We start from the raw sequence: 144,179 nt of genomic DNA, 5'->3' as shown, positions 1-144,179 counted from the left end.
TCTACCTGTCTCGTTTTAAATTGAACAGGACAGAATAGGCGATGGAAGCGGAACAAATGGAGTAAATGGTTGCTGTTATGTAGGTATTTATTCTGGAGTAGTGATCAAAAATAGTCGGGTTTTGACCGATTTGTTTGTTCGATCGTATAATTGTGACGCTATATATGAAAAGGACCTTATTGTCGATGGCTTTGTTATTGTAAAGGAATCTAGTTACGATATAATAATATGCAAATTGCAAAGTTATATTTACTATTTTTTTACACGAAAAACAAACCATACATCAAGTTTGAAAATTAATGCCGATAATGACGCTGCATAGAAATATTTTCCATTTGTTGGAGCGATGACCTCACTGGAGCGGGGATAAATGCGAACACACTAATAAGGAATGTATTCCCATTTGTCCCCGCCGGGAACAGATGGGAATAGGCGCTGCATATAAAACGTTCCCATTTGTCTCTGCCTCACGTATGGCAGCAGTGTTGTAGGGCGGGAACAAATGGGAATACATAAATATTGGTTGTATTCCCATTTGTTCCCGCGGGGACCATTGGGGAAAAAACGCTGAAGAGAAATCTTTTTGATTTGTCCCTACCTCATTTAGGCGGGGATAAATAGGAACACACCAATATTTAGTGTTTTCCCATTTTTTCCCGCCGGGAACAGGCGCGGCATAATTATAAAATATTCCCATTGTCCCCGCCTCATGTATGGCATAGGTCACGTGGGTCGGCGACAAATGGGAATCCATACTAATCCATACTAATATTATAAATGCGAAAGTGTGTCTGTCTGTCTGTCTGTTACCTCTTCACGCTTAAACCGCTGCACCGATTTAGTTGAAATTTAGTATGAAGATAGTTTGAGTTCCGGGGAAGGACATAGGATACTTTTTTATCTCGGAACTCACCCCTTAAGGGGGTGAAAAGGGGGTGGAAATTTGTATGGGCAATCAATAACCGCTGAACCGATTTAGTTGAAATTTGGTACCTATGGAGATAGTTTGAGTTCCGGGGATGGACATAGGATACTTTTTATCTCAGAACTCACCCCTTAAGGGGGTGAAAAGGGGGGTGGAAATTTGTATGGGCAATCAATAACCGCTGAACCGATTTAGTTGAAATTTGGTATGGAGATAGTTTGAGTCCCTGGGAAGGACATAGGGTAGTTTTTATCCCAAAAATCTCCCCTTAAGGGGGTGAAAAGGGGGGTGGAAGTTTGTATGGGGAATCGTTAAAAAGCAGATTGGGTAAAAATAAGCTACCCAAATTTAGTAATTTGGGTACCCCCCCACGGTTTTGGGTGGAGTTAGTACTCCACGCAGACGAAGTCGCGGGCAAAAGCTAGTATTATAAATGCAAAAGTGTCTGTCTGTCTGTCTTTTACCTCTTCACGCTTAACCCGCTGAACCGATTTAGTTGAAATTTGGTATAGGGGTAGTTTAACTCCCGGGGAAGAACATAGGATACTTTTTACCTCAGAACACCTTTTTACCCCTTAGGGGGATGAAAAGGGGGGTGAAAATTTGTATGGGCAATCAACAACCGCTGAACCGATTTAAATTAAATTTGGTATGGTGATAGTTTGAGTTGTGGGGAAGGATATAGAATAGTTTTTATCCCCGAAATAATCCCTTAAGGGTGTAAACAAGGGGTGGAAATTTGTATAGGGGTTCAATAATTTCTTGAAAAGGGACATGCCTTTTATCATGTAAAAAAAAGTTCATAAGAGGTAAATGATGTTTATGTATTTGTGACCAATTGTATTAGCCATACCTTTAAGGGTGAATAGGGATGTGATGGAAGTTTGTATGGAGAATAAATAAAAAGCAGATTGGATTTAAAGAGAGAAGGGAAGGGAAGTGGAAGTTGAACTTCTTCAACTTCTCTAACTTCTTCAACTTTCCCAACTTCTTCAACTACTCCAACTTCTTTATCTTCCTAAACTTCTTCGACTTCTGCAGCTTCTTCTTCTTAGTCAACTTTAACTTCTTCCACTTTTAACTTCTCCAACTTCTTATCTTCCTAACCTTCTTCAACTTCTCCAACTTCTTCATCTTACTTTCAACTTCGCCAGCGTATTTAACTTCTTTAACTTCGTTAACTTCTTCAACTTACAACTTCTTCATCTTCCTAAACTTCTTCAACTTTTACTTCTTCAATGTATCCAACTTCTTCAACTTCAAATTCTCCAACTTTTTCAACTTCTTCAAATTCGCCTTCTCCAACTTCTTCAACTTCAACTTCTTCAACTTCAACTTCTCCTACTTCTTCAATTTTAACTTCTCTAACCTTTTCAACTACAACTATTCCAACTTCTCTAACTTCAACCTCTCCTACTTCTTCAACTTCAACCTCTCCTACTTCTTCAACTTCAACTTCTCTAATTTCTTCAACTGCTCCAACTCGAAATCCTTCAACTTTTTCAACTTCTCCAATTTCTTCAAGTTTTCCAACTTCAACTTCTCCAACTTTTTCAACTTCTTAAATTTCTCCAATTTCTTCAAATTCTCCAACTTTTTCAAGTTCTTTAACTCCGACTTCTCCAACTTCTTCAACTTCAACTTCTTCAACTTAAACTTCTCCAACCGTTTTAACTACAACTTCCTCAACTTTAACTTCTCTAACTTCAACCTCTCCTACTTCTTCAACTTCAACTTCTCCAACTCGAAATTCTTCAACTTTTTCAACTTCTCCAACTTCAATTTCTCCAACTTTTTCAACTTCTTCAATTTCTCCAACTTCTTTATCTTCCTACTTCTTCAACTTTTACTTTTTCAAGTTCTTCAACTTCGACAACTTCAACTTCACCAACTTCTTCAACTTCAACTTCTCCAACCTTATCAACTTCTTCATCTTCAACTTCTCCAACTTCTTCAAATTCAACTTCTCCAACTTCTTTAAATTCAACTTCTCCAACCTTTTCAACTTCTTCAACTTTAACTTCTCCAGCTTCAACTTTTCCAACTTTTTCAATTTCTTCAACTTCAACTTCTCGAACCTCCAAGTTGGAGTGGAAGTAGCTTTGCTACAGGTAGCTAAAAATACATCCGTTCCACACCAATTTTGGTGGCTAGCCATAAGCCGCGCGTGGCGCTGTCGCCACCTAGCGGCCTTATCTGTCCTGATCGTAACAGACGCGTTTTGTTAGAGAGTGAGTCTTCTGTACCTAGTACTATTATTTCGGTGGTTAAGATACAAAATTAATAAATAAAAGAAAATAATATCTTAAATTAAAAAGTGCTCAAAAGACCTTCGTTATAAATAAAGACTGTTCGCATTGTTGACTAATTAGTCATCCCTTTTGGGGGTGAAAAGAAGGGTGTAATAAAAAGCAGATTTGTTTTAAAATTATGGTACCCAAATTACTAATTCCACGCAGACGAAGTCGCAGACAATAGCTAGTACACCTATAATGCACCTATTAGTACCTATAATTCCACGCAGACGAAGTCGCAGACAATAGCTAGTACACCTATAGTGCACCTATTAGTACCTATAATGAGTATATTACTATTTGTCCCCGCGGGGAACATATGGAAAAAGACGCTGCATAGAAATCTTTTCCATTTGTCCCCACCTAATTGGGGCAGAGACAAATGGGAACACACCAATACCATGTGTATTACCATTTTTTCCCGCCGGGAACAGATGGCAACAGGTGCTGCGGCCTGCATATAAATCATTTCCTCCATTGACGTATAATATCTAAGGACGGGCTAATGGGGCACTAAAAATCGTACTAGTTCAGCGGTGCTACCCACGAATTCCAGCCAATCGTGCAGTCTAACGCGACTAGTTGCTACCAATAGCGCGCGTAATGCGAACTCGTTAACCAATCGCGCGCGTGATGCGAACTCATCAACCAATCGCTTTGTAGCGATTGCACACCGCTGTACTGGCGTAATGCCTCATTTTTATTGCCCGTAAAGCCAGTCCCTAGATATCTATGTCAATGATTTCCTCATTTGTCCACGCCTCATGTATGGCGTCGTAGGTCACGTGGGTCGGGGACAAATGGGAATACAGCAATAATACAATTAATGCACCCATTATTACCAATAATAGGTGTATTCCTATTTGTGCACGCAGGTAACCTAATATCAGTGTTGGGCATTCAAGAATAAAATCATTATTTTATGTAGTTAGTAAACAGCGGTATGTTTATGTATACGTATATGTATATGTGTATATAGGTTATATATGTATAAGTATGTTTATAGTTTATGCGTATTTATGAGTAGGTAGTACTGGTTTTCTCTTTATTTATTGCTCTCGTCTTCCTTTATGTGTATCCAAAATTCTTATATTGCTATTTGTCCATATTAAATTGTCTTTCACCTGTTAGTGTTTGATCCTTTCGCATTTTCTCAAAGGTTAGCTGGAAGAGATCCCTTTTAGGGATAAGTTCGCCTTTGTACATAGCATTCTTATTTTTGTTTTGTTTTTGTCCGTTTTATGTAAACCTGTTTATGTGCAATAAGTACATTATTTGAATAAGAATTCGTACGAATAAAATCATCTCGATTTTATTCCCGTCAAAAATATTCAAATAATTTTGATCGGGAATAATTCGTATGAGAAAAAATTTAATGAGAATAACTTATTCTTAATCAAATAAATATAATCATGATTTTAATTCGAAATAATATTCCACGAATAAAAATGAAGTCTGGGTACCGTATAGGTACTAATTACGTATAGTTAGGTAGATGTAATATAGTATGTAGTTAGTCTCTTGTCTAATTTATAGGTAGTACCTATTTTATAGACTAAAATCTTACAAATTGACTGTCGCATAGTTTCAGTAACCGTATTATTTCTAATTTAATAACCAAATCATTAGTTTCAATTTAGCTGGTCTAGGGGCCTAGCCAAGATGCCAATCGCTTGCGCTCCGACAACGAAGCGCTTTCTGTCTCCATCACTCTTATATTAGTGCGATAGAGAGACAGAGATAGCGTTTCGTTGTCGTAGCGCAAACCATTGGCATGTTGGCTACGCACTCAAGGTGCCTAGCCAATATGCCATTTTTTGTTTTTATTTAATAACTAAATCATTAGGTAAATTTAACTGTTCTGAGGGCCTAGCCAACATGCCAATCGCTTGCGCTCCAACAACGAAGCGCTTTCTGTCTCTATCACTCTTACATATTAGTGCGATAGAGTGACAGAGATAGCGTTTCGTTGTCGTAGCCCAAACGATTGGCACGTTGGCTACGCACCCAAGGTGCCTGCCTAGCCAAGATGCCAATTTATGTTTTTAATTTAATAACCAAATCTTTGGCTACAATTTAGCTGTTCAGGGGGCTTAGCCAATATGCCAATCGTTTGAGCTCCGACGACGAAGCGCTTTCTGTCTCTATCACTCTTACATATTAGTGCGATAAAGAGAGATACCGTTTCGTTGTAGTAGCGCAAACGATTGGCATGTTGGCTAGGCTCCCAGAACAGCTACATTGTACCTAATGATTTGGTTATTAAATTAAAAACAAAAATTGTCATCTTGGCTAGGCACTTTGGGTGCGTAGCCAACATGCCAATCGTTTGCGCTACGACAACGAAACGCTATCTCTGTCTCTCTATCGCACTAATATGTAAGAGTGATAGAGAGAGACTATACGCAACTCTACGGAGCGTTAACGTTTGGCATGTTGGCTAAGCACCCTGATCGGATGATAGAACTAGTAAGTAAGTAAGTAAGTAAATACACTTTATTGCACCACAAAGAAAAATACAATAACGGATTAGAACTAGATAGACAGTGTATATCGGAATTCTTTAATGGGTACTGTACCTAAACTAAAGTAACAAATATCAAATCAATCCGACTTTTAAATAGAAGGGTGAAAATCAACTTACAAAATATAACCGATTGTACTACAAAAATTAACTTAATTCTAAATAACATTTTTCTACTCCAGCACTTAAATGTGTCAATTAAATGACTGACAGTGATATCTAAAGCAATGTCATTTGAATGCTTTGTCTATAGGCTCATAAGATGACTGCTAGCAGTCATCTTATGAGTATAATACAACTGCTTTATTTTTTTTAAAGATACAAGTTCCGATCATCTTGATTGAAAGAGGTATGTTTTCATTTACAATAATAACTTTTTTTTTTTTTAATAATAACTTTTTTTTTTTTAATAATAACTCAATTTTTTTTAAATAATAACTCTTTTCTTTTTAATAATAACTTTTTTTTTAATAATAACTTTTTTTTAATAATAACTATTTTTTTTTTTTTTTTTTTTTGCTGCAGCTGTCATAGAAAAAGTAATGTATGCAACAGCTCATAATTGGTTCTTAAAATTCTCGGGTCTTTTTTTACAAAACTCGACTACGTCTCGTTTTGTAACTTCGACCCTTGAATTTTAAGAACCCTTATTATATCACTGTTGCATAAACTACTATAAAAGTAAAGTATTAACTATTCACTCTTGTCTTAACAATTTGCAGCTCCGAGCATCAATAAACAGTAAACACGCCCCGACTTGTTCGAAATGTTCGAAACACAAAAACCGAAAACGCCGCCCCGCCCGGCACAACAGAACAATATTTTCGTGCACGGACAAGCAATAATAGCTTCTTAGTCAAAGGTGTAAGCGCTACGACGAATGCATAAAGTCTGTTATTTGTGTGTAGGCTCGCTCGTGCCGCCATACTTAGTACCTACCTACCGGCTGCCATGCGTTTGTATGTTGCTGCAATAATCAGCCGAAACTCTTAGTCACAGAGATTAAAATAGCTTGATCGCATTTGAAACCCCCTTCATAGGGAAACTTTAACAAGGGTTTTTGGTTTTGGTAAGGGCTTACCCCGAATTAACTGTATTCAATTTGGTTAGTGTATCGTTTGGGTAAGTCATTGATATGCTTACCAAATTGATAGGGTTTCTAAAAACCACTCTATCATTTACCCGGGGTTAAACCCTCTTCAGGGTAAGCGGTTCCGGTCCCTGGGTTTGGAACGATGCGGTCTGAAGTTTTTCGGGGGTCTATTATAAACCGTGAATATACTGTTGAATGTCGTTTTAACTTTTTTTTGTCTGTTTCTTTTTGCTAACAGTGTGAAAGGGACAGAGATAATAGAACCCAAGTATTTCGAACTTTTATTAGACCCCGCATGTTGAAATGACATTTGACTATAAAGGTCACTTGAATGTCATTTTGTCTCACTCAGTGAGCAAAATCGCATTTTGCTCACTGTTTTTAAGAATCAAAGTACCCTTGTTCGAGCTGCTGAGGTGAAAAATAATTTGCCGTTTCCATTTGCTTATATGGTAATCTAGACATACCCGTAATAGTTAACATCAAGCAAACACCATTAACATGAGTTAACATGAGTTAATATAGAAAACTCATTAATTATTACTAGGATTAGAAAGAAGGACCTTTCTAATTGTAACTTAGCGAAGAATTTATATGATTAATGTTCCGGTTTTGATAAAACTTCTAGCTAGGCACACTTTTGCTGAACTTTTTTGTTTTTTTTTTAATACCTATCTACGATTTTCTGCCAATCAAGCAAACTGTGTCTATTCTAACTAAATAAGAGCTCTAAAGAGAGTTTCTCACAATATTTGCTATGAATCTGCAAATAAAATTACCGTCTTTACCAACAAATTACCATTCAAATATCGTTTACATTACGCTTAACTTCCATAACCTCCTAATATATTAAACAATTAGTCTTTTAAAAATACACTTTAACGTTGTGAAAATAAGGTTCAAAGTAAATTAACACTCAAGTATGAATACGAGATTTTAAGGTTAACGTCAAATTGAGCAGTTTGGGCGCATGAGGGGAATTAAATAGGGTCCAATCTCGAGAACAATTTAGTTAAGTGTCTAATATTGGTTTAGGTCTAAGTCATCTTAAATGGGGCATTATCTATGAAAAGGGACCTTATTGTCGATGGCGCTTACGCCGCACAGCGTCGCGCAGCATTGTATTTATATCGGAGCATCGTTTATAATGGCGTAAGCGCCATCGACAATAAGGTCCATTTTCATAGATAACGCCACAAATGCTGTCAGTGGTGGACGTGATTTGATTTTGTTTAGGCATTTTTAGGGTTCCGTAGCCAAATGGCAAAAAACGGAACCCTTATAGATTCGTCATGTCTGTCTGTCCGTCCGTCTGTCCGTCTGTCTGTCCGTCCGTATGTCACAGCCACTTTTTTCCGAAACTATAAGGACTATACTGTTGAAACTTGGTAAGTAGATGTATTCTGTGAACCGCATTAAGATTTTCACACAAAAATAGAAAAAAAAACAAAAAATGTTGGGGGTTCCCCATACTATGAACAGTGTGAACTGAAACTCAAATTTTTTTTTTCATCAAACTCATACGTGTGGGGTATCTATGGATAGGTCTTCAAAAATGATATTGAGGTCTCTTAATATCATTTTTTTCTAAACTGAATAGTTTGCGCGAGAGACACTTCCAAAGTGGTAAAATGTGTGTCCCCCCCCTGTAACTTCTAAAATAAGAGAATGATAGAGAAGTTTCGAGTAGGCTATAAGTTCGACTCTTGTTCGAAGCGGTGAAATTTCTTAGGTATCTTTGGGTCACAAACTTACATATGTGTGCCAAATTTCAACTTAATTGCGGTCCAGTAGTTCGGAGAAAATAGGCTGTGACAGACGGACGGACAGACAGACAGACGCGCGAGTGATCCTATTAGGGTTCCGTTTTCTTCCTTTTGAGGTACGGAACCTAAACCTAAAATGATGATGTCCCAGTGACACCTCTGTACCTCCAGCCCTCTAAATATACTCTATACCAATGTTGCTCTTGATCCATCTTAGATTTCGCTTCAGTAGTCGCCGTTATTACGCATTTACAGTAGTCCGACTGACAAACAAGCATAAAAGCGCTATAAAACCCTACAAACGTCTTAAAGGTCGTAAAGTCGTAGACGCCGATGAATTGGATGACGGGCGAACTGTTTCTATACCCTCCTAAGGCCCAGCCATAGAAACGAAACGAAACATCCTAAATTTGCCACTGAAATTTGAACCTAAATTGTAGGAAATAGAGTTGATTATGCGTTGTTTGAAAATTAAACGAAACAAAGCAAAAGCGACTCTGTTCCAATTGAATATGGTTTAAATTACATCGAACTGAATAGGTACTATAGGTAGGACCTTGGGCCTTAGGAGGGTACCGGAAAAAACAGCGGAAGCCAAACAACGGTGGAGGTCGCAGTTCATGAGATAAAATGTCCTTCGATCATGTCCGCTTTCACATGCCACACCGCGGTGACGATATTTATCGAATTATTTCTAACTAGCGACTCGCCCCGGCTTCGCAGGGGTTAACAAATTATACATAAACCTTAATCTTGAATCTATTAAAAAAAAACCGCATCAAAATCCGTTGCGTAGTTTTAAAGATCTAAGCATACATAGGGACAGACAGACAGCGGGAAGCGACTTTGTTTTAAATGCTATGTAGTGATTCTAACTTTCTAAGGTTTTCCGGTTGGAAACTGTCGGACGGAAGTCGTGGCTCCGGGCCTCCTGAAGGGCCTTCCGCGAACGTGGACGTGTTGCCTCCCTGTCACACTTACGTAAGAAGTTATAAGTGCGACAGAGAGGCAACACGTCAAACGTGGTTCACGGTAGCCCCTGTGTACACTCTTGGCGGACGGAGTGAGCTGCGAGCGGTCGGGTTGAACTGGAGCGAGCGAGGCCAGTGGCGAATTTTTATCACTTGTCATGTCATGCGTCACTTTCACACTTACATACTTGTTAGAACGTGACAGGCATGATGACAGATGATAAAAATCCGACCATCGTAAGCGGGCCACTCACACACCTGCCGCAGGGGCAATATTGGAATTGGACCCTTAATTGCCTCCTTAATTGTGATGTGTGTAGACAAGCAGGGGCAATTTGTAGATTGGGCCTGCAGCAGGGCGGCAGGGGCGCAAGACCTTCCTAGCTCCCTAGATTGTATCTACCGCCCTGCTAGGTTGTTACATGTGTAGTACGATTGGCGCAATTCCAGTCAGTTCATTGGCGACTACCGACTGCTTTGATAACACAGGAGCCATTCTCGTCGACGTGCGTTCAGCGGGACTATCACTTACACACTGAGTGGCAGGCTAGTGTGTAGAAAACAGCCTAAAATTGCTCCGACCGCCGTGCGACCGGTATTGCCCCTGCGGCAGGTGTGTGAGTGGCCCGCTGTAGCCTTACAGAAGGGTTACTGAAGACAGGAAGGCGTGGCGCGAGCTTGTGAAGGCCCTTTGCAAGTTTGCATCTCTGGGGTACCTTAGGACAACAATACACAGACCACAGACTTACGTCTTCTGTCTCCGGGCTACGCCGAACCACAGAAAAAATTGTAATCAGTGCGCTAGGGTTTATTAAGACTTGAGCCCATTGAATCTTCTGTGTTAGAACTCGACTCAGTTATTCAGACTCTTATAATTAAGTCGAACTCGACTCTTTCTTTTCAGCTCGTTAGAGAACTTACTTCTAGTGTTCTAGTCTTTGAGAATTGAGTCTTTTTCAGAGAACTTTCTTTTCATTTCACGAAAAATCCCAAAATATATCTTAATGTAAAATTCATGAGTTATTGTGAGTTATGCGGTAGGTAATCTTATTAATTACACGCCAACAAACATTTATCTACCTACTGTAATATAAGAACTCTTACCAATTGTGTCTTTTTTATGCGTATATTCTTATAATTTTACCCTTAAAAATATAAATGGTAATGTAATCTGAACTGTACACGGTAATGTACCATGTTAACTATGTAGCATACTAACGAAGTTTTTGCAAGCATTAAAGATGTACCACGTGCATGTTAACTATGTTTTTGCAAGTATTGCAATGAAGTTTTTATGTCTAACCGTATTACAACGGTCAATTACTTGCGATATAGGCGATCTCTTCATTTCCTTATGATATTTATATTTTACTTCTGCTCGCGACTTGGTTTGCGCAGAAACATTTTTTTCATGATAAAAACTATCATTTTATCCTTCCTCGGGATTCGAAACGACATTTCATCAAAATCGGTTCTGCGATTTATGCGTGAAGAGAGATGGAGTTGCAGTCTCAGTTATAATATGTACCTTTCCATAGCAAAAGGACCCTTAGACATGGGTCCTTATGCTATGGAAAACCACATATTAGAAATAAGTCATGTCATATCATAATACATTCGCGAAGGTAAGCCAACTCAAGCGGAGAAGGTTAATATATTCGTACGATTGTGTGTAGATATGCCATAAGATTAGATCCTTACTTTTCTTCTTTGGTTACTTTCAAAATAATTCAACATAATATTCACTGTGATAATTTGATAACCGTGTTAGACTTTCATGTTATGCACATATGCACTTATTCGGGAATCGGGACCATTATCATAAACCTCAATTAATAACCGACCGTTTTATAGCATGTTAATGATAACTTACACTATTACAGTGTGAGTCTAATACAATGAATGTAATAACCTATTGTTCCTTCCAATAAACAATCCATCATTCTCGTCTATCTTATCTCATAAACACTGATTATTAAAATGCATCCTAATTCCTATTCAAATAAGGTTCCAATTTCAAAAACATTCAAAGAAACATAAGACGATCGCACGCGCATTCGACCTCACGCACTTCGACTTTATTAAACAGTCGCCATCAGATATATCGGAGCGGCCAAGGTGCTCACAAATATCTGGACACGCCTCTATTATCAAGCCGCTAGAGTGCGTGTTCGGATATTTTAGAGCATTTTGGCCGCTCCGGTATATCTGATGGCGATTGAACTTTGTGCAGTGTGTGTGGTATTAGTTTGACTCGTTGGCGTGTGCCACATGGTGGTATGATTTCTATTTCGACTGGGCAGCACTTTCTCGCTACAATTTGATACTTCAAATTATTGCTCTTTAAAACGCTAAGGAAAACCAGTCTAATTGAACTTTTGGATTAAGAGCATTGTGGAGGACAGACATATGTTTTAACTGGAATGTCAAGCAGAATGTCAATTATTATAGAACAGAGTCGAAGTATCAGGGGAACCAGTTTTACATACTGTACTCGAGTGTTTGTACAAGTGCTCACATTCGAGAGTTCGAGACTCAAGTTAGGTTTTTGGGGTCCATGCATTATGTCTCAACTTAAGCTAAGTTTTTTTAACTTGTTAAGGACTAGTCTTCTATACATATTCTTATTTTATAACTAAACAGGTTTGTATCCTTTCCGGAAGAGATCCAACATTTTTATAACAATTGTCAATATCCCATAATTATACATACCTGTACCTGTACTTACAACAATATGATCTTGGATCTAGCAACTTGCTGAGCCACGTTACTCTGGTTAGCAGTAAGACTGGACTTTGCGCACATGCACCTAAATGGAAACCTATCTGGTTTTCAGTTACAACTGCTCGCTTGCTCAACCGCGAAACGGAAGAGTGACATATTGTATTGAAAAATTGCTGCTATCGTGTGCTTCGACCAATACTGACGATTTATTCTGCAAGTCATGTTCGAAAATAATGACCTCCTAAAAATAAACGAATAGGTTTCAGACATTTTTTTTAAATTTTTTATTCCAAATTTATTAAACTCCCGAAAATATCTAACACATTTTATAAGAGAGCCATAAGAGCGTGTTATATTATGATATGATTTATTTAACTCACAATATACAATTTACAAATGGTAAATTCTTAGGAATTCATATTGTGATCGATTGTCCGTTTTTGACAAAATTGACCAAAACCGCCAAAGTGCGTATTAAATTGTTACTTAGTACTAAAGACTTAACTGCAATTGCTAGTATTGCTACTGTACCAGGCGTGTCTCACTCCGCGATTTCGTCGCTTTGCTACAGGTAGCTAAAAGTACATCCGTTCGGCCCCAATTTTGGGGAAAGCCATAAGCCGCGCGTGGCGCTGTCGCCACCTAGCGGCCATATCTGTGCTGATCGTAACAGACGCGTTTTGTTAGAGAGTGAGTCTTCTGTACTTAGTACTATAATTTATTCTGTGACTGTACTATATCGAATATATAATCGGTTCATGTTTATTAATAAAGTTTACTCAATTGTTATCATTTCGAGCACATGGTCACGAGAACGAGAGCGGCTATCTCGGCCGAGAATTAGTCATTGTTGACAATAAATTGTAATTTATCTGTACTAATTAGACTTGGTAATTGGATGAGGGTGCTTATCGGCTTTTAGTCATTTTAGGGTTTCTAGAAATAAGCTTGCGGTGAAAGATCTCATTTAGAAACGAATCATCTCTGCAGTGATAAATGTCTTTAAAAATCGCTTCGTCAGCGCTAAAACGTATGCCTATATTGCAGGGGCCCATTTCTCGAACGATATTAGACTAATATTATTAGTCCACGAACTGTCAAATCGTATGAGTTGCCATGACAGCACACTGATAATATTAGACTAGTAGCATTCGAAAAATGGGCACCAGCAAAGCCCCAGGTTTTAGTTGCTCAAAACAAATTGTCAGTAAATAAGAACAAAAAAAAAGGTACCCGTCCTTTTTTTTTGGGTGCTAGTACTAGTGTAAGACAAAGATAGTATGATTATCTCTGTCTATGTTTGAAATGAGACAGTCCTTTGACAAACTATATATCAAAAATACACAGTTAAGTACACACTGTATTTTTTGCCCCGACACACGGACACACGTGTCGGAATCCGCCTGCCTGTCATTTCTCTCGGAGACATCGGAATGGCTGTCATTCCGAATGATAATCGATTTCCGCACGAGTTAATGAAAGTCGATCAAGTGTAAATATTTACCTTACAGGCACATGCTATCAATTAAATTGTTAATTGCAGTATGAACGGTTTACTCTGTAAGGTGGCCTCAGGCTGTGAATTTATAAATATGCTAGCGTTCACACGGGCTACACAAAATCTTAACAAATTATACACCTAAACCTTCCTCAAAAATCACTCTATTGATAGGTGAAAACCGCATGATAATCCGTTCAGTAATTTTCGAGTTTATCGCGATCATACATAATACACATAAACAGACAAACGCGGCGGGGTACTTTGTTTTATAAGGTGTAGACAGTGTAGTGATATTTTTTCTGACTCTACGTAATAATACTAATAATCACTAATCAATTAAGTAAAACGATTAAGTGTTTGTGTTAGTGTGTTTCCTTTAGAATTTATTAGTAAAAGAGATCTATTGAAATGCATTTTTATGGACACGTTGACTGAATTATACAAATAGTTCATTTAAATGACATAACCACCTCTCACTGGCCGCAACCATAACGAGCCGACTGCGATTTAAAGCAATTGTAATGAAAACAAACGGTTAATAACATTATACGTATAATATTGCTTGCAGTATAAGGACTTGTCCATTTTTATACCAGGTCGGTGGCAAACAAGTCTACGGCCCGCCTGATTGTAATCACCTTAGCCTATGGACGCCTGCAACTCCAGAATTTTACAGCAACTTTGTCATTAGCTAACTTTGCACCGACTTGAACAGAACAAAATGAGGGTCATTATCGACGCCATTTTTTTAGGGTTCCGTACCCGAAGGGTAAAAACGGGACCCTATTACTAAGACTCCGCTGTCCGTCCGTCCGTCCGTCCGTCTGTCACCAGACTGTATCTCACGAACCGTGATAGCTAGACAGTTGAAATTTTCACAGATGATGTATTTCTGTTGCCGCTATAACAACAAATACTAAAAACAAAGTAAAATAAAGATTTAAGTGGGGCTCCCATACAACAAACGTGATTTTTGACCGAAGTTAAGCAACGTCGGGCGGGGTCAGTACTTGGATGGGTGACCGTTTTTTTTGCTTGTTTTGCTCTATTTTTTGTTGATGGTGCGGAACCCTCCGTGCGCGAGTCCGACTCGCACTTGGCCGGTTTTTTATAGAAATTTGACATTAATGAGGACATTGCCACACTTTGGCAAAAGCCATGCAGAGTTAGCTTGGTCCAACTCTAGTATAAGTAAACATTTTGAAGCTTATCTTAGTACTTACTTATAGATATACATATTTTTTATGTAGGTAAGGCTAAGCTCAATGAAATATAACGTATGCACCTATTAACTCACATTTATAGACGGGTCTATCGCGAACTTTATTTAATTACCTTTTCACCTCAGCAGCTCGAACAAGGGTACTTTGTTACTTAAAAACAGTGAGCAAAATCGCATTTTGCTCACTGAGTGAGACAAAATGAGCAAAATGCGATTTTGCTCACTGTTTTTAAGTGGCAAAGTACCCTTGTTTGAGATGCTGAGGTGAACATTTAATTGTTGGTATATCTTAAGAAAACATGAGTGAATAGAGGTAAGTGATGAAGAAGGAATACATTTTTCGGGTTCTCTAATATGTTCTCACTGCTGAGGTGAAAAGTTTTGTGAACTACACGAGATCAAAGTTATTTACATCTCGTGCGCTTTTGAGTCCCTTACTACGCTCAAGATTCTAAATTAGATTCACTCGCTACGCTCGTGAATCTATTATAGAATCTTTCGCTTGCACGGGACTCAAAATAAGCACTCGAAGAAATATCAAACTTTGATCTCTTGTTGTACAAATAACTATTATTTACCGACGTTTCGACACAGGTTTCACTTGTCGTGGTCACGGCTAACCGCAAATAAATTTCGCGATAGACCCGTCTATAAATGTGAGTTAATATGTGTTCAGAAGGCGAAAGTTTTAAATGAAATATAACGTGTTAATTAATTAATGTTTTGTATAGGTAACGTGTGTATAATGAAATGTTTTAATATTAATTTAAAATGTATAATTATGTATTTACTAATGTATTTTTGTTCTTTTCAGGTAAGTGATACAACAGTTGGGACTGGACACTGGAATGCATGTTCGGTAATAAATATCCTTGTAATTCCTAGTCTTGGTGTATTATGTACATTTTGTGAAAAAGCATACTTTTATACGGTAGATTGTTTTGGCGATCTTTGATCTCTTTGACAGGTGTTTGAGACACAAGAGTCTGTATATTTATCAGAGTCCTGTATTACGGTGCGTTCTTATCATCCAGAGGCGCAACGATACAAAAATAACGAAATCGCACTGGCAGGGTCGCCATGTGATGGTGGGTGTCACGGTAAATAACTGCTTACGTTAAAGTACGAGTATATGTATACAAATGACACCTATGCTAGAGTATAATTATATTAAGGAAAGATACGGGTATAGGCTTAGGAAACGTATATAACGCGTACTTTAGGTGAATGAGTTTTGTTTGGACATACAGTGCTGTCTGTTTGGTCACGTGCCATGTTATGGCGCATTCTTTTTGTTATTTTGATGCCTAACCAAGTCATTTTTAATAGAAATTACGTTAAAAGTAACTCACAATACTGGATAGACTACTACATAACCGTGACGTGTTATGGAGTATACTTTTTGCCCCATTGTGGCAGCTTCCCACGCCGTGATAGCATTGTCTCATTTCAAAAGTAACGCCAGGTGAATTTCTTCGCTGAATCGTGTCGATTCTGCGATCTTTATTTGCTTTGAGGACAAATAGAAGTTAAAGTTATATCTTTAGCATATATAAGGGATACCTAATATTTGCCAAAAGCTGGTTCCTAGGTGTGTCTGTTTAGGTATCTAATCTAACACACTATACTGCCCAAATGCCATGATCAATATTAAGAGTCAAATTTATTAGTCTACCGGTACTTATAAGACTAGTCAAAAGATAAATTGTCGTTGGTCAAGCGGGCTACAAGCGCTTCCATATTGTTCTGTTAATCTGCACTTATACACTTGTAAAGTGCTATTTAATTTATTATATTTATAAACCTTCTTCCAGTTCTCCCTCCTCGTTTCCACATGATGCGGTCGGGTCTCGGCCACATGAGGTCGTTATTTTGTGCACCAAATCTCTCCATTCTGCACGATTTCTGCCGTCCTAATAACAGGCGCCTGTGTAGATCCCTGGCAGGCCTTCTTTACAATGTCCACCCAGCAAATTGGTGGATGTCCAGGATGTCCACTACCCTGTCTTCCATCCACCATGCCAACCATAATGCGCTTCCCAAAATCCCAAATTCCCAAATGCAAATACCAAAAGATGTACTTAAGCTGAAAACGACAAGAGTAAAGGAATGAAAGAATTATCGAGTAATTATTCTCAAGTGACAGGATGAGCTAAACGAGTAAGACCCCAATTCATCAGGAGTAAGTGAATGATTGACTTGAAAACCCGGCGTGACATTGATACGATCAATGCTTCCTTTCCTACTCAGTCTAGTTGCCATTGTTGCCATTAGGGTCGCTTTATACTTTCGAAACAACTTTGAAAGATCTCGCAATTTTGCGTTGTTTGCAATATCTCGTACATATTAGCAATTATCCCGGCTTACTTACTTTAGATTTAGTAATAATGTGCACGTTGCAGAACATACTCAAAAATTCCGAAAATTTCTCGAAATTTCATATGTAGATTTCTACTTAGAAAGTTCCCGTCCAGATTAGGGATTAATTACTTGAGGTTCCTAAGTCACTGTATTATTTAATCTTCATTATCAAGTATTACAAATAAAATCATACATGCACTACATAAATACCTACCTATTTCATTTATTTAACATTTAGGTCCTTGGCGACTATTTTAAGTGTCATAGAAATCAAAACTAACTGTAAGATGGTTTGGCAATGAACGTGCAGAAAAAATACCAATAAACACTTCATGGGAACTTTACAATATTTGGAAATTCGCTTTGGCTTATTGCTATTTAGATTTGAGCAAATATTAGGTAGGTAGGTACAGTCGCCATCAGATATATCGGAGGAGCGGCCAAGGTGCTCACAAATATCTGAACACGCCTCTATTGTCAAGGCGTTAGAGTGTTTTTGCAGATATTGTGAACACCTTGGCCGCTCCGATATATCTGATGGGCCATCAGTGATGGCGACTGTACAACATTACGGTGTAACGTAGGTATATAACATTTCGTTAAATCCAGACGTCTTTAACAGTTGACGCATTTAGAAAACCGCTAAGTCACGTTATTCACGTCTTCGCAAACGTTTCAGTCTTTTCTTTTGTCTTACAAGATGCCACTTGTCAGCTTTTGTATGTCGACAATCGGGCTAGTTAGTACTTAGTACCTTGTCGCTCTGAACTTAGGGTTGTCACAATGATAACAGTTTTGAATGATTCACGGTTAGTTTCACTAGACTTATATCGACCGGGATATGAACCGTGATTACCTTTTGTAATTGTTTTCGAGCTCCCGATATTTCGACGCAGTTACATGCACCTTCTTCACGGGTAAATATCGGGAGCTCGAAAACAATACAAAAGGTAATCACGGTTCATATCTCGGTCGGTATAAGTCTAGTTGTCACAATGATGTTTGTAAAGTTATAGTGGTTTCTAAATAAAATACCCTGACACTTGTCCAGTCCCCCCGCAACCACAGAATAAATAATAGTACTAGGTACAGAAGACTCACTCTCTAATAAAACGCGTCTGTTACGATCAGGACAGGATATGGCCGCTAGGTGGCGGCAGCGCCACGCGCGGATTATGGCTAGCCACCAAAATTGGTGTGGAACGGACGGATGTACTTGTAGCTACCTGAGGGCCTACCGCGAACCACGTTCGACGTGTTGCCTCCCTGTCACACTTACGTACGAATTTACAAGTGCGACAGAGAGGCAACACGTCGAACGTGGTTCGCGGTAGGCCTTCTGTTTCAAAGCGACGAAATCGCGGAGTGAGCCACGCCTGCCGCAACCCAGATAAAGGAACAAAAATCCTGACATGTTGAATGTCCTGCCTTATGGCAACCCTATCTGAACTACTTACACCTAGGGTACCTAAAGTTTTTTTGTATGAAATTTTTTTTATACATTTAAAAACCGGTTTACATTCCCTACCACACACATCATTACATTTCGCGAAGACATTTTTAAGACCAAATTGGACGACTGCCTCGAGAGTCCCGAAACCTTCCATTTTTGATTTTTTCATCCAGGGGAAGATGGTGACTACATTTGTGTGAAGAAGCGTCCCATTTCCTTTTATAATGACAAGGTCCTATAGCCAAGTACGTGACGGCATAAATTATAAAGTAATTACGTTTGTTATTTAGACGTGACGTCACAAACCGCATATAATTGTAAGATTGTTGTTTACTTTCACAGCTTTATTACCTTAATGTTTATTTGAACAGCCGCTCTGGGGCATATCCTGTCTCTTTCTTATTCGTAATGAGAGAAAAGCATGATTATAAGTCAAATTAGAATAGATATACATTCCAGAAGTGAAATTTGAAGTACTTATGTGTGGATGATTTTAGTACGTGGTGTCTTAGACTAACAAACATACGAAAAGATGGTACCTATTCATCCATTTTATTTTTAAATTACTTCTGAAATCCATAAGAAGGAGGTTTTCAATTCGTTTTTAGGGTTCCGTAGCCAAATGGCAAAAAACGGAACCCTTATAGATTCGTCATGTCTGTCTGTCTGTCCGTCTGTCCGTCTGTCCGTCCGTATGTCACAGCCACTTTTCTCCGAAACTATAAGAACTATACTGTTGAAACTTGGTAAGTAGATGTATTCTGTAAACCGCATTAAGATTTTCACACAAAAATAGAAAAAAAACAATAAATTTTTGGGGTTCCCCATACTTCGAACTGAAACTCAAAAATTTTTTTTTCATCAAACCCATACGTGTGGGGTATCTATGGATAGGTCTTCAAAAATGATATTGAGGTTTCTAATATCATTTTTTTCTAAACTGAATAGTTTGCGCGAGAGACACTTCCAAAGTGGTAAAATGTGTGTCCCCCCCCCTGTAACTTCTAAAATAAGAGAATGATAAAACTAAAAAAAATATATGATGTACATTACCATGTAAACTTCCACCGAAAATTGGTTTGAACGAGATCTAGTAAGTAGTTTTTTTTTATACGTCATAAATCGCCTAAATACGGAACCCTTCATGGGCGAGTCCGACTCGCACTTGGCCGCTTTTTTATGTTTGTTACCTCTGAACTCCGTCATTTCTCAACCGATTTGAAAAGTACTTATATTTTTTGTCTGAAAGTAGGTATATATATATATATATATATATATATGAATATGTGTATTTTTTGTATGTTCATCAACAAATCAAACGACATTCAAAAAATGTGACTTCATTCCGATTTTGATTGCGTTTTTGATCGTCGACAGGCAATCTTGTACCAGGGGGCCAATTTTTGAATTTCGATCGCTCGATTTCGTCACTCCAAAAACGGTGGTAAACGGCGAAATGCTAATTTTTGAAATACGACCGATCAAAATTTGGAATCTATTGGTGTTGACCACTCGATTTCAATTCTATTAGTAGAATTTAAATGCCTAGTAGTGGAGATATTAATTAACGAAATACACGAAATCGAGTAGTCGAAATTCAAAAATCGGCCCCCAATTGTACATTTTAAGTAGAAGTTTCACAGAAATCAAATTTCTGTGCCGTAATCTTGAACAACTTACCTCTGAACATGAATCTTACACTCGTATGGCTAGACATAGAACATAAGATCCTGAACAATGCCTTTCTTCATGCGCGCGCGCTAGGGCTTCCAAATACCGGACTTCTCACAATACCGGTATTAATACCGAAACTGTCTTCATCAATACCGGGATCCCGGGATCCCGGTATTGGATATGAATCGCTTAAAAATATATAGTTTTATTAAAAAAGGGAATTAGAAAGGCTCACTGGAATACCAGATATGTCCTAAAAGCTATTACAACAATAAACAATCAATGGCGCCATCTGCAATAATTTTATTTCACACTCCAGGTTGGCAATAATTTTATCCAATTTGTTGACTTTACCCAAACTTCACCTCACCAATTTCCGTCAAAATTGGTTTGCCATTATTACAGTTATCCTTGCTCTTTTGTTTTATTTTTTGATAAAATTATAAGAACTAATTATGTTAATGTTAATGTCACTATCATCATATTCATATTCATGTACATATTCATCACTCACATAACTTCAGGATTCATCCACCATCAACCACCAAATATTTATCTGACGCAATAGGCAACGATCTTGTTTCAATAATAAAATGCGGGCTAGAGACCAGAGTTAGACCAAGTAAAGTCTGCAACGATTTTGATAGCATACGCAGTACGCAGTGCAAGTATTATTTGTACGTCATAATTTCATAGAAGTTTGACGTTTAATATAACACTTGCACTGCGCGTGCTAACAAAATCGTTGCAGACTTTTCTTGGTCTAACTCTAGATGCGTCTGAGCTTTAATAAGCTTTTTGATACAGCCGAATATAATGGATTTAAAGGGTTTATACTGCGAATTTCCCTCATTTTTTTAAATACCGGGATCCCGGTATTGCCTTTAGAAATACCGGTATTGAAAAATGTGTTTAAAACGACGGGATCCCGGTATCCCGAAATACCGGGATCCCGGTATTGGAAGTCCTAGCGCGCGCAGAGGCCACCGCTCACCTGCTTTGTGTGATATTAGTCATTGAGGTATATAACGACATCTCGAACAAAATGTTTCCGCACCTCAGGGAAGTGCATGCACTTCTTTGCTTTTAGTACGTCACCGACCACTGACGAGATGCCACAAATGTACAGAAAATTAAAAATAATAATTAAAAATGCCTTCGTGCGTGTTAAAAAGTTGCAACAATAGCAAAAGAAAATATAATAAAAGGGATGGAATAACATTTCACCGGCAAGCAATGGAATAACTGTTGATTTACTATTATTTAGTTTTCAAAGTACGAGTAAATGTTTGGTCGTAGAAAAAGTATTGTATGCAACGTTGTTTAACTGAGTCAAAAAATACTCGTGGCGTCTTTATTAACTATTTTCGGCTTCGCATGCATGCATGCACTTCTCTGAGGTGCGGAAACATTTTGTTCGAGATGTCGTCTCTTGTTATATACCTCAATGATATTAGTAGAGTGATTGCACCACACTCTGTATAATATCTAATCAAAAGGGCAGGATATTATAGCAATAACACTGGTTTTGTATTATAAATTACTAGCGACCCACCCCGGCTTCGCACTTACATACAGACAGACAGACAGCGGGAAGCGATTTTGATTTATACTATGTAGTGATTATATCCGAATTATCAGGTAGAGTCTCTATGGAAAGAGAAAAGTCGTGGAATGTATGGGGCCCAATATATTCCACGACTCTTCTCTTTCCGAACAGACTCTACCGTAAAATCACCCAACTGTAGAACAAGATGCAAAATTAACTCGATTATTATTCTTATTCTTATTATATCTTGTTTTAGGTGAAGTTATTGTTTGAATGACGCAGTTCTAAGTTCTAAGGCAATATATGTAATATTTTCGGACACCTTTTGCCAACAAACTGTCAAGCAGTTTGGCGAAACCATAATTATCATTGAACCTTTTCTTAAAATAAAAAAAAATAAGTCTCTTATTCTATTCCTCCTGGCCGTGATTTTACGATTTACTTAGTGTATTATTAAGTTTAGTCTTCCTCTCTCAAAAGTAGGGTTGAAAAAACCCGGAATTTTTTTATGTATTGTATTTATAAATTATATAGTCAGCCAGACACACTTTCGCATTTATAATATTAAGTATGGGTGTTACATTTTCCAGACCATGCTAGTCATACTATCATTTGATGTCAACTGCTTCATTGCCGCTTCGTTGTGTATTATCGTAATTAATACAATTAATATAGTTATCTTAGTAACTCTACTGTATTTAGCTGGTAGCTGCGCGCAACTACGCTCCCTACAGGTGTTCACGGAAGACCAGCGTCAGGTACTACTCCAGTAGGACCCGGCATCATGCTGAGTGTTCACCTTTTTCAGTGTAGTTAACAGCGTACAAGTTAGTTATAAGTTTTTTCTTTCTTCCTGTGTATGTATTGTATAACTGTGTACGTATGCTGAAATAAATCGTATTCTATTCTATTCTATAAAAGCCAAAAATCGGAAATAAACGAAAAAAAAACGCACTTTGAAAAGAACTTGTGAATTTTTCCATTTATATTTAATCCATAGTTTAGGTAACTACACCTGCGTAGTCGTGTGTTTTGTTACCTAAATGTTTCATTTCTATCCCAAAAAAACTGAAAAATACGGAATAAAACGAATATTTCAAAATATCCTGAAAACGATTTGCTTTTTCGAGAATTTTCAACCCTACTCAAAAGGTCACTAGGTCTACTCAATATCATTGGAGTATAACAAGGGCCAAGTCCTTGAAATATGGCGCTATTACATTAACAATTTCAACATTTAGCTTCCTTATCTATTTGTTTACTCCACCATTGTTACTATTGAGAAATACTTTTGACGCTTTCTTGGATCCTATTGTTCAATTTATTCGGGTAGCGCACATTTTGCATTGTATTCTATTGTCTTATACTAGAAACTCTAACGAGATACCGTATTATTTATTTCGTCAGCTAATACAACTGTTTTATGTTATTCAAAATGAAAATATTTTAAATATATTAAAAACGGGTCACTCACGTATTTTAAGTCGAAAACGCTCGACATGTTTCACTCCGTACCGAGGAGTATCATCAGGAAACATATCGAGCGTTTTCGACTGAAAATACGTGAGTGACCCGTTTTTAATATATTTAATATGTCTGTGTCTCACGGAAGTTTTGTTATTAAAATATTTTAAATTTTAATCTCTCGATTTAGAGAAGCAATATTGATTAGTTATTTACAACTAGCGACCCGCCCCGGCTTCGCACGGGTTAACAAATTATACATAAACCTTCCTCTTGAATCACTCTATCTATTAAATTAAAAAAAAACCGTATCAAAATCCGTTGCGTAGTTTTAAAGATCTAAGCATACATACAGACAGACAGACAGACAGCGGGAAGCGACTTGGTTTTATACTATGTAGTGATGATATTGATGATGTCTGTATCTCACGGAAGTTTTGTTATTAAAATATTTTAAATTTTAAATTCTCGATTTGGAGAAGCAATACTTATTGATTAGTTATTTACAATACCTACATGAAGTAACCTCGTAAGGCCAAACGTCCATTATAATGTACACTCCGTGGCAATCTAATTGAAACCTTTGATAGACCAAATAAAGTAGCATTTCATTTGTTTAATGGCTTTCTCAAACTGAATTCAGCCCATTTTACTATACAACGAGGTTCAAATTAAAAATAAGATAATTTCGTACTGAGGCCCTTATGAGGCAAACATTATGAGCCCCATTGTTAAGTTTCAAGTGCAATCGGGCCTTGGTATTTGAAATGTAGTATACCTACCTACTTATTTATATTGTGCGAGAAAAAATGAGAAGTACTTATATAAACAAGCACCTTTAAAACAATGTCAATTGAACGTAAATATTTTCCTAATTATCCAGCTGTTCACAGAAAGAACGGTATAATTACGTGGCGGAATGTATTAAAGATATAGAATCAATTATAATAAAAGTATTCATTAATACTTGTACCTGTTTCTGCTGTAGCTATAAATATTATAAAGGTAATGACATTGAACTGAACGCAGTACTGGTGCCTTTCCTTTCTGGTAGCAATCGAAACAATGTTGTATAAAATTATAATTATATTTGAATTTAATATATATAAGCAACGATTAGTGCCAATCCAAATTAGCTACTCAACTGTCACACATGATACTATCTCAAAACTACCTCGTATAATATACCTATAACCCAATCAAAAATTGGTTGCATTATCATCTTCGGAAGCAGAAGAGACACTTTTTGTTTTTCTGCGCTTGTATTTTGATTTTATGTTCTAAAATAAATATTTAGCTTCTAATTAGGTACCTATTTAATTTAGGAACACGAGACCGGTAGATCTACGGAATGAGTGTCTATGTTACATGTACTTTAACCGTTATTAAAAAACTTGGCTTACCTATTTACAATTATAAAATGCCACTTATATCCCACCGAACCGGTACTCCGACCAATAAATAAAAACCTAACCTTTTTATAATTACGGGAACATACAGTGTGTGGCCTATAACGCGGGCGAATAATTAAAACGTAGATTCTACTCCTCAAACTAGACAATGTTTGTTCAGCGACTTTTAAAAATAACTTGTGGTTTGTATTTTAAAACACTTTAAAATTTAATCGAACACGCAATGTATTACGAAATTGATTATGCCTGTACGGTGACAAGACTGACGGGCAATGTCAATTAGACGGAATTTAAAGTACATTGAAAATATTATTTAGTTTGTTAGACTACATAATTTCAAAAAGTTGTTGAACAAAAGTTTTATTGTTTGAGGAGTAGATCTACGTTTTAATTTTTCGCCCGCGTTATAGGCCACACACTGTATACTACATTCATCTTGAGGGTGCCATTCAAGCAACTAGTTCTATCTCACACAACCGGTGCACCAACCAAATTTATCTCACCGTAGGTGGACCTTATACCGTTACAATAAGGTCTAAGATCAGTTAACAGTGACGATAATACAGATTACCTATAAATAGATAGTAGCATCCGCCCTTAGCTCGGTTTCGTATTTCTAGCATCGTGGGAAACCTTCAGTCACTCCGTCCCTTAGGTTGTTTTAAGTGATCCGGGGTTATTTTTGACGACCAGTATAAAAGAGCTCTTAGATTACGTGTAGTACTTATAGCAATGGGGTTACATTTAAATTGGTTTATGTCGTTGGGAATACTATATTTATTTTAGTTTAGTGGTCTGGTGTTGGATATCTTGACGAGACATTAACAAAGATTTGTAAATAGACTTTTTTTATCTGTCGAGAAAAGATAATATTTTTTAGTAAAATAAATATGGTTAAGTTGGATTAGGTCGTCTTTCTTTTATGTATTTTAACTTGGTACATATTGTATGTAATAATGAACATGAAACATGCATTATTGTTGACGTTTGACGTATAAAAATTAACCAACCAACCAATAGGCACCGTATTTTTCGTAACTTAAATAATGAATACTAGATAAGTAATATGTGTCTTAAAGTGATATCTCACGTAGCTACAGTTCGTCGTTAGTTTGTGATTGTTTTCTTAACAAAATCCTTTAATTTTGTCGTTTACGCACGTAGCTACGCCGATATGTCAATGCATACCTATGCTGCAATCAAAACAAAACAAAACAAAAGACATTAATACGTAAATTATCTTAATTCTTAAAACACTTAGGTAAGTATCTATAAGGTTCGCAAATTAAATTCGCAGCTTATAATTAAAAAAATAGTAGGCCTATTAAAATCTTGCAATACGATTTTAAGCGAATTCTAATTTATAATAGCCGTAACGAATTGAAACTTTGCAAGTACCTACAGTGAAGTGTAAAAATATGGGTGCTTATAACTTAAATATTCAAAAATATGTCCAATAATTTAGGATCTACTCCAAATCCCTCGAGGGCTCATGATTTGTTTTAAAGCGTTCAATTCTTTGTAAAAATTTCGTACACTCGGCAATAAATAAATAGGTACATATGTTATTGTGACCTGATTGTGACGCACTTTATGTTACATAAACATAATTTCCATTACTCACTTTCTGACAATAAATGATTTGTTTTTGTATTAAAAATATATTTTTTTTTCAGAAACTTATTCTACCTAATACTTCAGTAAAACAAGGTGGGTCTAAATCTCGACCCACCAAACAAACAGCCATTACAACACATACGAATATGTACGACTGTATGTATACGTATAGGTAATAGGTATGTAAACTTGTAAACAAAGTTATTGGGGCAAAGTTAACATATAAACGAATGCATCTAGGTTAAAGCATTGTTTAATGCTAGTCTTAAGTTGCGTAGGTATTGGTATTTGACCTAGTGCCTTGGTTAGAAATCTAAGTTGATTGCTATGGACGACCGAGGTTTGAACTTTGAATTGTAAATCATTTTAAACTGTTTTTTTTTGCCTAAATTTTCGTATTGTGAACTTTAATAAAGAAACTTCCGTGAGACACTGACATATTAAATATACTTAATACCATGCGTCACTGACAGTGTCAAAATTGACATATACCTACGCTAACCGCTATCGTCTACGTAATTTACTTTCTATACCTACATCCCGCTGGCACTATTATGCGAGTACGAGCGAGACACATAGAAAGTAAGTTACGTATTCGATGGCGTTTGTCAGTGCCTAACTGGCGGTAGCCACACATATTAAAACTGATCACTACTTATTTTAAGTCGAACAGCGCTCCCGTTTATGCTCATCTTTATGGAGCGAAATATGCCGAGCAATTTTCGAATTAAAATACGTGAGTGACCCGTTTTAATATATTTTATCAACATTCATAAATGACAAATTTTTATTTCAGAAATACTGGCCAAGTGAGTGCCATGACAACGACCATGCTAAAAGATCACGTTCATTGTAAAATCCTCTACCTATAATTTTTCGTTTCTTTGATTTTTATTAAAAAAAGCGGCCAAGTGCGAGTCGGACTTGCCCATGAAGGGTTCCGTATTTAGGGGATTTATGACGTAAGTATTAAAAAAACTACTTACTAGATCTCGTTCAAACCAATTTTCGGTGGAAGTACAACATATTTTTTTTTTTAGTTTTATCATTCTCTTATTTTAGAAGTTACAGGGGGGGGGACACATTTTACAACTTTGGAAGTGTCTCTCGCGCAAACTATTCAGTTTAGAAAAAAAATGATATTAGAAACCTCAATATCATTTTTGAAGACCTATCCATATGCATAGATACTCCACACGTATGGGTTTGACGAAAAAATTTTTTTTGAGTTTCAGTTCTAAGTATGGGGAACCCCCAAAATTTATTGTTTTTTTTCTATTTTTTTGTGAAAATCTTAATGCGGTTCACAGAATACGTCTACTTACCAAGTTTCAACAGTATAGTTCTTATAGTTTCGGAAATAAGTGACTGTGACATACGGACGGACAGACGGACAGACAGACAGACATAACGAATCCATAAGGGTTCCGTTTTTTGCATTTGGCTACGGAACCCTAAAAAAACAATGGAATAACGTGCAAATTTTTTAATTTTCTATTTGTTACGGTCGAAAAGATACAGCTATTGAAAAAAGCGGCCAAGTGCGAGTCGGACTCGCCCATGAAGGGTTCCGTATTTAGGCAATTTATGACGTATAAAAAAAAACTACTTACTAGATCTCGTTCAAACCAATTTTCGGTGGAAGTTTACATGGTAATGTACATCATATATTTTTTTTTAGTTTTATCATTCTGTTATTTTAGAAGTTACGGGGGGGGGGGGGGGGGGGACACACATTTTACCACTTTGGAAGTGTCTCTCGCGCAAACTATTCAGTTTAGAAAAAAATGATATTAGAAACCTCAATATCATTTTTGAAGACCTATCCATAGATACCCCACACGTATGGGTTTGATGAAAAAAAAATTTTTGAGTTTCAGTTCGAAGTATGGAGAACCCCAAAAATTTATTGTTTTTTTTCTATTTTTGTGTGAAAATCTTAATGCGGTTCACAGAATACATCTACTTACCAAGTTTCAACAGTATAGTTCTTATAGTTTCGGAGAAAAGTGGCTGTGACATACGGACGGACAGACAGACGGACAGACAGACAGACAGACATGACGAATCTATAAGGGTTCCGTTTTTTGCCATTTGGCTACGGAACCCTAAAAAATAGATACAGGACGTTATTTTGGTGACAATTTTTACTACGTAAATAGGTAAGTATCAGTTGTAGTCTTATAGTCTATTTCTGAAATAAAAGCTTATTCAGTACAAAGTACTTTAACGCTTGTAACTCGTTTTCAATTAAAGCATAGCTTCCAAAGAAGCTGATCGGTCAGTCAGATGGCTCGTCTAATAATTTGACATAGATAACCCATTGACCGGTGCCATTGACCGCGCAGCCCACTTACACTTATGTACAGACAGCAGCAGAAGTTACTAAGCGGGCAAGGTGTTCAAAATGATCACGACGCGACTTTATTGTAGGAATAAATTATGATAAGCGACTTACGAGGGTGTTTACATTTGCAAATTCACCATAAGTTAATCGCGTAAGTTACTTACGTGAGTAAAACTACAAGTGTAAACCCGGCCTAAGAGATTAAGAGCGCGTCAAGGTAATTTTGAGCACCTCGCGCGCTTGGCAACTTCTGCTGCTGACTGTACAGGGAAATAACGAACTTGGCCCGGCTTTTTATAGAGAAGATTCAATTATGTTTTGTGTGGAGATGGTTTTTTGAGTTTTTATGTGGAGTAGTTTAATAAAATGTTACAGTTAAATGGAGAAGTGTATTTTGGAGACACGAAAAATTTTTCTTTACCTAAGAGTTTAGTCGATATAGAAAATATTGTTTGCGTAGGAATCTTGACAATTGAAAGTAAGTAAGTATGCTCTTGATGAAATTACATAAACAATTAAAATTTATAGTTATAGGTATAATGGTATATTCATGTAAATTTTACTTTAAGTATTATTATAAGCTGCTCCCATAATTGACATGTTAATTCTTAACTATAAAGACGAAAAAACAGGCTGTCTAACATTGGAATAGGGTAACACTGGCTGTGCGTATTTGTTATTTACGATACAAGTGCGAAAAATTGTAAACTCTCAACCAGTAGCAAATTATAAACACGACCGAAGGACCGAATTTTAAATCGACATGAGTTGCGAATTACCTATTCGCACTTGTATCGTACATACAACGCTTTACAGTACTTTATATGGTCCTTTAAATTTTCGACTTAGTTACGTACTTAATGTGCTCACCGCATCGTAACGTTTAAAATTTTATCTCAGACAATTAATTATCTGGTTAAAAACTTTCTTCGAAATAATCTAAAACAGACCTAATTAGACAGTAAGTATACATTTTAATTAATTACTACTTGTAGGTATGTTTTGTTTTCTTATTTGATGTAACATACAATTATTAATTTTAAAACTTTCATTGGTATCGTTAGCAAACAGTAACCATATACCTACATAGGTACTATAGGTAGGTACGTAATTGCCCGACTTTACCCTACATTTACATGGTATTATAAAAGTAATTATGCAGGATAATTATTTTCAATCATTAAAAGGCCTTGATCTGATCTTAAATATAACCAGTTTATTACGCAACCGATTTTATATGCAGTCGATAACTCGTTCGGTTATTTAATCGATATTAAACCGGTTTTTAGGGTTCCGTAGCCAAATGGCAAAAAACGGAACCCTTATAGATTCGTCATGTCTGTCTGTCTGTCTGTCTGTCCGTCTGTCTATCCGTCCGTATGTCACAGCCACTTTTCTCCGAAACTATAAGAACTATACTGTTGAAACTTGGTAATTAGATGTATTCTGTGAACCGCATTAAGATGTTCACACAAAAATAGAAAAAAAACAATAAATTTTTTTTTCGTCAAACCCATACGTGTGGGGTATCTATGGATAGGTCTTCAAAAATGATATTGAGGTTTCTAATATCATTTTTTTCTAGACTGAATAGTTTGCGCGAGAGACACTTCCAAAGTGGTAAAATCTGTCCCCCCCCCCTGTAACTTCTAAAATAAGAGAATGATAAAACTAAAAAAAATATATGATGTACATTACCATGTAAACTTCCACCGAAAATTGGTTTGAACGAGATCTAGTAAGTAGTTTTTTTTTATACGTCATAAATCGCCTAAATACGGAACCCTTCATGGGCGAGTCCGACTCGCACTTGGCCGCTTTTGTACATCACTATTCATTAGCCCTTTCGGAGTTCAATGGACTTGGAAAGAGAAAGTTAAGGACATTCATGACTTCGTTTTGTATACTTTTTCTTATAAAACGAACCTGTTTTCTTTTAGTTATTGAGGTAGGTATAGTAGATATTATTATACGGACAATAATATTATATTATAGGTACTAGCGACCCGCCCGGCTTTGTACGGGTTAACAAATTATACGTAAACCTTCCTCTTGAAACTATCTATTAAAAAAATACCGCATCAAAATCCGTTGCGTAGTTTTAAAGATCTAAGCATACATAGGGACAGACAGACAGCGGAAAGCGACTTTGTTTTATACTATGTAGTGATGGATTGACAATTTAACCTTTCATATCTCGGAACGCGGATCCACGTTGGTAGCTCAAATTAATAATGAATTAGAATTCAATATTTACTGCACGGATCCACTTTCGCATAAATAAAATAAAATAAAAATAAAAATAAACAATAAAAATAAAAAAGTCTTTATTATTCCTAAATCTTACATAGCATGCATTACTGTCCACTCTCGCATACGACATATTAATTAATTTCGGACCCACTCGCAATAATTTTAGCGTGCAAACACGACTGAAAAATATCAAAATTTAAAAATCTGAATGCGCCCCTGACAGCGTAAGGTCTAATTACTTCCACACAACCGACCTTCCTGAACTATGACCTTTACGGACTGTCTACTCTTTATGCGAAAGCCGACTTTATTTTAAGCGTAGTTAAGTTCTATATGGCTTCCGGATTCCGCAGTTACCCTAGTAAAAGTTGTTCAGTATGACCAACATATTCAACCCTCAGAGTATAGTCATCATATAACAAAAACAAGCTGTATATAACAAATACGGTTTAGATATACAAAGGTTAAGTAAACAATACGGGTATTCCTCAGATAAACTTTTGTTTTTAACACGCTTTTATTAGGTCGACCTGTATGTTAATTAATGACGGCAGTGCATGGGTCCTCATTAAAACTTCACGGGTCCCGTTATTCTGCCACTGACATTTATTTGACATTTTAAATATTTTTATGGTAAGTTATCTTATCTTATCTTATACCTATAAACTTGCAATTCTTGTATATTTATTTCTTGTATTATTTATTAGGTATTTATTTATTTAAATGTATATATATTTTGAGGATCTCGGAAACGGCTCTAACGAATTCGATGCAATTTTCTATATGGGGGTTTTCGGGGGCGATAAATCGATCGAGGTAGGTCTTATCTCTGGGAATACGCAAATTTTGGAGTTTTTATATGTTTTCCGAGCAAAGCTCGGTCTCCCAGATATTTTAAGTTTAAATTGATGCTAGAGTCGGACTAAGTTAAATTTGCATGATATTTGCGATGTCAAAATGTGGCAATCATTCAATTTTTTGTTTGTTTAGATTCGAATAAAATTTGTTCAGGGTGGACAGACAAAAAAAATGTATGTAAGTAAATGTCGTAACTCAGCGGAAGATTGTTTAGGGCATAAGGTGAAGAGGGTCATTTAGACTGCGGGATAATTTAAACTTATCGAAATATCTTCCATGTTTTCCATTATTAACTAGAGTCACACACAACACACAACGCATCTTTTCCGCGCTCTGGACATATATGGCACTCTAATCTAACCTCTACAAAACCTGAAAAAAATCTCTAAGAGGCATCACCCACTCGCATAAGCCTCGGTCCTGACTGGGTCACGGTCACGTAAGTAGCTCTAGGTGTTTGGGCGGGCGCCAGAGGGGAGTCAAGGTCACAGCGCAGCGCAGCCTCCCTCTTGTGTAGGGTTACCAGATATACAAATGTTGAATTTACTGAGAAAATTCCGGATTTGCGATTATTTTTTCTGACACTAGTTGACGACGGGAGGTCTAGCCGTATAAGCGATAGGCGCCGCGCCGCGACGCCTGCGGAATTTTCTTGCAAATGTGAATATTAGACATGATTTCGATTGTTAAAACATCTGTTTTTTTTATATTCGCTTGACTAAAGATTAGCTCATTAATAATTACAAAGTTATTAAGTATTAAGTTTAGTGGATCTCATTTATTATTATTCTTTCATTGTTTTTGGGTTAATTTAAGTAAAAAAATAGGTAAGGTGTATTCGGTTTCGGGTATTTCCGAATGAACGAAAGTGGTGGATATTTCCGAAAGCTGACTCTTACTACAACGGAATATGAGTGATTTTAAAACGATTTTCGGAATTACCCGATTTCCGGAATTACCCGAATAAACCTTACTTTATAAAAAAGTATAGTAATTCAAAAACATCCTGACATTTTCGCATTTTTCGCATTCCTGACAAAAGGCCAAAATTCCTGACATATCAGGAAAATTCCTGACATCTGGTAACCCTACTCTCGTGGGGGGTTGCTTGCTGGGTTGTCACATTGTGGCTTATAAATGCTGTTGTTAATTATTGCTGTATTTTAGTAAAGAGTTAGAGGCTTCATCCACTGATTCCCGTCTGTCTTCAAGGTCAAGAAGACAGATGTAGGTAGCTATCTGGATATGCGCCAGAGAATCAAGGTCACAGCCTTCGCAGCCTCCCCGAGGGAGGTTATAGGGTTGTTAAATCCCTGTATGAACTATGAACCTTCAAGATTTTATTTGGCCTTAGCCATGTTACGGCTTTTCAGTGGTACTATAATCTATTTTACTGGCAAGGAGATTGACAACAATATACCTATGTGTTTGTATTTTTATTCTGGTTTGTGTCTCTAATTTAGTGTTAGTTGTTTATTTTGTATTATTATTTAATTGTAATTTTTGACATGTGTTATTTTGACATTAAAGATTTTGAAATTGAAATAGTTACCTGTCAACCCCAAGAACGAGGCATCATTTGCTTATCCACATACCATATCCTATCTATTCGATGTGAATCACTAAGAATATTGTTTAAATTAAATTAAAACTACTTTAAATTAAATAAAAAATATATTAAATAATAAATTAAAAAGGGGCTATTTCTTTTTCGCACTTTTTCCATTCTGTTACCATTTTCCATGCTTGTTTTATAAAGATAATGTAACGATTGGTAGGTATGAAACATGCCTGGAACTGGAAATATTAGCTTATACAACATTTTGTTTTCTACTAGGTAAGTGGCAGGCAGCGATCCTAAATAGATACCTAACACAAATTTTGTCGTTTATTATTTGCAAATTGTTACAAACTTTGTTTATTGTGTTATTTTGTAGCTGTATATCATTTGTAAATTAGACACAAATGACTTCATAGATAATTTAGAAATAAATAAATATTACAACGATTGTCAACCCTAAATCGACACGAGGGTGCTACACACCCGGCCCATGGAACGAGATTTAAAAACGATTGTATTATGCTCCGGTAATGCTGACGATCATTTACCGCTTTTTGACTAATGGCTGCCTTTTTGCTTTCGTATTTTTATTTATCTTTTACTTAGGCGTTGCAAACTGCTGTGTCATCCGTATACTAAAAGTAAAAATATAAATAAATAATAATTTAAAATCGGAAGACCTTCGTCTCATTCATTCGTTCGTTCTTTCGTCTATTTGCCTCTCTTTTTTCGTCTATCGCTCGAATATTACTTAATATTACGACAAGTTCATTTGTTGTCGAATTTATTTCAATTAAATTAATAAACTAAGGCCCACTTGCGCCATCCCACTAACCCGGGGTTAAGCGGTTAAACCGTTAACTCAGTGTCAAATTGTACTGTTCACCATGATAACCCCAGGGTTAACCGAATAACCCCGGGTTAGTGGAATGGTGCAAGTGGGCCTAATAAACTAAAGATGAGAATCGAAATCGTCCAATTTTTAGATAATATTGTAGCAGCTATTGACTTGTCCGAATAAGCATATTTATTTTTATTGCCAAATGGGAATCATTTGACTAAAATTTCAGCCTGATGGTGAGTGCTGATGCAGTCTAGGATGGAGTCTAGGTTACTGTATTACTGCGTACAGTCACCTGCAAATACGTTACATAATAGAGGCCGCAAATATATCTGACACGATCTTATTTGCACAGCCATATGAGCGTGTCACATATTTTTGCGGCCTTCGAAGAGTAACATATTATTGCAGGTGACTGTATTACAATGCATTAATATTTAATTTTAGGGTCACATAATTCAGAATACACATACACACATAACTGACATAACAGTAAGGCATAGATATAAGGCTTACACACATACAAATCGCTCATACCAACATATCCCTTTGTCACGATCGACAGCTTACACCGTGTCCAACAGGCCGATTCGAATTAACATTTTGTTACGGTTTTGATCTTTCGTTTTTCTGCCCTTCGACCGGAAAGCGTCGACTTTCGGCCCCCTGCGCGAAACGACGTTGCCGCTTTTCGGCTACTTACTTTACTGCCCTAGGTATTGCCCTAGGTGTGTAATGTTAGGTACATTACTATTGTTACCGTTAAGCAAGCACTTCTTTCAGTGTTGCTAAGTGTGAGATGCACTGTAAGTGGTGTCACGGTCGTATCACAACACGAGCCAAATTGGTAAATCAGAATCAGCCCCCAAGCCCTTGCGACAACTACAAGTATTAGCAGCTAATTGTCACCGTTACTGCAGAACAGGTTGCGCCGGCGCAAGTCCCGTTGCGCGGTCCGAAAGCGATAGATGTCGCGCTGCGGTCATTTCTTTTATTGTGCAGTCTTTTATGGCGAACACGGTTATTTGAGGTCACAAAAATGGCTAAGGCGAGGGACAGACCTGTAGCCGTACCACGAGCTTGACACTGACATATTCGCTAACGTCTGCGTAACTTTGTATGCATCTCGTTCGTACTGGCATTGTACTTACATAACTACTTATGTCTGGTACAGTAAACCGGGGTGACTTTCAAATGCAGGGGCGACTTCGATATTTCAGTTTTTCAGCCGTTACATATTTTTATTCGGATTTTTTAGTAGTAGGTAAACAAGTATGTATAATAATCAGTGATCGGAATAGGTAGTGCCATTTGGGGTCAATGACCTCAAACATTGTACTTAACATGGATAAGACTCGGGATTCCAAGACTCTTATTTTTTCACGAAAATATTTCTTGGCATGTCTTTAATAGGCTACATGACTAAATTTCATTTATGGTATCAATCGATCGGGTTTGTTTTTAGGATCAAATGTCTATATGGGACCCATTGCATTAAAGTAACACAAAAGTCAGAAATTATAGTCAAAGTCCGACAATCGCACTTCACTCGCGAAACGCCCCTCACAAAAGGATAAGTGAACGTGACGTCAAGGTCATTGAGATCCCATCTTGAAGTATAGACAAAACAAGAAAATTGCGTTGTTGTTCGTGAAATATTGCGTTTACGTATATAGTTGCTATACAATATTTTTTTGGATAAAATTTAAGGAATCGAATGGTACTATGGTACCCTTACTTTTATCGTTTTTGGAAGTTAAAAAAAACTTAAACTTTCAGGTCCTGTATTTTTGTAACATTTCCGTATTTTATTTTAATATCCACATTATTATGATACATTTCTCATTTGCTATTTATTTTACTAGATTTTGTTATAAAATTCAATATGTGTCATCATCCCTATTGAAGTAGGTAATATGAAAACCCGGGGTGAAAAGGTATATCCATACTAAGCTTACGAACCGAAGTCCCGTGAAATGGCACTACCAATTCCGATCACTGATAATAATCTAACTTGTTACACGAACAGTTCGAGAAAATAATGAATAATGATAATTTAGTGGCAGTTTTAAAACTATCAAAGTATCCCCAAAATTTCCTAAAGTCACCTCGTTTTACGGTAGCGGTTTTTGTGCTCCGGGTTTGCAAGTCTCTTAACATATTTTTTTTTGTATTTTCAGGTAAGTGAGAGAGAATTAATAACCTGGGTTCGGCATGTAAGTAAATCTGTCAAAATTGGAAAAGAAAACGATACTCTAAATAATTACGTAGAAATAGGTCTCGGGGCGAATCCAGTAAGGGCTTTTAATGTGTGTTTATCACAAAAAATTGTTTCCGAGTTATGGATTTTTCTATGTGGGTATATATATAAGTAAATACAGTCTATTTTTTTATTCGGTAGACTGAAATGAGAGTTCATAGTATGAACATAAAACGTCATTAATTCATACTATGAAATGTCATTTTAGCCTACCGAATAAAAGAATAGACTTTAGTACGACTACCATCAGTTTGTCACTGACATAAACGCCGTCGAGAACGTAATTTACTTTCTATACATCTCGCTCGTACTCGCATATTACGTAAGTAAATTACGTTCTTCGATAGCGTAAATGTCAGTTTTGACACTGTCAGTGACTCATGGTACGGGCTCTGTATTTGTTATTAAGCTTACTGTGGAACTAGAACTATGTATGTGTAAGATTGTCCCATAGTGGCCAAAATATTTAATATAAATGTCTCATGGTATATACATCACTACATAGTATATAAAACAAAGTCGTTTCCCGTTGTCTGTCTGTCCCTATGTATGCTTAGATCTTTAAAACTACGCAACGGGTTTTGATGCGTTTTTTTAAATAGATAGAGTGATTCAAGAGGAAGGTTTATTTATAATTTGTTAACCCGTGCGAAGCCGGGGCGGGTCGCAGTCTTGAATAATCTTCTCCTTTTCTAATCTATAGTACTTTACAGTTGAAATTAAATCCAGTTATCAAATTCAATAACACAATACAGATTAATTTATTATAATCGAAACCATTATTTCGCCCACACACGCCTATCGAATGTCGTGTTTGGGACAGACAGGCAGACAGGCTGGGAACTAGGGCGTAATGTCAGAACGTTCTCATGAATTGGTATTGGTTTATTTGGAATTGGTTGCTTATTGAATTATATACCGGTTTTGGTCGCAGATATGGTCGGAACACGCTTACTTTATATATTACATACTTTTCTTAAGTCCTAGTCCTAAATAGGTCGATATATTTGCGATAGAAAATTGGGTTTAATAATTTTAAGTTATATTCTTAATAGTTATAAATAAAATAAAATAAAATATAGGTGAGACACATTCAACTGTAGATTGCCCTTAAACCGATTCCCACTAATTTTACAACCTTTATAAAAATATGCTGACTAGAGTCTGTGCGGAAAGAGAAGAGTCTAATATATGACTTTTCATGCTGGCTGAACCTATGGCGCAATAAATGTGCCATAGGTTCAGCCAGCATGAAAAGTCGTAGACGTCGTAGTCCTTTTTTAGATCATATAAAACAGTTGCCAATATCTGGTAACTTCATCAATTCGAAGCCAGATTTTTTGCTCAATATTTAGAAAAAAAAAAATCGAACGCACAGATCTAAAACGCACCAAATATTTTTTTTTTGCACAAAAACTAAAAGTATGCTTTGTATTGTACTATCATGTAATAAAGATTTAAATTAATAAACCTTGACGTCGGAAAAAGCATAAGGTATTTTTTTGAATAGTCATCGCGGTTCTCAGTACACAATTCTCCATAATTTCTTCGTAAAATAAATTGCAACTATGTATTTCTATAATTTCATAAATACATATATGTATGAGAATATGTACAACAGTAATAAAAATAGAATATAATTGGGAATAGGAAGATAGAAAGGACATAAATAAACCGGTATGTAGGGCAGACTGTTTGGCGCCCAGTCAAAATGAAACTGTGATGGGATACTTTCGAAATTCCGGCCATTCGAGTATGAGATGTGCCAGTTAGGTGCTGAAGGAGGGTAACTTGATCCTTGAGGTTGATTCTAATTTAACGACTCGTTGGATCTGGTTTTGATACGACCTTGACGATGGTCTTGTTGATAGACCCGCATCTTACGCACGAATTTCACTTCATTTTACATGCAGGTATCAATCAACGTGAGCTAACTTCAAGGTATCAAAACCATAACAATTTGTTTAGTCAGAATCAGTCTCCTAAGTAGATTTTGGCAAGAGAATATGTAGGTAATTAAAATAGGAAAAAAATGTATATAGGAAGGTACAGAACACTTTGCCCTAGTGTAAATTTCATTCGATAGCGTGACGTGACGTACGCGTTTGCGTTAAGTCTTAAGACTCTTAAGTCTCATTTTGTATGGGATTTTAAACAGCGCGCCAAACGGGACGTTTTGGAAACTCAAAATCCTGTACAAAAGGGTACTGAAGGCTTTATATTTTAATTTATATGTATATTGCAGAAAAATATAAGTCGATGCGTTTTTTATTAAACCGATTTACTGCAACCTTGTATTCTGAAATCCTATTAAGTAATGTATTGAAAGTAATGAAACGTGGGCTGCCTCGCTCGCTGAATGATGATTCACGACCGGTATCGGGGAAGCCTTCCAAATGTTAATCAATCACGGGTATAATTAATTTTGCTAAGGATTCCCTCGTAAGTAAATAAATATAAAAGCGCTCGAGCAGAAATCTGAATCGAAATGTTGATGTGATATCCAAAAGAATGTCAACATTCCTTGGCATTCCCTTCATATCTAATACCTTTAAACGAGCAATTCTTGTTTATTTATATATTTATTTATATATATATTTCGGGGATCTCGGAAACGGCTCTAACGATTTCGATGAAATTTGCTATATGGGGGTTTTCGGGGGCGAAAAATCGATCTAGCTAGGTCTTATCTCTGGGAAAACGCGCATTTTTGAGTTTTTATATGTTTTCCGAGCGAAGCTCGGTAACCCAGATATTAATATTATAATATATCTACCTTTACAGTAGGTACATATGGTGCTAATTTACCGTCCTAGTGCGTATGTCGACAATTTAATTGATGTACTGTAAAACGTTGTACAATACACGTGCGGAAAGGTAATTCGCAACACGTGTCGATTTAAAACACTTCCTTCGGTCGTGTTTGAATTTATCTTCACTCGTTGCGAATTTCCTACTTTTCGCACTTGTATCGTAATGTACTAATTATATGATAAAGCTTACATTAACATTAAAGTGGATTGTAGATTGTAGACTACCCTTATTATTAACCGTAGCATATATTATGTGAGGTTTGAAATAGATGTCATATACCTGATATACCTACTAAGGAAAATGTGAAAAAGCCCTGCAGTGGCGTATAGCGTATAGGAGGTGCAAGCACGTTACAGCTCGCCCTAAGAGTTGGTCAAAAATATTCCCAGATGGCATATTGGGACTGTGCACGTGTTGCAACTATAGGCATATTTTGTTACAAATGTTAAGCGACAGGTTAGTAAAAATCGTAATAATTTCAATGAAATCTCATGAAATTATACTATCTTAGACAATTTTATTCTAAACGAAGGTAGTATTGGCACACTATATTTAACATTGTTGTTTTCAGTTAAAGTTAGGTGTTCATGGCGTTGGCAATAGCTGAAGACGCCGGTTCGAATCCGGTCTCCGCCACTAGAGGGCTTCGTAAATTTTTACTTAGTATATGTCACCTATTTCAGTTTATCATCTTATATCATCGTGTTACTAAAAATGTCATTGCCAGGCCGATGCTAAATTTATCGGCATCTAACCCGGCACTGCAATGACCGGCTACTTTTGGCTATTTTTGGGCGCAGGGCGAGCCTCTACTAGTGTTGGTCAAACACTCGAGTCTGAGTCGTCATGTGTTGGTAAAACACTCGAGTCTGAGTCATATATGTAGGACTCTTGATAATATCGAAACTCGTGGTTGCTATTCAATGTGTTAGAGACTTGACTATATATTACAGCCAGTCCTCTAACCCGGCACTGCAATGACCGGCTACTTTTAGCTATTTGAGGGCGCAGGGCGAGCCTCTACTAGTGTTGGTCAAACACTCGAGTCTGAGTCGTCATGTGTTGGTCGAACACTCGAGTCTGACTCATGTAGGACATAGTATCGAAACTTGTGGTTTCTATTGAAGTTAGAGACTTGACTATTACGGCCAGTCCTCTAACGTTATACTTTTTAGGTATTTTAGGGCCGCAGGGCGTGCTGCTAGTGTTGGTCATACGTCATACACTAGAGTATGAGTTCTGTAAGACTCTTGTCAGTGTGGAAACTTGTGGTTTCCTTTAAACTTATTAGAGACTTGACAATTACGGCCAGTTTTCTATCATATCACTGCAATGACTGGTTACTTTTAGCTGTAGAGCGTAGAGATAGCTTTACTGCTAGTGTTGATCAAACACTTTGAGCCTTGAGTGGTTATTTAGGACTCTTGTCAGAGTCAGCTAAACTTGTTACAGATTGAATCTTAAGTAGAAACTAGAATCCTGCCAGAGAAGACTCTGAAACAGTCTCCTAAAGGCCATAGAAAGAAACAATTTTTATCACAATTCGATTAAATGGACAATTTAATCTGGACGAATCAAAAATTATATTGATACGCCGATTCCACTAGTTCCGATTGTAAGATTATGATATGACCGATCAAATCAAAAAGGTGAGAATTTTTGACGCTAGTATTTATGCGTTTTTGCGATTCTCGCGGAGGCATTTGGTTTAAAGTTTTGAGCTCTCAATATCAAAATAAATCTAAGATTGGTGACTAAATTGTGTACATGTGGATGCTAAATGAGATTGACACCATTTTTTTAACCAATTGGTCAATTTGATCATCCCGCCTGGACGTGCCTTAAAAATTTCCAAATCTAGACTCAAACGACTCGAGTTAAGGTGACGGTATATGACGTTTTCGATTTAGAGCTCACTTTGTGCAATCAATTTGTTCAAGAAATGTTTAATAACTGCATTAAATTATACGTAAATTTGTTCACGAAGAAGCCGTGTACCGGCTCTTTACGGCATAATATTTTTTATTTGCTGTAATTCTCTACAAATCGACACTAAAAGTATCCAAAAATCAAAATATGGAGTTCCGTTTGAGCAACACGCATTACAGTTTTGCCTTTAACAGTAATTGAGTTGTTGTGTGATTTTGAAAGCTAGATAACTAAACTAGCAAATTATTATCTACTTATATTTTTACTCACAAATACAACACAGAAATTCAATCCCAAATGTAAACTTTCGTACAATTTCCATACATTGACGACATCACTCAAAATTCTTCTTCGAGTCAGATGGCCGCTGGCCTTGGATCGAAGCAGACGTGTACGTCGTCGTAGCTCGTTTTTGACATTATTTAGACATTTCATCATATACGCATACGAAAATGTATACCAGTAGATAAATTGTATTTCAAAAAATAGGGTAAATAAATTTATTTAAAATTTGATTTGTTGTTATTTACAGGTCGTAACGATCGAAAACAGCAGTAAACTATCCTAAAACAATACGATTACAATTGAATTTAAGTAACTTGTTCCTTCAAAACCCGCTTAAAATGAAAAAAGTTTAAAGACTCGTTTTACTGATTGGGATTGATTTTCATTATGCTGGTATCAATTTTGCGTCATTAAAAAAAAGTATATGACTTCTGTACGTCAATGACATTTGATGTCAATTGTAATCTTGTATTTACGTTAGAGAATATTATATATTCATTTAAATATTACTTACCTATTAATACGAAGCGTAATTCGTTTAATACCTGAAAGTCTTAGTGTCTACACCTACTTTGTTGCCGTTCGTTCCGTCTATATGTGTGCGATTACGTGCTGTTCTCAATAATCAAGAAACAAGCCATAATCTTCAAGGATAAAATAACAGCAAGACCAGCATTTAGTACTAGTTTTTGCGGATTTGGAGACAAGAGATGAAGCTTACAGGCTAATACCGCTGCGGTCTGGTTATTGTTATGTGTATATATCGAGTATTATATAAATTTACTATAAAATAACAATGTTTTATTTCAATGACATTATGTGCGTAGGTATGTATGTTTCGGTGATTATAAGAATTTTGTCCACACAATAATTGTGCAAAGCAGAGACTGCATCATGCTTTCTTTACGGTATAAGCGGTATGGTACCGTTATTATTTATCAATACCGGTTCGTTTTGAAGGTAAAACTATACCGGTTGAAATACAAAGTACGGTACCGGTATAAAATTACAGCAGGGACAACCATTTTTATAGGTGTACAGTCAGCTGCAGAGAAAAGGTACGACCAGATAGATAATTGTATGCAGGGGTGGTACCTTTTCTCTGCAGCTAGCTCTACCTAAACCATCATTGACCGAGCGTTGGCGAAGGTCTCCGTTTCAACTTGGGCAAAAATGCTTTCGTATGTCCGAATTCTTCTCCTTTGCATATCACATTTCTCAACTGATTCTCGTGAAAATTCGGTAGTCCGATATAATTATTCGGTTTCTTTTTTTTTGAACAATTTAAAATAGGCAGAAATTGTCATAAAGGACTTAAGCGCCAGTAGGGTCTGTGACACTTAAGATCACTGCGATTATTAGGTACTTACTGGCCCCTATTTCACCACGACCACGGTGACAGGTGCGACAGTTGTCGACATCACTGTTGCTGACGTCACAGGCCTCCATAGGCTACGGTAACCGCTTACCATCGGACGGGCGATGTGCTTGTTTGCCACCAACATTTTAATAAATAAATAAACTCCATTATATTGCCACTAAAAAATTCTTATTTTGCGAAGCTAATGACAATTGTCACAAGAAACACGGCAACTGTATCGAAATTACGACACAGAACTCATTTCCTGTCAAGACTTACCGAAAATTCTTTGAAAAATCTTGTGACAATTGTCACAAGATTTTTTTGCGAGAGAAATGTCTGTTTTATCCGATATAATAAAGTTTTTTTTTAATAATAGGTACAATGACGGTGGCAAACACGAATACGGCCCGCCCGATGGTAAGCGGTAACTGTATTATTAAATTGTACAACGGGACTTAATCGCGTATCTAAGTTTTAAGATTTACCTCCGACGTTTCGAGGACGGCGTTGTCCCCGTGGTCTCGGAGAAGACTGGCTTAAGTTGACATCAGCATCTTCTAACCGCGCGAGTTTTTCGAACTACCCGCACTTGGTCTTGTTTATCCGCTTGAACGTTTTGCGGTTCCGTTGTACAATTTAATAATGTGTAAAAATCGTGAAAGTTTAAATCAGTGTTAGCGGTAACTGTAGTCCATGGATGCCTATGGCGTCAATAACAGTGATGTTTTTGTCGTACCTATCACCGTGGTGAAATAGGGGCCAGATTACGCCGCGCCGCGTGGAACGTGAGGTGCATTGGGGTAAATGCATACCATTCACTCAAGGAAAATAATCTCCCTTATAAGATCACTCGTGTGTCTGCCATTTTGTTAAAGCCAATTTTTACCGTAACTACTGGACTAGTTCAATTGAAATTTAGTACACATATGTCAAGTAAGGAAGTAGTAAGTCGGTGATCCGAAGATGAGTAACGTAAATAAATGAACTTTTAACTTTGCGGCGATTTTTGGTATCATGTGACATATCAGATATAATACATAATTATAAGTAGGTGAGCAAAAATGTACCATAACCTAACTCAGAATTGTATTACATAAATACATATACAAAAAATAGTTCAACGCCAAAAGATTAATGGAAGACCTATGTCCTATAATAGGTGAGTTGGTCTTAAACAAAAAATATGCAATAAAAATGTGTAACTGTGGAACCCATAGTGAATCCTACTCGTACATGATCGGTTTTTATATTATGTACTTATAAGATATTTTCTACTTTATACTTTATAAGTGTACCTACATAATATTTACTTATAAGCAGTTGTCACGTAAAATATTTGTAGATTTTTTTGGAAGTATGTGTGACATCATCATCATCTTCCTCGCGTTGTCCCGGCATTTTGACACGGCTCATGGGAGCCTGGGGTCCGCTTGGCAATTAATCCCATAAATTGACGTGGGCACTAATTTTTATGAAAGCGACTGCCATCTGACCTTGCAACCCATAGGGGGTAAACTAGGCTCTTATTGGGATTAGTCCGGTTTTCTCACGATGTTTTCCTTCACCGAAAAGCGACTGGTAAATATCAAAATGATATTTCGTACATAAGTTCCGAAAAACTCATTGGTACGAGCCGGAATTGCAATTCGCACGCTCTTACCGCTAGGCCTCCAGCGATTTTTTTGAAGTATGTATAGCACAAAAAAAATATTTAGAAATGTAACATTTAAGGTAGGTAATTAAAATACGGTATAAACATTATTGGAGAAGACTTGGAGGAAGTGTCATAGGGATCTACATTCGATGCGTGGAAAACAAGTTCTTTTGTCTAATTATAATCCATCGGCAATCACGCGAGCGCATAAAACGAAAATCATTTTTTTTTTCACTCCCTAAAACTCCCTTAACCTAATAACAGTAAAACAAAAAATAAAATATAGAGGGTTACCAACCAGCCAAAGAATTATAAGTAGATATATGCACTTATCCCAACGCACCTCACGTTCTACTCTGCACGGAGTTCATTGCCGCTCCTACCGCCGTAAGTAACTATCAACACCTACATTATCAAGGCTACGATCGAAGATAATCGCTTCAGCACTGAAATAATACCGGTGGAATACCGGTATAATATTTTTTATTTTAATTGTATTAATTTAATAGTGAAACAAAAGGCGAATATACCACATAAAAGTAAATCGGTAAAGATATTAGGGGTACATTAGCCAACACTGTTTCCATATATTTTCAAATTTTATTTTGTCCGCCTTAATTAAATTTTGCACCCTGCCGGAACTTTATTTATTTAAATTCTCATTTAATTGATTTTGAGCCTTATGAAAAGTCGTATAGAGTAGTAAATAAAATTTTACATCTGACTTAATGACATCTGGTTTTATTCGGTTTAACTTTAGAAAACGCGTATCTCGACAAAGCCATAATGTAGAAAATTGTCAACAACCAAATGAATTATTAGAATTTAAATACGTCACGTGTGACATGAACAGACAAGGAAAGCAAGATTAAATGTATTGTTTCTTTTTCTTCTTTCAATGGAACGCTTTTCCTAAAAGGAGGCCACTAAACTCAAAACGCTATCTTAAAAAAAACTTGATGGGTCAGTGACCTGTCCCAGTAAAGTGAGGTAGTGTGCGTGAAGTGCGCTTGTGTGTGAAATGGGGTAAATTGACAGAATCTGAAAATTTACCCACCTCTACCGTCACCTTAAGTATTACTTATTACCAACTCTATGCTCAGCCCGGCGGACCGGACGGAAGTGACGGTTTTAGCGTCGTCTATTTCAGCCATTGTTTATGGTGTAAGCTGAACTGAGGGCCTACCGCGAACCACGTTCGACGTGTTTAGGGATTGCTCCCGGTACTGAGTTTGTATGGCGAGAACAGGGAATTACCAGGACGTGATTCTTGAGGAAGGTTTAGGTGTATAATATTGTTAAGGTTTTGTGAAACCCGTGCGAAGCCGAGGCGGGTCGCTAGTTTAACCAATCATCATGGTTATTCAATAGGTACTGCTGTCGTTGCATTTTGCTTGCACATTGGTGTACATTCGAGTATTACACACCATTTACACCAATAGAATTACTTATAGACCTGTTTGTTAGTCTAATTCGACCAAATGGACGTTCGAAATGGACATCTCCATCAAAAACCTACAGATTTATAAATAAACGAATAAAATATAGGTAGGTACCTACCTGTATTCATCCAACCACTATACCAACTTAAAACCAAAATGTCGTAACGCCTCAAGCGGCGCATGCGTAGTTACGACCTTGTCGTTTCGACTCACGCGCAGTTCCGTTATGCAGAAAGCTCAATCAGACCGTTAGACTGACTTGTTTGGGTATTCGCAAATTATGAATCGTATTGTGATTTAAATTGTTTGATGAATTGGTTACAGAGTTACTGAGTAATTGACTAAGCGAGAGCGATGTTCTAGAATGTCTGTACCAACCGGGTGTCTCAACCGATTCTCGCAAAACTTGGTGAGCAGGCGGCCTAGCCAAGGTGACGATCGCTTGCGCTTCGCCATCGAATCGCTTTGTGTCTCTCTGTCACTCTTCCATATTAGTACGACAGTGACAGTTGCGTTTATTGGCACGTTTGTTGGCTACGCGGCCTGATTAGATATTTTTTATTTGTTAATTAAATTTTTGGAATTTTTTTCGGTGTTCACGGGGTCTACACAGCAACAGGGACCTAAAGAACCTGGCTGAGGACCGCGAAAACTGGCGCATACTCCACCGACAAGAGCTGCTCTTAAATAATGATGATGATGACAAAATTAAAGCTCAGTCATTTCGGGAGAAACAGCAAAACAACGAAAATAATTTTGTCCCAAACGGAGCGGTAGGGTGCCTAATCAAAAATATCTGAACAAGCACTTTTAACACCATGATCATGATAGAGGCTTGATTCAGTCAGGTGTTCACAATTTTCGACGCAGTTACATGCATCTTGTTCACGGGTAAATATCGGGAGCTCGAAAACAATACAAAAGGTAATCACGGTTCATATCTCGGTCGGTATAAGTCTAGTTGTCACAATGATGTTTGCGGATTGCGGTTTGTGCGGATGACACATGTGACAAAATGCATTTTAATTTGACGAAGCCTGAGGTGGATGAGCTTTCTGTATGATGACGAAGCCTGCGCTGTGGATCCTATGCTACCTATGCTGTAAATGATGTTTGTAAAGTTACAGTGGTTTTTAAATAAAATACCCTGACACTTCTCAAGTCCCCCCGTAACCCTGATAAAGGAACCAAAATCCTGACATGTTGGAAGTCCTGCCGTATGGGAACCCTATCCGAACTACTTACACCTACCTAACCTACCTAAAGTTTTTTTGTACAAAATTTCGGTTAGTAACGGTCATTTCGGTTTTCATACAATTAAAACCCGGTTTACATTCCCTACCACACACATCATTACATTTCGTGACGACATTTTTAAGACGAAATTGGACGACTGCCCCGAAACCTCCCATTTTTAGGGTTCCGTACCCAAAGGGTAAAAACGGGACCCTATTACTAAGACTCCGCTGTCCGTCCGTCCGTCCGTCTGTCACCAGGCTGTATCTCACGAACCGTGATAGCTAGACAGTTGAAATTTTCACAGATGATGTATTTCTGTTGCCGCTATAACAACAAATACTAAAAACAGAATAAAATAAAGATTTAAGTGGGGCTCCCATACAACAAACGTGATTTTTGACCGAAGTTAAGCAACGTCGGGCGGGGTCAGTACTTGGACGGGTGACCGTTTTTTTGCTTGTTTTGCTTTATTTTTTGTTGATGGTGCGGAACCCTCCGTGCGCGAGTCCGACTCGCACTTGGCCGGTTTTTACTTTTGATCCAGGGGGGAAAATAGGGACTACATTTGTATGAAGAAGCAGCTGTCTCATTTGCTCTTAAAATGACAAGGTCCTATAGCCAAGTACGTCACGGCATCACTATCACTACATAGTATAAAACAAAGTCGCTTCCCGCTGTCTGTCTGTCTGTCTGTATGCTTAGATCTTTAAAACTACGCAACGGATTTTAATGCGGTTTTTTTGATAGATAGAGTGATTCAAGAGGAAGGTTTATGTATAATTTGTTAACCCGTGCGAAGCCGGGGCGGGTCGCTAGTAAATTATAAAGTAATTACGTTTGTTATTTAGTCGTGACGTCACAAACCGCATATAATTGTAAGATTATTGTTTACTTTCACAGTTTTATTACCTTAATGTTTATTTGAACAGCCGCTCTGGGGCATATCCTGTCTCTTTCTTATTCGTAATGAGAGAAAAGCACACAGAATAGATTATAAGATAAGTGAAATTTGGAGTATTTGTAGATGAGTTGAGTGTATTTTAGTAGATAAATTATTCTCAGACTAGGTATCAAACATACGAAAAGTTAGGTACTTACCTACTTTTGACAAACAGATGGTACCCAATAATCCATTTTATTTTTAACCGACTTCTGAAATCCATAAGAAGGAGGTTTTCATTTCGTTTTTTTATCAATTTTTTTTTTTTCGTTTTTTTATGAATCTCCGAAATCTGTAATTTCTCAACCGATTAGATTATTTTTTGTTTGAACATATACGTATTTTTTGATTTTCATCAACAAATCAAACGACATTAAAAAAAGCGGCCAAGTGCGAGTCGGACTCGCCCATGAAGGGTTCCGTATTTAGGCGATTTATGACGTATAAAAAAAAAACTACTTACTAGATCTCGTTCAAACCAATTTTCGGTGGAAGTTTACATGGTAATGTACATCATATATTTTTTTTAGTTTTATCATTCTCTTATTTTAGAAGTTACAGGGGGGGGGACACACATTTTACCACTTTGGAAGTGTCTCTCGCGCAAACTATTCAGTTTAGAAAAAAATGATATTAGAAACCTCAATATCATTTTTGAAGACCTATCCATAGATACCCCACACGTATGGGTTTGATGAAAAAAAAAATTTTGAGTTTCAGTTCGAAGTATGGGGAACCCCAAAAATTTATTGTTTTTTTTTCTATTTTTGTGTGAAAATCTTAATGCGGTTCACAGAATACATCTACTTACCAAGTTTCAACAGTATAGTTCTTATAGTTTCGGAGAAAAGTGGCTGTGACATACGGACGGACAGACGGACAGACGGACAGACGGACAGACAGACAGACATGACGAATCTATAAGGGTTCCGTTTTTTGCCATTTGGCTACGGAACCCTAAAAATATGACTTCATTCCGATTTTGTTTGCGTTTTTGATCGTCGACAGGCAATCTTGTACAAATTGTACATTCTGGGCAGAAGTTTCACAGAAATCACATTTCTGTGCCGTAATCTTGAACAACTACCTCTGAACATGAATCTTATACTCGTATGGCTAGACGTAGAACATGAGATCCTGAACAATGCCTTTCTTCACGCGCGCGCGCCGAGGCCACCGCTTGTGTGATATTAGTACAGAGTGATTACACCACACTCTGTACTAATATCTAATCAAAAGGGCAGGATATCATAGCAATAACACTGGTTTCTATTATAAATTACTAGCGACCCGCTCCGGCTTCGCACGGGTTAACAAATTATACATAAACGTTCCTCTTGAATCACTCTATCTATTTCAAAAAAACGCATCAAAATCCGTTGCGTTTTAAAGATCTAAGCATACATATAGACAGACAGACAGACAGCCGGAAGCGACTTTGTTTTCTTTTATACTATGTAGTGATTATATCCGTATTATCGGGTAGAGTCTCTATGGAAAGAGAAAAGCCGTGGAATGTATCAAATGTATGGGGCCCAATATATTCCACGACTCTTCTCTTTCCGAACAGACTACCGTAAAATCACCCAACTGTAAAACAAGATGCAAAATTAACTCGAATATCTTCTTTTAGGTGAAGTTATTATTCTTTGAATGATGTTCTAAGTTCTAATGGAATATGTTTTCGGACACCTTTTTATAACACCTTTCGCCAACAAACTATCAAGCCAAACGCAGTTTGGTGAAACCATATTATATCATTGTAACTGTGTATTAATAATTTTGTTAAAATAAAAAAATTATAACCCTCTTGGCGGCTAGAGGGCATATTTCTTATTCTATTCCATTCTGCCTGGCTGTGATTTTACGACTTACAGTGTATTAAGTTTACTTTCTCTTTCAAAAGGTGTTAATATCATTGGAGTGTAACAAGGGCCAAGTCCTTGAAATATGGCGCTATTACATTAACAATTTCAACATTTAAATAGCTTCCTTATCTATTTGTTTACTCCACCATTGTTACTATTGAGAAATACTTTTGACGCTTTCTCGTATCCTATTGTTAAATTTATTCGGGTAGCGCACATTTTGCATTGTATTCTATTGTCTTTTATTAGAAACTCTAACGAGATACCGTATTATTTATTTCGTCAGCTTTTACAACTGTTTTATGTTATTCAAAATGAAAATATTTTAAATATATTAAAAACGGGTCACTCACGTATTTTAAGTCGAAAACGCTCGACATGTTTTACTCCGTACCGGGTATATATAGTATAAAATACGTATATACCGAGTATAAAATACGTGAGTGATCCGTTTTTAATATATTTAATACTAGCGACCCGCCCCAGCTTCGCACGGGTTAACAAATTATACATATGTAAACCTTCCTCTTGAATCACTCTATCTATTAAAAAAAACCGCATCAAAATCCGTTGCGTAGTTTTAAAGATCTAAGCATACAGACAGACAGACAGCGGGAAGCGACTTTGTTTTATACTATGTAGTGATGATGATGTCTGTGTCTCACGGAAGTTTTGTTATTAAAATATTTTAAATTTTAAATTCTCGATTTGCAGAAGCAATATTGATTAGTTATTTACAATACCTACATGAAGTAACCTCGTAAGGCCAAACGTGCATTATAATGTACACTCCGTGCCAATCTAATTGAAACCTTTGATAAACCAATTAAAGAAGCATTTCTTTTGTTTAATGGCTTTCTCAAACAAGCTGAATTAAGTTCATTTTACTATACAACGAGGTTCAAATTAAAAATAAGATAATTTCGTACTGAGGCCCTTAGGTACGAGGTACCTACTTAATTATATTGTGCGAGAAAAAATGAGAAGTACTTATATAAACAAGCACCTTTAAGACGAAACAGGAGCTGAGATTTAAATATTTTAGGTAAATATACCCGTCTCGCTAACGGAAGCGGCTCATAAAACTAGTGCGATAAGGACAAGGCGAAAAATCCTGCGTAAAAATCTCATAAATCGAGGTTTCGTACTCGACTGTTTCCTCCTCCAAAACTTAACCAATCGTAACCAAATTAGGAAATCTAAATGATTATGAAATTATCTGTGTCGGACCGTTTTGCTTTTTTGGCTAATTGTAATTGATATCAGTTTTGAATACCACGCCTCTCATTGCGGCATAGTAAATTAGGCCATTTTGGCCATTTTTGAAGGGCTCTAGCGCCTTAAAAAAACAAAAATATCAAAAAAAGCAAAACGGTCCGACACAGATATTGACAATATAATCTGTGTTGAAAAAATCATTGCTCTAGCTTCAAAACCCACGGAGGAAACAGTCGAGTACGTTTGTATGGATAAATGACCACTCCTAAAAGGCATTTAAAACAATGTCAATTGAACGTAAATGTTTTCCTAATTATCCAGCTGTTCACAGAAAGAACGGTATAATTACGTGGCGGAATGTATTAAAGATATAGAATCAATAGGCTACATGACAATTTTTTTTTTATGGTATCAATCGATCGGGTTTGTTTTTAGGATCAAATGTCTATATGGGACCCATTGCATTAAAGTAACACAAAAGTCAGAAATTGTAGTCAAAGTCCGACAGTCGCACTTCACTCGCGAAACGCCCTATACAAAACGGCCAGAGGCCGTGACGTCATCGCCCACGTTGTAGTATGGACAAAACAAGAAAATTGCGTTTTTGTCGGTGAAATATTGCGTTTATGTATATAGTTGCTATACAATTTTTTTTTTGGTAAAATGTAAGAAATCGAATGGTACCCTTACTTTTATCGTTTTTGGAAGTTAAAAAAACTTAAATTTTGAAACTTTCAGGTCCTGTATTTTTGTAAATTTTCAATATTTTATTTTAATATCCACATTATTGTGATAAATTGCTCGTTTGCTATCTATTTTACTAGATTTTGTTATAAAATTCAACATGTGTCAACATCCCTATTCGCCAGGTGCGAAGTCGGTGGAGGGGGAAGTGGCGCTGATCGTCACAAACACAGGTAATCTTATGGAATGTCCGCCATTAGTACTAACGGCAGCCGCTTGAACTAATTTTACTCCATAAGATTTAACGTAGAAAGTCTGCCAAAATGAGGGCAGCACCAGTCGTGCACCTAGCGAATTGTAATAAAAGTATTCATTACTACCTGTTTCTGCTATAGCTATGAATATTATAAAGGTAATGACATTGAACTGAACGCAGTACTGGTGCCTTTCCTTTCTGGTAGCAATCGAAACAATGTTGTATAAAATTATAATTATATTTGAATTGAATATATTATATAAACAACGATTAGTGCCAATCCAAATTTGCTACTCAACTGTCACGCATGATACTATAGTTTTATGGATTAAAGGCAATACCACTTTCTACTTTGATCACAATTTTTGTACATCTCAAAACTACCTCGTAATATACCTATAACCCAATCAAAAATTGGTTGCATTATCACCTTCGGAAGCAGAAGAGACACTTTTTGTTTTTCTGCGCTTGTATTTTGATTTTATGTTCTAAAATAAATATTTAGCTTCTAATTACCTATTTAATTCAGGAACACTAGACCGGTAGATCTACCGAATGATTGTCTATGCTACAGGTACTTTAACAGTTATTAAAAAACTTGGCTTACCTATTTACAATTATAAAATGCCACTTATATCCCACCAAACCAGTACTCCCACCAATAAATAAAAACCTTACCTTTTTACGGTTACATATACTACATTCATCTTGAGGGTGCCATTCAAGCAACTAGTTCTATCTCACACAAGTCACACAACCGGTGCACCAACCACATTTATCTCACCATAGGTGGACCTTATACCGTTACAATAAGGTGTAGGATTAGTCAACAGTGACGATAATACTGATTACCTATAAATAGATAGTAGCATCCGCCCTTAGCTCGGTTTCGTATTTCTAGCATCGTGGGAAACTTTCAGTCATTCCGTCCCTTAGGTTGTTTTACGAGTAAGGGATCCGGGGTTATTTTTGACGACCAGTATAAAAGAGCTCTTAGATTACGTATATTTCTTATAGCTATGGGGTCAAATTTAAATTGGTTTATGTCGTTAGGAATACTTAATTTGTTTTAGTTTAGTGGTCTGGTGTTGGATATCTTGACGAGATATAAGCAAAGATTTGTAAATAGACTTTTTTTATCTGTCGAGAAAAGATAATTTAGGTAGGAGAATATTTTTTAGTAAAATAAATATGGTTAAGTTGGATTAGGTAGTCTTTTTAGGGTTCCGTAGCCAAATGGCAAAAAACGGAACCCTTATAGATTCGTCATGTCTGTCTGTCTGTCTGTCTGTCGGTCCGTCTGTCCGTCTGTCCGTCCGTCCGTATGTCGCAGCCAATTTTCTCCGAAACTATAAGAACTATACTGTTGAAACTTGGTAAGTAGATGTATTCTGTGAACCGCATTAAGATTTTCACACAAAAATAGAAAAAAAAAAAACAATAATTTTTTGGGGTTCCCCATACTTCGAACTGAAACTCAAAATTTTTTTTTTCATCAAACCCATACGTGTGGGGTATCTATGGATAGGTCTTCAAAAATGATATTGAGGTTTCTAATATCATTTTTTTCTAAACTGAATAGTTTGCGCGAGAGACACTTCCAAAGTGGTAAAATGTGTGTCCCCCCCCTGTAACTTCTAAAATAAGAGAATGATAAAACTAAAAAAAATATACGATGTACATTACCATGTAAACTTCCACCGAAAATTGGTTTGAACGAGATCTAGTAAGTAGTTTTTTTTTAATACGTCATAAATCGCCTAAATACGGAACCCTTCATGGGCAAGTCCGACTCGCACTTGGCCGCTTTTTTTAATACGTCATAAATCCCCTGAATACGGAACCCTTCATGGGCGAGTCCGACTCGCACTTGGCCGCTTTTTTTATGTATTTTAACTTAGTACATATTGTGTGTAATGAACATGAAACATGCATTATTGTTGACGTTTGACGTATAAAAATAAAAGCGGCCAAGTGCGAGTCGGACTCGCCCATGAAGGGTTCCGTATTTAGGCGATTTATGACGTATAAAAAAAAACTACTTACTAGATCTCGTTCAAACCAATTTTCGGTGGAAGTTTACATGGTAATGTACATCATATATTTTTTTTAGTTTTATCATTCTCTTATTTTAGAAGTTACAGGGGGGGGGACACACATTTTACCACTTTGGAAGTGTCTCTCGCGCAAACTATTCAGTTTAGAAAAAAATGATATTAGAAACCTCAATATCATTTTTGAAGACCTATCCATAGATACCCCACACGTATGGGTTTGATGAAAAAAAAATTTTTGAGTTTCAGTTCGAAGTATGGGGAACCCCAAAAATGTATTGTTTTTTTTCTATTTTTGTGTGAAAATCTTAATGCGGTTCACAGAATACATCTACTCACCAAGTTTCAACAGTATAGTTCTTATAGTTTCGGAGAAAAGTGGCTGTGACATACGGACGGACAGACGGACAGACGGACAGACAGACAGACATGACGAATCTATAAGGGTTCCGTTTTTTGCCATTTGGCTACGGAACCCTAATAACCAACCAACCAATAGACACCGTGTTTATCGTAACTTAAATAATGAATACTAGATAAATATGTGTCTTAAAGTGATATCTCACGTAGCTACAGTTCGTCGTTAGTTTGTGATTGTTTTCTTCACAAAATCCTTTAATTTTGTCGTTTACGCACGTAGCTACGCCGATATGTAAATGCATACCTATGCTGCAATCATCACAAAACAAAACAAAAGACATTAATACGTAAATTATTTTAATTCTTAAAACACTTAGGTAAGGTTCACATCTATAAGGTTCGCAAATTAAATTCGCAGCTTACAATTAAAAAAACAGTAGGCCTATTAAAATCTTGCAATACGATTTTAAGAGGCCGGTATCGATTTTAGTCGCAAAAATGTAAAATTGATAGATTTAATCGATGAAATTGTGCACCTTTTGTTACGTAATAGAAATAACAAGTACTGGTATCTATTAGCACGTCTTCTTATCTTGCATTTGTACAGATCATTTTTTTTGAAAACTGACTCACTAAATTAGTAATGTTTTTTTTTTCTGATGGACGTTTAGGTAAACGCGCGTAAAGCTCTGATTTAGTCGATCTTATTTGTAAATTTCGTAAAGTTTGGACTGCTAAAAATGGTAATTTTGTATTACACATATCCTGTACTCCAACTTGCATAGGCTACATTTTTGTTATATGATATTGAACAAGAGTAAATGAAAGTTAGACGAAATCAATTTTCACCAGATATTACTTCAAAACAAATGAACATTTTTCGTGAAAATCGACTTAATTTCAACGTAATTTTGATACTTAAACAATCTACAACATTTCCTGAAACTGTTATTATACATCATTTTTTATAATTTATAACTATAATTTTTTGATGAATTTTTAAAAACTGCCCCTTCTCGTCATATATTGCCGGTGACGCACGCTCGGGACCTTATTATTAAAAGGCAAGATGAGAAAACCTGTTAATAGAAACCAATACTTGTTATTTAGATATTACGTAACAAAAGGAGTACAATTTCAACTACTAAATCTATCAATTTTACATTTTGGCTCTAAAATCGTTAACGGAGCCTTAAGCGAATTCTAATTTATAATCGCCGTAACGAATTGAAACTTTGCAAGTACCTACAGTCAAGTGTAAAAATATGGGTGCTTAAACCTATTTATTATTATTATTGGGGTTTTGTGGGCCTTTGAGTGTCGCTTCGACCAAGCTATGATCTATTGTGACAGCCCTTTAAAGTTCACTACTAATGCCCGTTGAATCCAGGAAATTCCAGATTCTTTGGGCCGTAATGCTCTGTATCTCATAGGGTTCCAGTATGTGTCGCCCTAGGTAGGTACTTCTTTTGGACATTAGTGGTCCGCAGGAACAGAGAATGTGCATAGCAGTCTCCTCTGACTCCTGACAGAACCTGCATGTCGCATCTTGTTTTTTCCCTATTCGGAACATGTGTTTGTTCAACTTGCAGTGTCCAGTCAAAATTCTAGTCACCGCGCAAGTTTTGTGTCTTTTGAGCCCTAGAAGCTCCTTAGCAGTTTTGCTGTTGAACCCTTTGATTAGAGCTTTCGAGTGTTCTTGTCCTCTGACGAACTTCCACCAATCGATTGCTCTCGCTTTTTCCATGTTGTTGAGCAGAGAATATGCGTCCCGTTCTGTGATTCCACAAAACGGTTCTGGGCCGACCAGGGGTGTGTCTGCGCCCTTCCTAGCAAGTTCATCCGCTTCTTCGTTTCCGTTAATGTCGGAGTGCCCTGGTACCCATCTAAGTATGACTTTGTTGGAGTTAGCCAGTGCATTTAGGTTTGATTTACAGTTCTGGACTAGTTTTGCTTATACCTAACTTAAATACTCAAAAATATGTCCAATAATTTAGGATCTACTCCAAATCCCTCGAGGGCTCATGATTTGTTTTAAAGCGTTCAATTCTTTGTAAAAATTTCGTATACTCGGCAATAAATAAGTAGGTACATATGTTATTGTGACGCAATTTATGTTACATAAACATCATTTCCATTACTCACTTTCTGACAATAAATGATTTGTTTTTGTATTAAAAATATTTTTTTTTTCAGAAACTTATTCTACCTAATACTTCAGTAAAACAAGGTGGGTCTAAATCTCGACCCACCAAACAAACAGACATACAACACAAACGAATATGTACGTATAGGTAATAGGTATGTAAACTTGTAAACAAAGTTATTGGGGCAAAGTTAACATATAAACGAATGCATCTAGGTTAAAGCATTGTTTAATGCTAGTCTTAAGGGGACGGTATATGACGTTTTCGATTTAGAGCTCACTTTGTGCAATCAATTTGTTCAAGAAATGTTTAATAACTGCATTAAATTATACGTAAATTTGTTCACGAAGAAGCCGTGTACCGGCTCTTCACGGCATAATATTTTTTATTTGCTGTAATTCTCTACAAATCGACGCTAAAAGTATCCAAAAATCAAAATATGGAGTTCCGTATGAGCAACACGCATTACAGTTTTGCCTTTAACAGTAATTGAGTTGTTGTGTGATTTTGAAAGCTAGATAACTAAACTAGCAAATTATTATCTACTTATATTTTTACTCACAAATACAACACAGAAATTCAATCCCAAATGTAAACTTTCGTACAATTTCCATACATTGACGACATAACTCAAAATTCTTCTTCGAGTCAGATGGCCGCTGGCCTTGGATCGAAGCAGACGTGTACGTCGTCGTAGCTCGTTTTTAACATTATTTAGACATTTCATCATATACGCATACGAAAATGTATACCAGTAGATAAATTGTATTTCAAAAAATAGGGTAAATAAATTTATTTAAAATTTGATTTGTTGTTATTTACAGGTCGTAACGATCGAAAACAGCAGTAAACTATCCTAAAACAATACGATTACAATTGAATTTAAGTAACTTGTTCCTTCAAAACCCGCTTAAAATGAAAAAAGTTTAAAGACTCGTTTTACTGATTGGGATTGATTTTCATTATGCTGGTATCAATTTTGCGTCATTAAAAAAAAGTATATGACTTCTGTACGTCAATGACATTTGATGTCAATTGTAATCTTGTATTTACGTTAGAGAATATTATATATTCATTTAAATATTACTTACCTATTAATACGAAGCGTAATTCGTTTAATACCTGAAAGTCTTAGTGTCTACACCTACTTTGTTGCCGTTCGTTCCGTCTATATGTGTGCGATTACGTGCTGTTCTCAATAATCAAGAAACAACCCATAATCTTCAAGAATAAAATAACAGCAAGACCAGCATTTAGTACTAACTAGTTTTTGCGGATTTGGAGACAAGAGATGAAGCTTACAGGCTAATACCGCTGCGGTCTGGTTATTGTTATGTGTATATATCGAGTATTATATAAATTTACTATAAAATAACAATGTTTTATTTCAATGACATTATGTGCGTAGGTATGTATGTTTCGGTGATTATAAGAATTTTGTCCACACAATAATTGTGCAAAGCAGAGACTGCATCATGCTTTCTTTACGGTATAAGCGGTATGGTACCGTTATTATTTATCAATACCGGTTCGTTTTGAAGGTAAAACTATACCGGTTGAAATACAAAGTACGGTACCGGTATAAAATTACAGCAGGGACAACCATTTTTATAGGTGTACAGTCAGCTGCAGAGAAAAGGTACGACCAGATAGATAATTGTATGCAGGGGTGGTACCTTTTCTCTGCAGCTAGCTCTACCTAAACCATCATTGACCGAGCGTTGGCGAAGGTCTCCGTTTCAACTTGGGCAAAAATGCTTTCGTATGTCCGAATTCTTCTCCTTTGCATATCACATTTCTCAACTGATTCTCGTGAAAATTCGGTAGTCCGATATAATTATTCGGTTTCTTTTTTTTTTGAACAATTTAAAATAGGCAGAAATTGTCATAAAGGACTTAAGCGCCAGTAGGGTCTGTGACACTTAAGACCACTGCGATTATTAGGTACTTACTGGCCCCTATTTCACCACGACCACGGTGACAGGTGCGACAGTTGTCGACATCACTTTTGCTGACGTCACAGGCCTCCATAGGCTACGGTAACCGCTTACCATCGGACGGGCGATGTGCTTGTTTGCCACCAACATTTTAATAAATAAATAAACTCCATTATATTGCCACTAAAAAATTCTTATTTTGCGAAGCTAATGACAATTCTCATTTCCTGTCAAGACTTACCGAAAATTCTTTGAAAAATCTTGTGACAATTGTCACAAGATTTTTTTGCGAGAGAAATGTCTGTTTTATCCGATATAATAAAGTTTTTTTTTAATAATAGGTACAATGACGGTGGCAAACACGAATACGGCCGGCCCGATGGTAAGCGGTAACTGTATTATTAAATTGTACAACGGGACTTAATCGCGTATCTAAGTTTTAAGATTTACCTCCGACGTTTCGAGGACGGCGTTGTCCCCGTGGTCTCGGAGAAGACTGGCTTAAGTTGACATCAGCATCTTCTAACCGCGCGAGTTTTTCGAACTACCCGCACTTGGTCTTGTTTATCCGCTTGAACGTTTTGCGGTTCCGTTGTACAATTTAATAATGTGTAAAAATCGTGAAAGTTTAAATCAGTGTTAGCGGTAACTGTAGTCCATGGATGCCTATGGCGTCAATAACAGTGATGTTTTTGTCGTACCTGTCACCGTGGTGAAATAGGGGCCAGATTACGCCGCGCCGCGTGAAACGTGAGGTGCATTGGGGTAAATGCATACCATTCACTCAAGGAAAATAATCTCCCTTATAAGATCACTCGTGTGTCTGCCATTTTGTTAAAGCCAATTTTCACCGTAACTACTGGACTATAGGTGAACCAGGATCTATTGAGGGTGCGCCATGTTGCGGAATTTCACTGGAACTAATTTTTTCATACTACACTGAATTGTCACCCTATACATGAGAATAACAGCGCCCTCTTGACAATTATCATATATTACTGGTCAGGCTATAGTTCAATTGAAATTTAGTACACATATGTCAAGTAAGGAAGTAGTAAGTCGGTGATCCGAAGATGAGTAACGTAAATAAATGAACTTTTAACTTTGCGGCGATTTTTGGTATCATGTGAAATATCAGATATAATACATAATTATAAGTAGGTGAGCAAAAATGTACCATAACCTAATTCAGATTTGTATTACATAAATACATATACAAAAAATAGTTCAACGCCAAAAGATTAATGGAAGACCTATGTCCTATAATAGGTGAGTTGGTCTTAAACAAAAAATATGCAATAAAAATGTGTAACTGTGGAACCCATAGTGAATCCTACTCGTACATGATCGGTTTTTATATTATGTACCTATAAGATATTTTCTACTTTATACTTTATAAGTGTCCTACATAATATTTACTTATAAGCAGTTGTCACGTAAAATATTTGTAGATTTTTTTGGAAGTATGTGTCACATCATCATCATCTTCCTCGCGTTGTCCCGGCATTTTGACACGGCTCATGGGAGCCTGGGGTCCGCTTGGCAATTAATCCCATAAATTGGCGTGGGCACTAATTTTTATGAAAGCGACTGCCATCTGACCTTCCAACCCATAGGGGGTAAACTAGGCTCTTATTGGGATTAGTCCGGTTTTCTCACGATGTTTTCCTTCACCGAAAAGCGACTGGTAAATATCAAATAGTTATTTTCGATACAAGTGCGAAAAAGAGGAAATTCGAAACGAGTGGCGATAAATTAAAACACGACCGAAGGGAGTGTTTTAAATCGACACGAGTTGCGAATTACCTATTCGCACGTGTATCGAACAACGTTTTACAGTACATATGGCACTTTAAAGTTTCGACATACACACGAAAAGTGCCATTTTACGCACTAGTGCGGAAAAGTAGCCCCATATGTACTGTAAATGATATTTCGTACATAAGTTCCGAAAAACTCATTGGTACGAGCCGGAATTGCAATTCGCACGCTCTTACCGCTAGGCCTCCAGCGATTTTTTTGAAGTATGTATAGCACAAAAAAAAAATTTAGAAATGTAACATTTAAGGTAGGTAATTAAAATACGGTATAAACATTATTGGAGAAGACTTGGAGGAAGTGTCATAGGGATCTACATTCGATGCGTGGAAAACAAGTTCTTTTGTCTAATTATAATCCATCGGCAATCACGCGAGCGCATAAAAGGCTACGATCGAAGATAATCGCTTCAGCACTGAAATAATACCGGTGGAATACCGGTATAATATTTTTTATTTTAATTGTATTAATTTAATAGTGAAACAAAAGGCGAATATACCACATAAAAGTAAATCGGTAAAGATATTAGGGGTACATTAGCCAACACTGTTTCCATATATTTTCAAATTTTATTTTGTCCGCCTTAATTAAATTTTGCACCCTGCCGGAACTTTATTTATTTAAATTCTCATTTAATTGATTTTGAGCCTTATGAAAAGTCGTATAGAGTAGTAAATAAAATTTTACATCTGACTTAATGACATCTGGTTTTATTCGGTTTAACTTTAGAAAACGCGTATCTCGACAAAGCCATAATGTAGAAAATTGTCAACAACCAAATGAATTATTAGAATTTAAATACGTCACGTGTGACATGAACAGACAAGGAAAGCAAGATTAAATGTATTGTTTCTCTTTCTTCTTTCAATGGAACGCTTTTCCTAAAAGGAGGCCACTAAACTCAAAACGCTATCTTAAAAAAAAACTTGATGGGTCAGTGACCTGTCCCAGTAAAGTGAGGTAGTGTGCGTGAAGTGCGCTTGTGTGTGAAATGGGGTAAATTGACAGAATCTGAAAATTTACCCACCTCTACCGTCACCTTAAGTTGCGTAGGTATTGGTATTTGACCTAGTGCCTTGGTTAGAAATCTATGTTGATTTCTATGGACGACCGAGGTTTGAACTTTGAATTGTAAATCATTTTAAACTGTTTTGTTTGCCTAAATTTTCGTATTGTGAACTTTAATAAGGAAACTTCCGTGAGACACTGACATATTAAATATACTTAATCCGTACAATGCGTCACTGACAGTGTCAAAATTGACATATACGCTAACCGCTAAAGTCTACGTAATTTACTTTCTATATATCCCGCTCGCACTAATTTGCGAATACGAGTGAGATGCATAGAAAGTAATTACGTTCTCGATGGCGTTTGTCAGTGCCTAACTGGCGGTAGCCACACATATTAAAACTGATCACTACGTATTTTAAGTGAACAGCGCTCCCGTTGATGCTCATCTTTATGGAGCGAAATATGCCGAGCAATTTTCGAATTAAAATACGTGAGTGACCCGTTTTAATATATTTTATCAACATTCATAAATGACAAATTCTTATTTCAGAAATACAGGCCAAGTGAGTGCCATGACAACGACCATGTAAAATAATGCGTTTTTCAAGACGCTAAAAAATCACGTTCATTGTAAAAAACTATAATTTTTCGTTTCTTTGATTTTTATTAAAAAAAAACAATGGAATAACGTGCAAATTTTTTAATTTTCTATTTGTTACGGTCGACAAGATACAGCTATCGAAAAAAATAAACACAGTACGTTATTTTGGTGACAATTTTTACTACATACGTAAATAGGTAGGTATCAGTTGTAGTCTTATAGTCTATTTCTGAAATAAAAGCTTATTCAGTACAAATAGGAATCCGTGGAACAGCTCATGACTGGTTCAAGTCATACTTAACAAATAGGATACAATATGTCGAAATAGACTATTTTAACAAAACAACTAACTCTCTTAATAAAATATTATCACAAAAAAGAGAAATAACTTGCTCTATTCCGCAGGGCAGTGTTTTAGGCTGCATTCTTTTCCTAATTTATATAAACGATCTGGCAAAAATAATAAACACCGAACATACTAAAAGTTTCCTATATGCCGACGATATTTCTATTGTATTCTCTTGTTTAAACAGCAATGATCTAACTCATAGATTAAATAGTAATCTTGATACCATAATACAATGGCTCACCGACCATAATCTACAACTAAATCTAAAAAAGACAAATTTAATCCAATTCCGACCCCATCAGCGGAGTCCATTAAATGTTAATTTTACTTACCTAAACAACCCAATTCTACCTATAAAAAACTGTAATCTCCTCGGTATAAATATTGACGAAAACATTAATTGGAAAACACACATAGATAAAATTAGTCTAAAAATATCATGCTTTGCTTATGCCCTCAGAAATATTAAAAAAACTTCAGACTTAAAAACAGCTCTTAGTGCTTATCATGCATTTACACAGACATGGCTCCAATACGGGATTGTATTATGGGGTAACAGCATAAATAGTGTAGATTTGTTCATACTGCAAAAAAGGTGTATTAGAATATTAAGTAACATAAAAAATCAAGAAAGTTGCAGACCTTACTTTAAAAAACTAAATATTTTAACTTTACCATCCCTTTACATCTTAGAAACATGCAAATTTGTACGAAAACATCCCGACCTATATATGAAAACTAAAGACCGTCATACTAGTAACTTGAACTTAAGAAACCAAAATAAGATTGCCCTTCCTGCCAGTAATTTACAAATGAGTAATAAAAGTCCCTATAGCATATCTATAAGAATTTTTAACAGTCTTCCTAAAGAAATAGCGGAAGAATTAAAATATGATAAATTTGTAGGTAGCTTGAAGACTTATTTAATAAGTAATTGTTTTTATTCTATACAAGAATATTTGGATGATAATAAATACCATAAATAAGCATATACTACAAACAATTTTTTTGGCTACTATTTGTTTGTGTAGGTATTCTGTAATTTGTATGTTATAATTGTTTTATGTGTTAGTGTTAGATAAAATTGCAATACCCTTACAGGGTGTCATATTGTGAAACATTGTTAGTTAAGAACATCTGTATGAACACCAATATGAAAGCAATAAATATTATATATTATATTATATTATAAAGTACCTACTTTAACGCTTGTAACTCATTTTCAATTAAAATTAAAGCATAGCTTCCAAAGAAGCTGATTGGTCAGTCAGATGGCTCGTCTAATAATTTGACATAGATAACCCATTGACCGGTGCCATTGACCGCGCAGCCCACTTACACTTATGTACAGACAGCAGCAGAAGTTACTAAGCGGGCAAGGTGTTCAAAATGATCACGACGCGACTTTATTGTAGGAATAAATTATGATAAGCGACTTACGAGGGTGTTTACATTTGCAAATTCACCATAAGTTAATCGCGTAAGTTACTTACGTGAGCGCGTCAAGGTAATTTTGAACACCTCGCCCGCTTAGCAACTTCTGCTGCTGACTGTACAGGGAAATAACGAACTTGGGCCGGCTTTTTATAGAGAAGATTCAATTATGTTTTGTGTGGAGATAGTTTTCTGAGTTTTTATATGGAGTAGTTTAATAAAATGTTACAGTTAAATGGAGAAGTGTATTTTAGTAACACGAAAATTTTTTCTTTACCTAAGAGTTTAGTCGATATAGAAAATATTGTTTGCGTAAGAATCTTGACAATTGAAAGTAAGTAAGTAAGTATGCTTTTGATGAAATTACATAAACAATTAAAATTTATAGGTAGGTATATTCATGTGGAATTTACTTTAAGTATTATTATAAACTGCTCCCATAATTGACATGTTAATTCTTAACTATAAAGACGAAAAAACAGGCTGTCTAACATTGGAATAGGGTAACACTGGCTGTGCGTACTAGTTATTTACGATACAAGTGCGAAAAATTGTAAACTCTCAACCAGTGCTGTGGCAAATTATAAACACGACCGAAGGACCGAATTATAAATCGACATGAGTTGCGAATTAACTATTCGCACGTGTATCGTACATACAACGCTTTACAGTACATTAGATACGTACTTAATGTGCTCACCGCATCGTAACGTTTCAAATTTTATCTCAGACAATTAATTATCTGGTTAAAAACTTTCTTCGAAATAATCTAAAACAGACCTAATTAGACAGTAAGTATACATTTTAATTAATTACTACTTGTAGGTATGTTTTGTTTTCTTATTTGATGTAACATACAATTATTAATTTTAAAACTTTCATTGGTATCGTTAGCAAACAGTAACCATATACCTACATAGGTAGGTACGTAATTGCCCGACTTTACCCTACATTTACATGATATTATTCAAGTAATTATGCAGGATAATTATTTTCAATCATTAAAAGGCCTTGATCTGATCTTAAATATAACTAGTTTATTATGCAACCGATTTTATATGCAGTCGATAACTCGTTCGATTATTTAATCGATATTAAACCGGTTTTTGTACATCACTATTCATTAGCCCTTCGGGAGTTCAATGGGCTTGGAAAGAGAAAGTTAAGGACATTCGAGACTTCGTTTTGTATACTTTTTCTTATAAAACGAACCTGTTTTCTTTTGATTATCGAGGTAGGTAATAACTAATAGGTATAGTAGATATTGTTACAGGGACAATAATATTATATTATAGGTACTAGCGACCCGCCCCGACTTTGCACGGGTTAACAAATTATACATATACCTTCCTCTTGAATCACTATCTATTAAAAAAACCGCATCAAAATCCGTTGCGTAGTTTTAAAGATCTAAGCATACATAGGGACAGACAGACAGCGGGAAGCGACTTTGTTTTATAGGTACTATGCTACTATGACTGTTAGTGATGGATTGACAATTAACCTTTCATATCTCGGAACGCGGAACGTTGGTAGGTATTAAGTTCTAATTAATAATGGATTAGAATTCAATATTTACTGCACGGATCCAAGTTCTTATACGAGAGATTAATTTCGGACACTCTCGCTATAATTTTAGCGTGCAAACACGACTGAAAAATATCAAAATAATATCACATTTTGAAAATCTGAATGCGCCCCTGACAGCGTAAGGCCTAATTCATAGACTAGGAATCCTCTAGACGGAGTTTAGAGCAATTATTTCATGAAACCGATGCTGCCAAAAATACGGGGGTGCGGGGGGACGAGGTGAGCGAATCCCGTGCCGTGATTGGTCCGTTCAAAGACACGGTCCAATCACGGCACGGGCTTGACTCGAAGATGGAGTAAAACTACCGTATAAGTGGCAGAGGGGGTAGCGTTACTATGCTCAGTCTAGAGGATGTCTTGTCTGTGGCCTAATTACTTCCACACAACCGACCTTCCTGAACTATGACCTTTACGGACTGTCTACTCTTTATGCGAAAGCCGACTTTATTTTAAGCGTAGTTAAGTTTCAGTATGACCAACATATTCAACCCTCAGAGTATAGTCATCATATAACAAAAACAAGCTGTATATAACAAATGCGGTTTAGATATACAAAGGTTAAGTAAACAATACGGGTATTCCTCAGATAAACTTTTGTTTTTAACACGCTTTTATTAGGTCGACCTGTATGTTAATTAATGACGGCAGTGCATGGGTCCTCATTAAAACTTCACGGGTCCCGTTATTCTGCCACTGACATTTATTTGACATTTTAAATATTTTTATGGTAAGTTATCTTATCTTATCTTATACCTATAAACGAGCAATTCTTGTATATTTATTTCTTGTATTATTTATTAGGTATTTATTTATTTAAATGTATATATATTTTGAGGATCTCGGAAACGGCTCTAACGAATTCGATGAAATTTTCTATATGGGGGTTTTCGGGGGCGATAAATCGATCGAGGTAGGTCTTATCTCTGGGAAAACGCAAATTTTGGAGTTTTTATATGTTTTCCGAGCAAAGCTCGGTCTCCCAGATATTTTAAGTTGAAATTGATGCTAGAGTCGGACTAAGTTAAATTTGCATGATATTTGCAATGTCAAAACGTGGCAATCATTCAATTTTTTGTTTGTTTAGATTCAAATAAAATTTGTTCAGGGTGGACAGACAAAAAAAATGTATGTAAGTAAATGTCGTAACTCAGCGGAAGATTGTTTAGGGCATAAGGTGAAGAGGGTCATTTAGGTTCACACACCTTGGCCGCTCCGATATACAGGGTGATATTTGAGTCGTGATCAGTAATATGTTTTTCTAACTCCATAAACAACGAGCAATTTAATGCCCCTACTCTTACTAAAATCAGACAAGATTTTTTTTATTTTTTTTGTTTATTTTTTGTCATTTATTTTACTTTTACAACAATAGAAGTACAGTTCTGCTAAATCTCTACCAGAATAAGCCTCTATCTCTAGTATTGTTGAGCTGACCCCGCAAGTTCGATGATTTATTTATTTGGAAAGGACTCGGAACTAGGCCGAAGAAAGTTGACTAATGAGCTATTAGCATTTAGATCTGACTGCTTTGGATTGGTTGCCGTTTATAATGTTAGCAAATAACACGTGGAAGTACCTATTTAGTTTTTTAGTCATTAAGTTTATGATTAAACATATACATTTGGCGTTTGTTGCAACATGTGTAGAAGCCTCAGCGCCACCCCACAATAGCGTCTTTTGAGCGTCGCCGTATAGGCAGCGCTCTGGAAAATGGCGTCGCTGCGAAGGTGCGCCAACGCTGCGTCGAGCAGCAGCCATAGATAGAGTTGACTAGACGCCGACGCTTGGGGCACCTTGGGGTATAGGTATGGGGCAAGAGGAACTGTATGGCAATCTAAAAGTGTCCATCATACTACCACTCGACTTTAGTTTACAGTATCCTAGAACGAGATTTTAGATATCCTATCCTCCTGAGACACAGAAGAAGAACTTCTTGAATTTGGAACCCTATTATTAGTAAACACTCATATTTTATCAAGGCATCTTGCTACAGTAAAAAAATGCGTTCTAATTTTAGTAGATATATATGTATTTGACATTTTCTCAATTAACCTGCTTTAGAAGTTCAACCAATGCACATACATTTCGTAACACTAGGATACTAGCTATTGGCAAACGAAACATGGTAAAATAAAAACGTTCCATTAACATTTTTTTATTGTGACGTCAGAGCGGTCAGAGTTATTACGGTTGTTATTCAATGGCGAAAAATATCAGAACTACACGCTAGTTAAATCCGAACCGATTATTTGCAACCACTGACCATGCGATTCGGTAATAAAAACCACATAAAAACACCATAACCTCCCATAACATAACATTACTGTTCCTAACTTACCATTTATTTGTAAACAATGTCGCCATAGTCTATGCAGACATCCGAAGTTAGTACGCAAAACCATTAGTTCCACATTTCGCCACCCGCAAATGTTAATTTTGTACGCTGAAACAATTTCACTTACCACTACACAACATGTTGGTCATAAAATGTAGTTTCATTGTTTATAACGTTAATTTAATTATTGTAACAATAAAATGCAATTACATTTCCGTTTTATGGCTATCTTGAAGTATTTCTTGTATGACGTATTTCTAGACTGATAGCGCCACCTAGTGGTTTATGGAAATAATACTACCTCGTCTCTTAGAGCGCTTCGTTTGACGATTCATATGTAACTACGCCTGGTCTCAGTTCGTCTACTCTCCGGTAGATGGCATCCTATGTTCGTAATTAAATAATTTTTTTTAAACAAAACTATGTTTTAAAGTCGGCACGTTGAATAGATAAATAGTTTCATTATAAATTATTATTTAATTACGTATAACTACATTTTTATATGCTCATTTTTGATTACGGTTAAATTGCAGTTTAAAATAATAAAATACTGAAGATACATTAGTTCTGACGTTGACCAATAGATGGCTTTTGTAGTTAATGAATATGCATAATTAAATTTAATTATGATTCGCATTCTTGTGGTAAATGCGTCATCGCATTGTGTTAGATATATTTGTCATTCCTTATTTTGCACGTACTCTATAGGGAACGAAGAATAGGTATAGGTAATGCTCAGCACAAATAAATGAAATAAGTATTGATAGAATTTGTATAATAATAATCAAAGACGGGTTTAAATCACACTAATCCGCCGTCAAAATGTCGCTCTCATACAATAAAAGTTAAATGTGGTACATCAAACTTGACATGAACATTTGCGTAACATACTTATACATATACATACCAGTGGCGGCGCGTCAAACATATCCATAGGCAACCCGGGGCTAATTTGGCTTACATATTTCTTTTACAACTATGCTCAAACGTTCAAAAACAGGCAAGCCGGTGGGAATCGGCTTTTATATGGACGCGCCGCCACTGATACATACTTAGGGTACTAGTTTTCGTTTAAAAAAATGTAATACCTAGATAACTATAAAGAAAATAAGTAGAACTTTTGTATGTAAAACTTAAACGCAAAAAAACATTTTTCCTATACTCTCCACCACCTCATATACAAAACTTTCTCGTTCTGGTCAAATACACTAAAAATAACGCTTAGAAAGTATTAGTACCTATACCTAATTAATAGTAATGGAAAAATGACCACCCACCAATTTCCCCGCAGCTTCGTTTGGAAACCACGTTGCGTCGTAAAACGGCCGTCTTGTTATAACCTAATTTGTTTACTAATCAATACTTAATAATTAGGCAATACGATGTAATAAAAATGTTTCGGATAGACTTATGGTTTCCTGCGTAAGGGTGTGTATAAATGTCTGTTGGAGGTCTACCTGGGTGCCTAGCCAAAGTGACAATCGCTTGCGCTGCGACAAAGAAACGCTTTGTGTCTCCGCTGTCACTCTTCCTAGTGCGATAGCGACAGTTGCGTTTCATTCGCTACGGAGCGTAAACGATTGGTATATGGCTACGCGCCCCGTAAGTATAGTGTTGTTAAAAAGATCCAAGATCACAGAAAATTTGTGATTTCAGCGCAACTTTAATTTCTCTACCTACACTCTTATTAGCTGGTACCTCAAAAACTTTGTGCCGTTGTTTGTATTAATTTACAATAATAATATGTAGGTAAGTACTTATTATTTATTATTTGTTTCAGGTAAGTCTCGCCTAGATAACAAACAGCTGAGAAAATATTAAGTTATATGTATAATGAATATTGCGTTGAATTTGACACGGAAAAGACCATATAAATTTAAGTTAACAGAGTCGATCCGAACCCCTAGATTCACTTTCAGCGTTCACGTGCGATATCACAGAACATATTAAAGAGGTTAGAATGGCTATCGCGCGCAGTTAGTATCGGAACCGGTGTCGCCGCTCGTTCCTCTCCACATTTACTAACACTCGCGCAACGGTGTAGTAAAAACTTGTGTGCCTGGTGAATGGATACGCCTCCTTTAGACAGATTTGATGTCTGGCTTCTTAATCTGAACGTTATAGTGGCGCAAAAGGCATGTTTACGTTTTTCAGTCAGCGCGGGCGAGTATTAGCATGCGAGCGTTTGCTCATAACCGGCGGCGACACGTACCCTGCTCGCATCGCCATTCTACTTGTTCTGTGTGCGATATCGTGACGAGCGTTCGCGTTTGCGTTATGTCTATTTTTGTATAGGATTTTGAACATCACGCCAAGCGGGACGTTTTGGAAACACGAAATCCCATACAAAATGACACTTAACGCAAACGCGTACCTACGTCACGTCACGCTATTGAATGAAATATACACTACGGCTACCATCAGTTTGGCACTGACATAAACGCCGTCGATAACGTAATTTACTTTCTATACATCTCGCTCGTACTCGCATATTTGTGCAAACGAGATGTATAGAAAGTAAATTACGTTCTCGATAGCGTAAATGTCAGTTTTGACACTGTCAGTGACTCATGGTACGGGCGCAGGGGTACCGTTCTTTTCTACCACTTTGTCAAATAATATTTTTTTCGCAAAGGTGTTCCTCTAAACATGTTTTCCCAGGTTTTCCCCCTAATTTGCGAGCATGTATAAGCTCGTACCATGTGTTCTTAATCTTTTGATCATCAAGCTCAATATAATTAATTGTAAAACGCGCTAAAAACTAGAGAAACATACACCCACATTGCCATTACCTTCCACGCCCGCCACGGTATAAAAACGCCATTAGCTAACCGTATATCACAATACATCTCCCCGTAACAAGTCCATACGTCCATGTGCATACATGAATCTAATTATAGCCGCGGATGCGGTAGTTCCCGGTCAATAAATATGGATGTTCTTCGGTCCGTCGCGGGCAGAGTACATGTAGGTATACAGTATTTTGACTTGATAAAGCGCTTTTTACATCTACGCGGTCGCCGGGCACTTTTTGAATGGAGAGGCCGGTCAACGGAAGCTACCACCCTAGTTTAGTAACAGCAGTTTTCCGTTCCACGTAATATCAAGACACCGTTACCTTACCAATATGCTTAAAAATAAAAAATAAATTCCACATTTGAAATGCATAGTTGAATTTAAGTGTAAAAATATGAAATAACGATATGAATATGCATAATACGCTTAAACTACTCAAAGACCGCATTATAGCGTTTACAAATTACAAAAAAAAAGGTTTAACCCTTTTTTTTTAGACTTTAAAAAAACCTCTACACAGTTCTCTGAGAAAAAAATACATAGAGTGCTCACTTCATACATCAGTTTTAGTACCAAAAAGACTATTAGCATCTAGCATCGAGTAGCGGAACTATCAGTACTGCTACTTGACAATAGATGTAGCACCGACCGGAAAGTCTTATGCTGTTGAGATAAACTTTTCGGTCGGTGCTACATCTATTGTCAAGTAGCAGTACTGATAGTTCCGCTACTCGATGCTAGATGTAGACAGTGAAATTAATAGTCTGAACTGGTGTATGGAGTGAGCACTCTTGTCTTACTATACATATTTCTCTATGTCTCTACCGACAGTACAGAAAGTTTTCTTTACATTGGTCTCTACAGAGTTGATGTGACATGAAACGATATCGCGACGTTAGAAGTAGACGAGCTAATTATACCTAGAAAACTCCCGTGAAACTGATACATGACTATTAAAAATACTTACATTTCGAGTGAAATGTATTTGACCTTAATTACATGAGTGGCCCGTTTTAAATACTTATGAAAGAACGTGGTTTGAACAAGTAATTTGCAATCTTTTAACGTTTAATGATTGTCACCTTTGCTAGGAGTCTGACAGGTCTAGAGTGATGCTTCCACTTTATTTATTTAATCGTATGTTATATGTATTACAAACAAAAAACGAAAGTATTCCTGTCAAGGTGAAACGGAGACGTTTCGCACTCGCTCGGTCAATGAGCAGGCAGCTGGGCACTGGGCACGCGACGAGCGAAGGTTTGTCTAAAAAAATTATAAAATTATGGCAATATCAAGTTCATCGTCACCAGTGACTTGTCAGTATAGGTATAATACAAGATTATCATTAAATTTTATGTCGTTCTTTCGCTCTCATGAAATTTTCATATCCAAGATCCCTTTTGTACACTTAAATTATTGTTCATAAAGACGTCATTTCCATCTGTGACACTTAAGTACCTGTCTAATACTAAGGGCCAGTTACACCACCCACAATTAACAGACTGATCAACTTCACGCAGCAGAGACCCATGAAACTTCCCATACAATAAAATTTAGCGAACGCTTTAACGGTGACAGACGGTTTGGTTAGGTTAGGTTAGGTAGGACGATAAAAAAATCAATATACTGGATACACCTATACTGGGTTTATACATAATTCATGTACGTCCACAGTGTTGTATGTTTGTACATTCCTGTGATACGGGTACGGGCGCGGTAATAATAGGGGTGCGGTACTCTTAGGTGAAACTTGTTAACGATACATGTTCATTAGAAAATTAACCGTTAATATGACCTTTGGGGTCGTGAGGCAAAACAAAATGTAGATATAATTAATGTCAAAAAGATTATATAATATAACTTATATTATTCATTTCCACTTTGTTGGTACCTAGGTTTCTTAGGTGCCGTAATTAATTACCTAACCAGCCAACTATGGTCCTTAAACTAACTTGAATATCTATGTTTAGGTGTGATTACCTACTATTTGAATGATGCAGTCTCAGGCAAAAAAAAAATCATACAACGAAGAGCTCTCATTTCTTCAGTGCCAATTCTACGCCTCCAGGTAAAGTCTACAGTGCCAAAAACTTATACAGTGTGAAATCCAATAAGGGCGAATATTTAAACGGTGGTTAGCATAGGACCTTAGAAGTATGTATATTGAGATAGATTTTGCTTGAAAATTTTAACCATACAAAATAATTGCGTCCGCAATGTAATACACCACACAAGTTACGTGATACGGACGGGGTCATAATTAAGTGTAACTTAAAAAATCTTCTTAATTAATGATTCTTTAGAGTTAGACGGATAAATTCTACATCTGGTTTAATTTATTGCACGTATTGAACGTACACACTGTATTATGGGTAAGTAATAGAACGTATACAAACCTATAACATATAGCTCAGAATATATACATTCAATTAGTATAATTTTGAATGGCATAACGTGCAATAAGTATAACGTGCGATACGTATAACAATGAATTCTATAATTTTATAATGAATAATGAACTTTACATATAATATCGTTTATGATAAGTATAAAAAGGTATAACGTTGAAATAATATAATATACAAAACAAATACCACGCAATAAACCTAACCTTTTATTTTTCTGGGGGGTAACAATTCTAACCTAACCTATCCTACTTTTCTGGTAACAGTTTCTTTCTCTGACGGGTCACAGTTCCAACCTAACCTAACCTACTTTTCTGATAGCAGTTTTTTCTGTGGGGGGGGGGGGGGTCACAGTTCTAACCTAACCTAACCTATTTTTATGGTAGCAGTTTCTTTTTCTGTGGGGTAACAATTCTAACCTAACCTACTTTTCTGGTAGCAGTTTCTTTCTTTGAGGGGTCACAGTTCTAACCTAACCTAACCTACTTTTCTGGGGAGTCACAGTTCTAACCTAACCTAACCTACTTTTCTGGTAGCAGTTTCTTTTTCTGGGGAGTCACAGTTCTAACCTAACCTAACCTACTTTTCTGACAGTAATTAGTTTCGATGACCTATGAAATACTGAGCTATCCAAATAATTTTACTGATGTTTTGTTCAAATACTTATATGAGATGTTATTCATTATTTTGATTTATATGCATAATGAATGTTATATTAAATGTAATTAGTTTATTTGTATGTTATCGAAACAGCGGTATGTATATTGTATGTTATATTATTTTTATGTTATACTAATTGAAAATATAGATTTAGTGCATTATACATAAGATTAGTATACGTTTTGAACGTTTGTGAACTGAAATTATACCAAAAGTGCGTATTCATTATGATACGCACCCCTGTATTATTGGGTGGAAAAGGCATAGCTGCAATTGTGCGTACCAACTTTATGAGCGGAATTAATTCCTTAAGTGGGTATGCACTTTTGCCGCTCGCTGTGCAACCCAATTTGACCCTATATTCGAAATGTGTGTGTGCATACGTGTGTGTCATATCGTGGGCTGATGGCAATAAAAGTCTAACGACGTATCGAATTGACGTGTTAATAGGTCAATAAAGACTGTAAAGAGTCGAGGAGAAGCCACTAGCATGGCCATATTCCCGACACATTTTAACTCGACTACAGATGTGATAGAAATTCTAGAAATTTCAGGAAAATTTTACACGACACAGAAAACATTCATTTTGGAAATGACAAATTTCGATTCCTATGAAAATATTTCCGAAATTTGAATTCTCAGTATTTTTTTATTTATTTAAACTTTATTGCACAAAATATAGACAATGTACAAATGGCGGACTTAATGCCAAATGGCTTTCTCTACCAGTCTACCATAGAGTCAAACAGAGATTGGTGCAGAGAGAGAAAAATATATTGAGTGACTTAAAAAAACCCAAAAACTCTACCCCTGCCCTTCCCCTAACCCTAGAAAATGTGAGTAGAGTCCGGCTAAGCTAACTTTGCAGCGTCTTGAACGGAACAAAGTGAGGGATGGTCATTATAAACCTCATATACTCAGGCAAACCCACTTTGTCAGTACAAAAAAATAAAATTCAAATTTTCAATGGGATATTCGCGCATTTTTTTTTTCTGCCTTTTTCTACTGCATGATGGAAATGGCTTGCCAAACTGTATTTTACATTTATGATGATATGAGTTTGAAATTCATGATGATATTACCACACTTTGACTTTGCAAAAGGCATGCAGAGTTAGCTTGGTCTGACTTAAATATCAAACCATTGTAAATTCATATTTTCCTGGACTAATTTAAAAAAAATCCGCGCTTTGCTGAGAGAATTGGAGCATGCTAGAGCGCTGGCGGGTCCCACCTCGATTATGCTATTTGAATCACTCATTTGAATATGCGGGCGCGCGTGTGCAGCGGCCTTTATTTATACTTTTTAATTTATTATTGTCTATGGCTACCAGTCGACTGTCAAAGTCCTTATTATAATGTAAGTAGGTTCATTTTTGCTTGATTTTTACTAGTGTTTGGGTATTTTATGACGGCGTTGAAAATTGATTGATATACTAAAGGGTGAAGTTGATGACGATGGGATTTATAGTAACTGTACCTTTTTAGGGTTCCGTAGCCAAATGACAACAAACGGAACCCTTATGGATTCGTCATGTCTGTCTGTCTGTCTGTCTGTCTGTCCGTCCGTATGTCACAGCCACTTTTTTCCGAAGCTATAAGAACTATACTGTTGAAGCTTGGTAAGTAGATGTATTCTGTGAACCGCATTAACATTTTCACACAAAAATAGAAAAAAAACAATAAATTTTGGGGGTTCCCCATACTTAGAACTGAAACTCAAAAAATATATGATGTACATTAACATGCAAACTGCCACCGAAAATTGGTTTGAACGAGATCTAGTAAGTCGTTTTTTTTTAATACGTCATAAATCCCCTAAATACGGAACACTTCATGGGCGAGTCCGACTCGCACTTGGCCGCTTTTTTATTTAAGAACAATATGAGCAGTCAATAACGCCTTGATGGCATGGTAAACACAAAAAAATATAGGTTAATACGCAGATCTACACGATACTTCGTACGTATATTTTACAAAAGTAAAATATCAGGAATTTTAATATCCACATTTTATACTATAGATCAGCGATCGGCAACCCGCGGCCCGCGGGCCGCATGCGGCCCGTGAACCTGTCACTTGCGGCCCGCGAGCCTCCCTGGCTATGTTGTATATAATATTGACAAACGACAATGTCTAGTCTAGTCATAAATATTCACAAAGTGCGGCCCGCGTCAGCTTCATTAACTACTGTGTGGCCCTTGGCTGCTAAAAGGTTATCATTTATTCAGTTGTACTAGGTTTAATCTAAGCCTTGCATTATTATTTGACCGTTATCAATGTTTAATTATTAGTAAGGCCGAAGCCCATTCGCGAGTGAACGAGGAAGTGAACGAATGACTTAACCTTGTTGTCCGGTCGTGTGTGCCCTTAGTGCGCGGGCGCAAGCGTGTCGCCAACCACTGTAAAGAGATCGATGAATCTCGCACACATAAAGTTTGGCAAGTCATTTTCGTCAGTAGAAAATGGCGGCATTGTGCAACATGGGGTGTAAGTTAAATATTGCAAACGAGAGTAAGTTAAATCGAGACGGCTTGCCGGAGCCATTTATAGACTCGACTTTGCAATATTATTACGCCCCGAGTTACACACAATGTTTTTCATCACACTTGCGATACAAAAATGAAGTATAAAGACAAAAATCTATTAATTATGGTACTAGAAACTTCATTACTCCCTAGGGAAAACGCTTTTTCTATTACTCCCGCTAAGCCTGCGTGCAATTCCACATTTACTGAGCGAGTGTGATGAAAGTGTAATAAATGCCAAGAGTTGGCTCCCACGGGAGTTTTATATGTACATAGTTAAAACCATAGCTACTTAGGTGGAGACTGTGCGGAAAGAGAAGTTGTGGAATGTATGGGGCGCAATACATTCCACAACTCTTCTCTTTCCGAACAGACTCTACTAAGTACCTATGTCACACTTAACTCTATGACTACAAACGCCTTTGCTCGGTAAGCATTAGGAATGATAATAGTTAGATAATATTCACTGTTACCAATAAGGTTAATGACTCTTATCAGGGGACGACTTGGTTGTTAGTTTGTTATTAACTTTATTAGGTACAAAGGTATAATAATTCATATTAAACTTCACAATTTTTTATTTCCCGTGTACCTATTTTTATATAGGCACTTAGACTACATCCTTCTTTTCACGTACGCACACACTTGAGTGCACTGAAAACGTTGAAAATTGTGACAACTTTTGGCAAAACATAAACTTAGACTACCTTGTACCTCTACACTCCATACTACCTCGTATTGGCTGTGTGCAATTACAACCAAGGGACATATTAGCTGTTAGACAGTTGACAGATGTCAGTTATGAAAAATTGGGACATAAAAGCAAACTTTTCGCTTCGCTGGTCGCAATCATCGCTTTGCATATAGCGAATACTGCCTATCTTATCTTTGTTTTTTTTTACGCGGGTTAAAAGTCATCTTCTTATCAGTTGCAGTTGTCTACTGTTTGTGATTTTTAATTCTTAGTACCGTCGCCATCAGATACATCCGAGCGGCTAAGGCGCACACAAGTATCTGAACACGCCTCTCTTGTCACGGCGTTAGAGTGCGTGTTAAGATATTGTGAACACCTTGGCCGCTCCGATATATCTGATGCCGACTGTACATATAGGCATGTAATATGTATCTAGACACTTTTGACAGCTACCGACTCCCAGACAAGACAGCTGTGCGCCGCGGTCAATTCAGTCAATTGCCCTAATCGTGACTAATTGTACCCCATTGGCCCAATGTAGACCAATTAGTGATTTTCCCCGCCACATGGCTCATTGACACTCTTAGTCACTTTCGTCATAGAGAAATATAATAAGACAAGAGTGCTCACTCCATACATCAGTTCAGACTATTAATTTCAGTGTGTACATCTAGCATCGAGTAGCGGAACTATCAGTACTGCTACTTGACAATAGATGTAGCACCGACCGGAAAGTCTTATCTCAACAGCATAAGACTTTCCGGTCGGTGCTACATCTATTGTCAAGTAGCAGTACTGATAAAGTCCGTCAACCAAATCTTGTCAGTAGTAAAAGGCGGCAAATTTGAAAAATCGCGGGTTAGCAACACTGTGTTCGAATAATTCCAAAACGCGTGTCATCTGTGTTTTATCTGTGGAATGTGGATCGTGATTGACAGCCGTCACCTTATTTGTTTTCATTTGGTTTTCATTCTGAATCGTTTCTGTTTTAAGAGATATTTCTGCTGTCACCATTAAATACCAATACATTAAATAAGAATAAGCAAAGCTAAGGGGCCTACAATGTACAATCATGCTCGTTGATGGTAAACATTACTAAAAATTGAGGTTATGACAAGTACTGGAAGAACTCTTTCGAACTTTTAAGATTATGTTCAGTTTTTTTGTTTTAGGGTTAAAAGGCATAAATAAAATTAAAACGTATGCCTAAATCTATCCAACAAGACCATAAATTGTGTCCTGGAAACCGTCCATAGGCCCACATGTCTAATATTTTCAGCAATCAGTTGTGACTATTTACAAAGGTAAACCTTTTAAACAGTATTAAGAGCCTTGATTATATCGCCGTTCTTTCGCAATATCTACCTAATCCATACATGTTTGTTGCAGGATTAAATCTTGCCCAATATAAGGCGTTCGTAGTAGGTGGTATCTCTTCAGACAATACTTACCTATGGCGGTTTATGTACGTGTACAACGCAACCAAGTCGAAAAATAAACTTATTATTTAAAAATGTAACAAAAATATTGAGAGCAATGGAACAGGTTATTCTTGTAAAAGTTGTCATTATGTTAATCAAGAAAATAGATTATGTAGGCTGATTTGATTCACGCACTCCGTTACTGCACATTTGTACCTATGGGACTGCCTATGGGAAATCCTAGTTTATACTTGCTGAAGTAGGGATGTATCTATTTAAAAGAAGTTTTAAGTCGCTGTACATACCTGTTTGTTCAATTATTTAAAAGAAGTTTTAAGTCGCTGTACATACCTGTTTGTTCAATAAAAGTCATGAAATAAAATAGGTACCAAGGTACTTAATTTTTAAATTAGACAAATTACTTCACTTACTTTAGGTAAACTAAAAACAGTTAATACCTCAGAAATCTTTGTTGTAAGTTAATTTAAGTTATATATTTCATAGAGAAGACTTAGAGTAATTCCATGTTTGAAAACTTAAATTACACATTTTGAAACAAATCTGTTTTATGCTTAAGATGCAATAGATTACTACAGAGTATTATGCTTGGTTGAAGTGACCCGGTAACATTGGTAACTTCATTATATTTTTTCAATTAATGACCTGAATTATAGTGTAAGCTAAAGTGACCCTTATCTTATTTACCTTTAAATTAAATAAACACCCAAATATCAGTTGTTTTATTTTTAATATGTATATTGTACAATATATACCAATCAAAAAAATTACACAGGTATGTCATATTCATCCAGAAGAGTACACTAATTTACATTAACAAGTGGCATATTATATTGTAAATAACAAATATATGCACTATCTAACTATCTGCATTTTGATATGATTTTATTTTAGTAAACTTAGAAGACATACAAACAGAGGAGGGAACAAAGAGAATATAAGCACTACGATAGGGAGTTGTTGTTTTTGATATCTTCAAATTTGTTCATCATTTTGATTAACATTGTTATAACATCGCTTTTAAATTGTCCGTCCATGTTTCAAATTTTTTCCAAATTTTTTCAATAAACCGCGAGTGACAATTTGAATTGACGTACGCAGGGCGCGCTCAGCGGAAAAAAAAAATCTTTTGGTTCGATGTACATTGCTGCTTTTCTTAGCGCAATACTGCTCTTTGAGTGTTGCCCTACTTTAGTTTGCTTTACATTGCTACTGACAAGATTTGGTTGACGGACTATAGTTCCGCTACTCGACGCTAGATGCTAATAGTCTTTTTGGTACTAAAACTGATGTATGGAGTGAGCACTCTATGTATTTTTTTCTCTATGCTTTCGTACAGTCATTAAATATCGGAGCTGCCTAAGTGCTCACAAATATCTGATCGTAGCCTCTATTATCAAGCCGTTAAAGTGCATGTTCAGATATTTTTGAGCACCATGGGTGCTCCGGTATTTGTGGTGGCGGCTGTCATCTTTTGTCAGCGTCTGGCCGTGATTCCTTATCTAATAAGTCTATCATATGTCCTTTCGTTTATAGGTACCTACATATCTATTTCAAATTTCATCTTGATTGGTTTAGGCGTAAAGATTCCTATATGTAACAGACAGACAAACTGAGAGACAGACAGAGTCAGTTTAGAAATTGCGGGAGGCAGAATTAAGAGCGCCAACAGTTTATTTTTAACTATATTTATTCTCAGAAAATATGTTTATTATTGTTTCAAATAGGTAACTACGTGTCGTAAACACCATGATAATGTTTTCCTTAAATAACCTTTAATTAGCAAAAGCTAAGATTATCTGTTAATTAGTTTTAAACCCATATTACACCATTTCCTTGTAGCTGCCATATTTACAAAATCATTTACCAACACAAATACATTATGACCCGATATCGAAATTACTTACCTTAACTACATAACATGTAATTTTCATAATCAACCTTTTTTTTTTTTTTTTTTCTTTATATGGCATCGCGCTCCTGGCGCATTCAGCCAGACGAGTAAAACGGGGAAACGGAATTAAAGGATATTATAACGGGTAAGTCGGAATTTTGGAAAAGGATCAGGGAAAGGTAACGTGTAATAAATTATAGTTTTATATTATGATGTGAAAGGAATGAATATAATATTTTAAATATATCTGGAGAGGAATCATTAATATACAGGAGTGTTGTAATAGATGTGGGAAACGGAACTTTCAAATCTGACAACTGTCGTAATAATATAGAACGGTCATATAGAGTACAAGTACATGCAAAGAATATATGATTAAGATCAGCGGGATCAGCTCCACAAGTACACGCAGAACTGGTCACGCGATTTAGTAGTTTCAGGTGTTCCGGTGTACATACGTGACCCAATCTCATTCGAATTAACATACTAGTTGCAGGTTTTGGCAAAGAGATTTTAGCAAACCAAGGTTTGGCAGGAATTGATGTTTGAATGCTCCGATAATGTAACGCAGCGGCACCCGCACCAGATGTCCATAATTTCGTCCAATCCTTTCGTAGGTATAATTTAGGCAGTGCCAACAGATCTTCAGCAACATTCTTAAACGGAAACATATCCCCACAACTGATGGCATCTCGAGCTATGTCATCCACCCTTTCATTACCCTTAATCCCTCTGTGCCCAGGGACCCAGGCAATGGAAACCGAATAACCTTTGCGGTGACATTTTAACAGTAGGCTACGGATTTGGTAAATAATTGGGTTATTAGATTTAGATTTGAAAGGAAATTTAGATATTGCCTGAAGTGAACTTAGGGAATCTGAGAAAATAATTGTTTTTTTGAGATGCATTATAATGATGAACTCTATTGCTTTCAGGATTCCAAAGCACTCACCACTGTACACAGAGGATTCCGGTGGCAACTTTATTTTTTGATAAATATTAGATTGGGTGTGGAGAACACCAATGCCAACACAACCATTGTCTGACATCTTAGAAGCGTCTGTGTATATATGATCGGCACCCAGGCCATCTGTTCCAATGAATCCCAGGAATTGTTGATTTTGTTCAACATCATTCTTGGAGACACCAATATCGAGGAGAACCGGAGGAACAAGAGTCAGAGAATCATATTCATATTGGAAAATGGGAAGTGTCGAAGAACTAACAGTGGAAGCTGATATAGATTTAAGTTTTTGAAAACTTTTGATAAAGCAAGGAGGACTCTTGTGTTTCCAATAGTTAGAAGTAGTTATTTGAAGCAGGAGGTTAGACAAGATAGTCCAAAGTTGGTGATTAGAGAATTGGGAACAACGGAAAATAAACCTATCACAAAGATATTGGCGTCGTAAATGAAGAGGAGGCTCAGCACACTCAACTTGCATAGCATTGATAGGACTCGAATTCATGGCACCACAAATCAATCTCAATGCTTTGGATTGAATACGATCTAGTTTTTGAAAGCCAGCTACAGATCCTGGCTCTAACAAAAATGTCCCATAGTCTAGAATACTTCTAATCAAGGCATTGTACATTAGTTTCATGCAAAAAGGATGTGAACCCCACCAAACTCCTGAAACGCACCTGAGGACATTAATATTTTTTTCACATTTAGAAACTATGTAATCACAATGTGGAAGACCCGTTAATTTATTATCTAAAATAACACCCAGGAACTTGGTTTTATCTTTAATGGAAATGGAGCTGTTATTAAATTGCACATTGATTGGAGGAGGAAACATTTTTCTAGTAAACAAAACTACAACACTTTTAGGCACTGAGAGTTCCAGACCATTTGAATCTAACCATAACTTCAATAAGCCCAAAGAACACGTGACGGATCTACTGGCCTGTTCAATAGAAAGGTTTGGGGAATATAATAATAAATCATCAGCATATTGCAAGACTGTAACAGTGTTATTTAAGGATGACTCTAAATCAAATGTGTAGATATTATATAACAAGGGACTTAATACAGATCCTTGTGGAAGCCCTCTCCACACTAAACGGGAAATCTTATTGTAGTCGTCTATGAGAAGGCTAATTGACCTTTCTGATAAAAGGTTTATTATGAAATTGCTTAACATTATTGGTATAGCTAATTTGTGAAGTTTTGCTTGTAACACTGAGACTAAGACATTATCATAAGCGGCTTTTATGTCTAGAAAAGCAGCTACAACAGACTCGTTTCTAGAAAATGCCAATCGAATATCTGAAATTAAAATACCCAAGCTATCATAAGTAGACCTACCTTTTCGGAATCCAAATTGACTATGAGAAAGTAATTGATTTTTTTCTACAAAATATTCTAATCTGTTTTTAACTAAATGTTCTGCTACTTTAACAAATACTGAGGAAAGGGCAATCGGACGATATGAAGAAACATCTGACACTGGTTTGAAGGGCTTTAAAATAGGAATAACTATTTGAGATCTCCAAGAATCAGGGATTTTACCAGACTGGATAACAGAATTTATTATATTTAGATAATAAGAAAGAATACCATCACTGGCTTTTGCTAAAAAGGAATAAGGGACTCCATCTTCCCCAGGTGAAGTATCTTTTAAACCACTTAATACAGCTTTTAACTCCTCAATTTTAAAAGGCTCATTTAAAGTATTATAACAGCAAGAGTCAAATGAAAAGGCAGCAGGGTGAAATACATATTCTTCGGGCACGGATGCAGGTGCTAATCTGTCCATAAACTGTGTAGCAAGGTTAGGAGGAAGGATCTGTCTAGGGGACTCATTGAAAGCATGTCTAAATCGTTTAATATTATTCCATACTATGGATGGTTTTACGCTAGGACTTAGAGACAAACAAAATCGCTTCCAGCCTTCGAACTTTTTCTTTCGTAACAATTTTTTAGTCTCACGAGCAACTTGCATGTACATCTCAAAATTTTCATTTGTCATAAAATTACAATATTTTCTTTCAGCTTCCTTGCGGTTTCTGATTGCTTGAGAGCAATCATCATCCCACCAAGGCGGAGAAGGAATTTTACCAGATGCACTGTTTTTTACTGGGAAAATTTCATCAGCTGCTTCAATCATTGTCTGGGCTAAAGCAACTGAGCAACTAACTACATTACTATCATCTATGGTTGGTAAACATAACAATTTCTCCTCTACACGGGTTTTGAAAAGTTTCCAATCAACATTACTTAAATTATACTTAAGCCTAGGGCTCGGTTTTGGAGATGGTGGAATAGAAGATGGAAATGTAATAATGATAGGGTAGTGGTCACTCCCATATGTCGACTCCAGAGTGTGCCAAGTGAGAGAAGACGCCAGATCGACTGAACAAATTGACAAATCAATAGCGCTAATTGACTCTGTTGGAGCTGTTCGGCGGGTTGTGTTATGTTATAGGGATGCGTCAATGAAACTACGTGCTCGGATCAAGACTAACTAGTATATTTCTAGTACATACCCACATGCATATTCATAATCATCACAACCTACCCACAACCCCCTTTTTTACTTTTCATTTTACAATTTCTGTATTTGGCTCAAGTTGAACATTCTATCATATTATTTACTAAAACGCAAGATCAAATATAATTTAAGTTATCTTACTTACACATTCCCCTTTTACACAAGAATAAAAAAAAATATATAGGTAATTATAAGTTCACTCAATTAATACAGCAAAATCACAGTGAATGCATTGAAGAGAGAAAAAATCATAATAAGTGTTCAAAATAGTAATACTTAAATTACTAATTAACACTAAACAAATACAGTATGTACATTTCCATTATACATTATTATTATACTTAACTAATAAGGTTGAAAGTATTAAATGTATACTACTAGAGAAATTGTTTTTTTTTTTTTATACAGTAATTTCATATTGCATAGTTTGTCATCTTCCAAAACAATGTAGATGGCTCCATAATACAAAGCGGCATATCGTTGCGATACAATTTTCATAACATTTCAATGCAGGCATCAGAAATACATGTTTATTTTTATCCTTAATTACAGAACAATGGCTAATAAAACATCATGCAACACATTATTACATTGAAACTAATTCCATTTCATCAGGAAATAAACGAAAATTTACCACAAAATTTTATAAAGTGCATATTACAACTAAATGGCTATTTACGACAACATACCTACAGTGCCTACATTTTTATTATAGCGGCTAAAACACTTTTTATATATATTAATTATTATACTATTCGAGGCAGGTTTTGCTCCCACAAATAAACCTGTTATAGTCTGTATTAAATGGTTTTAATTTAATCTTATATGCTGTATAAAAACAATGATGAAGTGTCAATGGAAGTTGAACCTTAATGCATCAGGTATATAGGTATCAAATTGTTTTGTTATGTAATAACAATCCATCTTCGCAACTGCACATACTATTCAACCCGGCTGCTAATTAATACCAATCAGGAGGAATCACCACCCTGCCAGAACGAGTAACATAATTGTTATTATCTGGTACATGTTCGGACACTGGGGTCGTGTTCATAACAGCACGCTGCGCGTGCGACTGAGGCTGCGGGCCGGGCGCATGCGCCCTAGCGTTATCATTATCACCCGATATTGTGATATCGTCATAAGGACGAGGACACACAGGTAACTCCGGGCGATATTCCGAATCTAATATAAGATGACGCCTGTTTCTCACCAAAGTACCACCCTGCATCAATTGAATTAAATACGATCGGATACCTTTAAGATGTAAAATTGTGCCACTAACCCATTTCTTATCTACTCTAACCTTAACTTTTTGACCGGGCATTAATTGCTTTAAATCACGGGCCGTCTTGTCGTACTGCTGTTTTTGTTTATTTTGTCTCTTTTCTAACTCTGCCGTGACATTAATTTGGATTTTAGGATGAAGAAGTTTGGGTGCATACGGTACAATTCCACGCAACTTTCTGTTATTCAATAACTCTGATGGAGATGCTAATTGATCAGTGATGGGGTTCGTTAAGTATTCTAATAGTGCTTGCCTGAAGTCGGTTTTATCCACACTTGTTTTTTTAAGTATATTTTTCACTGTTTGCACGCTCCGTTCCGCTTGCCCATTGGACTGGGCATAACATGGAGAAGAAGTAATATGTTCAAAACACCACTGCTGAGCGAACAATTTGAATTGGCTCGAGGAAAATTCGGGGCCATTATCTGACATCACAATGTCAGGTATACCCTGATGACTAAAAACAATTTTCAACTGCTCAATAATATGGCTAGATAGTAAACAATTTAACTCTAGAACTTCCAAGAACTTACTGAAATAATCTACTACCACTAAATATTTTTTCTCCTTAAAGTGAAAAACGTCTACCCCAACTTTTGACCATGCCCTGTCCGGTATCTCGTGTGGTATCAATGACTCCTTTCTATTTTGGTTTTTAAAAGTAAGGCATGCTTGACAGTTTTTAATAAAATCCTCTAGCTGGCTACTTATATTTGGCCAAAATATAGATTCACGCACTTTTAACTTGCATTTTTCTAATCCTAAATGCCCAATATGTACCCGCCTTAACATTTCCTTCCGCATAGCTACTGGAATAATAATCCGATCGCCCTTCCATGCCATACCATGCGCGACCGTCAATTCATCACGATAACCCCAATAGGGTTTCACCTGGTCATCGACATCTTTCTTTTGCTCCGGCCAGCCTTCTGTAATAAATCTTATTAGCGCCTGAAGCTCACCGTCGTCCTGGGTCAACCTTTGTATACGTACAAAGTGCGAGTCGACGAGCGGGTTGCTAAGCAGCACGGCACACACCTGTGCGCGCGCGTCCAGCTGGTCGCGCGGCACCACATCTGGAGTACTCGCCGGATCCACCGCACGAGAGAGTGTGTCCGCCATATACATATACTTGCCTGGTTTATATACAAGTTTAAAGTTGTAGGGCTGCAAACGCAGGAGCATTCTTTGCAACCTAGCTGGGGCAGACGCGATCGGTTTACAAATAATACTTACCAACGGTTTATGGTCGGTTTCCACTGTGACGTCACCTCGACCATAAATATAAGTATAAAATTTTTCACAGGCATATACGCATGCGAGGAGTTCTTTTTCTATCTGCGCATATGCTTGTTCAGCCTTCGTTAAAGATCTCGAGGCATAGCATACAGGCAAATTATCTTGCAGTAAACAAGAACCTAGTCCATTCTTACAAGCGTCAACAGAAATCACCACGGGTTTTTTTAAACTGTAATACTGTAAAACCGGCACACTCATCAAACACTGTTTTAAATTATTAAAAGCTTTATCATGCGACTCCAACCAGTGCCATTCGATGTCTTTTTTAAGCAATTGCCTTAGTACATGATTTTTGTCGGACAGATTCGGTATAAAATTACCTACATAATTTATCATGCCTAAAAATCGTTCAAGGTCCTTTGTGTCTTTTGGGCAAGGCATATTTTTTATTGCCGACGTGTATGAGTCGTCGGGATATATGCCATTCGGGGTAATCTTATGTCCTAAATATTTTATTTCTGACAGGCCAAACTTGCATTTGCTTTTATTCAATTTTAAATTAACCTCACGACACCGATCTAATACTTTTTTCAACCTAGCGTCGTGCTCCTCTTTCGTGCGACCATAAACGAGTAGGTCATCAATAAATAAACAAACACCCTCCAAATCATCAAACTGCTCGTACATCTTTTTGTGGAATACTTCTGACGCCGAAGTTATTCCAAATGGCAAACGCAAAAATTTGTATCTTCCAAAACTCGTATTAAAGGTAACTAAATCAGTACTATCTTCGTGAAGGCGAAGCTGCCAAAATCCTTGCTTGGCATCAAGGGTACTAAAAAATTTGGAACCTCCTAAATTGACAGACATTTCATCCAACGTCGGCAATTTGAAATGCTCACGCCTAATCGCCTGATTCAAGTCCCTCGGGTCCAAACAGAGCCTTATGTCACCGTTAGCCTTCCTCACAACGGTCATACTATTGACCCAGTCCGTAGGCCCCTCTACTTTCGCAATAATCCCATCACTAACCATCTCATCCAATTTATTCTTAACACTATCTTTCAAAGCTATCGGCAATTTTCGCGGTGCGTGTACCACTGGCCTAACATTTCCATTCAATTCAATTTTATACACTCCCGGCATACACCCAACCCCTTCAAATACATCCGAATACTCCCTATACACATACCTTTCTATATTACTACCGGTATTACTTTCAATATCTAAAACCAATTTGACAACACCTAGCTCCGCGCACGAATCCCTACCCAATATCGGTTGTGAAGAAGTGTCCACAACAATAAAGTCTAAGATATATATACGTTCCTTGTATTTTGTTTTTAAACTACATTTCCCTACTACTTCGAGGGCATAGCCCGAGTACGCGCTCAATGTATCACCCGTCGAGGTTAAATCATTCTTATTCATACAAATTTGACTCAAAAAACGAAGTGGTATTATGTTTACATCGGCCCCAGTGTCCAACTTAAATTTAATCTTTCCATTTCCGAACAACAAATCAACCCACCAATCACTCGAACTAGTACAGCAGTTTTTTACCTGATCATTGTTTTCCTCAGCTCGCACCTCGTATACATTGCACATCCGCGAAAAATGGTCATAACTGTTACACTTTAAACACCTTCTACCAATGGCCGGACACCTTGAACTGCCATGAGGCAAACCACACCGCGAACACGACATATTAGCACTGTCGTTGTTAGCACTATTGTTAACATCACGCACTTGTCGATTAAACAGCTGATTTCGCCGCGCAGGACTCGGGCGCGGGGTCGCGGGGTAGCGGGCGGGGGTCTGATAACGGCCACCGCGCCCCCGACTCCTCGCCGTGCCACGATGCGCCGGCGCTCCTCGGTGACTTACCCCCCAAATTTGACCACCTTCACTATTCCAATTGTACTCCGTATTATGCTTAGGATTATTTTCTACAACATGTGCATTATGTTCCACAGACTCTTGCTTTATAGCCCCTGCTTGCATCTTAGACATCTGGGCCAAATTACAAATATCTAAAGATTTACTCAACGTCAGTTCCGGCTCACGTAACAATCGTTCCCGTAGTGCGTCTTCTTTTATGCCGCAAATCAGCCTATCTCTTATCAAATCTTGCATTAGCGTGCCGAACTCACAAGTGGCAGACAGCTTCCGGAGCTCAAAAGCATACTGCTCAATAGATTCACCATCATGCTGACAACGTGTAAAAAACCTGTGCCGCTCTATAGTTAAATTTTTCTTCGGCAAAAAAAACTTATCAAACCGCGCAATCAAACTCTTCAAAGTCGTGCATTCCGATTCAAACTGTTGGTACACTTCACGAGCCCGTTCTCCAATAACGTGCAGCAAAATACTAATTTGCACCTTTTCCTCCTTCTTCGATAACTCACACGCGTCGAAGTAAATATTAAACGCTTTCTTCCACTTAGTCCATTCTACAGACAAATTGCCAGAGGTCACATTCTCCAGGTTATTATCGAAAACAAAAGGCGGCGGCGGCGGCAAGATAGATTCCATTGCAGACGGTTTATTTTATTTCTCACTTTTTATAACAACTCCACTGAACACACTCAAAGACTAATTTAGTTAATAACGGTTCTTTTAAAACGGCTGCGCCATGTTATGTTATAGGGATGCGTCAATGAAACTACGTGCTCGGATCAAGACTAACTAGTATATTTCTAGTACATACCCACATGCATATTCATAATCATCACAACCTACCCACAGGTTGGAGATCCATTGTTTAAAACACAAAGATTGTGTTCGTCTAAGATTTGTATGAGACGATCTCCATTATAATTAGACAATGAACTACCCCAAACCTGGTGATGTGAGTTAAAATCTCCTAAAATTAAAACGGGCCGAGGAAGAGAAGAAATTATTTGTTCAAGCTCAACAAAAATGGATGATGATGGATGTGGAATATATACAGAAATGATACAGATGTTATTTACAATGGCAGCAACAATTGAAAAATTATCGCTATGAGATGGAAGATGAAACGGTGAAAATGATATGGAATTTCTGACGAGTAGAGCTACTCCGCCCCATCCGCCAGGACGGTCCTCTCTGAGACATGAATATCCCGTAGCTCTAAGAAGAGCTCCAGGCTTGAGCCATGTCTCAGAAAGGGCAAAAACAAACGGTTGAAATTTATTTAATAAATGAATTAAATCTTGTTTTTTATTTATTATACTTCTGCAGTTCCACTGCATAATTTTGGCCATTATTTTTAATAGTTAATACAAGTTCTTCAAGCATGGGGGCAACGTGGGACGGTATTCTTACATTAGGCTGAGATAAATGCTTAATTAATGCTTGGATTTCCTCAGCTACTGATACATTATCTTTTTGAGACTCCTGCTGTAGTGCACAGCCATTTTGAGGAGATGGAATGATACATTCTTTAACTAAAGCATTATGAGCTGCTACATCATACCCTATTATGTGTTTTTTTACTGTACGTGGTTTCAAAAATGTTGTCTTTTTATAACTATGTGACTGCATTGTTGTACCTGGGGCTGGAATATGGACACTGCGGTGTAAATTTGACTGAGACTGTGGAGGTGATTGTGTCAGAAGGACGTCAGCAAATGATTTTGAAACAGCTGGATGTAATTTAACAGCTTCACCATACGAAATACAATTGTTAGCCATAGTTACTTTAATATCCTTCTGTCTCTTATGCTCCGGGCAAGCCCTGTTCGTGGCGAAATGAAAACCATTGCAAAGGCAGCAAATGGCATCTTCTTCCTCCACTGAACAGGTATGACCGGCATGCAATTGACCACACTTAAAGCACTTGGGTCTGGATCTGCAATTAGTTTTCGTATGACCAAACTTAGTGCAGTTGAAGCACTGGATTGTGGGAAAGATATACAGTTCAACAGGCAGCGAATTGTAGCAAGAAAATACCCGTTTTGGTAAAACTTGACCATCAAAAGTTAGGACAACTGTTTCAGAGGGTTGCCACGAAACGGAACCATTAACTGTAACTCTATGGTTCAAGCGCCGAACTTTAAGAACTTTTCCGCACCCAATGGGCACGGAAATGTTAGACACTATTTCCTCCTCGGACCACTGCGATGGAATACCACGAACTAAGCCCATGCGCGTTACTGTAAACGACGGTATGTATGCTAATAAATTTTCTTTGTCAAGTTGAGGATTGGTCACAAACAAATTAGCATCAATATGATTTGCAAAAGCCATAGAAATTCGAGTCCTACCAATACGTTTCACACTACCATTTATTATATTTTTGAAGCCGTTTTTTACTAAGAACCTACCAAAAGACACCGGGTGCAGGGACGAGTTAGGCTCAGTATGTTTTAATTGAACATGCACCGTAAACGGTGCAACATCAGATGATGAAAATAAATTTCTGCCAACTTTTGGTGTTTGAATATCAGAAACTACTTTATTTGTGTTTGTGTCAGGATTTGTAATAGAACGAGGTTGGGTCTTCTGTACAATTTCACACTCGCAAACATATTCCCCAACATCATTACACTTTCTCTTTTTTTTACACTCTTTGCACCTCTTGTTTCTATATACTTTTCTTTTCAAATCATTCGTATTACTTACAACAGATGTATCTGTGTCCATGCTGGATTCAATTTCAACATTAATAGCAACCTGGAGGTTTTCCCCTCCAGGGTCGGGAGGATCATCCTCCCCCATTGTAAATAATTACAAAAGACTTACCTAATATGAGTGAATGTTACAATATATACAGAAAACAACAATATTTACATGAAATACTATCTAAAATATATACAAATTACCAATTCACTGATCTTAATCTTATAATAAATTGAATTAAATGAACGAGAAACCAAAACACACAACCGCCACGTTTCACGTTTCCCGCGCTTTCATATAATCAACCTTATGCTGTCAAACATAGAATTCAAATACCAAAGTCGCAGTCAAAATATGAGAGCTTTTAAAAGTAATTTCAAAATGAACAGTGTCCATTGACAGCTATTGCAAAACCATAGAGTAATAAAATGCCCGTGAACGATTACCGTATCTGTGGTTCGAAATTTAAAGTCTACAATTGACGTTTGCAACGTGTAAATACTGCATTATGAACGAGTCCGTTGTGCAAATTTACCAAGTTATCTTTGGTTTATTATGCCAAACTAGTATTTTTGGCAATGGAATAAAGTCGTCGATGATTGCCAGATTATTTTTGTAAATCCATAGGAATGCATGTCGAGTTTGCTCATTCATAATGGGAGCTAAAATTGTTGCATGCTTGCCCGAATGCCACATGAAAGGTTTACATCGTTTCGCTGTAAACTTCAGTAGGAATTAGTGACCCGATTTTTCCTTGTTTAGATGTTTAGGACTGGGTTTTTTAATTACCTATTCGAGTGAATCACAAATAAATTAGGTACTTAGTTTATGACGTCAAGTATGGAAGTTAAGTTAAAAAAATATGTGAAAAAGAAAAACTGGTGCGTAATTTCATGATTCATGAATATCAATGCTGAAGAATATGAAAGTTAAAATGGGATTCTCTGTAGGTATACACATAAAAAACAACATGAATGAGTAAATTATTGTTTTTAATGAATGCCTGAGATGATCCACAGCCTAAGGGTCTCCCCAAACTTATCGACGCGGAATCGGCAATGCCAATAGAAATGAAACTTTATGTCCACGCAATAAGAGCGAAAAAGACGCCGACGCGTCGGCCGTCGACGGCCGAACGGAGCCGAACCGAACCTTACCTGTTTATGCTGTTTACTATCGGCTTTCGCCGAATCCGCGTCGATAAGTATGGGGAGACCCTAACCTGGCCGCGTAGCCAACGTGCCAATCGCTTACGCTCCGTAGCTATCGAAACGCGACTGTCACTGTCGCACTAATATGGAAGAGTGATAGACAGACACAAAGCGTTTCATTGTCGACGCGATAGCGATTGTCAGCTTGGCTAGGCCGGCTGGTGTCTAGGCTGGAGTTGAGTTAGATCTGAAAACTACTGCTCAAACGTGGCTGAAACACGCATAAATTTACGCCCGTGGTAAAAAAGCCAAACCAAACTCGATTTAAACAATCATTAAACGAATCAGCCACGGTGGTCTCGTCTGTTGCATTGCATGATTGGCTATCTGTGTGCATGTAGGTAACGTGGCGCCGATCTGCTTCATTTATCTACTGCATTTGCTTTTAGTTTTTAGTGCGGTTACGCCACGCCACTCCCCAACAAACAACGGCGTATGAGCGGAGTAATTATAGGGATGAAACACCGTTTCAGATCGAGCGGGATCGAGTCGGAAATAACGTAGAATATCGGTCAACACAGACTCGACTCACATCATGGACTCTGAATTAATTGCAGCACTATCGCACCGGCCGCGGCGCGCGCGGACGCCTCGTTCGATTTTTGAACGAAAACCCGCGAACGGGAAGGCGGGAAACGTTTGGAAATTGTTTATGGTTTCCTTTTTTTTATTTTTAATGCGTTTTGTTTTTTAAATGTTAATGGTTGTTAAAAAGTTTCGTGATAAATAGTAATTAAATTTAAATGTTAAAAATTGTGCCAATCTTAGTGTTTTCGAGATAAAAACTCGTGCAAAAATAACTAATCAGTAAGGTCAGAGATCTCTGCGGTTTCGTTCGGTCCGATAACGGGTGCAAATGTCTCAAAAGACAGAGTCGCTCGTAACTGCGAGCGAAGCACACGGTTACTGGAAATAAGTAAACAAACAGTGAATCATTAAGCGGTTATCAATGCAGGATGGCGTGTCAGGCCGCGAGTTGGATTCCGAACGCCGTCGCGACAATACTACGTGCCGACAGCACGGCACAACCAATAATCGCTTGGCTAACAACTATACGCGATTCTACGGAAGAATACGACCCTTTAGTGACAGTGAAAACGGATTTATCGGACTCGGAAGACTCGGATTCCACTACAACTACAACACCGGATAGCGCGTTCGATGAAATACTCTCGCAGTTAGGAAAAGAGATCTATAAATTAGACGAATATCAGAAGATTTTAGGTCCAGAGGAACAGGAAGTGTCTCTAAGCATTTTGAATATTTTTGACGAGTGTTTGGAAGGATTCGAAAACGGTTTCGAAGTGAAGGAAGTGGGAAACGGTTTTGAAGTGACTCCGGTTCAAATAAGTGCGCCGAGTGAAAACTGTGATGTTACAGTGAAAGAAAACAGTGTAGCCAAGGCCAAGGAAAACGGCGACGAGTGTAGCGACTGTGAGTCGACTTTATCTGACGTCTCTTTCGTTACTAGCACGCCGGCTAAGTGTGAGAAAGTGAATGTTGTAAACAATATTTTTTACCAAGGTGAAGGCACGCCCGTCCCGCCGAGGCGGTCTAGGTTAAAAACACCATCGTCTAGTTCATCTTATTATGACAATATGGAACTAAAGACTAGTGTAAACAATGGGGTTAAACGAGACAGTGATAGCGATTCTGAGAGTACTTGTTGGAGTTATAAAGAATGCAGCGACGCAGACGACTCTAAAGACAGGTACGCTACCGTCTGGTCCCAGTCCACTGGCTTCCATAACTCCGATGAGATTTTACGAAGGGTGTTATCGCAGAACCACGCGACTATATCGCGATTGTCTTTCGATACGGCCAGTGACTTCACGCCGACGCAATACTCGGTGTACGCGCTGCACGAGGTGGGAGACAGGTGCGCAGTCGACGCCATGACGCCGGACAAGCCTGACGACGGTGGCTACGAGCCGGTGCGAGACGCGATTACCACCGACGAGAACATTTACGAGGAGATCGAGTACGGATACAGTTTTACGGACGAGGGGTGCTCTTGTGGCGGCAGTGTTGAAGTTGAGAGCTGTTCCATCAGTGCGAGCTCCGAAGGAGTCGGTAGAGACAGTCCTGTGTACGCGAACTTAACAGACAATGACGCCTATGCGGTCACCGCAGACGTCCTCTACTGGAGAAACGTTTTGCTACTGGACCCATATTACAACGAAGACGAAGAAGATGAGGTAAGTGGTTAGATCATTGCAATGCGTGTTGAATTAATTATTGTATATAAGGCTGGTTGCGTCTACACCTCTTATATGTACAGCGTTTCCTGTTGTGTGTGTCATTAGTTTCGTTAAATAAATTGATCCCGGTTAGCGTTAAAAGTGAGCAATTTAGTTTTAATTAAACGGAAACAATGACTAATTGAGAACGGCAGTAAGGTCTCTGTAATCATAATAACACAAACAATAATATTACGACGAATGCTAAATAAATGCAAACAAAATACCATCAGCCGCAAAAGTGAATAGCGAACATAAATTGCAACTTTATTACGAGTATAAATTATAAAAACTCAGTAAACCACAATGTGCCTAATAAGTGTATTAACGTTACTAGAAAAAATACCTATTAGAAAAAAAAAATCCACGCTGATTCAAATTACACAAAGTTTTTTTTATCCAGTTTTTTTTTTTATAACATCAAACCATCGTCTACAAAGTTTGCATCCTGACTTACCTACTGCCTGATAACTTGCCAGCATTACGACATTGGCATAACAAATCAAACTACTAACTGGAATCAAAATCAATTTGCATTATTTGCATCGGAAACAACACGCATATTGAAATTTAAAAAGTTTCCTCGCACGTTCTGACGTTTCATTTTGGCGCGAAAACGCCAATGTCAACCATAGACACAGGAACTAGTGATGGCCTCTCAATCATAAACATTATCGCTTCCTCTATAATTTTATTCACACGTCTTTGAAACAGAAAGCTCTTTTACGGCGCCATTTCGTTCCATTCATAATTTCGTTCTAAATTTAACTTTGTAACTCCTATTCATGCGCTCAAGTGACCGAATTGAAATGACTTTTAAATTGATTTAGGTGTCTCTGTCTGGATAGTAAATACCACGTGAATTCTACTCATTCCTCATGACAATTTAATAATTGTGTACTCAAGATAAACAGTTATCGCCTTAAAAGACTTAATACTCGTGTTATTTTAAACTAGGTAGCAGATTATGATTATGAATGGCTGAATGCAACGGCCAACGCCCAATATCCTTAAATTAGGTCATATATTCCTGTTTAGACAGAGAGATATTCAATAAAAATGACATAACGGATAGCCGTCTGGGTTTTTTAGAACGGAATTCAAACTGTTCTGAGAATCCATAATATGCGATTATTGCGATTAAGTTTTTCGAATACCTATTTAACTGGACAGTGTCCGTAAAATGAAGTCAAATCAGTTACTCTTTATAAAACATTAAAATGGAAATTTACATTGTAGCTTCATTTATACGAGTAAATTACTTATAAGGTTTTTTTAAAAATTACCTAACGTGCAATTTTAAGTATTTTTAGGCAATATCCTTTTACAATTGTATCAATAAATATTGTTTTTAATGTGAGTTTCCTTTTTAACAGGAAGGCAAATATCTATTCACATAAATTACTCACACAGCCGCAATGAAACTTTTTAATCCGAGTTTTTGTCTATGTTCATTCACCCATGACTTTATAAGTGGCAAAGGAAACAATATACAGCCAACATTTTTTATTTCATATTCATATTTAATGAGGTTACAATAGCACGAGCTTAAAATAATGTAAAAGTTACTCAACAGAAAATATGACCTACTTTACAGTTCTTCGCATCATCAATTACGTAGAAGTAGTTTATTTAACCGCAGAATACCACTGAATCTTTGTATAACTTATTAATGATCTGGAACATTAAAACATATTATTATATGCAGTTATCATTACACAAAACAAAGGCGGCATATTTAAAAATATTTGCTGTTAGACACGTCGGTCATTTGGCCATAGTGTTTTTTAATACGCCCATTTTTCTAGGAACACTAGCAATAATTTAGAGTTTTTTTTTAAGTTCTAACTTAAATTGAGTATAAGCAAGTTTAATCTTAAAGTACTTAATACGTATCATAATTATTTAATATAATTATCATTGCGTGCTTGTAAAATACCTATTATTGAAGGTGACTGTGCTGGAAAATTGCAATTCCCCGTGAGCTTAATAATCTTAATTAGGGACTAAAATTATAATGAATACAAGCAGAAGTATGAAACATTGAGTTTTACGCACTAGTGCACTTTATTGCCAAATAAGTCAATCGAAAGAACTACACATTGCTAATTGGGTATAGTTGTTTAAAATAAATGGTTAAATACAACATAACCATGTAAGAAATATAAAAGTACTTACGTCCATTTGGTTCCAGGCGTGAAAGTTATCATTACGAACAGATTTACTGTCATTACCGCATCTTTAACCGGTTTATATTATATGTTGTTATTGTTATTACTATTACCATATTTTAAAACTAAAGGTTTTTTAACATTTATTAGCTAGCGAAGTGTGTTAGGAGTAGAATAAATAAAAACATACTTTCATCCTTTTTTAAATGATAGTCCTAGTTAATAAAAGCATTTAGTTTTTATCTTTTTTGACTGTATTTAGTTTTTCGGTTATTATTATTAAAGCTTAAACTTTAAATACCTTTTTCTACTCCCGTACTTTTATTTGTCATTTAAAAGGTCGTACACACACCTTTAAACCCCTATGTTATAGTTGTCAAGACAAGTCTTTAGTCTATTCCCCAAAAAAAGTATTTGTGCATACACGCAGTATCTTTTTGGCGATTTTACGATACTTCGTGTAATGACCACTTAAAAAATATTGAAAGAAATACAGTGTTGCCAACCTAATTTTAATTGTCATCTCTGACAGATGAGTACTAAGTGCATTGCTGCCAATTTACAAAATATTGATTAAGTTCTATAGTAGAAACAATAAAATTGCTTCAGAAGTCGGAAAAGCGCATGTGACACCCCGTAATATAGCAAGATCCATAGACTACGAACACCGCTTAGCGTTGCTTGTTAGTCTCCATAGGCTACTGTGGCCAAAATCGAGAAAAAAACTGTCCAAAATTGTAATTTAACTAAGAGCAAGTACCAGGGCCTCATTAGTTACAAGAAGGTGTCGCTGACCAACCGGCCGTGGGGCGCGGAGCGCGGGGGCCGGATCGCGTACGAATATGAAGGTATCGTGGCTGCACGCGTATCTTAGCTGTATACTTTTGGTTTGTTTACCTACATATATGTCCTATATGATTCCACTTGTATAAAGTATTATTTTTGTTGAATGAAAAATATTTGTTAAATTTACATTTTTTTTTTCAAAGTAAGTGCTTGGTCGTAGAAAAAGTATTGTATGCAACGTTGTTTAACTGAGTCAAAAAATACTCGTGGCGTCTTTATTAACAATTTTCAGCTTCGCCTCAAATTGTTACTCACGCCACTCGCCTTTTTTGACCCCTCTTAAACAACGGTTGCATAAAATACTATAATACAACCTACCTAAAAATAGATTAATACATAGTTCATGAAACATTATTTCAGGGGCCCATTTCTCGAACGGTATTAGACTAATATTATTAGTCCACGAACTGTCAAATCGTATGGGTTGCCATGACAACACACTAATAATATTAGACTAATATCGTTAGAGAAATGGGCCCCAGTTTGTATGTTAGGTGCATATTAACACTTTTATAAAAGTATGATATTTTGGAAGTTAGCTACCGAACCTTATTTGACCTTACCAACTAATACAATTTTTTAAATTCTTTGGAAGTCTAAGTTACAAAACAAGTTAGTAAACGGACGGGAAATAATCTGTTTATGTATTCATATAGTGCCTAAATAATACACTGATGCTATCACTAACTACATGCCTAGTTGCAATTACTAAATTCAAACATTACACGCGAACATTACCCTCCTTTCTGAGGAAATGTGGAAACAGTTGACCAACGCCGCAAGTGTTGCAATGTTAACCTAAAATTGATAATTTATTGAGGATATTCTTACGTGTATAAATAGTTCCTTGAGTTTATTAAGAACGATGACACGATTTTGAACTAACAGACGCGTTTTTCAAGTAGGTATCATAGGTGGGAAACACATTCAAAATTAGTAAAAAGACTTAATTACATTGGATTTTCAGTTCAGGTACCTATCTATTCGGAGACTGTCTCATTTCAAACATAGACAGAGGGAATCATACTATCTTTGTCTTACACTAGTACTAGCACCTAAGAGAAAAGGATGAGTATAGTTTTTTTGGTTCTTATTTACTGACAAATTGGTTTGACCAACTATATTAAGTAAATTACTAAAAATCAGTCTTTTTTTAAGTTTTAGGAATTTTATTTTAAACAGTCTGGATAGTTTGCCGACCCCTGGCGCAGGGGTACTGTACTTTACACTATTATTACGTAACTCCGAGCTATATCGCGGGCGCCGCAAAAAGCTCATTGCAAATACGGCGCGTGCGCTCCAGGTCGCGGGTAGGCTGCGCGCGCATGCGAGCGTAACCAGCGTACCAGTGTAAAATGACCTATAGAACCGGCAAAACACTATAAACTATACTCTTTGAGACTTTCCTCGGATGATACCTCTATGTTACTACGTCAAGTACGTCATGGTAATATTTACGGAATTATCTCATTTTATTGTAGCTCTTAATATTTCTGATTGTATGCCACATTTCTGTGAATTTTAAAAGCTATTAATAGAGTAGACAATTTTTAAGGGGCTCACTGATTACCAGTCCGCCGGATGATATCGGCCTGTCAGTTGTTCAGAACTGTCGCCCTTTAGTTCTAACTGACAGGCCGATATAGTCTGGCGGACTGTTAATCAGTGGGCCCCTTAACTATTAAATTATCATTAATTGTATCTTTCTTGACCAGCCAAACCAACCTGTTTCATACTGGTCGTCTCCGATCCTGCAACCGTTCGGAATGACACGCTAGTTTTTTTAACATAACCGACGAAGTGTGTCCATGTAAATATACGGTTTTCTTTTCCATTAACATTGCTAATCAGTTCAAAACTATACGGTAATAAGCAAGGTGATTAGGGATGTTAATCGTGTCCAATAACCTCTCGTTTTGTATACAATTACTTTAATAATTGGCATCGGCACTTAGTAGGTACGTAATTAATTCAGAACTTGTTAATTAATTAAGACTTACTTATTAATTAATGAAGAATCCAGTAATCATTTGAAACGTGTCTATAATATTTTTCACTTAGCATGGGTATGGTGACAGCTGTCATCTCTCAATTTTAACCTTATATTATAACGCAAAATTGTATGGAGATGACAGCTGTCAGCCTGTCACCGTACCCAAGCTATGTCAAAAATACTATGGTAGGATAAAGCGTTCTTGAATAAAGTAATTTTTAATTTAGCTTTACTTATGTTCTTTTAAGAATCGTAAGTAGGAATTGAATTGCATACCTAACTAATATTTCTGCCTCAGTAAAAATATCAGTCAAACCTATTCTTAACTTAGTTCACCTATGCTCACAAATAAACATAAGTCCGTACTTGTAAGTCGTGCGCACTTATCCCCTTGGTCAAAAATTTAGCAACCTCCTACACACTTTTATTAAATGGTCTCTTTCCAACAAATAGAAATGTCAAAATGACGGATAGGGACAAACGATTATCTTTTAACGATTCGCTTTTTAGCGATCGCCTGTTGTTTACCTCTGCTTGTATTTCTATTTTCTTTTGTATTGTCTTCCTTTATTGAGGTGTGCAATAAAGAGTAGGTATTTGTATTGTATTGTATTGTATTATCAACGATTTGTTATATTTGGCCAACGTTTATGAATAACACTAGTAGAGTGTACATATGGCCCTGGACATATGATATCACGTGTTCAATGTCGAATACCTTGTTATGTTAGTACGTAATTAATCACGCCTACGAAATCGCACCTTATAAGTATTTGGCCTCCGTAATCGTACTTAAGAAAAGTGGCAAGAACTATTAGCCACGTTAAGAAAGATTTACTAAATATTTTTCGGAATTTTCTAAAGGGATTGAGTCGTCATGATCGCAATCAACCGAAGTGTAAAGTGATTATTGAGGAAGATTTAAGTACTTATATAATATGTTAAGGTTATGTGTAACCCGTGCAAAGCCTGGACGGGTCGATAGTTTTCTATAAATTATCAATTTACTGTTTATACAATATACATCCGTATATGAAATTCGTCATAGGCAACCCTATTTCTGATTAATAACTACATTGACTTGGCGACTGTAATTTCTTCTAAACACCCATGTGGGGCATTATCTATAAAAAGGGACCTTATTGTCGATGGCGCTTACGCCGCACAGCGTCGCGCGGCGTTGTATTTTTATCGGAGCATCGTTAATAATGGCGTAAGCGCCATCGACAATAAGGTCCCTTTTCATAGATAACGTCACATATTTCATCTAGCGATACGGCAGCGATAACAGCTGATTTGTGTTCTTTTCATCCTATCACCAACTTGTTTTTTACTAGTGGTTGAATGAGGAACTACAGATTTTTTATAGTTTAATTGTAGTTTGAAGAAGACAGTGGCGACATCGTGATATGTATGTAAAGTTTGTGGTGGAAAGATGAATGGGTGACTGACGTTGACGTTAAATATGTATAATGAACTTTCTTGATGACCCTCATCAGTAATGAAATTTATTTATGTTATTCGAAGATTATATGATTTATAAAAAAAGGTAGAGTTGTAGTGAATAACAACGCTTTAAATATAAATTACCGTGTACAGGGTCAAGATACTAATGTTGTGTTACTATAATTTTATTTTATCATATTCTAATGGAGACCCGCCCCGGCTTCGCACGGGTTAACAAATTATACACCAAAACTTTCTTCAAGAATCACTTTATTGATAGGTGAAAACTGCATGAAAATCTGTTCAGTAGTTTTTGACTTTATCGTGAACATAGAAACACACAAACATACAGACGCGCGCGCGGAATTGTAATTATCTATAAGTATGTGTTATTTTTCGCTGTTTGTTTCCCATTATCAATAAATAAATAAATAAGGTGTAATTATAGACTAGGATATACTATAACCGTCATAGGATAAAAACACTATTTGCGACATTTGCGTTATAAAACAGTGGTGTATTTTAAAAATTAATAGATATACCCCCTCATTCATAAAACTTTACGAGCCTGATTTAGTTAAATTATGTTTTACCCCTTTCTTTCAAATACATAAGTCAAAGTGACAGATAAGGACAAACGATTATTAGCTAATTGAGATTTGTAGTGCGTTTATGGATAAGGGGGATAATGTATTTCACGGAAATTTTCAATACCTCCTAGGAAGAATAAAACAATGTTTTTTTAGCAAAAATAACTCACGTTTTTGGAGGTCTCCCTAGTTTCGGATAGTCTTTTCCACCCAGCATAGTGCATTTACCACTTGTTAAAACTCCTAATTTTTTTTAAACCCTCCGCGTGGTTTCAAGTTTTTTTTAATGATATTTTCATATTTATGGGTGATAAGTAAATACATGTAAACTATATGTTATTTATATACAACACGTATATAACAGACACATGGCTCTGATAGGGCCCCAGATGCGCCCTAGATCCGATAAGTGGTGTCAACGTTCCGTAATATACTAATATAGTCCACTTCTATTGGTCGTAATTCGTTGCATTTGGTGTTGCTATTGGGCCATATTTAGATGCAACGGGTCCTTGAGATTGTGCAATAATGCAGATGTAAGTTAGAGACCCGGACCGTGTTAGATTTGCACAGACTTGGCAGTAAGAATGCATACATATTCCTATAAGCTCCATACTAGTCCATACTTGATATAGCACTTGGAATGAAGAGTTAGTTTTATTACACCACAAAGAAAACTCATTCAAAAACGAATTAACTTTATATTAAAGATATTGAATTTAAAGAAATGTAGCAACAGGTAATCTTGTCACAAGTGTGACAAGTATGTTAAATTAACTTGTCAGAAAATATGGCCCACTTGGTTAATAGAACGTAATTCGTTGCATTTGGTGTTGCTATTGGGCCATATTTAGATGCAACGGGTTCTTGAGATTGTGCAATGCGTGCACCAAACAGTATTCAACGATATGAAGTTCCATCGGCCCGTAAAAACCCGAATTCTGAGGATTTGTGACATTATTTTTATGTGGCAAAGGAATAAATTAAAACAATTCTTAAACGAGCTATATACTATTTAAACAATATGTACCTATATATATATATTTTTAATGCTTGTAAAACTAAACTCTCTCGAGAACTAAACACTTACAGTTGTAGTGCATTAGTTATTTTCCATCGTATTTTCACGGAAACGTACGAACGTTTGTTGCTATTTCAGTCAGTCTCGCTACAAAAAGTACTGAGGTTGACTGAAGTAGCATAACAAATACGAACGTTTCCGATAAAGTACATTGGAAAACAATTAGGCACTACAAATATACAAATGTACATAATATATAAAACTGCTGTCAGTTCAAAATTCGGTCAGGACCCTTATTATATAGGTATGTATACAGACAAGAAGTTAATCTACACGTGCCCTCTTCAATAAGTTATAGGTCAGAGCGCACAGGTTAGCCAACCTGCTTGGCTGCGTAGCCAACGTGTCAATCGTTAACGCTCCGTACAGACAATTCACAGCCTACGTTTAATGTTCTCTCATGAAACTAGACAGTGCATGACATTTGCGCGAGAATTTCGCGCAAATTTCACGCTAATGTCAGTTGAATAAATAAAGAAACACGTGTTGAATGGACAGATATGCACATAAAGATTATACCATACCGTAGCTAGCATGTGTGGGCGCAGATGTTCTGTTCGCGTAGAGCAAAACAGACTGGCCGGTCAAATCATTAAACGCTAGAACAAAGATCTGTAAATACAGCGGGATTACGGCGCAATTCAAGGAATTGATATGTTTAAAAAAATATGGTTGTCTGTAAAGTCGGTTTACGGACGATAATTTTGCGTGATAACGTCATTAAGAAAACATCGATGAAAAATTGCATACTTTTATACGTTACCATGGACATGTGTCCACAACGTTACCATGGAAATCTGTCCACAACGTTACCATGGAGATCTGTCCACAACGTAACACTTTTTCGTGCATGCTACCGGTGTTCATCGATTTATAAGACGTTATCACGTCAAAAGTCCTTGTAGGTAATGAGTGACATTTGTAGACAAAGCACGTGTCACTATAATAAATTATATGCATTTTACTTAGCACAAAACTCATTCATGAATACAAACTTTGCACCTGCTTTTCAATTAGTGTTAGTGTTACAAAGTATCTTCTCCTGTATTTAGTAATGAAATATAAACAAGATATCTATGGTTAATCAATCTGTTATATTTTGGTATATTAATTAGTAATACGATAGCGTAAATAGTAAATAATAACAGTCAGTTGAAAACCCCATTACGCTAATCAGCATGTTAACCTTTTCCTCCCGATTCCAACTTTCGTCAGTAGTGGCTCGTAAAAGTGCCTTAGTTTATAAACTTTGATTTCTCTCTTTTACTCTATGTAAAATAATAGGTATATCTGTATTTTTTTTCGGTGGTACATTTTTTTTTATTACTGAAAAAACTCTCAATTGTTAAATACATTAGTGATAGTGTATTTTCTTCTCTTTGCCAACTATTGTTTTACTAACAGCGTTTAGTTAAAAGTGTGTTCTTTTTGTTGTAATCTGCAACGCTATGATGTTCTCAAGAATGACTGTCGGTAGCAATGCAATGGTAATGTTAATTTTAACAACCAACTTTATTACTCTCTTTAAAACTCGTATTTAAAGTTGAAAGCAGGTTTAACTTGCTACGGTAATTACTTACAACATTTACTTTCATACAAAGTTTATAAACACTGTACAGGTGACGGTTAAGAACGACATTATCGCTTAAAGGCATCCCATCCAGTTCACCTTTGAGGATAATTGTACTGACGTACACATTTTAAATGGTTGAAGGAAAATGGCGGCAAGTGCAAGGTGGTCATACAAAGGATTCCAAATATTATTCCGATAGTTTTATTATTTAATTTGCCTCTTTGTATAGTCGACGTCACAGATATGTTTACATTTTTCGCCTTATTATAAAGAGGTGAGGGGCAAGTGTTAACATAGTTTTGACATTGACTGTACATAATGCAGCCTTTTAAAATTTTAAATATATTTTTCACAAGATTTAAAGCGTATCTATTTAACTTGTAATGTTTGTAAATTGTGTTCGAAAATTGGAAAAAGTATTTTGACTACCTATCACCTTGCGATTGGGCTGAATACTGTACTGGTTACCATCGAGCTGATCTGACCATGGAAATAACCGACGGTGGTGATAGGAACTGTGTGATTGTTGACAACTTTATCGAGTTTGAGTTTGTTAGATTTGCCTTGACGAAAAAAATGTGCAGTCGGCAATAAACCATCATCAAAAAAGATTTTTTTGGCAAAATAAAAAACGGTCGAATTGATAACCTCCTCCTTTTTTGAAGTCGGTTAAAAATGTGTTATTTAAATGACGAGTGTCCATTGTACGGACCACAGACTCTACAACTTATGCGTATAATTATGTCATCGTGCATATGCGAGATTTCCCGGTCAGATTGTAGAACGGGGACTTCATTCTTCGTTTTGCCGTCTTCGTCGACTTCGTCGTAACTTCCTTTCGCGGAATCCAGTCTGCATTTCGATATGGCAAAATGTGTTGACCACACGGGGAAATTAAACGGTAAATACTGTCCTACTTAATATTAGGCATCAGAGCGAGCAAAATGCTCTAAAAGTATAAGTATGTATGTGTAAGTATGTTTTGCATATAGGAAACTATAGGTCTACATTATAAAAAATTCTAGCTGTTTAGCTTACTTACCTACATGTTTTATAAGACTGTTTGTTTCTAAATAAAAAATAAAAAAAGTAAAGTTAAAAGATTAAACCTTGGCTTTTTCGGAACCTATGTATGGAATATCATTTGATATTTACTACTAGCAGTACTATAGGTAGCTATTCGGTGAAGGCAAACATCGTGAGGAAAACCGCATATCCGCGAAGAAATTCAAAGGCGTACGGGAAGTCCACAACCCGCATTGGGCTAGCGTGGGGACTATAGCCCAAACCCTCTCGCGCATGAGAGGAGGCCTGTGCCCAGCAGTGGGACGTCTACCTATAGGCAGAAATATTATTAAATATTATGTAAATCGATATCTGGGGGCCTACCGCGAATACCGAAGTTTGCAAATTGTGGCATCTTTCTCTGTCACTCTAATTACGCCTTAATTAGAGTAAAAGGGCAGTTTGCGAACTTCGGTGTTCACGGTAGGTCCTTTGTCCTCTGGTGCTAATTTTCGTTCCTAATAACTTTGTTATACAAGGAAGATAGAGCGAGTAAAAGTTTTGTATAAATAACTTCCATTTGCTTATTTCCTTGAAGGTGACTCTTAGGTTAGGTCTAGGTTCGTGAGATCCTAAATAACTGATAAATAACACAAATAATCAAAATACGAGTATTAAAACTTCGGACATTCAACTTATTCAAATATTTAGGTCCCACTGTTTAGGAAGCCTTAACGCTAATAACTAATTTACATATCACTTATACGACTTAGTATTCAAAATGAGAATCTAATTGTCATCTTTGTCCCTTGCAACCAAACGAATTTAACTCTCATGAAGTAGCCATTGCAAAATCAATCTTATTATCAAGGGATAGAGTTCAAACTAGTTTGTGTTTGAATTTCTTTGTTTGGGTTGCGCAGCAGGTTGCGCTCGCGCATGACCTTATAAAGGTGGTGTAGGGGCTTCTTTTTATGCCTAACAGCTAGTTAGGGCGTCCGTCTGTCTGTCTGTCAGCCTACGTGACTGTTTGCAGATACATTGTGCGTAATGCTGTTGAGGATGGTGTATTAATTGTACGTTTTTTTTTTTGCTTGCATTATTACATAATATATTATGATTAAGGTTTATTAATATTCATTAATTCTTGTTTTCATTGTTGATACCAACTTATACTATGCAAAAAAATACAAAAATACAAAATTTTTATTTCGTTACCAGGCATATGAAACATATAGGATAAAACAAATCAGTTTCACTTAAAATATTACAATTTGGTTAGCAGTAGCCCTCACACTAGGTCAAGCCTGTGTCGTGAGGACTCTAGGAAATTCCAGTAGGTTTATCAATAAGATGATGCGACTATTATTCAAAATAATTTTAGTAAGAACTCGAGTTCAGAGGTTTTAGTTTCAAATAATTCGACTCAGTTTTACGAAACTCGTTTTTTTTCTAATTGAGTTGACAATGAATCATTAAATGCAAATTTAAATGTTACTATTTTTATTAATGATATTGTTGACAATTGACTGAATACATACATACATAGTGTAATTGTTGCATGTCACGAGAAGTTATTAAACAATTCGAGCATAATGCTTGACTGATAGAGAATGTCTGAAAGCATTAAGTCCATCATAGCTATATACAATTTTGTATCGTGCAGTAAAGTTTAAATAAATACATAAAAAAATATTATCAAACCGTTCAATATGAGATACCTACGTTAAAATCAAGTTAAAATACAAGTAATATTACAAACAGTGACATGAACCAAATAGTATATAAATTTAGAATGAAAACTGTTCATTCAACGAATACAAATACAGATACAATGTTAGTGTTTACCTAAATTGTGTCATACGCAGTAGGTACCTAATTGAAGAAATGTGTGATAATATGACACAAACAGCTTTATTAGTTTATCAAGTCTTATCACATTAGAATAACATACGTAATTATTTAGTTTCACATGTCCCGATATCTGTGTTTAATCAAGGAAAAGTAACAAAAAATAACCATAAGAATACAAATAACATATACGTTCAAACACAATTAAGCGATGCTGGTAGTGAGTTATATAAGTCAGTATTTCAGGTAACCAAAACAAAACAAATAGAACTTAGAAATCTTAGAATCCTTTTCTGTATGTCCCTCAGACTTGATAAAAATGGATACATACTTGAAAACATATTTTAAATAAGATTATTTTGTTAGAAACTTGTTTTAAAATGATGGCACTTACGTTACAATGTTACTGTTGAAGTAGATAATCAACTCTTATAGAACATAGTTTGTAATACTTACGCAACTTTACTGTGCTATAAAGGTTTTATAATGCAGCTATAAGACTAGTTAGTGAGGATCTCTTAAACAGCTATCTATATTCGGGTAATAAAAGTACCGTGTTTAGTCAGATTATCGGGAGATATTTTTAGAAGCTGACCGTTTTAATAAATGCTCTACCGTAACCGTATAGTGCCATAAAAGTTTTAGTTAGCAGCAATAGGATATGTATTAAGTAGGTACCGTAGGGTATCTACATACGAAAGATTCAGGTTATAAACAATGTAAGAACATTAAACAAGTTCATAGGTTACTTAGATGTTAAATATCTTTCGTTTAAAAGCGGATCCCATGCCACAAAATAACGCAACTAGGTATATTCATTGCATATTGCTGACGCAAATTTTGTCGTAATTCAAATGTATAGACAAAATACAGATGTCATTCATATAGACAAAATAAACTTATTTACAGAAATAGAGGTACTTTTTACGCTAACAAAACATGGCCAAACTCATTTACGCTTAGAAAAATAGAAAAATCATATTAGGTTTTAGTATTTTTGTTTTCTATTGAGCCAATTTAGCCTTTTAAGGTTTTTCTTGGAGTCTGCCCTGGGAAATATAGTCTAGTTTGCGTATTCATATTTTCATAGGATTTGCCCGTCATTAAAACGTGTAGAAATTTAAAATAAAAACCGGCCAAGTGCGAGTCGGACTCGCGCACGGAGAGTTCCGCACCATCAACAAAAAATAGAGCAAAACTAGCAAAAAAACGGTCACCCATCCAAGTACAGACCCCGCCCGACGTTGCTTAACTTCGGTCAAAAATCACGTTTGTTGTATGGGAGCCCCACTTAAATCTTTATTTTATTCTGTTTTTAGGGTTCCGTAGCCAAATGGCAAAAAACGGAACCCTTATAGATTCGTCATGTCTGTCTGTCTGTCCGTCTGTCCGTCTGTCTGTCCGTCCGTATGTCACAGCCACTTTTCTCCGAAACTATAAGAACTATACTGTTGAAACTTGGTAAGTAGATGTATTCTGTAAACCGCATTAAGATTTTCACACAAAAATAGAAAAAAAAAACAATAAATTTTTGGGGTTCCCCATACTTCGAACTGAAACTCAAAAAATTTTTTTTCATCAAAGCCATACGTGTGGGGTCGCTATGGATAGGTCTTCAAAAATGATATTGAGGTTTCTAATATCATTTTTTTCTAAACTGAATAGTTTGCGGGAGAGACACTTCCAAAGTGGTAAAATGTGTGTCCCCCCCCTGTAACTTCTAAAATAAGAGAATGATAAAACTAAAAAAAATATATGATGTACATTACCATGTAAACTTCCACCGAAAATTGGTTTGAACGAGATCTAGTAAGTAGTTTTTTTTTATACGTCATAAATCGCCTAAATACGGAACCCTTCATGGGCGAGTCCGACTCGCACTTGGCCGCTTTTTAGTATTTGTTGTTATAGCGGCAACAGAAATACATCATCTGTGAAAATTTCAACTGTCTAGCTATCAAGGTTCGTGAGATACAGCCTGGTGACAGACGGACGGACGGACGGACGGACGGACAGCGGAGTCTTAGTAATAGGGTCCCGTTTTTACCCTTTGGGTACGGAACCCTAAAAACTACAATTTTGCGAGAGCCCCCTCTTAATTTGTTAACTTACTGTAAAGCCATAAGAATTGACATAAGCTCTATACCAACGGCCATTCAGGTGTAAAGGGGCCCACTGATTACCAGTCCGCCGGACGGTATCGGCCTGTCAGTTGTTCGGAACTGTCAACTTTTTGTTCTAACTGACAGGCCGATACCGTCAGGCGGTCTGTTGATCAGTATGGGCCTCTTAATGTTTTCCACTAGGTAGTTACGTGACCCTTAAGTTTACGAGCTACAACAGAGTAACACGTACATACTTTAATTTTAACCACAAGCCCGCTTCCGTCCAGTGTTTATGACACGGTGTATGTATGTTTGTGTTATTGTCCGCTGCTCCCAATGTTAGGACAATGCTCTTCATAACTGACAGGTTGAAATAACAGATTTCAACATCAATCAATCCATTTTTATCCTTAGATTTCATATTTTTTTGTGGTAAACAAGCAGACGATACGTCTTATGGTAAACAATAACCGTCGCTCATGGACGCCTGCAACACCAGATAGGTTGCAAGTGCGTTGCCTTTAAGATGGGAATACGCTTTTTTCTTAGAAGTTTGAAAGAAACTGGAAAGTTTGGAAAGAAAAGTACAGTCAGCGATTAAAGCTTGTACCAAAAACGAAATTTTTGCAAAAACTTATTTGTTCTACTGTTACTGACGAAATTGTTTGCTAGACTATTAGCTACCTAAGAATATTCATGGTCGTCACTAAATAACACAGCTCACAAAGATTTAACTACCAATTATCGCTTGAATGGAAATAATCTTGTTTACGAAGTGAGCTATTATTTCCAGCAGATTCCAGTTAAATCGCAGCTTAAACAATCTTTTGTTTAACCGAGGAATGTATATTGGAATTGTTTACTGACGTGCGGTTAACAATAGTTTTTTACAAGAACATGAATATCGCGTTCTTAGGGTTCCGTACCCAAAGGGTAAAAACGGGACCCTGATACTAAGACTCCTCTGTCCGTCTGTCTATCACCAGACTGTAACTCATGAACCATGAACTGTCACCAGGCTGTATCTCACGAACCGTGATAGCTAGACAGTTAAAAATTTCCACAGATGATATATTTCTGATGTTGCCGCTATAACAACAAATACTAAAAACAGAATAAAATAAATATTCAAGTGGGGCTCCCATACAACAAACGTGATTTTTCGCCGTTGTTTGCGTAATGGTACCGAACCCTTCGTGCGCGAGTCCGACTCGCACTTGGCCAGTTTTTTACAAGAACATGAATATCGCGTTTTTGCTTTTTTTTTACCGAATGTAATATATGTTGGCTTGCGGTAGAGTGTAACGATGTCATAATTTGTCGTGTTAACAGTTTTTGCGTGATATTGGTAGCTAGAAAATACTGTAAGCATAGACTAGGAATCCTCTAGACTGAGCATAGTAACGCTACCCCCTCTGCCACTTATACGGTAGTTTTACTCCATCTTCGAGTCAATCCCGTGCCGTGATTGGTCCGTGTCTTTGAACGGTCCAATCACGGCACGGGATTCGCTCACCTCGTCCCCCCGCATCCCCGTATTTTTGGCAGCATCGGTTTCATGAAATAATTGCTCTAAACTCAGTCTAGAGGATTCCTAGTCTATGACTGTAAGTAAGTAGGTGTTTAGTAGCTGAAGTACTAATGTTAAGTCACGCGAAATAGCTCTCATTATAAAACGACATTCTAAAATAACATGAAATTCGACATTGAACATTCAAGTATTTAACATATATATATATTTATGTCTGGTTTTCGTTGTTAGAACATTGTACTACATATAAATTAGAACGCTCTATTTTCTTTTTTTATCATTTTTAGCACCGAAACCCATAATAATATATTACGACACAAGTGCGAAAAGTAGGAAATTTACAGCGAGTGGCGATAAATTGAAACACGACCGAAGGGATTGTTTTAAATCAATTGCGAATTAGGTCCTTTTTCGCACGTGTATTGTACAACATTTTACAGTACATGGCCCTTTAAATTTTCGACATTGGCACGTATTGTGGTAATGACCGCACTAGGGCGGTAAAGTAGCACGGTTGACGCAACGCCACTGATTAGGTATTATGGTTTCGTAAAAACTAGTGCCTACGCTTTTGAATACAGCCAAGCAAGCTCTAACATGGCGAGATTCTTAATACAGCTACATCCAACCTAAATCATAATTGCTTTATTTACTCAAATCAGCCGTCTCTCTCACTCTACTATAATATATATTAGATGCTAGAGCGGTACGGATGATGAATGGAGCTCATTCATTGAGTCAGAGGTTAATAAGGTGAATCAACTCGTGATAATGTCTGAATGGCAAGATGGTGACAATGTTAGTAATGCTCCTGTTTTAATAATACACAACATCTTATATCATATAATATTTCCAGAAAATATCTTAATTTGTTTGTATGTCAAGTAGAAACACTGCTAAGTAGGTATATAAATTATATAAGTAAACTGAAATAAATGTCATATCACTTTTTCTCAGTATATGACATTTATTTCACCCCAGGAAAAAAACCGGCCAAATGCGAGCCGGGCTCGCGTTCCAGGGGTTCCGTACATGAAGTCCGATTCACGCTTGACTGTACATTTCTAATAGGTTTTCCTGTCATCTAGGTGAAGAACTATTTTGTGTATATTTAAAAAATGTTGACCCAGTAGTTGTTGGAAAGGGGGGAAGGGGGGGGGGATGGTCGGATAGACAGACATGCAGACGCACGAGTGATAAGGGTTCTATTTTTTCCTTTTGAGGTACGGAACCCTAAAATGTTGGTTTTGATTGCTGAAACTAAAAGCAATCGCTGCTTGGTCGATGAAATTATTATCTATTTTGTTCTTTCTTCTAGAAAAACGCCCTAAGACGGAATTAGCCCCACATTGACCTTACCTAAACTTCCGGGCACTAAAGCATGGAGCACTTATGATGACAAGTAACAAAATACCTACCTATGACTGCAACGTCATCATCATCACATTCCACAGTGAATCAGTGTTTGACTTCGATCAGATAGTTCCGGCTTCCTACAATTATTGAATCACAGCGTTATCTGTCTGGACTTGTCGGTATAATTTGAATATGACGTACGTGACGCCGTATTGCGTAACTGGTGACGTACTTGACTATGTCGCTACATTGAAGTTTGACCAATACAATAGGGCCTATTTTATTTAGCTCTTTGAACGTCACGCCTATCCTACGCGATGTATCATCGTGAACCTTGTCGGAATGCACGAAGGTTTGATATTGGGTTGTAGCCGCGCACGTCAGTTGACGTCATTGGCAATCAAAAGGTAAATACTTGAGTCATTTCGATCGAAATAAAACTGAAAAAAGTAAAACGAAGGGATAACTATGGTTACTTACTTACTCTCTTACTACATTGGCTCATCGACCCAAAATGACACTTAAGATAAAAGATAAGATAAAAGATTTTTATTCGTGACGATCACAAAACATGTACGGACATGTACAGACAACAACAGCAAGAGGAGAACTTGACCTCCGACACAAGACAGCGCCGCTTTTCTCGGTCCTGTGTGACTCGCCAATGGGGTTGGCCGGTTTAGCGGATGGCGCCATCATATCTTGCCCTCTCAATCCCTAGAATTATGTCAATTTTTTGTTTTTTTTAATGCCTTGGATGCGAGCCTTTTAAGCCAAATCTCATAGAAAAAGGACAAGCTATGATGGCACCATCTATGCAAACCTTTGACAGTTGCCAACTCCATTGACTAACACAAACAACAACAGCAACAATTGATTAACTATGGTTAATATGCATCAAATTATGTGAAAAATATGTTCTATAATGTCAATATCCAGAGGGGAAAATGGGAACTACGTTTGTATGAAGAAGCTGCCATCCCCTTTCCTCTTAATTACTCAATCAGTTCGGCAAATTTTTTTTTCAGTGATACAGTTTCTGCCAATGATTGTTACGGCTGTTATGCGTGCTTGGGCAGTAGAAACGCGTAAATAAACCCGGCGAAGTGCGAGTCGGACTCGCGCACGGAGGGTTCCGCATACAGAAAATCCAACCTCTAGACATAGCATAGTCGCGCTACCCCCTCTGCCACACATACGGTAGCGTTACTCCATCTTCGAGTCAATCCCGTGCCGTGATTGATCCGTGTCTTTGAACGGACCAATCACGGCACGGGATTCGCTCACCTCGTCCCCCCGCACCCCGATATTTTTGGCAGCATCGGTTTCATGAAAGAATTGGCCTAAGGTCAGTCTAGAGGTTGGATTGTCAGTGGTTCCGCACCATCAACAAGAAATAGAGCAAAAAAATCGTGTCTGTTGTATGGGAGCCCCCCTTAAATATTTATTTTATTTTTAGTATTTGTTGTTATAGCGGCAACAGAGATACATCATTTGTGAAAATTTCAACTGTCTAGCTATCGCGGTTCATGAGATACAGCCTGGTGACAGACGGCTGGACGGACGGACGGACAGCGAAGTCTTAGTAATAGGGTCCCGTTTTTTACCCTTTGGGTACGGAACCCTGAAAACGGTGATTAGTAACAAAACGCTAACACTACTAGAACACAGTGTTGTTCGGTTCGCTGCAGTAACGGTAGCGGTGTTTAGCGAGCTGCTAACTAAACGCAATGTGCAATCGTTTGTGTATCTTTGCGGATAACTACTTCGTTCCGTAGGGTTCTTTAGGGTTCCGTACCCAAAGGGTAAAAACGGGACCATATTACTAAGACTACGCTGTCCGTCTGTCTTTCTGTCAGTCCGTCTGTCTGTCACCAGGGTGTATCTCATGAACCGTGATAGCTAGACAGTTGAAATTTTCACAGATGATGCCGCTATAACAACAAATACTTACTAAAAAGTACGGAACCCTCGGTGGGCGAGTGTGACTCGCACTTGTCCGGTTTTTATTATACCATGATATAGTTTGGCAAGCCATTTCCGCCAGTAGAAAAATGCGGCTTTGAAAAATATAGGCGCGAAGGATCAGTTTTCCATACAAAATTTGAATACCGCGCTTTCTTCTACTCACAAAGTGGATTTGCCAGAGTAGTAGGTAGCATACATATTTAACGTATTGCCTTGCCAGTAAATATAAATCAATCTAACACAGGCACCTAATATTATTGGGGATCGTACAATTCATTGAAAGGAAACAAACTTTTATAAACCTTATCGACGAAGTAAAATTGTAACAAAAAAAATAGTTTTGATTCGTTGGTCTTTATAAAATTAAAACACTTACGAGGTTTTATTTGCTAAATTTGCGAGGATTTGATAAATTGTTACTATTGCCAGCTTATTATGAAACAGTAATTTCTTTCAATTCAGTGTTTATTAAGTATCGATCGCGATCGCGCGTTTCAAGCATATCAAGTCAATCCTAACATCTCTCAAATCTCCTCATTCTTAAACGGTAGTTAACGATTACTGGCCCTCACGTTTACCTACGGCATTGTAAAACACTTGGTTATCTAATCTATGAGTCAGCCAGTCAACGGTGCTCAGGGCGTCGACCCACATACGCAAACGAAACTGACCTTCCTGTGCTAATGGGAGTTCCGAAAACGGGGAATGTGTAGGTTTGCTATTAATTTTAAATAAAACAAATAATAAATATTTGGAGGATCATCTTACAAAGATCGACCTAGCCCCGAAATAAAACAAATAAATGCGCTTACCGGGATTCGAACCCGGAACCATCGGATTCATAGGCAGGGTCACTTCACTACCCACTAGGCCAGACCGGTCGTCAAATATGTCACTTGGTTACACTTTCCAGTAGGTAACCAAGTGACATATTTGACCGAACTACTGGAAAGTGTAAGCATCTGTAAGTACCTAGTCTAGGTACTACAGAGCCTCGATTATTTAGACCCTACCGGATTATCAAGGGTCCAAACAATCGAGATTCGAGGCTCTACTGCAACAGTGTAATCCGGATGATATACGAAAGGCTAATTTTATTAAATAGAGTCCGTGCTGTGGAAAGAGAAGAGTCATAGAATCTGTTGATTCTCTCACATTACACGACTCGTCTCTTTCCGCACAGACTCTGCATATGACTCTACAATAAAATGAACATTATTTTTTGATCTTCAGTCTTTGTGTTCTACCTATAAAACCCCTTTTAATTAAAACAATTAACAAATATCTCCGTCCGGCTAAAGTGAAACCGATATAATGCTAATGCCAGCATTCATCGTTGAACAATGCCCTAGGTCGACGCACTGTCTGACAGACGCACAGACAATAGCTTTCCCTTGTAATAGATACTTTAGCTAGGTGAAGGGTAATTGAAGGTTTCTGTCTTATTCTTAGTGTTTAAGGGAAATATAAATTTGTTAGTGTTTAGGGAAATATTATGTTTTGAACGCCATCTATCAAACCCAAGAATGGCATGCACCCGCCACAGTTTCTGGAAAGAAAATTCAATATTGATTTGTTAAAATAAAGTGGAGTCCAGACGAGAATTTTTCGCCAATCTGATGAAATTGTCCGATCGAATCAGGCCGTGCGGGCGCAAACGCCAATTTGATTCCCCGATCAAATCAGCAGGTGCGGACACAAAAATGCCAATTTTCGAAGTTAGTATCTATGGAATGCAAATCCGTGATTAAATTTGTGTACGTGTGGACGCTAGATGAGATTGGCACCAATTTTCCGGATCAAATCGGTCGATTTGCCCAGCTCGTCTGGACTCTACTTAAAGATTCAAAACACAATTTGTCTTTTTATAGTCTCTAGGGGCTACTCGGCTAGCCTTCAACAACCTTACAATTTCAGTGGGCGTTTTCTATGATGTAAACATAAAGAAACAATGAGTGACGTCACATCGTAGGCAACACCTTAACGATCGTAAAAAACGTGTCATCGTAAAACGGAACGAACGGAAATACCCATTGAGTGAAAATCCCCATTCATCCTCAACTAAAAAACAATAAAAGGAAAGGTCCTTTTCCTTAAATAAGGATTTAATCAACAATAAAAGCTATTTTTGAAAAACCAATATGCAAAAACAAAAAATCCAATAACTCTGCATGAATTGTCCTAAAAACGTTGCAAATTTTACGAAATAAGAATCTTATTAGAAGATGCGTAGAGTTGATAATCGAATGTAGTATTTCGGTTGTTAGTATGTTAAGAATGTGAGTGAATGGTGTGGTCAAGTAACGTCAACGCCCGCGCAAGGTGAACAGGTTGCGAAACAGTTCAATCATTCAGTGAATGAATGAGTGAATCACGTTCGCTTTTTGTGAGGATCCGTTATAGTCTTTCTCATCTCTGTCCGTAGTCTTTCCTCTAAAAATTCTTGTCATAAACCGGTTTTCACAAAAGGGGGATGCTTAGCTCTTGCTTTAAAAAAAAACAACGGGTTGCACTCAGGGAGTGCCGGCAGAAGTGAAAACTCAATGACATTGTAACAGTTTTTCGATCAGGTGACATGTTATTTTTTCCCCACCTCCGAAAGTGCACAGCGCCGCTAAAGAAGTTTTCACTTCAACAATATTTACCGTTATTATTACGTACATATTTTATTATTAAATCAATCTGTATCTGATTAGAGCAATTGGCTGACAGTTTACATCTCCAAAGGTCGGTATAGATTTATTTTAATTCAAATGCACAAAACTCTACCTAATTTTACATCACAGATACATATATAATTGTTAGTCAGGTTCTGCTCAATCTGCTCAATGGACCTGTCCTTTTAGTACAAAACCAGAAAGGTTGGGCCCGATGGGAAAAATCCAGGCCAATTTCTTTGACAAATCCGGATTAAGCCAGCACGAGGCTCGTAGCAAGTTCTAATAAAGAGCATTTGACATAAGATTAATATACTTACTTGCATTAATCTTATGTCAAAATGATATTATGTCCAGTTACTTATTTTGAAGAAAATGCCATAGACAATTAAGCTACTCAGATCAGATTACACGTACCTAATCTACGTTATGCTGGTGGTTTATATGGTGGTAACATTTACGAAAGTTTGTAATCCATACAAAACAACTCGTTAAAATACTATTATATAAACCTTTACACTTTGTATTCTTTTTGCAAGTAATCGCATGTTTTCACTTACTATGATCGTAACATTACTGTTCACAAACTTATATATTGCGGTCGGATAACTACGGAACTAAAATAGTTTCATATAAATGTTGAAATTTTGCTTCAATAGTAGCGCCTAAGTGATGTGAAAAGTTAAATTTGTTTGTAGTGGTATGCAGATTTAAAATTTAAATGTCAATTGCTGTTATCTATCTATCTAATCTAATACCTTTAAACAAGCAATTCTTGCATATTTATTTATATATATATATATATATATATATATATATATATATATATTTATTTATATGTATATATATTTCGGGGATCTCGGGAACGGCTCTAACGATTTCGATGAAATTTGCTATATGGGGGTTTTTGGGGGCGAAAAATCGATCTAGCTAGGTTTTATCTCTGGGATAACGCGCATTTTCGTGTTTTTATATGTTTACCGAGCAAAGCTCGGTCTCCCAGATATTTAATTATTATTACGCAATAATTGTGCGTACAAAATGTTCTTATGAAATTAATGGTAATAACTAATAACAGTAACACAAAGTTTGCGACAATATTTTAGTATCTAGGTGTCTAAGGTTGCAGAATAAGTAATAACTTAATAAGTACTCATTACATTTGTTAGCACTTTGGCAGCTCTAATATATGCCGCCTGTACAAAATCAGTAGCTATCTTGAAATCATATTCCTGCGTATATCAACCCAACAGACATTTGCGCGGATTGCGAATCGACTTCCTCTGCTCAGGTTTCAGCGCACAGTGCGCATTATGCGCGCGCATCCTGAAACATGGCGCCGCCGGGCATGCGCTCAACCGTAGTTTATTAATGTACAGTCGCCATCAGATATATTGGAGCGGTCAAGGTGTTCACAATAATCTGAGCACGCACTCTAACGCCTTGACAATAAAGGCGTGTTCAGATATTTGTGAGCGCCTTGATCGCTCCGATATATCTGATGGTGACTGTATCTCCAAAGCAATATGATATATGTATATGTATCTGGTATGCCTAAACTTACTTCGTTGGCTAAGCGGAATAATTTTAAATGTGTATTTTTAAATAGCTCCAAAAATAGACTAATATGCATCTCAATTAGAGGGCCTCTATTCGCCAAGCTTAATTATGTTATTCCAGCAATGTAAGTCGTAGTTTTTGTAATCGTTTGTAATCTAAATTCTGTCATACAAAGTCTATGAATGGTCTATGATAGAATTGTCTGTAATACTTATAAAAAGCCCCTTAAAACAACTGTATTTTAAGCACTATTGGATAGATAGTAAACTATGTAATATGTCCATAAATGTTCATTATCCAAATGTACATTGCTGAAGACTCCATAGGTACTCAGTTTCTTAGAAAAAAAAAAGTACGTTTATTACCAGAACTCAAAAACAGTACAGTAATGGAAGGAACAGAAACAATATGGTAATTCTTATTGTCTTTTCTTTTGTTACAGTGGATCAGCCCAGAGAAATCCGTGGAGTATTCCCGAGAGATTCGACCACCATTGGTCATCCCTCGCATCACGCAGTACCGTGCCCCGAGGAGAGACACTCGCACCGTTGCCTCTAACTATGAGGTAAATCATCTTACTAGATAAGTTAGGAGGAATTTACAGAGTATTTCCGAGAGATTCGACCACCATTGGCCATCCCTCGCATCACGCAGTACCGTGCGCCGAGGAGAGGTGCTCGCACCGTCGCCTCTAACTAGGAGGTTTGTCACTATACTAAGTAAGTAGATAAGTTGAGAGAAATCTGTGAAGCATGACTAGTGAAGAGATTTGACCGCCATCGCCATTGGTCATCCCTCGCAATACACAATACAGGGCGCCGAGGAGAAATACTCGCACCATACATATTACCCTGGCTGGGCCAAAAATAATGTGACCCCCCTCAATATAAAGCTGGATACGCGATGCATATCTCTGTTAAGCATCTTAGTGTCAAATTTCACATAGTCACAGCTTCTTAAAATTTAAGCTACGAAAAGTTGTTGTGTGAAAAAAACGTACTAGTAGCTAGTAGGTATCTTTTGGATATGTTATACAAATATTTGTCCTCAAGGTACCTAATCCAGCAGTCACGACAATCGTGGCAGGCGCGTAAATCAAACGAATCAATTACTATGTCTAATTGGCGTCTTGTAGCCACACCCTACATATAGTTTCGCTAAAGGGGTTATTACACTTCCTTCTCGTCGGACACTTTTTGCTACAGATCACAAATCTACAATAACGCTTACGCTGAAAGATAATTTCAGTGTGTAAAAGTTACCTAAGCCATTACGATCGTCAGATCATGACGGATAGGAACATTTCAGGCAGACTACAAAAGAAAAAACGTGACCTTTTTTGTGCTTGATAGCGGCCGCTAGCGCTAGCTACTTCAAATGATATTTGACAGCATACCGATTTTGGTTGCACTTTAGATTTTTGACAGGCAATCTTGTTCATTGTAGATCTGTGGCTGAAACAGAGAAAGGTATATAGTTTTTAGTGTCCCTCTTTGCAACAAGATAACAGACAGTGTCCGATGAAAACGTAGATGTAATAACCCCTTTATGTTTCGCAAAATAAACTAGGAAATAACGTAGTAGGTACCTATTGAATTACATGTTCAACGGTGATAAATTCTTGGTATTTAGTTAGTACGATTGCGTTTACAACAGACATAAAACGGCCAATTACTAGCAAAGGGATTGTTTTATTATAACAAAGGTAAATTAAGAATATTAATGGTAAATAGTTGTTTTTTGTCATTTTTATTCTACATCTAGTTTTTTTACCCAGATAGGCATAATATCAATGTTATAAATTATAACATCATTTTTTGCGTCAGGTTTAAACATGATAAAAATTAAGTATTGTTCCTTTGGTTTTTCTTTTCTTTCCATTTCTTTATTATTTCAAAGTAATGTATGTATGTTTAAACATGATAAAAATTAACACACACCTCCTTCTTGAAATTGAAGTGGTTTATAAATATACTGTCATCGTTTTCCCCTCGGATATTTCAATTGTTATATGGTTACTTGTGTTTAGCACCAAATTTGTCCAGGCTATGGGCGTGAGTCAACCAGTCAACGGTGAATTTGCATCGAACGTTGTCTTAAGGCTCCTCTACATGATGGGCCAACGCCGGCCACTCCAAGGGACGCAGCCATGCGGCAGAATGAGATAGCAATATCACTTGCTCCCTCTGACGCATAAATGCGTCCCTTGGAGTGGCCGGCGTTGGCCCATCGTGTAGAGGAGCCATTAAATTATGCGCAAGCGCTGCGCACATAGTATGCGCTGTTTAATTAGGGTTGTCAACTTAATTGTTTATTTATTTATATCTGGAAGTAGTTGATGAAGGAGTTGATGAGAAACCGTAAGGGCGTCCGCTAGCTGGCGCTGTTGTATGTGTAAAAGTGATAGTACGTATAGCGCCCAAGTTATACATACAGGATCCACTACTTAAGTCTTTTTTGGAAATTCTTTGCTTTTGTCACAAATCATCTATCCATTGCAATTGCATATTAAGTACAGTCTGGGGCCTATTGCATAACATTTTACAACTCATAATACAAGCGGAAGTCTCTTTCTAATAAAAGGGAATGAAAAGAGGCGTCCGCTTGTATTATGAGTTGTAAAATGTTATGCAATAGGCCCCTGGTTAGAACAACAGTCTAAATATACTGGATTTTTGCGGTTAACTTTAAGGAAAATATTTTATTTCCCGCTGGCAACCCTAAAAACAAAATGGCGGCCAATACATCCGGCGGCACTCATCCGTACAATGATTGAATGAGGTAAATCAGCGATTTGACTCGCGAATTTGTGAAACAGTCGTTATGGGAGTGAAATCGCATTGTTTAACGCGTGATTGGTTGTGTCTAATTCATTGAGTGGTACTTAACTACTTAATGTCACATAGTTGGTTTAGTTGTTATTTTTATTTTATTTAGGTATACTGTTTCTAAACGGTTTTATTTTATATTTGTCACTTACATGGGTAATTCAGAGACAATTGGTAGGTATTACATAATTACACTTTATAGTTAGACATCATATATTTTTTAATTTGTATTTTAGGCTTCTGTTTTTCTAACACATTATTTCATTATTTGTATTAAGTATTAAATAAAATAACAATTCTTCATTCTGAGATTATATAAATATTTTGGGTTTTATCTTAACTTTATCGCTTTTTTCGGTGTTATTAGGTACCTACTCAACATTTACTAAAGTTGATAACATTGACAAAATTTTAGCAACATGAAGTTTTAAATTACACGCTGAAACCGAAAAAGCTGAACATTGTAATGCGAGGTTATTTGAAAATGTAAATAAAGCACATATTGGCTACACCTAGTTTACTTTTGTATTTCTATGCCATCTAGCGGACGGTGCTATTTCCTCTTATTCCAATACTTTTTGTAGGAAAAATGTCTGTCTGTCTAATAATAATGATTAATTAATAATGATCAATGTGTCAATAGCCGATAGGTACTTTATTGAACTAATACAAATATATACATCGAATTGGTAACTTGGTGTCACGTATAGATGGCGTTCTCATTTGCTGAAACTTGGCATGGTCATTCAAATAACACAATACATATCTGTCTATGTCTGGTACTGATTTTCGTTGCTAGAATGTTCAATACAATAAAAATAGAGTTAAACTTTTTACAGACAAAACTTCTACATAGACATGTGGGAGCGGCTTTTTGGCGGAGGGTTCGTGAGACTTAAATAACGTATGCAAGTGATTACGTAATTTTGCCATGCATTTTTAATTTTCATCGATTGGCGTTTGTCGATATACGATTGTCAACATGGCCGAGTCCCCTTATTTCATACTTTTATTACATTAATCGTACAATTTTAATTAATATTTTGCAACTGTACCTACCGACTATTCCATAAAAGCGCCAAACCGCAGAATTTTATTCCAAGAATTATAAAACTTCCGCTGCAAAATATAATTAAAAATGAGAATAAATATAATGTAACTCTGTATCCTTTTGAACCGACTTCAAAATTTCGAAATAAACTCAATTTATCAGGGTTATTGTTCCATTATAATGTAAGAGATCTTACGATGGGATTCTGAAGAAATCAAGAGATCTCTTATAATATAAGGCATATTTACTTATAATGATTTCGGTATTTTTTACAATAACTCGTCCATTTGCTTTCGAATACCGGTCTCCTAGCCTCATCGGTAGTGACTCTGCCTACGAGGCCGAAGGTTCCGGGTTCGAATCCTCCTAACCACAACACAAGCCTTATTGAGCTTATCGTTGGACTAGGTCGGTTTCTGCAAGATTGTCCCTTCTTCTTCTTTTTCCTGCCCTTATCCCATGGCACAACATGTTTTTCTCTTCCATTCTCCTCTATATTGCGTCACCTCAGCACTCACTGCTTTCTTTCTCATATCCTCTTTCACGCAATCCATCCATCGTTTTCTGGGTCTACCATCCACTCACCGTCCATTAACATTCATCCCTAACATTCTTTTGTCTATATGGCATTCATCCCTCCTCATTACATGCGCATACTAACGCGAATTGTCTCATAATAATATTTACTTTTAATTTTAAAATATAATTTGGTGAAGTGGAACTGCTGGTGAAGACTATAAAGTGATGGTTTATTGAACTTTTTGTGAAATGTGCCTTTTTAGGGTTCCGTAGCCAAATGGCAAAAAACGGAACCCTTATAGATTCCTCATGTCTGTCTGTCTGTCCGTCTGTCTGTCCGTCCGTATGTCACAGCCACTTTTCTCCGAAACTATAAGAACTATACTGTTGAAACTTGGTAAGTAGATGTATTCTGTGAACCGCATTAAGATTTTCACACAAAAATAGAAAAAAAAAACAATAAATTTTTGGGGTTCCCCATACTTCGAACTGAAACTCAAAAATTTTTTTTTTATCAAACCCATACGTGTGGGGTATCTATGGATAGGTCTTCAAAAATGATATTGAGGTTTCTAATATCATTTTTTTTCTAAACTGAATAGTTTGCGCGAGAGACACTTCCAAAGTGGTAAAATGTGTGTCCCCCCCCCCCCCCTGTAACTTCTAAAATAAGAGAATGATAAAACTAAAAAAAATATATGATGTACATTACCATGTAAAGTTCCACCGAAAATTGGTTTGAACGAGATCTAGTAAGTAGTTTTTTTTTATACGTCATAAATCGCCTAAATACGGAACCCTTCATGGGCGAGTCCGACTCGCACTTGGCCGCTTTTTGTTGATGTTGGAAGACTGGGGGGAAATATATAGTTTAATGTAACATGCATACTTATTACAAGCGAGATAACAGTCGCGTTCTGTCGGCTCTGATAAGGGTTAGGGCTGCATAAATGTCGATGCTTGTCGATGAATTTTATCGATAAACACGTCATAAGGTAGGATACATAATGGTGGCAAATTTCAATAAAGGACATAAAGGTAACGACCCTTTTTGATTTTTCCACGTCATGTCCAAACACAAAAGAATCCTTGAAATGCTGTCGGCATTATGCTTACTCCTTTTCAATCCCATTTTGTTTGTGATGATATTCCAAAAGTCAGTGAAAGATTCATAGATATTTTTGTAAAATTAGCAGCAGACGTTGCTTGGCGACCGAGGTTTATTTAAGAGGGCGAAAAAGTTAATGCAGATTATGTGACCACCTGCACCGCTTAGGTTTTTCTGCTGATTATTAACCTTTTAACCGCCAGCAATTTTTGTTGATCGAGCGTGCTCGTGTCGCCACCAACAGTAATTGTTCCACGCAGAGTAAGGTTGGCATAGTTACGGGAGTTATAAATGTGCTGTAAAAACCAAATCAGATCTTTGTCTTATTTATCAGACTGTGGCGAAATGAGCTGGATATGTAATGTCTTATATATCAGACTCTGGCGGTTAAAGGGTTAATAGCTCTGCTATAAGCTATAAGAGCTCTTTGTGGTGGGTTCAAGCTTTAACAAGGCGCATCTCACACTAATTGTCAATTGTAAGCATAGTTCACGGTCACCACGCCACGTCACCCATAAGCGCTACGCATATTAATGTCAATTGCACACAGTCGGCAGACAGCTCACGCTCTCTGTCAACGCCTCAGTTTCCATCGACGTTTCCCCGCTAGTTTATCGATAGTTTTACTTCACTGTAGTTATGTTGTTGTAACCAATATTGTGCCGCCGTAGCTTGAATCGTTCGTCACTCTGTGATACATTGGTTCGATTTCCTCTTTATTTTACCTTATAGCTGTCTACTGGAGTTTGTTAAAGCAGTGTTTAAATAGTGTAATCATGGATTTGACGTGAAGTGTTGTGAAAATGTTTAGGTTTAAACGAGAGAAGACGTGGTACGGAGGGGTATGTTTTTAAATAACTTTTAAATTGTAATTTGTACTTAATATATGGAAAAAGGCGGTTTCAATAAGTAAAAAAAGTGAAGTCTTGCTTGAGAGAGAATAATACCTACTTACAATATTTTTAGTAGGTATGTCAGTTAACAGGACAATCATTTATGAAATTCAATATTATTAGTTTTTAAGTATAGGCTTTATTCTTATCAGCCAGTACAGTCTCCATCAGATATATTGGAGCGGCCGAAGTGCTCAAAAATATCTGATCACGCACTCTAACATTTATAGAGGCGTGTTCAGATATTTCTGATGGCGACTGTATTAGATCATTTCCTGTTTTATGTCATATAATCTGGCTGAAAGAAAGTCGAATTTCTAACTTTTTTATTTAGATGTCAGTTGAGGTATTCACAGCATTTTTGAAGCCAAATCGTAGAGTCGTAATCGTAGAGTCCAGGGCCTTACCATGATGTCCTTATTGCGATTCTGTTTAGGACCTAAACTGAATAAGGGCGTCATGGTAAGGCCCCAGATCCTAGGATCTACCTTTACGCTTTTGGCTGTGCGTTGTGTGTCATGTGCGTAGGTATCTACATACCTACTGTTTTGTACAATTGGTTAACTTATTTAATTTTATTTAAATATTGGAGGGAATATGTTCAAATGTACATTATTAGGAAATGATTAATGTAATCATATCAATGGTATTTGTTAAGTCAAACATATTTCAATTTAATGTCTGATGTCAGTTGACAACTATTGATTTTTCCTTATTAATCGTTGTTATTTAAATGGGTACATAATGTAAGCATCAAATCGACATTAAAATAGGCACTTTGCTGTCGAATTACAAACTTGAGTTTCCTTAAATACCTGAATTAGAATGCTGTTATTATTGCATCTATAAATGGGTCATTCTCTCATTTCGTGCAAATCGGTGAGATTCTCTCGATTTGTAATTTTTCTTTTAAATGGTAAACTTTTGGGTTTCGTCAATTTGTGGATTCATTTATTAACATTTTTCTGCTAAAGGCACCTTTGTAACCTTATTACTTTTCATTTAATAAGGCTACTGGTAATGAACTACGCGCTGGTAATGAAATCGGCCGAGATGGTAATTTTATCTGTGGACGGTAATGAAACAAACTTATGAAATCGAACATAAAAAAATTGTATTTCAAGAAAATTAACACCAATTAAAATCGACAATATTAAAAACATGTGTCTTAAGCACTGTGGAGATGATCAAACCGACTTAACATACACTTGGGGTTGACAATCTCAACTTATAATGTTCAAGCTAGATGGTACATTTACCATTTACTTATCATCATTATAAGTCGAGATTGTCAACCCCAAGTGTTTGTTAAGTCGGTTTGAACATCTGCGCACCATATCACATAAAACGTAGTTTTCAAATTTTCAAAAATTAGCATAGACAAAATATATTTAAATCATTCGCGTTTTGTACCTATGTAATTTATTTTTAACGTTTTAACCCTATAGTGTGGGGTGTCGTTGGATAGGTCTTTAAAAATAAATAGGAGTTTGCAAACAACATTTTTTGATAAAGTGAATCATTTCGGAAATAATAATTTAGAAAGAACAAAAAACGGTTATTCCTTCTAACTTTTGAAAAATCGATCCAAAAATATGAAAAAAAAAAACATAAAAATAGTGCTTAATAAACTCATTCAAACAAAATTAAAGCAAACTTGATAAGTTAAGCCGTTTATGAGTTATCGCTAAAAGTCTTCCCTTCTTATTTTATTTAAAAGCCTGGCAACCCTTATTTGTGATCGGATTTTCGCAAGCAACCCTATAACCACATAATAGTGACCGGGAAAAGATAGGCAGATATAAGATAGTTGATTTATATTGTACAAGTTGTATACTTTCCATTGGAACTTATTTTGTTTGTCAGACAGATCGGTGAAATTTGAAAAAAAAAATTTTTTTTCAAAAAATAATTAAAAATAGTCTTGACCATATTTCTTTAAGCAACCCTATTTATTTATGTTCAGGAACATATTTTCTTTCATAATATGTAAGTTTCATCCGTCAGACATATCGGTGAAGGTCGACCATCTTAGACTACAAAGGCTCCCCTATTATCATATACAGTTTTAAATGTTTATAACAGCGTAGTATTTATAATTACTAAGCCTCTTTTCATTAAATGCACTGCCTCGAATATATTATCATTACCTTCTTAAGTCATTCATTACCTTCCCCAGTAAAATTGGAAGGAAAAGAAGTGAATGAAACCGATATGAATGAAGTTTTGGAAGTTTTTGTCGCCTACATCAGTTGGCATCAGACCTTAATTTTGCAGAATAAACCATCTGAAAGGCGACACTAAAACACTTCATTACGTATAATTATAATAATGTACACTTGCTACTTACTGTATAAATCACGCGATGGCGATGAAGACTATCGAGAACCACACTCCTTCCCGGCCCGAGAGATCGTATATATTTTCGCTAACAGTGGCACACGGGCATCCGCTACGAGATCATGCGGCCAACTGACTGACGAACAATGTGTTGCATCGGCGGTAGGCGCTATATACCCTCGCTATGTAGCAAAATATAGCTAATCTATTTCTCGCGTCGGTAATGAAGAAATTACTTGAACCATACACTTATAAGGCTGTATAGTTTTTATTATTTATTTCTAGCTTCTAATATTATACGATTTAAAACATAACTAAATAAGTCATTTATTGCACAAACAACGAATTTTCTATTTGTAGTATCTTAAGGTTAAAATGTAGGTCAAAGTTATATCTTCACGCGTTACATATAGAGATGAATGAAAAAATTGGGTGTTAATTGTACATATAAAGAAAATACTAACTTTTTTAGAATTGTTCATTGGAGATACATATACTTTAGGCCCTATGTTACAACCTTGCATTAACAGATATTCGAAAACGCCACCACATTTTTGGTAAATTTCCGAAAACACCGATTTGCACGAAATGCGAGAACGACCCAAATATAAATAAGTACCCATATGGAAAAGTGTTATAAAACAATCACATTTTAAAATAGCCACTTGCAATTTTACTTTTTAGACATAGACTAAATTGTACTATATTACATAGACTGTATTGGGCCCCATACATTCCACGACTCTTCTCTTTCCTCACAGAGGGGCAACCGCGAAAACCGAAATTCGCAAATTCCGGGGATCTTTCTCTTTTACTCCAATGAAAGCGTAATTAGAGTGACAGAGAATACCTTATGGTACTTTTAGACTCTTCCCCATGTTACATACCTTTTTACCTTTTTCGTTACCAAGCAAAAATAAGAAAAAAAATCGGTCGTTCCTTAATTGCTTCAAAATATAAATAGGGACAGCATTATTAACTAACAAATTAAAAAACGATTATAAACTCGTAATTAAATTGATTACAAGGTCACACACATTTTTGCAGGTGCATTGATTTTGTATCATAGGATCATTTTTAGGGTTCTGTAGCCAAATGGCAAAAAACGGAACCCTTATAGATTCGTCATGTCTGTCTGTCTGTCTGTCTGTCCGTCTGTCCGTCTGTCCGTCTGTCTGTCCGTCCGTATGTCACAGCCACTTTTCTCCGAAACTATAAGAACTATACTGTTGAAACTTGGTAAGTAGATGTATTCTGTGAACCGCATTAAGATTTTCACACAAAAATAGAAAAAAAAAACAATAAATTTTGGGGGTTCCCCATACTTCGAACTGAAACTCAAAATTTTTTTTTTCATCAAACCCATACGTGTGGGGTATTCAAAAATGATATTGAGGTTTCTAATATCATTTTTTTCTAAACTCAATAGTTTGCGCGAGAGACACTTCCAAAGTGGTAAAATGTGTGTCCCCCCCCCCCCTGTAACTTCTAAAATAAGAGAATGATAAACCTAAAAAAAATATATGATGTACATTACCATGTAAACTTCCACCGAAAATTGGTTTGAACGAGATCTAGTAAGTAGTTTATTTTTATACGTCATAAATCGCCTAAATACGGAAACCTTCATGGGCGAGTCCGACTCGCACTTGGCCGCTTTTTAATTACATATATCATTGTCTCTACCAATCCTGATGCGTGACAAAAAATTTCGTAGCGTTCGGTTAGAGTCTGTTCGGAAAGAGAAGAGTCGTGGAATGTATTACTTAGGCCCCATACACTTCACGACTGTTCTCTTTCCGCACAAACTCTATATTACGTTGGCATGCTAGAGTCTGTGCGGAAAGAGAAGAGTCGTGGAATGTATGGGGCCCAATACATTCCACGACTCTTCTCTTTCCAAACAGACTCTATCAGAGAATTGAAGGGAAATTTTCATAGGCATCGAAAATCGTCACCAGGGAACCAAAAATAGAGTCGAGAAAAAAGTTTTTGGATTTTTTATATAAAACTTCTCAAAAATAGGTACTATCATATCATCATCTTCCTCGCGTTGTCCCGGCATTTTGCCACGGCTCATGGGAGCCTGTGGGGCCCGCTTGGCAACTACACTATAGTTGGTCAAACCAATTTGTCAGTCAGTAAGACCCAAGAAAACTATATTCATCCCTTTTCTTTTGGGTTCTAGTACTAGTGTAAGACAAATATAGTCTGAATTTCTCTGTCTATGTTTGAAATGAAGTCCTTTGACAAACTATAAAGTACTATCTATATCTATATCGAGCATAATTTTCAACGTTCATTTTTGACCATTTCAGGAGTGCACCGAATCCAAGCCAGTGACAGTGAAGTCGTCAGTGCGTCAGTATGAGCGCCTGCAGGATTGGAACTTCGAGCCGCGGAGGATGGACGACCGCTACGGCGTCGCCGGCAGCCCGCCGTTCCAGAGGATACATAAAAAGATGAGTAAGTACTACCATAGATAAATATAGTAAGTATGGAGTGCTCACTCCATACTCAGTTTTGGTACCGAAACGCCTATTATTTTCGTAGTCGACATCTAGCGTCAAGTAGCGGAATTTGTCAGTACCGCTACTTGATACTAGATGTCTCGTGTGTCGCGACTCACAAAAATTTAACAACAATTTACAACTAATATTACAAGCAAAAGGAGTTGAAAATAGATCGAGTTCCGGTTAATCCGGTTACCTACTAGAGGTGTGGCAAGATTTATGAATAAAAGGGATCTGACCCTATTTTTAACCGACGAAAAAAACGGAGGAGGTTCTCAAGTCGACGCGTATATATATATATTTTTATGTATGACCACGCATAACTTTTTACAGAGTAGTTCGATTTTGATAATTATTTTTTTATTGGAAAGGGTATACCTCGAAGTTGGTCCCATATAAATTTGGAAAAAAATCCAACCTTAAGGGTAAGAAAATAGGAAACTAAAAATGGAAATTTTTTTATTTTTTACTTTTTACAAAAAAATAAAACCGACTTCAAAAAGGATGAAATAAAATATTATTGAAGTCTATGCGTTACCAACTGATATGTTTGAAGTCGGTGCCATAAAATAATCAGCTTTGTGGCTATAAATCCCATTTTTGACTGCTATTGTTACTACTTGGCTTGGCACCGACTTCAAACATATCAGTTGGTAACGCATAGACTTCAATAATATTTTATTTCATCCTTTTTGAAGTCGGTTTTATTTTTTTTGTAATTTCCAGGCGGTTCCTCCGAGAATCTCCTAGCCGCTCGTCGCCCAGTCCACCTGCCGCTCCCCGCCTCCTCAGCCTCCTCGGGAGACAGCCTGGACGTGGAGGTCAGGGGGGGCTCCGGCTACGGAAGGCCCAGGAAGTCCAAGAGCCTGGTGCCTTCGAAGAGGGGGCTGCGGTCCCCGGTGCCGGCGCCGAGGACCGTGCTGCCGGAGACCATGATGATTAATGAGGGGGTAAGAATATTCTCAAAAATTTTGTAATATTTTCCACCAAAAATGCGCTTACTGTATATTAGCCTTAAAATGCGTCTGCCCTCATCCTCAATTAGTCAGAGGAGGGCCTAGTGAAAGTAAAAGAAACATTTTAGATTTCTTACAAATAAGTAACATAACATGCAACTGCAAGTCTTAGCGTCTTAGTTCATGTACATTAGATGTTCTATTATGTGATTTTTCTAATAGAAATCCAGTGAGAGTGATGACATTGCTGGTTTGCGTGAGGGTGTCAAAATTTACCAGTCTATTCTCAAATTACAAACCCTCAATACGGAGGCCTATGCACCACCACCAATACACCAGTCATCAGGATGTTAAAGCCAGTTGAATAACTTTTAAGTGGATGCAGCATTTGAATAGCAAATAGTTCTCAGAAAATATAATTTCGTCGTGTATTTCAATTTATTTACAAGCCTGCTTTGTTCCCCAGTTCACTGTGATCCACGAAGGACCGGTTAAGCGCACGAAATACTTCGAGGGCGGCAAAAAGAGTAAGAAGAACTGGGTGGACTGTTACATGGTGCTCACGCCATCTGCGCTGCTCAGCTACAAGGATCTCAGGACGTATCAGGCTTCGGTGAGTGCCTCTTTATAGGGATCTCATATTACTCGTCTCATTGACCTTGACACGAAACGTCAGATACGTAAATCCCGGCCGAAACCCTCCTATAATTACACATATAATAGTTCTGGTCAACTTAACTGCGACCTGCGATAGAGTTTTTAAAAGTAAATTCGGCTTTGCTAGCCATATCAGAGCTCACGCTCGTAATTAGCTAGGGTCACCGTTGCCGATTACGGCATGGATAGCTGTATATATATATATATATATTAGGCTTCGGTGAGTGCCTTTATAAGAGTAAGAAGAACTAGGTGGACTGCTACATGGTGCTCACCCTATCGGCGCTGCTCAGCTATAAGGATCTCAGGACGTATCAGGCTTCGGTAAGATGATCACTAGGTTACCGTTTATTTTCCGTATCATATAGGCGCTGGAAGTATGGCCCACCGGTAAGGTATGCGGTTTTCAACCCAGAAGGTTGAGATGACGGTTCGTACCATCATTCGATATTTGGCAGTTGCTCTCCGGTCAAGAAAAACATCACACGAGGAAATCTGACGGATTCCAATAAGCTATATAGGTACTTATCCTCTTGGTTAGGAAGATCAGATGGCCCGCTTCCTTAAAAACCATCAGACTCTCTAGTTCTTGCGATTAGCCAAAAAAATTGACCCCAGACCCTTACGATGCAATTGGAAAAGCACTAAGATAATAAGGATGATGAAGATACAATGTTAGAAATAAAGGGAAAACGAAATAAACCTCATTCGTAAGCTTGTAATTTTCATTACCAGGCGTTTCTGCTTAGTATAACCATGGAGAAATATAGTAAGACAAGAGTGCTCACTCCATACATCAGTTAGACTATTAATTTCAGTGTCTACATCTAGCATCGAGTAGCGGAACTATCAGTACTGCTACTTGACAATAGATGTAGCACCGACCGGAAAGTCTTATCTCAATAGCATAAGACTTTCCGATCGGTGCTACATCTATTGTCAAGTAGCAGTATTTATAGTTCCGCTATTAGCATCTAGTAATGGTCTTTTTGGTACTAAAACTGATGCATGGAGTGAGCAATCTATGTATTTTTTTCTCTATGGTATAACATTAATTTAGGATGATGAAGTTGATGATAATTTTGGATGTGATGCTTACAAACTTGTATCCACAGAAGGTGTTGAAGCCTCCGGGCACGCCGCCGAGTCCCACCGCGCCGCGTCCGGAACTTATCCTCCCCCTCAAGAACGCACACGTCATACAATGCGTACAGTCACAGACCAGAAGGTAAGTTATTTACTAAGTAAGTAAGTTAAGTAGGTAAGTTATCTAGATTAAACAACTGGCTCCTTACTAATATGTTTTATGACTATAATGAATTTTTTGACATGCCAGTTAGCTTATAATATAATGATAAATTATTAATTTAAATGAAACACACATGAACAATAATGAATCTTAAATATGTATATAGTAAAATGAATGTAATATAATTATATAAATGTATACGTAATGAATCTTCAAATTGTGAATTTGTCTGTAAAAAATCCTAACTTACCATGTTTGTGTATGTAGGTGAAAAATAGACGTAACTAAACAGACTTGTAACCATTGTTACCAATAAACTTTCATTTTCATTTTCATTTTATGTAGTCATATTGACAGCTTTACATAGCTTAGTATGTCCACACTGAATACGATTCCAAACTTCATTTATCAACTATTATGAAATTTATGAAAAACAGAGTTACCTACTCCGAGAAAATTGCAAGTGTAACTTTACCCGAAATATCGGTCTCTCAAAAACGGATTTATGGGGTGCAACCCATTTAAATAATGTCGTCTGTGATCAAATTGCAGCACGGCTGAACTTCTTGAAATGACTTACTTCCTTTGGGTTCTGGTGAACGCTGTCGTTATACGATTTTTTTTTGCAATATTTGTATTAACTGCTATTGCGTACATCTTAGAAGTTGCTCGGAATAAACCGGGAGGGTTTTAAAAGTGTAAATCAAAATCATTTTGGTCTCAAGAATACGTGTTTATAATCCTCACATTTCAGATACACAAAATCAATCGAGTTGACAGTCAGCCACGACCGCTTTTTGCTTCAAGACGACAGCGAAGAAGGCGCCAAACGGTGGCTCAGGGAGATACAAAATGTCATATATAAACTTGTAAGTACTTCCGTGAGAGCCTTTCTTGCTGCCTATGGGAGTTTTTTTTTATGTTAGGTTATTAAACAAGAACGATAGGTATAGTGTAATTGGAACTTATAATTAACCCCTTAACTCCTAGGAATTATATTTGTCAGCCACCTGATACGTCCGTAATTTTTATTTTATTTTTTTAATCGCTCGACATGACGGTAGTGGGACGCGAGGGGTAAATGACTACCGAACGTATGAGCCGTTGGGATTCTTCAAAATTAGCACCTTTATCACAATCACAACAACGATAAAATCGGGAGCTATGGAGAACCAGGGATCACTCAAATAGGCTTAAAAAAAGCACAGTAGAATTTAAGATGCGTTTAGACATCATCAGAAAACTGACAGCACCTCTTTTCCCCAGGGCCCACCCACCGATGACAACCTGTCAATCATGAACCAAAGCAGCAACACGGACCTCGAGAGCCTGGGCCGTACGCCGCCGGCGTCCAGGCACTCCAACAGGAGCAAACAGAAAGGTATTCTATAAACCTAACTTTGAACTGGCCCCCTGAACTTTGGAACGGGGTCGTATCTCGTTGGATACCCATTGGATACCGGTATTTTATGTATGGGAACGAAAACAGTATTTTTTCGTTCTTTGCTAATTATTTTATTTCTAATTGGGCAATCTATTAATAAAACGAAGTCGTTAGGTATCTAAACACGCAACTGAGTCCTATTTTTCGAGTACAAAATAATTCGAAAAATATGGTTATCTCGAAGTTTTTGCAAAATACCGGTTCCGATCCCTGTCTCGTCGCATAATAATTGATTGTCCTAATGTAATGTTACGCATAAATCTTTTCGCATAATCCAGCTGAAACAGAAAGTATTTTCGAAAATATTTTGCAAAGGTTGTGTAGAACAATAGGTTAGGTTAGGTTTCTTTTATAATTTTTCAGAAATGTTAATACCTATAGTTTCATCACAATAACAATTATGCGTAACATTACATTAGGACAGTCAATTATTATGCGACCCAATATGGACCCCTTTGGAACGATACCATACTTGTGGTTTGACATGAGGTTTTTCTATTCGACGATAACTTTTTATTGCAGTAACAAAATCAATGAAATTTTTTAAGTGTCCAAGAGGACACTCGGTCTGTGAACCCAATGTCCAGCTTGGATGCTTAAGCCATTCAAACATTGATCGAAACTACAGACGTGTAAAAGCAGTGGTGTTACCATTTTCATTATTAATGTTTTTTATTATTATTCGTATTACAAAACCGTATTATCATTGACAAAATGGGCATGGAAACATTAAGGCATTATAAGTTGATTGTAGGTTATTTTGTTCCGGCTAAATTTGTTTAGGTATCCATACCATTTGTACAATTAGGTATTATATTATACGAAAAGTGGATTGCGGTATGTATACCCAGACCTACCTATTCGTAAATCTGTTCATGAAAACTGTTTTAACAATGTCGATAAAATTAACAATATAGGATTTTAAAAAACGAAGGTTATTTAATAGAAACAAAGCACATTCTTTGGGAAAGTCGTTTCTTCGTTTTGTAGTATGTTCATGTTATCTACATTGACGAAATTGACAATAATAGCTTTGGTCTTTGTACATCCTCTAAAAATATCCACCAAGATCACAGACCAAGATTAAAAATACATCCTCATGATAGAAACCGATATACTGAAATGACGTCAAGATCTGGCCTTTGCTCGTATGATTAGGATTGCAGAGTCATTACATCATTATTATAAGTGACAATTAAATCCTCGACGTAAAATTGTAAACATAATCTTTAATTAATAAATACAAAACCTAAACATATACTTACGCATGAATTTATTTTGCCAATTCATAATGAGATGACAAGTTATAGGTACGTTTAGTGAGTTACAGAAAAAACTACAGTTAAGTACAAAATTAAATAATTAGGTCCTCTGCCTATAATATTTGCTGTAAATTTGTACTAGTCTGTATTTTCCTGAATTATCGTGTAAACCTAAGATAAATGCAATATTTTCCTCTACCAATCTGCCTGAACCGGAAAAACGATATTAGCACATCAGCTTTGTTGTTCAATTGGTACTTAGTACATATATTCCGATTGGTAACGGTTCATATGGTTGTGGTCGACTGAGTCAACTTTTCCTCATTGAGTGAGTAGGTTCGGTTTAATTGACATCTTTAGTCATTCTCTAGTTCAGTTGTATTAATTGTCTAATTCCTGTCAGTAGAATAGCGGTTTGCGATTTTTATAATTCAATTTACCTATAATAACTAATGGACAGTGTAGATGGTTCTTTGAACGGTGAATTATCTGAGTGTTTAATTGCTATTTAATTGTTTGCTCCTTTTAAATTGTATGAAGAATTCGTAACAACGTTTATTGTTATTAAACTAGTTTGCTAACAGTGGTCATTGCGTTTGCATCTATCGAGTTAGTAGCTTCAGTTGGGTGTTAATTCTTACTGAGTTTATAAACCTTGTCACCGGTTGTAATTTCATTGTTGTTGTTTTGTGAATTGACGTCATTGTGGCCAAATGCCTACAAATATTTGTGTTTTCCTGGATTGAAAACAACTATAGTGTTGAAGCCATTTCCTTTTTAAATTCGATGTGGTGTGAAAATGTGCAGCTGTATTCCTACCGATGGGCTTCTGCGGACTGATTCTTGTAAGATATTAATGCCTGTTTCGTTTTTTTTTTATACTTTATATTTGTTTTGGTTCCTTTAGACAAATATTTTCTGGATCTGTAATTTCGTAGGATTCATTTAAGGCTCGTAATTTGGACCTGTACTTATAGTTTTTAATGTATGTACTTTATTTTGTGAAGTTTCGATATGAATCTAGTCTTTCTAGTTAAATTGGTAGACAAATAAGTTTTGTATGTAGAATTTTTCCATGATTAACAGTAAAAACTTCAACTTCTGTATTAACTTCCTTATGAAATACAAAACGTGATATTGTCGAATCAATATCGTTATTCTTATCAGTTCATGTACATATTACGAATCAATTACCTTTATCACACTCATTATCAATCCGTTATCTTTCCGATAACTAAAAAGATCCTGTGCTAAACCTGTATATCAGTGCTGTATTGACAATAGAACAATTAATTTCAAAATCTATCTAGCTTCTATTGTGTTGATCAAAACACTCCCGTTTCATTCAGCGCACATTGTAGTATAGTGAAGTGAATTCGACGCGAATCAGTAACATTAAAATTATTTTATTGAAGTGAACTATACATAGATGCTGATACTCAATTTAAGATTTAGATATTACTTAGAATGCCACTGGACTCGATTTTATGAAACAATTGCGTTTAGTTTGTGTAGAGTTAAATTGTAGTGCTTTAAAACGAAAACACCTTTTTGTGTTATCTGGTTGACAAAATTTTAATCTTAATCATTATCACAAGGCCTGGGTAGATGAATCAGTTGTTCTATTTTTTTAATGAAACTACCATATTGCGATGGAATGCGAAGTAATATTAGCGGTAGCCTATAGTGATAATGGAGGCTCAAATGTTGTCATGAGTACAAATAAAAAGAGCCATGCGGACAAGAACCATAAGAATCTAACAATTAAGGACCAAACAAATTTAACGGAAAATAGCCAAAAGAGTCTAACGGAGAAACACCAATACACCCCAATAGAGAAGAGCCAGAATAGTCCAAAGGAAAAGAACCAAAAAAGTCCAACGCAAAAGAACCAGAGAAGTCCAATAGAAAGAAAGCAGAAGAGCCCCACAGAAAAGAAAAATCCAGAGGAAAAACACGGGAACCTATCGAAACTCAAGGATTTCTTTGGATCGTCTCACAACTTGAGCGAGAAACATGAAAAGCATGATAAAATAGAAAAGAAGAACAAAGACAACAAAAGACGTGACAGCAAAAGAAAATCGCGTATGTGTTCTTTTATTATTTAAATATCGTGTGATTTAATCTATGTCAATTATTCTTGTTTTCTATTTATATAATTATTCTGACCAATACAATAAAATCGGTAGGTACATCGGTACCTCGTCGTGGTAATTATTAATTACCAGCTTGAATGTTTTCTGTTCTTTTAAGTTAATTTACATAGCTTACGTTGGTATTAAACTTATCATTATTTAGTTACGATAACGTACCTACAATCATTAATAGCGTTATTAACAGGCGACAGGCGTTTACTGTCAAATCAAAAATGCAATTGAAATACCTATCTTTGTCTTATCCTTACTAAATTAGTGGCATGTCAGTATAACACTTTTCAAACTCCAAAAACCCCTTAACCTGACGTTTAAGTTTGAGATACCGTTATCATCTATCAGAACTTTATCAATAATAACGATATCTTCAAAGACAGTCTCTTACGTTTTACAAATTCAGTATATTTTAGGTCAATCGTCAATTCACTAACCAAGTTAACATATCTTTAGCCAAAAGAATCTTCATCGCCAGTGATTTTAAAATTGCCTTTTCTAAGCCTCTCCAGCAATTATTCGGCTGGTTGCAAAATGTATAAACATTGTTGTATAGTGTTTTCAGGATTTTAAATAAGGTAAATAGATTATTACAAATATTTCTGGATACTGTGTACGTCCTTGCTCTTTTCTGCATTTTTGTCTGTTTCTAATTTATATTGTTCGTCAGAAACATCTTCAAACGCTGTGTCGTATCTCGTTCTAACATTTTTCGTTTCACTTCTTCTGTGGTGGTGGTTTCTTCAGTTGACTTGTTAACTATGCTGAATTTATGTCTAGGTCATTATTACGAGTATCTTTAGGACAATCAACAATTTATTTAATGTTATATTCTTGTCTAAATTAGTTATGATTATTTAATTATTTTGACAATTCATTGGAATCATAGAGGTTTCGAAAACCAATCAAACATCCGTGTCGAAATGGGTCTACCAAAAGTACCAAGTGTAAAATCGATTGTCTTGTCTATGACTTTGTCGAAATCTATTAGAAGAGCACCGTATACATTTTTTACGAGCCTTTCTTTTCATGAGTACAGTATTGGTTATGGTTGATATTTTCAATGTACACTGTTTCTTTACTTTTTTACTATCTTACATTGTAAAATGTAAATCTATTTTGAAAGATATACCACTTTTATACCCCACTCACACTTTGTTAGTTAAGCTACTTTCCTACTTCAGAAATATAAGTGTCTTCAATATCTTAAACTTAATAGGCAGGTGATTATTCAATTTTAACTTACGCTGGGACCTGTCTTATATACCTACCTATTTTCCGCATCTTCACTCATCAGCTTAAGTCTAACTTCTTGACGTTTTGCTTTAACATCTGTTCATGCATTATATTCTAACTCTATGTGAACAGAATCGTCTATTTTCCCGCCATTTGTGTCTATGCTTTCTATTTTTTCTTTTACACGTCCTTGATTGTTTGTTTTCAGCCGGCGGCAGCAGTAACGAAGATCTCAGCGATTGCACAGAGCCACCGAACAAGAGCCACGTCAGAAGCAGACTTAAGAAGTTCTTTCTCAAACGCCCGTCCATGGAGCAACTTGTCAAAAAAGGGATCTACAAAGGTTGGAATCAGAATTATTAAATTGGTGTGAGGAGCTTGCACATTTTTTTATCATGCACTTTACGCTTTTGTATCTCGGTTGATAGTTTTTTGAATGTGTTCGAAACTTATCCACTGAGAATCAAAATGGTAGGTTTAGATTACTAGTGTACATTTTGCTGGTGGTTTTGTGGTAGATGCAATGCATTTAGTATTTGTAGACATCCTAATAAAAAAACTTAAAAAAGGTACTTAAAGTCAACAGAAAATATAAGGTGTTTTATATTTTGACGAATTTTAAGTTTCTTAAGTTTTGTTTATTTGGATGCTACATGTAGTTGGTGTTGTAGAAGGTATATAAATTTAATTTTAGAAATGATTGACAACATGAAGAAGTTAAGGAACTTGATAAACTTATTTTTTTAAATAAAATTCTATCAATAGGATAGTAGTCTTTATTTCTATTTAGTGATTCTCTTTACTCAACATAAGATTTAATATAATTTATTTTTTATTCATATCCTTCACTTACTTCTTCATTACGTAGGTATATAATTTATGTATTTTTGTTGTTGTTGAGGAATGTATAAAACACAGTTTAGTAAAGAGCTTTATGTTTAAACTTTTAACTAGTTTTGGGTGTATTTTTATAACATTTGTTGTTTTTTATTATAAGTTGGAATGTAAAGAAGAGAATTTATTGGTGCGAGTGTTTTATTTTATTATCCAAACCTTAATTTAGTAAGGATCAATAATCCCTTGTGTTACGTACGGTGAGTGGTTGATTTTTATTAATACAATTATTATTAGTTTAGTTTTATATAAAACTAACTACATTAACGAATTAACTTTTTGTATATATTTCCGAAAAAGTTTTCTCTATCTGGTTGCTATTCTACTTGTAAATATTGTAAATTGTATATATTTTATTATATTTTATTGTTTTCGGTTTTCTTGACCCTCATTTTACCTTATCTGTTACATAGCTAAGACCGTTTCCTTTAAGTTAATCTTTCCAATATTGTTTTAGTTTAGTGCTGTCATCGTATTAACATTTTATTTATCTATCAACTAACCAATATTTACTCTTAGTGAATTTTTTTAAATAATTTTTCGATGTTCTGGGTGTAGTTAGTATTTAAAAAATCCAAAATAGAAATCTTGATTAAGTCTCAAATGCTTAGCAATTTAGTTCTTTCAAGTGTGTATAAGATAATAGGTTACAAAGTGGAATAAAAAAATACTGTTTCATTTTCCCAATCAAAGAATTTAATACAAAATCAGACAGATTCGGCAGTAGATCGCGCAATCGAAATGGTTGTTTAGTATCTGGGATATAAAACATGTAAATAATGCGTAAACATCGATGAAATTCCATAAAAAACACAGAGATAGATAATAGATAGATAGAATACTCTTTATTGGCACACCTCAGTAAAAAGAAAAAAAAGAAAAGAACATTTGATTAAATGTAGACTAGTGTAGAGGCAAACAACAGGCGATTAATTTATTACGTTAATTTTCCCAGATGAACCTGTCTTCGGCCGCAATCTCTCCGAGGTGGTGCCGGCGGACGCGAATCCGCGCGTCCCGCCGTTCGTGGTGGCCTGCATCAAGGAGATTGAGAGCAACGAGGAGAACATGTGCACGGACGGGCTTTACAGGGCCAGTGGGAACCTGAGTCAGGTGCAGAAGATACGGCTGGATGTAAGTTTATCGGCAACAACGCCACAACAGTAAGGGCCGATACAGATGGACTGCAACCCGACTGCACGCCGATTGCAGTTTTTATTGGTGTCATTCGTGACCAACTATTGTGAATTCAATGTTACACTGGATCACATTATTAAAATATTGATAAACGTCCAAAATTTAAGTAAAATTTAACTAAAATAATACAGAAAAGACTATAAAATCCTAATGCTTTCTCTTAGCACAGTCCACAAACGATAAACACCATTGAAGATTCCCTCATAGGGATAGGTTTAATGATTATGATGTTGCAGATGACGATGATAATATAATTGATAATGATGATGACTTTATTATCCAAGACTTAAAAAATATTTGTTTTACTATTCCAGATCGATCAAAACAAGCTGTCATCGATCGAGGATAACGCAGACATCCACGTGCTTACCGGATCATTAAAGCTCTTCTTCAGGGAGTTGAAGGAGCCGCTTATACCCTGCAACATGTTCGACAGGGTGCTTGCAGCTTGCTGTAAGTGTAATCTTTAAGCTTGTCTACAAAGACAAACTGATTTATGACAACCACCTTTTAAAATCTAGCTTATAAGGGTCGCATTGAAAAGGCGTCTCACCTGTAATCGCTGTTTGTCTTTCTTTGGTATCCATATCTGTTAGAAACATAGCCATTCATAGAGCGTGACCTAAATTGTTGTTCGAAAATGCTAAAATAATGAAAATGAATATGTTGTTGGTATTGATTTTCCTGAGAATTTACACTGTAGCTGAATTTTTAATTGCCGCTGCAAACGTTTTAAACCGGGTATGAGCAGCTTTTACAAGCAAGAATTCTTGCATAAAAATAATCGACAGCTAAGATTAATTCAAATAATAATGATTAATTTGTTACAGCAATAAAACCAAGAGAAGCGAAAATCAAAGAGTTCCGTGATATAGTGAACTCACTACCGCCGTGCAACCGTGACACACTGAAATACCTTCTGGAACATCTATTAAGGTAACTATCACTTTGATTCGTGTATTATTGTCATTACTAAGTATGTTTATTCTTGTAACATGCCTTTTATTAGGTTTGTCTTCTAAAACATCAGTTGGTTTAATTTTTTTGAAAGTAGCTGTGTATGTTTAGTGAGTGCAGCTACTTTTTGCTTGTTAACTTCTTGAATAACACTTAAGGTCCTAGTGATCCTACGTTTCATTCTTATAAGTTCACAAAAATTCTTCCATATCATTGTGTAGTTTCTGTTTCATTTTTGAATTCAAATTGAAAAATACCTCAATCGTTTTCACTCCACTATTAATAAAATTTCTTGCAAGTTAGTCTTTGTCTTCAGACATATCAATTGACTTGTTGGTGGCTGGTCTAAGAATTCTTGTTTTTTTTTTCAGAGTAACAAACTACAGCGAGCGTAACCGCATGCACACAGCGAACCTCGCAATCGTCTTCGGCCCCACGTTACTCTGGGCCCCCGCCGAGCAAGCCCACAACATCGCGATAGACTGCATCCAGCAGAACAACGTGGTCGACACACTTCTCACAGAGTTCACTGAGATCTTCGAAGAAGGCAAGGGTAGGAGGAAGTCGTGACTCGGACTCTATAGGAAACGAGTCTGAGAGCCCTTTAGATGGTGAGACTGTGTCTATCTATATCTATGCAGAGACTTACTGGCTCAGTGACCGAAAAGGCATTTTCGCTTCTGACGTAAGACAACGCCACCCTGCTCTATTCTGCACCCGTGTCTGTTGGTTATTCCGAGTTGTATAGGGCTTCATCACTCCATCGGCATCTAAACTGCAGATAGTGCGTCTAAAACGTAAAAATCGTAGGGCTTGATGATTAGTTTGAAATAACTATAGAGACTTTCTTTGAAGAAATATACTAGGCCCTCATAGATAGTAGGATCTTGGAAGTGGTCCAGCAAAATCTACGTGAAATGGATTATGTACAATCTATGCTTTAGGTCAACGTGCCAAATGTTGATGACCAAAGCGATTGATCAAATTGACGTTATGGCTAATTTGTGATTAAATACTTTTGAATTCTGAATCGATTATTTGCCGTCCACAGTAAAATTAAATTGTCAAAATTTATGGATAGATTTCCAATGCATTTTATGCTAAATACAAAGAATTACATCGAGTGTTTATACAAAAACAATTTATTTAAATAACTCGTACATACATAATATTATACGTAGATTTTTTCATAAGTTAGTCATAACGTCACAATAATTTATGAATTAAATATATCTAGTTGATGTAATATCAATAGTTTGGACTTATAATGTAACATATTTAATGCATGTAGAAAACTATTTAGTCTAAACATGTATAATAATGTATATAGATGTGATATATCATTATTTACTGAGAACTAGATATTGGCCTTGATAAATAACTAAATTATTGATACGACGAAGTACATCAACTTTTTGTAAGTCCATTAAAATGATTGAAAGAAAATTCAATTTATCTCCGCTTAAAAGTTGATAACAGGGATACTTTGTAATATACAATCACGGGGTATATAAGTTTATATCATTTTTCAATTAAACTGATGAAAATATATAGAATTTATTTAGAAAGCCCCTGGATACACTGGTAATCACAGTACGTAATCAGATTATAATTCACGAAAAGTATAGTTTTATATAATATTATACGAATGTTAAAAGAACAAAAATATATATTATATAAAATATAAATTAATTAGTAGTTTCAAATGTTAGAATTACTAAATATAAATTTTCACTAAGGTGAGGTCAATAATGTACCTATTGCTGCCGATGTAGTTTTGTGATCGTCTAGCAATTATGTTTCAAGGACTGTGGGACTTGAAAATATAATATATGGAACAATTTAATTTAACATGAACGTGTATTTTTGGATAATCTTGTAAATAGCCTATTTAGAGCTAGTGGTAAATAAACATTTTTTTTTCACAGAAAATATGCCTGTATCCTTCCATTTCTCGTGCACAATTATGTAATTTAATTGAATAAATAACATAAAATGGTGGATTAGGTTTTAAATGACGTAGGTAAGGACTTATTCGCCTACGATTGATTTTTCCTTTGTGTAACATAATAAATAAACATACGACTATTTTTCGTTACACAATTGGAATAAATGAATTATAGATAAAATAAGGGTCAGTAAAATCTTACCTATGTACAAAACTCACTCACTGAACATATGTAAACACATATTAACTCACATTTATATTGGTATTTGTATTTTTATTTGCATTTGTATTTGTATTTTTTTGTATTTTGTATTTATAGACGGGTCTAACGCGAAATTTATTTATTCACATTCGTCATGGTCGCGGTTAGCCGCTAACCGCTTATGTGTTTAAAACGCGAAAGTTTTAAATATTACATTTGTAAACATTCTTATTATAAAAATTAAGTATTTAAATGATCATACAATTGAACCAATACATACATATTAATTAAGGCGATCTTATCGCTAAAGAGTGATCTCTTCCAGACAACCTTAACCTTCATATTTATTTATTTTCGTACCACTAGCTCTCAGTGTACCTATAGTAAACGTCATAAATATTTATACATTTATTCAGCTTAATCTAAGGATTTATTAAGCTGAAAATGTATATCTATATATTTATGGCCTTGACTATATTAGTTGTAGGCTTGAAGCCAATATGTATCGTGTGCCTTAAGCTATGTAAATATTCATCTTGGATGAAAACTTAT

General features: G+C 36.6%; 2 protein-coding genes and 1 long non-coding RNA gene across 5 annotated transcripts; 2 read left to right on the top strand and 1 right to left on the bottom strand.

Annotated features, from left to right (window-relative positions):
* Nucleotides 1-81,394: 81,394 nt before the first annotated feature.
* On the top strand, nucleotides 81,395-89,808 carry LOC134656787 (uncharacterized). The gene is made up of 3 exons (XR_010097559.1): nucleotides 81,395-83,024; nucleotides 83,412-83,827; nucleotides 89,186-89,808. It is a non-coding gene; the product is annotated as an uncharacterized LOC134656787 (long non-coding RNA).
* LOC134656717 (uncharacterized) lies at nucleotides 84,766-88,972 on the bottom strand. The gene is made up of 2 exons (XM_063512228.1): nucleotides 88,001-88,972; nucleotides 84,766-84,899 (listed from the first exon to the last, which is right to left on the bottom strand). Exons 1-2 carry the CDS (start codon nucleotides 88,970-88,972, stop codon nucleotides 84,882-84,884), a joined length of 990 nt encoding a protein of 329 aa, XP_063368298.1. The 3' UTR covers nucleotides 84,766-84,881.
* A 3,120-nt stretch (nucleotides 89,809-92,928) lies between the features above and the next one.
* Nucleotides 92,929-142,081, top strand: LOC134657212 (uncharacterized). Of its 3 annotated transcripts, none has more exons than XM_063512775.1 (13): nucleotides 92,929-94,451; nucleotides 118,669-118,791; nucleotides 129,284-129,431; nucleotides 130,205-130,428; nucleotides 130,901-131,047; nucleotides 132,210-132,319; nucleotides 133,095-133,209; nucleotides 133,607-133,721; nucleotides 138,638-138,772; nucleotides 140,279-140,457; nucleotides 140,835-140,973; nucleotides 141,351-141,456; nucleotides 141,849-142,081. In XM_063512775.1, exons 1-13 carry the CDS (start codon nucleotides 93,210-93,212, stop codon nucleotides 142,045-142,047), a joined length of 2,982 nt encoding a protein of 993 aa, XP_063368845.1. In that variant the 5' UTR covers nucleotides 92,929-93,209; the 3' UTR covers nucleotides 142,048-142,081. The 3 variants fall into 3 exon arrangements, with proteins under 3 accessions (XP_063368845.1, XP_063368844.1, XP_063368846.1); XM_063512774.1 differs by having other exon boundaries at nucleotides 92,931-94,451; nucleotides 132,207-132,319; XM_063512776.1 differs by lacking the exon at nucleotides 138,638-138,772 and having other exon boundaries at nucleotides 92,931-94,451; nucleotides 132,207-132,319.
* Nucleotides 142,082-144,179: the final 2,098 nt, after the last annotated feature.

The sequence above is a fragment of the Cydia amplana genome, chromosome 19 (assembly GCF_948474715.1).
Source record: "Cydia amplana chromosome 19, ilCydAmpl1.1, whole genome shotgun sequence".
In the NCBI taxonomy this organism is placed as follows: domain Eukaryota; kingdom Metazoa; phylum Arthropoda; class Insecta; order Lepidoptera; family Tortricidae; genus Cydia; species Cydia amplana.
Note: the sequence above shows the minus strand (reverse complement) of the source record. Positions and strands in the feature narration are given on the sequence as shown.

What these genes read in the sequence shown, in the direction of transcription:
- LOC134656717 (XM_063512228.1), bottom strand. Translation starts at nt 88,972, where the DNA reads ATGGAATCTATCTTGCCGCCGCCGCCGCCTTTTGTTTTCGATAATAAC.
- LOC134657212 (XM_063512774.1), top strand. Translation starts at nt 93,210, where the DNA reads ATGGCGTGTCAGGCCGCGAGTTGGATTCCGAACGCCGTCGCGACAATA. An exon ending in CAAAAAAGGGATCTACAAAG is followed by an intron (nt 138,773 to 140,278) that starts GTTGGAATCAGA and finishes TAATTTTCCCAG; the next exon opens with ATGAACCTGTCTTCGGCCGC. An exon ending in CTTCTGGAACATCTATTAAG is followed by an intron (nt 141,457 to 141,848) that starts GTAACTATCACT and finishes TTTTTTTTTCAG; the next exon opens with AGTAACAAACTACAGCGAGC.